Below are 144,179 nucleotides of genomic sequence, written 5' to 3'. Positions count from 1 at the left end.
CCTCAAAGAGCGCCTCCAAGTGAGAGACAGACTCGGGGGAAAAAAAAAAAAGTGGAGGAAGGAAAGGAAAGAACGAATAAAAAAGGAAGAGGAGATGCAACGTCCCAGAACGAGAAGAACACTGCTCTCGGAATCAGGGGAACGACAGAACGGCTGCCTTAATACACCTAGCTGTCAGGAAAGGAAAGAGACGGCGAAGCAAATAACTATACTGAGGAACACAAAAAGACAGGAGCAGTGTTACGAGGAAGACGACGCGAAAAAGAACATTCCACGGTGCCAAAGATGAACGCAGAAGTTAAGAGAATAGGGCAAGGTGCGTAGCAGACGAAACAGCAACGGTCCGCAGCAGACGACTCCCACGCGGCGTTCCGAAGCAGACGACGCGCAGCTCACGCGTGCAGGCGGCGGCCTGCCAGGTCGGCCGTTTCGGTCGTTCCAGTCCTGTAACCGGGCAAATTGTGGAGCCCGCTGGATCGACGGGCATGGAGGCGTGCGGAAGAGGAGGCAGTACTCGGCAGCATCAGTATACACGTTGGTGCTATGCCCGGATCAATGGCTGACAGGCTGGCTGAACTTGAGAAATGAACCTCGAGCGCTTTTCCGCCCTTGATCAAACACTGAGTTGATTTCATATATTTCCACAAAGCTGCTTCTACGGCCCCATAGAAAAGGTCACTGCGGTAACAGGAAATTCTTCCGGTCCAAACAGACGCAAAAAATTAAAGCTCAATAAAGACAGTACAATTAAAAGCACAGTGCTTTTGAATAAAAAGAGACCTTAAATTCATTTGTTTCAGGGTCATGAAGGGTTGTGGTGATGATGTCAAAGAGCACGCTGGGTCTATACACATCTCTGTCTTGTTTTGTTGCGCTATAGCACTAAGAGGCAAGACACCGAGTGAGCAAAAGGGGGATGTGGTTCTGAAGCTTCCGCTACTAGCCACCTGAGATGCATTCCAAGAGCCGCCTGCCACTTGACACGGTTGTTGAACATAGAGCCACCTTGCCACAGTCCTATACTGGTCCTATGTAGGTCCGGACATTGTTAACACAGTGACATCATCGGGCCTGTATAGTTTGCCTTGCCTGGAAAAGTGTCGGAAAGACCTGAATTTAGGACACAGCCGGATATAACAAAAACTCGCATACATCAAAATGATCATCCCCAGAGTCATGTCGATAGAAGGCTTATGATGCATAGGCAGATAAAGGTATTTCATAATCACTACTTTTCTGTTGTCGCCACAGTCCGTCATCGCACTTTCTACAGTCAGCACAAGTATAATGCTATCACATACTTCGTCGCAGGAGTATGCGACGCTTTTTGATTTGCCTCCTTGTCGTACTCGACAGGTACTATATATGCAATCCCGTAGCGCCATATAGTGGCTGGTGAGAAACGAGGGGCCAAAAACGGGCGCCTGCCTCCGCATCCTCCCTGGACGGACGCCATCTCCGGCCTGCTGGTCTCCTCCATCCGCGTGCCCCGTTGGAGGAAGCGGAAAAAAAGCGATGGGCGCGCGACGAACCGCGAACCGAACCAACATCTTCGGCGCGTGAGCTGCGTGTAGCGCAACATCCATTATTCACGGCACACGTGAAGGGTGAACAAACGCAATGGCCCTCAGCTCGCCTTCTCGGAGTCGCCGCTTCTGCCGGCAGTGTTTTCCTTCCGCTATAGCGTCTTAGGACGAGAAGATGGGACCTTTTGTATCCTACGCCGCGCGCTGAAAGAATTGGCTCTTCGTGGGACTATTTACTTTCGAGGATACAAATGTATTCACTATAGCCCGCGCACAAGGTATCGAGCTGTTCCCCGCCACTTTTGCAAGAAAAAAAAAAAAAAAAAAACTAAAGCAACAAGAAATAGATTATATTATCGACGTGCCAGACAATGTAGGGGCTACCGAAAGGAGGTCCCCATCAGCGCTCACGTAAGGCGAAGAATTTGCAAGGATTGCACATAGAAATGAGCTTATTCATGGACGGAACAGGAAGGCAGCAGTGACGCGACATGACCAGAACCTCCGAGAAACTGAAAGCTTTGTCGCGTGCATGTAGACGAATATGCTAGTCTAACGCACGTGCCATCTCCAGTCTCGAGGCCTGGGCGTTCTGAAAGCTTCCTTTTTGTCCAGTTTAATTTGCACTGATAAGGGGCAAGGAGGGAGGCCCTTTATAAGGCTTTCTTTCTGGGAACTAGATTATCTGACAGCCATGCTGCATTCATAAACATCTATGATATTTGGTGCCGTTATCAGTAGCAGCTATTTTCAATGCTATAACAACTCTGAACCGCTGGATGTCAAACACATAATAATACACATCAACACATCGTGAAGCAATTCTGATTGCTATAAGCACCAACGTTTAGAGGGAAGCACACGCAAGAGCTTCGATACTTGCGCCACTTTTTCTGTTGTAACTTGTGCGTCCTAGTGCTCTGTCTCCTTCAAAGCAGAAAAATCAAGACATCCGACAGGCATATGCGAAGGCTAATTTTGTTTTTAAATTTTGTCAGAGAATAGTTTCGTTTTCAGTGTGTGTACTCCTCTACCTCTCACAATACCCACGCCGAGCTTTCAGGTTAGGTTCCTTCGAACGCGGTAAGGAACGGAAAGATGTTTCTGTCCGTGTTTATATGATGGTCCGCCCAGATTAGCGATGTTGAACAACAAGGGAGTTACATTCAAACCAACCATGTTTCTTGCGTTTCACGCAAGACAACTCTTTTTGCGAGCTAGTACAGACTAGCGCATCTTAACCTCCGCACCGACTATCGTCATGCACCTGCTGTAGATCAGAGCCATGTGGGCGTGGTCGCATATTCACTATACATGCAAGTCATGAGCACCGGTACGATTCGCACTTTACCTTTCTGAGTCAGGTATCCAAGCGCAGCGAGCACGGCAACCGATTTGATGCCCCGTTCAAGGGACATCATCATTAGTTCCAAAAGCATGTTGAGGAATCCGCAACGCGCTTGTTCCTTGCACACTCGACAGGAACGGCGCCGCACAACCGGACACCAAAGCATCACGCGCACATTTGACTCTCTGTCGAGGCAATGCCGTCCATAGCTTGGCGCTTCATTTTTTCGCAACGTAAGGTGGAAGGTTTAGACGGCGCTGCAGTGTTCAGTTGCTCAAGGCTGGGCTTAATCCTTCTTTAAGTCGATGCCCTGGCAGTCTGAGTATACTACCACTTGTTCCAAGGATTCGTTGAACTTCTAGGCGAACTAGCATATCAACGTACGATGTAACGAGCCCATGGAAAATGTAGCAGCGAGGAGCAATCATCCGCGACAGTAACCCTCATTGGTAAAACATTCAAGGCCCTCCTTGAGGTGAGGATTCACCAGGAGTTGTCTCGCTACACTGAAGACAACGTTAAACTGTAGAGCGCCACGTGATGTTGCAAAACCGTGGGCGTGATAGGTATTCACTCGAGTTTCCCCAGCCAGTCACTCCGAAGTCGAATGAGGTAGTCCACGCCTTCACATGCCAGAAGACTAGTTCCACAGGAATGGGATCTGGAGACACGGAGAAGTGATTGAAGGCTCAAGGAAGAGTGACCACGCGTCTGAAGCGAACTGCTGACCCGAGCTTGAAACAGGAAAGGTTCTCGCTCGTCCCGAAGCGTTATGAAGCGTTGCATGAACGATCACAGGCTTCTTCGAGCGCGAGTTCCAGTCACCTCCGCGCCAAGCGAAACACACCGTCTCTGCCGTCTGGCCCCGCTACGGTCTCACGACTGCGCACACTTCTTGGCTACGGCCCTGCAGTTCCGGTAGGCGCGCCGCTCGCACCCAGACACACACACACACTCGAGACTCTCGGTGTTCTGTCCCCTTGGCCGAATTTCAAGACTACAGAAGAGTCACGGGCCGCCGGTTATTCGCCCCCGCCAGGCAGCCACCGCTGAGCGAAAAAGGGGGTGGGGCGTCGGCGCCAAAAATAACGGGACCCCTAGTTCACGCCGCTGACGCAGTTTTCCTCCATGCTTTCTTTTGCGTGTCTTTTTTTTGCGTGTCTGAATTGTCGTCGGTGTCTCTTCCTCACTTCGTTACGACGCGACGCTCAGAAAGAGAGACAGGGAGTAGTGAATTGCACGTTCCAGGGAGAAGAAGGGTCGGCGGAGCCGCGACGCGTTGAAGGGACACGGACTGTTCTTCCCACTATACGTTGGGGTGGCCGTTTCGGCGCGTCCTCTCGTACAGATCCGCGGCGTGGCTGTGTAATATCCGAGGCGAAATCGTTCATTACGAAAGAAGCAAGAACAAAACCTGACCATAAGGCGAGAGGAAAGTCTCAGCCAAATTCGTATAAGACCTCCTGGAACTAACTCTCCTTTCTGCTTGAGGAAGAGAGTGCGAAGCGCTACATCAAGCCAGGCCGCCATCGCAAAGGGTCATGCAGGAAAGAGCAAAGTTTGCGCGGGGAACACCAGCTCAGTTCCAGTTAGGCGGAAGACAAAGCACGGACAGACGGCCAAGCCGCCAAGAGACAGCAGGCCTTGTTTATGCGGTTCGTCTCGGCCAAGACGAGCGTGTGAGGAGCTCTTGCCGCTCTCGTCTCTCCCTCCGCTCTCACTCGACGTAGCGGAGCTAGACACCACCGGGGAACCATGAATTGGGGCGGCACGCCAGTGTGTCTGTGTGCGGCAGCCCTGCTATAGTGTCGGCGCCACTCAAGCCACTTTGGGGCGTTCCCCTCTGAGGCGAGCGGGGAAGGAGATAGACAAGGGGTCGCCTCGCGGAGGGGGTGGGTGTTGCGTAATTGGAACGACCGTTAATTGTAATCAAGAACGGGACATATAAAGGCGGGGGTGGCGCCGTGAGGCCTCTCGTGGGGCTGTGAGCGAGTAGCTCTTAACAGTCGCATAGATCTAGGACTTGGAGTGAGGGGCGCGAAAGAAGGGCAGGAATGATGGGCTCAGAGGGATAGCATACGCAGCCGGCGAGGTGGGAAGATGTCAAGATTAAATGCGGAAGATAGAAGGAAAGGGAGAGAACGTTTTCACGCAGGAGGACGCTCCTCGCGGAAGAAAGCTGGCACTACAAACACCGAGAAAGAAAAGCCGATTTTATGCCAGACACGTGTCCAGGCTGGTACCCGAATGCAAAAACGTACTTTCTTTTCTTTCCCTCTGGGCATGCAAGAAGCGTCAAGTGACGAAAGCCTACATTAGGACCACTATGTAAATTGAATCACATGTCTTAGAACGCATGGTCTCCCAACGCGACCAGCAACGCCCGCAGTCGACGTATAGAACATGAAATCCAAAGGCATAACACGCAATAGGCTTTGTTTCTATGAAAACCACCCTTAGGTGCTCGGCTTGCCTGTCCTCTCTAAAATCTCTCGCAAACTACCGCCAGAATACTCGAGTCGCGAGACTGCTGCTGCAGACACCGTCTCATGAACGAATTCGTAGGACGCGCCATAGCACGTCTTCCATCTGAATTTTCAAACTTTTCATGCGAAAATATCTCGTCAGCAAGTTTGCCGTGTATCAGGCAGCGGTAAAAGGCAGGAATCCTGCAAACCAAACGCGCTTGGAAAACTTTGACGAAACTTTATGCGGCAGAGCACATAACGCTGCTCGGCTTGGAACATGTCCGGTGTTACGTGAAGCGCGTATGAAAGACGGAAGGAAAACAAGCGAAGTTGGGTGAAAAATTCCGAAGGAAGAGAAAAAAAAGAACAATGCCTCTCAGTGCACCCTCATCATGCATGTAAGCATACACCGGCTGGCTCGGTGTATGGCTGCGGGAGGAACAGCCACCGCCTTCGCGAAGACGACGACGTCTCTCCGTATCCCGCAGCTCCGGGCGCGCAGATATCCCGGGCTCCGTCGTGCTTGGCCGAGCGCGTCTAACAATGGACGCATGCGAGATGGAGGCGGCGTTGGCGGCGGCACAGAACTCAGCGGTGTGGAAGCAAAAAAGTCCTAGAACAGCAACAGCAGCAGCAGAAGCACACACGCACGCGGTCGCCGCCTTCTCCGGTAACTACCTCGCCCGGCGTGCGCGACTACCGCAACGCGCGCGTGCTCCGTGTAGCTCAAACGTGCGCTAGCCTTCCACGCAGGTGTACCGCAGTGAAGACGCCTGGCAGACAGTAGGCCAGCAGCCTGCTTCCAGAGGACGATGCACGCGGCGTTGAGATAGGCATCTCGGAGTCGACCGCTTCTCGCTCCGACTGGCGCGGGCTGACGAGTCCCGAACCGCGGGGGTCGGTTGGTCGGTCGGCCTGACTTAGTGGAAAGCATCTTTGAAAAAATCTTTTTGCATTGTTCTTTCTCCGTCTATTGGGTTTGACATGTAGCTCTTTGTGCAGAGCATTTTCTCCGTTTTTTTTTTTTTTTTTTTTTTTTTTTTTTTTTTTTTTCGTGCGGAAAAGCAGAGGCGAAACGTTGTTTTGTGCAGTTTCTAGTGTGAGTGAAAAATGCGTCGCTGTTTCTGGAGACCGTGCACGTGCTCTACTCCCGGAACTCAATTTGGAGCCAAAGGCCGTGCTTTCCGAACGAGAAGGGGAAGGAGAGAGAGGAGGGGCGAGAGTAGTGCAAACGAACTGTGCTCACGTCCCTTTCGGAGGGTATAGTCACGCAGTTTTTGGTGTGCATTTTTTCTTCTGCCGCGCGATTATCAAATGGCACTAGGAATATCCTGCTTCCAATAATGTTGCCAACGTGTAGTAGTCATCCAAAGCGAACAGCGGCACAGTATTCCGATCTGGATGTACGGGGCCGTTTTCAAGAAGCAGCCGAACGATGGAACTAAATGCAAGTAAAGGAAGAATCAGCACACCGGCATTTTTTTCATTATATATCTACACGCAGCTGTACCGGCCTCATCATTCATTTCTATAGATGCCTAGAAAGGGGGTAACATCAAGCATTTCGAGTGGCCTCTGTAATTTATTATTTGCAGGCTAACCAACAAGCTCTTTAGGGAAGGAGCGCTCCAGAACGAAGTGATAGCACAAGGGCAGCACTCAAGGTTCGCCACTTTCACGCACTTTGGATTATAGCCCCAGAAATTAATGCCAAGAATGAGTGATTTGTTTCTCAAGCCTATATCCGTTATACAATGAACAACGAGAGGGGCTGCATGCCGACTTGTGATCAATGCAGAGACGGCGTGGAAATAAAAAAAGAAAACGGAATGAATAAGGAAAAGGAAACGCTGCTAGCGGCGAATTAAGTGCTCCCACGGTGAACAGCAATAACATAGTGTTGTGTTGCGACCGCGGCCTTGACGTGCGCGGAGCGTCCTTCCTGGCGCCGGAGCCATGACCGCCTTACAACCCACGAGGCGTCAACGGCTGCACGAAAAAGGACGCGCCGCATGCTCTGAGAGAGAAGTACCTTCTTTGTTCTTATGTCAGCTTCGCAATGCGCAGTGGAAGTGGTCACACGTAAGGTGCCTCCGTTGCGAGACCTGGTGTCTATAGAAGCAACTTCCTCAAGTACTCGTTACTTGTCTTCAGCAACCTTCGTTGTCTTGATAATCATGGTCGTGACGTGTGTGCCTAGACAGAAATAAGTGTGGACTGCTCGAGGTCGACAGTTTAAGATGTCCTGTAACCTCAAGTGCACCCACACCGGAATGTTTCGGAGTGACGTTTCAAAAGAAGTATTCGCACGCACGCACGCACGCACGCACGCACGCACGCACCCCCTCCCCCCACACACACACACACACGCACAGACCATTTCGGCTAGGACTATACTATTATTTACAATGCGCCTAGAGCACGTAATGCGCTGAGTAATACGCGAGCTACTGCGAAATATGGGACTGCATGGGAGCGCTATACGACGGCAGATCACAAACTAACGGACGAAAGAGCTGCACAAGGGAGAATTGAGGCCACCACCATCGCTCTGAGGCCAACTAAGGCCAAGTCAATTCATTAGTCAGCCTGTGTCGACGTCTTCAAGTTGGCTATTTATGGCTATGATGTGCGACTGCGAAATGTGCATTTATCGTTATGAAAATCGCATTTTGAAACCTTCTTTCGCCCCAGTCTATTTAAGCTCGTCAAGACTACACTGATAATGACGTATTTCTGCCGCTCGGAATTGAATGGCAGTTTATATAGTGTTGCTTCTCCGATTCACGAAAAAGAAAAAAAAGGACAAAAATGTCGACTGGATCATTTCACCTGAGAACTTCAGCCACTGATGGCGACACGGCGACACCGCCATTTTATACATTGTTGTTTTCCAGATGATCGGCGCGAGTGGTCGCTTAGCGGATGCAACGCGTTGCAAGCTAATTCTTATCTGGCATCAGCGTCTGTGCAAGCATTGGCATAGCAGCGTTGGAAATGCAGTAAAAGATTATAATATATATATATATATATATATATATATATATATATATATATATATATATATATATATATATATATATATATATATATATATATATATATATAGGAAAACTGCCGCCAAGGTCTTTTGTTGCAGCCATATGATAAGAGAGCTGCGTATCTGTGGCCACCAGACTGATACTACCACACGGCCACGTTCATTGTTCGTTACCTTCCTTGACAATGCGAGCCAGAACTTAGAAAAGAAACGTCATTTAGGCCGAGGCACGTGATAATATTATCGAACTAAGTGAAACACTGTATGGATCAAAATCACGAACTAAAATGCTGAAAGACGCAAGGAAGTGGTGTTTAACGATGTCTTGTAATGTTGGAGTGGTCATATGACTTTTTTTTTTCTGCCTAATGGAAAACTTAGTTTTAATTTGGGATTATGTGTGCGTGTATATTTTTATTTTTATGATGAATCGTTTCTGAATTTGTAATGATTTATTTCCTCTTAAACATTCAACACCGGCTGTCTGGTCTTCTCACAAGCACTGCGTGCTTAGATTGACCAGCATACCTTTCTGTGTATTTCGGTCTGGAAATAAAATTTTATTTATTTATTTATTTATTTATTTATTTATTTATTGATACTGTAGGCGCCGCCGAGCCACCTTGGAACGAAAAATATTTGCATATGTAATTGAAACTAGCTATTACACTTTTGAGTCTCTCTTATAAAAAAGTGACATTAAAGAGAGCTGCGCTGTTTTTCACAGTACAGCCCCACTAAAATTAGGCTTCGGTTGCATAACAGCAGGTGGGAAATCCATAAATGGCCAGCTGATGACCCCAGCTGTGTCCCATTTTTATGAGTCAGGGGACTCTCGCTATAATTCGAACTCCTTCAACACGAACCTCCCGTTTTTTCGAACTGCCTCTTTGGTCCCGTCAGAACCAGGTTCGGCAAAATGCCATCCCAATTCGAACCACGCATAATATTAAAACAATTCTGTAATTGGAATCATCCAGAAACATTCTGTACTGTATTACTGCTGCTATTACTTCTGTACGAGCACTAACTTCCGCTGTAGTAGGATGCAAACTTAAAAAAAAAGAAAGAAAAAGAAACAGCAGTTGTGGGCAGTGGTACACGGCCTGTATATTACTCCGGTGAACAGTAAACAGAATCGGTTATCGATATTTGAACATAAAAAGTTACCCAGAGGCATTGAAATTCTTCAGTTTATTTGGGCTGATGGTTAGATTTTTGCTTAAACCATCAGAAAAGCCTTAACATCTGACTACTTTGTCGCAGAGGAATTGTGTGTAGCGGCTTCTGCAGACATGAGTTTTTTTCCAGCTATAGTGCTATTTGTATACAGCTCCTACTATTAGTAATACGACTTTAGTACCACTACTGCCATACGCATTTAAGCCTAGCCGGTCTGTATTTGTGATACAAGCATGCAGTCACGTTCGGAACAAAAGACACGGCACTGCCTCGGTCCAAAAGAAAGTGCGCCAAGCTCCCCCACGTGCCGAGTTCGTCGTGTTTGTTTCGGGCATCGTTGCAATCCACGCTCTCGCTCCTCACGTCTCCGAGTTCTACGAAAAAAAAAAAAAGGATAATAAAAGAAGTAGTGTGGGCACTCGCAGCGCACTCGCAACGGAAATGAGTCGCCGGGGGACGGCACGGCAGCAATTGACTCGCATACACCGCGCCAACACGAGCGTGCGCGCGAATATGCCGAGAAGCCCAACGACCGAAGGTCTTCCTTTTTATCTATCTCCTTCATCTTCTCCGCGGACCCAGCAATGGCCGCTCAGTTATTTTCACAGAGGGCGTTGGCTGTGCCATCCGGTATGCGCAGTAGAGTTAAAAGATGAAGCGCTACAGGAGACGGCGTGCAGGAACCAAAACGGCGGGGCATTCGCTTTTCTAAGGTACAAGTAGTACTTGAACGCGTCGTCGTTTCCATGTTACGCACAACAGGCGACAAAGCGTGTCTTTATTTATTTAGAGTACCATAATTGTACAAAGTTTAAAGCGAAGGCGGAGGCTTCGTAATTTCAATTTATACCGCTCCCCGATTTCTCTAACCGCGGTGGCGAATCCCTGTCGGTGGTCCGGAGCAAGTGTTTTGCCCTAAGGATTGTTTCAATGGGCGATTCGGATTCAGATACCGAGTTCTTATTGAATCCCGATGGTGTTCGTCGCCACACTCCTAGCTCCTATTGCATTTTGCTCCTTCGCTGGTCCGGACAGCGCTCCGGATCGACGATTGGAACTTACCTAAATTTAGATTGCGCTTCTTCAAGGGCGTTGAGAAGAAGGAAATTGCATAATAGCATGCTATTATTGAATCATTTAGTAGTTAAATGAGACTCTCAGGTTTCTTGCCCTTGGCAGCGGAGCGAAGTTGTTTTGCTTTTGATTTCCTGCGGCCTCATCTGTGGCCGTTCGGTTCTTTTCCTAGGCAGAGGGCGTTGGCTGTGGTGCCGCTTCATGCAGAGCTTCCACGAGGACGTTCCCGGAGAGGCCGGCCGCGCGCAACAGCGACACGGGAGCCGGCGGTCACGAAGGAATGCCGCCGACACCGCCCCGGCTCTCCACCCCCCTTTTTTCCTGGCTTTATCGCGAGCCCTCATCGACGTCTCCTCGTTGTTATCCGCCGGCCCTTCTTTCTGTTTCCGGGAACGCTCTTGGATGACGGCCGTCGCGTACGTTTGCTCGCTCTTTGACGCTTTACATTGTCTTCATCCGAGTGCGTGTTTCGACTCCGGGTCTAGGTAATAGGAATGACGAGAACGCAGTGAAACGAGAGAAGGGAGGGAAGAAGAGGACGTGCCCGTGATATCATGCTTGATAGCAACCGAATGAAGATCAGGTTATCCAGGCTTTTCCGATAGGTTGCATCAAGACGCGCCTTAACTTGTCACGGCTTGAAAAGTGCGCGCCGGACGCGACGTCGGCAGGTAGGCCAGGATAGAGAAAGATTTATTGTGATCGCTAGGCACGGGCAGCGGCTTAACCATCGATGGAGGCTAAAATGGCAGGTCTCGGCGATGGTCCTTCCCTCCCGTTGCCGAAGTATACATTCCGATATCCCCAAAGTACAGTGCATTCTAATAGATAGACAATACCTTCGCGTATATAGATAAGTATTGAGAGTAAAGTTAAGCAATCCAGTGGCGGTGTTCGTGCTCCTTCACTGTCCAGCCTATACTAGCAGAACAGGAAATTAATTGAAATTTCTTCCTTTTGCCTCATCCCGCGTATAGGAACACATCCTGTGTGCATGTCTGAACGAACTTGTTTGATTTGATGTGAACATAATATAACTTCCGCTAGGTAAGGTTTCGGCCGCATTCTCAGGCACACACCTACATGTTCTTGCACTCTTTCTAGAAATGCACCGAGTAGGCACATTGCCCGGAGGGGGAGTTTTCGTGAATTCCACTATGGTATACCGCTAAAAGTCTTGCACGAAAAGAGAATTCACGGAGATCATGTACGGAGCAGCGCTCACCCTGCCGTCCGGCCCCCGCATTCCAAAGCGCAGGAGAGCGGCAAAAAGCTTATAGTCGAGCCCCAGCGCGTATGCGTACGCGCAGCTCACGATGTTTCCAACAGGGAGAACGCAATGAAGCCGTGTTGCAAGTAAGCCTGCGATCACGCGCATGCATCGAGCGAGAAGGACCCCGCCTTTTTAGCATCCGCCTCACAGGTGACTGCTCCTCCAGGACCCGTAGCGGATGGTGTAGGTGAAGTCTTCGTGTGATTCAGGTTTTATATTTCAAATTATTTCTCGTGCTTTCCGGGAGCTACTTCAACCACACTGGAGATATATGCGAGGAGAAACAGAATGATTTCGGCCTCGCTGCGTCGATTAGCGAGGAAGTTTACCCGTATCATGGTCGCCATTACCGAGCACAGTGTAGTCATGATGACATTCGTCATTGGCAACTCTTACTGACTGTGCTAGTATCCGGCGCAGTGTGAAATCATGTTCTAGGTTCGGGAGAGCATAGACAGACTGTTGGAATCAAGGTTCTCCGAGCAACATGAACCTTGAATGCGGGCTATACTTCAACGGTATTTTCATTCATAAGGACATCAAGAGGAGTGGGAGGTTACTCCCGACGCCTCCGCTAGCTTTCTACCCGAGGTGTCCGATCCACCGACACGTGCACGACACAACGGCCCCGCATCCACCGACGGGCACGGCGCACACTCATCCGCTGCCTCAGCCGCGGTGAAAGTGGACGAGACGACGCCTTATCTACCGACGCCCAACGGAGGAGCGGAGGACCTGGGCATCGCGGACAGTGGCGATGCCTCTCCCCGCGACAACCGTGGGCGATATCGGCGGCTGCACAGGGAGGGTTCAGCAGCCGCAGAAGAGGCACGATGAGCTCAAGAAACCGCCAGGACACGAGAAGCTCGTCCTCAGAAGGAGGCGTGTGACTCGCAGGTGTATGTACTATACAACCATGTTGGATGACGTCAATTCCCAGCAGTGTAAAACACCGCTGTGGTTTGGTATATAGAGCATATGTTGCTGAGCGTATGGTCGTGAGTTCGAACCTCTAGCCATGGCGGCCACTCCTTGATTGGAAAGAGTTATCGGGGGCTGTCTTATGTCGGCTCACTTTAAAGAAACTTTCGATGGTTCAAAATATATCCGCGGTGATTTGCTGAGCAATTTCTTCTGGCCTGTCTATCGTCTGTCCCGCTTTATAGCTTGCTCTGGCGAGTAGAAATACAGTTAATATAATTCCACGCAGTGAGGCGTTAGTTAAGGCCGGGAGAGAGCCTTTATGAGTCCTTACTTCCAACGCTTAGTGGAAGCTGCGTATATCAAGCACTGAAAGCAGTGTGATCCTCGAAAGCTTTGCAATCTCTTTTAACAGCACTTAAGAAATAAAAAAAAAAATCTAGTGATACTGCTTTCAATTCCACGTTCGGCCAAGTGGTTGGCTTCTCGGGAAACTTGGAATAGTCGTGAGCCCGTTAAAGCCTTCTCCTGCACTGTGTTGCATTGTGCTTCCCACTGCACGCAACTCGAGTGGATGCCGGTGGGTGTAGCCCGATGTGTGACACAGGGCGGCTTACGTGACGGGAGGGTCGCGCGAGAATAATTGCCGACGCCGTTTCGGCGTGGGCAGTTAATGTGCTCCGACGGGGCGGAAAGAAACAAAGTCGCCGAAGAAATACACAGAAAGAAAAGGGTCGTGAAAGAAAGGAAGTGAGATGGGAAAGAGATGAAAGGAAGGAGGAAATGAGGAGACGAACGATACGCCGACACGGTCTCGGATCTCACCGTTAATAATGCCACCGTCTTTTTTTTTTTTCTTTCAACTGTAATTTTGTGAGGGCGCTGTGACGTTTCAGCACCAGAGGTTCGTCAGACCGGGACGCACTGAACAACGAAGGAAAAGCTGCCATAATTAGCACCACTAGGGACTGGCAGATGATTCTTGTAGCAGTGTGCTTTTTTGTACCGCTGTGCAAAAGAACTGTAACTATAAGCGATATATCTCCCTACATCTCTCTGTTGCGAAGAAATGTATGGTCTGCAGAATTTCGCGGACACATGCGCGCATTTAGGCAGCCTCTGTATGGCACCCAAGTGAGGACTGGGACAGAGATTTCACGCAGGCGAACCCCGAAACGCTAACTGGTATCTTTTCTTAATGACGAGTTAAAAACCGAGAAGATAGAAAGAGTGCAAAACTATCAACTCGGCTTTATTTGTATCACTGACCATGACAAGTGGGCGGACTTTTCGCACTCACTGCATGAGCAGAATTCGTACGGTCAACTTAGAAGACAAGACGATAAGAAAAAATAATCTGGAAAGACGCTTACGCTGAAGAACTAAAATATTAATCTAATTAAACATAAAATATCTGCTTTTATCGTGATACGCTCGAACTGAATGCTAAAAAAGGAAATTTGACGAGGAAAAGGCCGTGTGCCCCGCTTGTGCTCCGCTACCATGAAGTAGGGCCCATGTACAGGAGCTTGTATGGAGCGCGCATATGTGTTCAGCGATCTGCGTCGCAGATAACGGACCAAATTTTTATCGTAGAGACAGGCAAGTCCTAACTTCCATCAATTCCATTTACGAGAAGGACGCCCCATATAAAAACAGGCAAACAAGAAACAAATGAGGTATTCTTATGGCTGCACCTGACAGCCCTGAGTCGGCGACGCCCGGTACTAAGCTTTTTAAGGTAGGAATTGCCTTTGAGGGAAACGGTGATTCACTGAAAGTTTATGATATAACGTTAAAGGTCTGCTATTTCTGCAGCTTCAGTTATTTCTGTCACCGACTTCAGTCTCTGCTTGTGAAAAATTATGCTATTTGCAAACTTAAGCGCACAGACAATGCCTTTGCATTGCTATGCTATAGACTTGCCCTCTTCCCCTTTTAAACTGCTCCATAAAGGCGCCTCTTCAAGCCTGTGGTTGCAGGACCTGCCAGATCTGTTACACATATCTCATTCTCCATGCGGCGTGAAAAGAATGCTGAGCACACACTCCAGACAATCGATAAAGCAATCCCCCCCCCCCCCCCTTTCTTTTTCTTTTTTTTTTTTTTGCTGGGCATTCTATGCTTTGAGTGTGTGATAATCTTGGCGTCGAATCTTCTCTAGACGGCAGGAAACATTGCGTGTGTTATACATGCTACCACGACCCCCTTTCTTTTACTTGCCTTCTGTTTTATACACGCGGGTAGCGATAGGTTGATAGATTCAAAGAGCAGCTTTATAACGTGGATAAAACTCTGAAAGAGAGCCTACAGGACTGCATTGCAATAATCGCGGTTTCGCACATCACTCCATGTGTTGCCCATTTTTGCAAGTTCGTGATCGCTCCATAAGTGCCCCGCCAATATCTTCTTCCTTGAATTAAATCTCAATTTTAAACCGTTCGTAACGGGGCGTCCCGACCCACGATTGCCGCTGTTTTTCATGTTGACGCGTATGCATCTATATGTGCCGCATTTCTCATAAACGCAGTTGTTGAAAATGCCCCTCCGCGGTGGCTCAGTGGGAAATGCACTGGGCAGCTGATTCGAGGGAGACGGAAAGGAAGGCGCCGTGTACCGCGCGATGCCGTGGTCGAAATTTCCGGAGCCTTTCCCAATGGTGTCTTCCACAGTCTTAAGTCACTTTGTGAAGTTTGACCCGGTAAACCGAACTAAACGATTGGTTGAAGGTCAGCGTTTGTGCATTGTGCCCATGCCTGTTCCATGTGCATGTTTAGTACGTGATTTATTCGATCGTACATCAGGAAATGTTAACAAATTCAGGAAACCTATTTTGACCTTGCCGATTAAGCGTTTCGTCCCGAATCGTGCACTAACACTGCGCTATGTTAAAAAATATTGCAGCATGATTTAAAACTGCTTCTACGTACTAGTTAAGATGCTTGAATAGACAAGCCGATACTTTCCAGTTTTTTTTTTTTTTTCCTAATTACAGAGGCCTCCTTAGGTGAAATGCCTGGTTGAAGGGCACAGTTGCTAAGTTCAGGCGAAACGACAAACCATGGGGCCAATATTGAAGTCTGTTGGCAATCCATATGCCCTACATAAGACCAGTGTATTGCCAACAAACTCCAATATTGGGCCAATGGTTCTTGCTGCCTGGAGTAGAATGTCCGAGTACCTCTCTTTCGAGAAGCCATCTTTCGGAACGAAATCGCTATGCGCCCAAGGGGCACCTCTGAGAAGAAAAATAAAATGACCAGAAACAGAATAACAACAACAAAAGTTGAATCGATGCTTATATATCGCCTGACACGCGGCTCAGCATCATTTTCAGTTCGATTGCGTTCGATTTGTTCGTCCACATCGTGAACCCCATCGCTTGGCTTGTTCGTATTTTCCCACTTCGTAGCAGTGGAAAAAGGGAGGCACGGGAATTTATCCCCGTTTATTCGCACTCTATATCTTGCTCCATTTTTTTTTCTTCGCTTGCAGCATGTACATATGGCGGTTTTCGTACCGATATTGATCGCCGAGTTTTAAGGTATAGTGCAAGAAAAAACAAGAAGGTAATCGGCTTTCCGAAGCCTAAGAATTGTAATGTTTCCTCCACAGTGGGCTGGGAAGTTAGTATGATGTGCCTGAAGCCTAGAAAGAACCGCCTGAAAAAGCTTATAGCTTAAGTGCTTTAGTAGGGTTTCATGCACCGTTTACTGGTTCAAGTTGCACTGACTCTCTGTTTTAAGGTACTGTCATTTAAGGCATTTTTTTTGTACCTGTAACCTTGGCTTGCTAATTGTAAGCAGTACCTTGCTATTGATTCTCAGGAAGAACAATTACACAACGGTTGTTAATTAGCACTTCCTATCTTTGGACGGTGTTTAGAGAGGAACGTAGCGTGTTGAACCTTTTGTCTCGTGCATGTAAATTTTTCCACACATTGCTCGTTGTCAGCAGCATTCCTTGCATGTTTTTTCTGGGCTACTGCCGCGGCGTAGAGGCCCGGCCTACGTGTCAAGGAGCACGAGCAGCGGCCCACGTGCATAAGCGATAAGCCTTGAGAAGAAAAAAAAAAGTGAAAGGTGAAAGAAAAAAAGAATCCTGTCGGGTGATATTCGCTTGCTTTGCTCAAAGAGGTGGAGAGAGGGAAAAAAAGACGCTCGCGTTTGCAGGGAATCGGACACGCCGACCCGTAACGACCGGAAATCGCACGCTGCGCGCGTTGATACCGCACCTGCCATGGCACCTGTGCTCCATCCACACTATAACGCGGCGGTTAAGGATTTGAATCCACTGTATACAATGTTTGGCGAGTTTATTAGCTGCTAGCACGAAGGTACATGAGGCGCGAAAAACGAAAGAGGCGGTCAGTGAAAAACGAGGACGACAAAGCCTTCTGAATTTATAGTAGATATACCATACCTGTTCACTTTGCCCACTTTGAACAGTGTCCTTTATTCATATCGCCTCACAGCATCCAAGATTGGAGCATTGTGTGAGGTGGGGTTGACAGATAGGGGCAATGCCAGGAGTATTAGTATTACGTTTATACTAAAGTTTTTGGCTGTTAGTACCGGTCATTCAAAGGTAGGAGCATTTTTATGCAATGTGTAATGAGACGTTAGTAAATTAAAAAAAAAGGCCGTTATTTCCATCCTAAAACGGGCTCGAACACGAATATTTATGATGTGTCACAGAAGACCATTAGTTAACGTTATCCTGTCGCAGGGTGGATGAATTACATGTTACGGTTCTACCACAAATGAATTGGAAGGTGAGATATATGTGACAATGCCCTAGAATTTTGTTTGTGTCATTGACCATATGCCGTGTTTACGCTCGCGAAAACGTAAAAGGAAGTTTTCTTGCACCTGCAAAAAAAAAAAAAAAAGAAAACAAATAAAATAAGATTTTCTTCCCTACACCTGAACTACGCCGACAGGGTTGACAAGAAGCTGAGCAGGAGGGGCGTTTTCTTCACCCTTTCTTTGATGCTTTTCGCTTGCGGTGTGTAATGCTACGTCTACATCTTTTGCCGCCTTTCAAATATGCTTCTGCTGTCAGGACGTTGATGTTTGCTTTGAAAGTTACTTTAGTTGGAAGAGAATTGCGGCGCCTTGTCGTGGGAGTTTGTCCTTCCCTCTGTGCACTGTTTTTCGTTACAAAACAGGCCTTTGGTACGCTTGTCTTTGATAGCAACGAATAAATAAATTAGGCTAATGATTCGTATTTACGAATGAAAGAGAAAATGTGTTGTACTTAGCATAATCAGTTATGTAGCAGAAAAGGAAGAAAATGTTATATAGGCTATTCTTGTCAACCATCCCTAGCGAAAAATCCCTATGAGTCACAATGATCTCATATATATTTCTCATACTAAACTCGTATAAGCCTCATATAATCTCATACAGGTATCATACAACGTATGAGAACTATATGAGACTGTATGAGATTTGTACGAGTTTAGTATGAGAAATCTATATGAGGTTATTGTGACTCACACAATTTTTTTTCGCTATGGATATGACTAGGACTGGGCACGCATGACAAACTCTCGTTGGCTGGAACGAGTCACGCTCTTGATCGGAACCCGTCCTCTGCAAATATCTACGTTTGACCAATGTACCCACGAGTCCAGTGTAGCGAGAGGGGATCTCCGGACGCCGACGTGGACTCTGCAGGGCGGACCTACGTCATAGTCGTATTACACGCGGCGCGGAATCACGGAAGGGCAATTTACAGTGAGCGCGCGCGGTTAGCAATCGAGGAAGCGACGTCGGAGCGCGCTTTAATCGGCGAACCATTACGCATATTAAGGAGGACGTGCAACGGTTATAAACAGCGGTGGCCTTTTGTGGACCGAGCATGGCCTGCACGAGACAGCGATCATTTCTCTACCTGGTTGCCTTCAAGGCTGATTTGTCCGCGATACTGCCTCTACGAAAAGCGTCCGCGCGTAGCTTGTCCATGGGATTTGCACAAGCTCTCTATATTACCGCAGCAGTAATAGCAATTAAGAAGTTTTATTCGGGACGCAAGCTAAGCGCCCAAGATATATCGAGCGCCCTTCGACCAGAGGCTAGTCAATTCTCCAGTAAAAAAAGAAATCCATCCAGGGGTGGGGGGACAGGAATAGTGTGATGATGGTATGAGGGCATGGACAGGGGAAAACCAGTGCTGAAGATTCGCGTAGGTAGAGTGACAGTTACAGCATGAGGGGTCAGCTCGCATGGGATGAATGAAGAGGCTTTCCAAAAGAATCGTACTGTTGCTATAAGTTTTTTACCACCAGGCGAACCGACCCGTTCGAATGTGACCGCTTTGAGCTGCAGATGGAGGGGAAGATAAGGGAGATCTTTATCGCGTCTTTCGTTAGTGTCGTGATTTACGACTACCCGCTACCCACGCTTTATTGCTTTTCTCCGTTGTCTATACGGAAGCACCTTCGGGAGTTGTGCTCACGTAAGTCCTTAACGTAATTGCTCTCCGAGCACTACGGTTTGTTCAGAGATGCCGGACTTTGATAACGAAAAACCCCACTTTGTCATCGGCGATGAGGACCTAATGATGTCTGCCTCGCACTAATGTCTAGGTCGTGGTTCATTATCTAAGTTGAAGTGAAAGGTAGTGCGTGTGCAGGCTTTCACTGAAGCCTTATTGGTCGTTGGGATCGTTCCCCCTTGCCGGTACAGGAAAAAAAGAAGGGGTGGTTCGTCGCCTATCTGTACGCGTAGTAGTGCAAAGTCTTTCTCTGCGTTGTGGTGAAAAAGATAAATATTGTTACTGATTAAAAAAATACGCTATAAGGAATGTCCGTCCACGATATGTAGAGTAATATTTTCCTAATTAACCGATTCGCGTTTAAATGTTGACAGAATTAACCCAAACAGATATGTGCACTTTGCATTACCCGTGCCTACATTAAACATCGCAGTCAACTGACTTTATCGCATTTTCCCTTCTTATCTCTAATTTCTATGAAAAGCTAATGTAACAAGCACTAAAAGCGACAACTGCCGCTTAGGCAACAAGGACTGCCATACAATGGTTGAGTGTTATAGACTATTTGTGACGCTTGTGGAAGAAATAAGTGTGAGGGAACAGCAGCCAGGGCTATTTACACCCATGACGCACCCCCCGCGTAATCGGAAACCTGCCAGCAAATTGGCCATTCAGTAATAGTCCCCTACTGAGATCTTGTTTAGTTCAGCTTCAACGCGTAAGAGCAGCTCGAAGCTGTGCGCCGAAGGAAGAAGGATGTCAAAGACTCTCTCTCTTTCTCTTTAGCCAGTGTAGGAAGAAAAACAAAACTAAGAAGTCAAAATAAAAAGGTAATAAACTGGAGCAAAGACCTTAAGCACCGAGTGCCGAGTTATCTTGAAGGCGTCCGGCACATCACCTCATTACGGAGACTTCAATCACTCAAATGCACCGATGACCTTGACCAACTATGTAGCAGCGCCAGCAGCAGAGCACACGGCGTCTTATCAAAAAGAGCGACTGAACAAGACACAGTAGGGGGAAAAAAAACAACAAAAAAAGAAGAGAGAGAGAGAGAGGGAGAGTTATTCGCATAGCACATGCTCACTCACCATTATCGAATGCCGGCGCAGCGTTGCACGGGGCGATTAGGAAGATGTCGCAGACGACCGCCAGAAGTAGCAGAAGGAGGAGCAGAGGAGTGCGCGCGGCTGGCCGAGTCGTCGACTCCGTCATCATCCGGGGCTTGATCATCATCAGTCTGCACTGGGCAGGAGTCAAGTTCCCGGCGATGCGCATGCCTGTGCCGTTGAACGCCGCTATGCACCAACTTCCACGTACGACACACACGCACAACCTTCGCCTTTTACGGCCGCACCAAGGTCTTGTTCTTCTTCAACCACTCTTCTTCCTCACGTATTCAATCGTCACACCGCGGTCCGAGTCCGTCGCAACCTATCGTCATTGCAGCCGCCCGTAGCACAGCGTTTTCTCTTAATTTTTTTTTTCGCTCACAAAACACTCGCAAAGGTTCACCACGCGCCGGAAACACGGGGCACAAAAGAGCAGACGACAGGCATCGCCGTGGTCGTCTGCTCGCGGCTGCGACCGTTATCCAGCAGACGACGACGCTGCTCCTCCGGCGGCGACAGCTGCCCCGGCTCTTGGGACCCTCGTCCATCGCGCGCGAGAACACCGGGCCGCCGTGCCGACATCTTGGAAAAAAAGAGCGGCGGCAACGGCGACAACTACCAGATTGCCTTCGTTCCCTCAGACGCCTTTTCTTTTATGCTTCACGAGAAACTGTTTCCACGCGTTTTTTCTGCTCTGATGCTTGCTGTACGACTGTTGTCTTCTGCTCGCGCCAGTGAAATACCACTCGTCTGCCCGAATCCGAAACGACGTCGTCTGCTCCGCTCTTATACCTTATTCACCCAGATTTCTTACTTATTTTTCCGACCTTCACTTCGATTTGCCCTAGTTTCACACGATGGGTTCTTTTATGAAGAAATTCTGTATTTATATTCGTAGTCGTGATGTGAGAAAATATTGATTTTGCTTTCGTGAATATCGTACGAGCTATCAACGATCACAAAGTTTCGCGATGCGCGATGGCCGAAGCGAGAACTAGATTCGGCTTCTCCTCCAGGCTTCGCGCCGCTTAAGTGCGCAGGAAGGTCACTTATACGCGCGGGCGTTCGTTAAGAACTACTTCCGCTGTATCAGCGACTTGGAATGTGTCGTCGTCTGCGCTTGTTCCTAGCTGACGGACTTATGGCTTCACTTGCGAGGTTGAACCGGTGAAAGAGAGAGAGAGAGAAACAAAGGCTGGAAGGTAGCACGAAACGGGTGATAATACTCCGAGAAGAGAAAGGCCGCGCCCTGATAAAATCAATCTTTGGCAAATACTATGGATACTAAATTGTCATGTATATCGACCAACTGCGAGCAGCAGGAATATGAAAGATTTAATAAATATTTGCGAAACTCACAGAGCGAAAGGGGATAACGGAGCGCGCTTGAATGGAAGCAAAGGAAACATATGTAATTAAGAAGCTCGTTAAGTAGTTGCCTGCCTACGATGTCTTGACGTTGGCTAAATGAAACTATCAAGATAAGGGGGTGATAGCTAGCTGGGAATAACAGTCAGTAGAATCCGGCGAAGTGGTAACTCACGACTTGGCTGATCGGGATGTGGAGAAATCGCATTCCCATATCACCCTCCTCGGTAGACGTCAGATAGTGGACAGCTGATCCTCTGAGCGTCTAAGGACACGCGAAAAGCAAAATAATCCGTGAGAAAAAATAAAATGGGGGAGCGAGACACAAAACGGAAGCAACGAAACAAAAAAGCACACGGAGCCCGTCGGGGTCGGGGTTCGGGCCTCAGGAGCCGACCCCTAGTCCGCGCACCCACATAAGAAAAATACAAACACCGCCGCGAACAGCACGAAACTCGCGCACCAAGGCAGACCCCGCGCAGTTGCGTGCGGTGTGGCGCGCAACCACCGACTGAGAAGCGCGGCAACAAAATCTCCGCAGTCGGCAGCCGCAGTACAGCCGAGCTGCAGCAGCGCAGCCGGCCGGGCAGGTGGTAGGGAGACGAAACTGAAAGCCGGCTGCAGCCACAGTGTAACCTAGCGCCATCTATGGCCACAAATGAGTACTCAGTTTATGTTTCGGTTGTAGTACGTCTACGGTCTTTCATCGTTGTTATACTTGCGGGTTGCAGGCAAGGTGTTCAACCTGGGGACACTATTTTATCCTGCCACTAGAAGCCGATATTCAGTCTCAGGTGCCAGTACGCTGCTGGGCTGTAGCCGTGACATCGTGGCTTCAGCCGAGCAGGTGGCTGGGAAGCTAAACTGACGAACCAGTTCCCGCCAGCAAAAATAGAGCTTGGCGCCATCTCTTGCAGGAAGAGTAAACGTATTCATCACTTGGGGAATGAAATTCAAAAGATTGAAAACAAGGAGCTGCACCGGGCGTAATAATTTGTCCCGACAGTGAAAGTTGGATTTCACATTAGGTTCTTATCAGTATAAGTTTGGGGTTGAGCAACCAGCAGCTATACTGAGACTACGGTTGTGAAGACTGGACAGGTAATACGGTAACAAGCTAACAGGTGCCCGGCTGTTGCAGACGACAAAACAAAACCTTGTGCCACCTTTTGCAAGCGAAGATAACCTACTAGTAAGTTGGGTTTTAAAATGTAAATTGAAAATCAGACTTGCTAATCTGAATGCGAGAGGATATGTTGCGCTTTGCGATCTTAACTTTGTATTAGATGTCTGGTTCCAATTTCAGTCGTCGGTATGCAATTATGCATGCTGAAGCAGCGAAGTCTGCTGGACCAAGGAACGAAAGCGAAACCCGGCAGCATCTCGGTGACAACATATGCGAGCACAGCAATTTGATAAACTGCTCAATAAAAATTGAGGCCTTTATTTAATGGTTGAATATTTGTACTGATATTCGTGCACGGAGTTTAGATCATCCGGCGCAGCTGAGCTATAGCAACAGGCATACGGTTGTGAAAATAATCAAGCATTGACATCATTGCATTCCTTCACTTGCCCGTCCCAGGTGCACTTTTCTACGGGTAATGAAAAAAAGAAAAAAAGACGGTAGTGCTCTTTATTACCTTAATATGGCTGCTGAGGTTGTCAGAAAACATTTGTTTATTCCCCTTCTATAGAGAGCATATTCAAGATAATTGCTTTTCAATGGGAAAATGCTAATTTGCGTATTCATGTACACAGGTAGATTACATGATTCTCGAATCAGGCTACTTTTGCAAGTGGGCGAAATACAGGACAGGAGCCCCACAACGCCTCAGTGCTTATTACGTGTCAAGCGAACGAACTTTTTCTTTGGGCTTATTAAGTAGAGTCAGGTGCGCGTCCATTGAGCGAAGTTTTTGCATTTAATCACGGTTATATATAGTGGTGGTGGAAGTGATGAAGGCATTGAATTGAAATGATTGAGGTGCTCATATAATTTTCTCAGGTAGCAAGCTATTTCAATATTTTGTGCTTTTAGAGTGCAATATGCATAAGTTCAGCTATTTAAATAAATTATTGGGTTCCATTCGAACTTCTTAATGGTAAGTCCACGCTGGATCGGTGAACTGACGTTCCATTTGGACACCCCAGTTGAACAGTCCAAATGGAAGGCTACAGTGGACGAAAGCCGTGCAGTCTAACTTTCTTTAGAAGTAGTGGCTAAAACCGAAACTAATTCTTGGTCAAATATTCTTTACCAGTAAAGTTTTAACCATGTTGCAAAAATCCCCCCCCCCCCCCCTCCCCCAACAGTGCTTCTATAAACAACAGCGGTTGCTACGATAGTTTCCTTATTCAATGTAGCCTTTTGTGCACATCCAATATCCCCTGTTTCCAATCGAGCGTCAAGTTCAAAAAACTGCTAATATATTGTCACAACCAAGGGTGCATATATACCCCCCCCCCCTTCCCCCTTTTCCCTCCACACACCCGCACGCGTGCATACATATAAACACGCGCACATCTACTTAAATCAGTGTAGTCCTCTACGTTTAGCTCAAGCTGGCATCGCGAAGCGTTTACCGAGTGTGTCGTGGCAGCTCCCTGCGTGATGGTAATGTTGCGAACACACCTACCTTTCCAGCACTACACCTAAAGAAAAAAAAAAAAAAGTCGGCATACTAGTTGCTAGGAACGTTGGGCGCGAGCTTCCTTTTGTGGTGCCATCTATGAGAAACACAAAAAAGCATTTTGATCCGCGGCCTGCCATCTCGTGGGTGCAGCTGATAACGCGTTAGGCGTAGTACGAAGCATAGACGGAGAGGGCGCGGTAGACGTGGTCTCGGTTGGCGGGCAGATTTGAAAGATTTGAAGGGTAACGGGGGCATTCTCCCTGGCATACTGATGGAGTCAGAGAGAAAGAAACCTGGGATGCCCTCCTCCGGAACCGGGCTCCGGAGCAAGCCCGAGTAATCAGTCTGGGATTGGACGTTTTGCGAAAGACGTCCCCCTGCGGGGCTTCCTTTCCCTTGAAGGCCCCCTAGGGTCTTCCTCCCTTGGAGGCCCCCTAGGGTCTTCCTGAGGGAGCGGAGGGCCCTCTACATCAACGGCAATAAAGTTATCTTGAACTTAACTTGAAGCACCACCACGTTCGCCGGATGGAAACGAATTTATCGTTAGCGCGTACAATATTGCGCTCACGCAACGCAAGTGCTAGGTGCTCTTTTGTGACCAATCTGTCGAAAAGGACTCAGGCTGATGGTTACGGAACTAAGTTCCTCCACACTTGGGTACAGTTTATGTAGCTATGCAGCCGCCACATAAAAAAAAAAAATGTTTCAGTTTCAGTTTTGCCTTGGCATTGAATTCATAATTCTAGAGCTGCTAACTACGCAGAGATGTATTCCTTTAGGCCGCTGAAGTTCATAACAGTGTGAATTCGTGATTAAACAATAGTCCACACGACGTATGCACGTTTCATAGTGCAAATGTATTGCGAAAGCTTACAGGAACCGCTGAGGAGACACGACAGACGCTATTAAAGTATCGCGGCATTGCCGATAGGCTGAGCAGCCGTCGACGCGCGCACGGCGGATTATTCTCGTTTTGTACTGGCCAGTACTGTCATGTATACGTCCTTAAACAATTACTTTTTAATTACAATTCCACGATACTGTAGCATTCCGGAGCAAGATCCGTGAAACTTTTGGGGCGACATTATTCTTCTACAAGTAAGGTGGTGCGCCTTGGCTCTGTAGCTTTCGCCGCATGTACAGTCTTTGTCAAAAGTATACGGCCCAAGGATTTTTGTTCTAAGCCCAGCAACCAGGCTCGTAAAGCAACTCTAGCTTTCGAAATCTCATAGATGACAAATATCGCCTACATTTTCATCTAGCTTCCATTCATATTCCAGTATTGCTGCCAGCAGCCGCGTTAGAGTGCTTAGAAGTGAAGCTCTTGGGCTTTATACTTTTGACAAAGACTGTACATATATAGGAAATTCGCTTCGTGATGGGGAGGTTTACGTTGCACTGTCCAGCCATGTTGCCCTTCTACGGGATTGAAGTTTTGGACTGATATAAGGAAGTAAAAACAGGAACTACATCAACCAACCGATAGCCGAAAAACAGTTGCGTAACAATTTTGATATGGCAGAGGGGATATATATCTGGCACCACATTGAGGTTTGAGGCTCGTTAGGGATGTCTCACGAGGAAGTGGCTCGTCAGAGGCCACAGCTCGGGAATGACCCTGCGATAGGAGTATTTGGTGTTCATGCCGGTGTCGCACTCGGCGATTCGGTGATTTCACAACAGCTGGCGTTACGCCACGATGGATGCGGAGCGAGCAGCGAGGCGTGATGCGATATCCGGTTTTTAGTTACGACATATTACGACACCTCGTTCCGTTTTGCGCCTTTAACTGTCGTGCTATAAGCTGTTATTTACTTATCCAGCGAATATTTATTAATTAGTTGGTTATTATCAATTATTATTCTTCGATTGATCATCCATTAATTAGCTAATGAGTATCCATTCATTTCAGTTAATTCTCTGGTGGTTATCTATCTGTTGCCACTTCGTGTGGAGGACACTCATGAATCAAATAAGGCTTTGACCTTAAAAACATTAGCTTTCCCGAATTTGGAGGGATTTCTTAGCCCAGCGTAGCATCGCGTTTTCGCTGATACTTCTCCTTAGCGTACGTTTGATACTTGGGTACAGAGTTTCTTTAAGAACAGGGCGTACTTTTGAATGTGTACCCAGCCGTGGCTATTGGTATGAGCCTGTGCCGTCGATAACTGGCGTGTCGAGTAGATTAATAACAGTCCGTTTTGCAGTGTTCTTCGCCAGCATAGGTAACGAGTCCATGAACACGTTTTCTACTACAAGAATTCCGAGAGTCAATCAGCAACGCTATAGGACGCTCTATAGACAAGTGTCGCATATTTGTACAGAGGTGGCGGTGAGGCGACAGCTACGCGGAGGTGTAGACAAAAACGCACCATGCGTATATACAAGCTGGGCCAAGCGACGCTGATTTCGAAACCAACTTGCGCATGAAGATATTTCGAACCATACGCGTCCCTGCTAAGAAATATTTTTGCTTATGCCTGGAGAATCGTTTCGCACTTTTACTGCCTATTCCCCAGACGGAATTTCTCCACTCCTGTAGCTGCAAGCAGCAACGCGACTATGACAGGAGGATTGATTAAGTTGAAGGAAAGCGCGAATGCGCGAGGTATAAGGAAATGCTAGTCGCCAACACTGATCAACTTCCGGACGCCATGGACGACGCAAAACAGGTTTTCCATATGATGAACGTAGCTCTCTGCTTTTTTCGAGCATCTTCGTACTAGAGAACGTGGAATATACAGGGTCTTGAATATTTGGGGGCTGGGATTTTAAAAATTTCTATGCAAAATCTACTACCCCATTCGAGCTGAAATAACGGTCACAAAGTAGCAAAATATCGTCTACGTTATCTGATAAGTGATTCAACATCGGTACATGCCTAGGTTTTCTGAAATCGAGAAAAAACTGCTCTCGGCGGCGTGCACAATTTTCGCAGAAGAGAGTCGAAAAGCTATTTTGACATGCTGCGTCATCTGTCGGGCAGCGAGGCAAGCGCGCCAACGGCCGGGATGGAGCTTGTCTCAATGCTCGACAGATGACGTATCATGTCAAAATAGCTTTTCGACAGGCTTCTGCGAGAATTGTGCACGCCAACGAGAGCAGTTTTTTCTCGATTTCGGGAAATCTAGGAAAGTACCGATGCTGAATCACTTATAAGATAACGTAGACTATATTTTGCTACTTTGTGAATGTTATTTCAGCTCGAATGGGGCAGTAGATTTTGCATAGGAATTTTTTAAATCCCAGCCCCCATATATTCAAGACCCTGTACTATTGGAAACTAAGTCATACATTTGTTTTAAATAATAAGAAAAGTGATCTTTCTGTCCTCGCTGACTGCGCTGCCGACTGCTCGATGAAGCAGTTGTTTCAGTCTGCTGTCGAGGTCTCGTTTCACAGGTAGCGCGGGCATAGATGTCCTCTAGAAAGCTCAAATTTTTCTTTATTTGTTTTAGAAGAGCTGAACAAGGGCACACAAATATATTAGTCGATCTTATATGGGCAATTATGGTCACTCTGCTGAGCACGGTATTTAAAACCCTGCTTGAAAAATTTTATGCAAGTTCTCGTCTTAGTCTGCAAATTTCGCATCCATCATAGCCACAATCACTTTGGGACTATACAATACGTAGTCTGGTTAGGTAGCAGCGGCCCTTGGTGTGGTATATTTTGTCTATTGATCAGGTTCTGAACACCCTTCAATGATCAAATTTCTGAAACCCCATGGAGATCGCAAAAGTCAAAACTGAAAATCTACACGTTTTGCTAATTCCCAAGTCGGTGCAGGCTTTTCCGGCGATAACGCTCTTAGCGGCTTGGTGGGACGCTGACTGCCAGCTGTTTTTATGTCCATATTTTCTGCACAAACAAATGCTTCGACTGTAGTGCGCGTAAACGGGATCCGACGGCGCTTCCCTCAATTCGACTTAAGATTACATACACATGGAAGATTGCGTCTATACTTAATTGTCACGTTGAGAGTAGGAAGAAACGGGAACGAACTGCTAGAGTTCATTCTTGTCTTACTCGTTACGAGACCGAAGAGCAATCGTGATGATTGAGATCTATAAACTATAACTGATCAAATTTCAATGCAGATGCATCTCTAGCCGCGATGTCGATCCGTCGTCGAAAAGGTTACCGCGCTCCACGGCTGATATTGAACCGCAAGAAACATATGGCGAAAACTGATGGTTTCCTTTCTTTTGCCCCGCGGCGCAACCAACCGCACCACAACTTGTCTAAATATCACGAGTTAGGCTCAAAACAAACCATCGCGTCCCATCAAATGAGGACAGTGCTGGCTTTTGCCTACGCAACAAAAGTCACTGCTGTTTACAGCGCCGACGCATCTCGTGTCGTCACTGGCTGACGCTTGTCTTTCAGAGGCATGAACTGGTATAAGATCTGGAAACTCATTAAGGCTACCGTTCGTTGCTTAAATGCTCACTGCACGGAAAATCGTGTCAGCCGTCAGGAGAGTTTGTTAGAATCACTAACGAAACACAGTTTTTTTGTCGAGCTGGCTGACATCTTTCAGAAATGATTTACTTTAATTTTCTTTCACAATTGTTGCCTCCTTTCCTTTGGAAGAGTATTACGCGTTTTTAATGAACTAGACATGATATATGTGAATATTTTTTATAAGCGACACCTATTGTACTCTGCCGAATGGCACATTTCACTCAACCGTATATCTATGCGAAATAACTCGAACTAAGAATACCGCATATATTCGAGTAATGAGCCATTTTTTTTTATCACAATAGGGTCTATTTCCATCCATAGTGAAATTAAAGTGAAACTTTTCAGTTCAACTTTCTAGCTATGCCTTGGCGAAAGCACTTTTTTGGTAGGTCACCTGAAAGAGTGTGGGCCTCATTCGCATATATACGGCGTTTTTCAGACGTTGTTTCTTAAAGACCCTTTTATTCGAAACCCATTCTATATAAAATGATTTTCCAACTCGCAAGAATACTTTTCCTTGAGCATGGACATGTCTTCACCACACGACTACCAATTACCCAAACTCACTCCTGTTTTTCCTTTCCAGGCGACGAGCTCTCATATTACCTAGACCATCTTTTCTTCCGACCTTGTTAATACCGAGCACGCCATGGGAACTCGAAAACATCCTCGGCGAAAGGAAGTTGCTCAGGGTCGCCGAAAATGAGGCGGTTCTATAATATGCCGTACCTTTGCCAGGTTCCCAGCGTCTGCAATGGCGACATTTCTAGCGTCCTCTCAAAGCGGACGATCGCAGGCAATTTAACAGCATGTCTGCTGATGCGTTATTTCCTTCATGAAAAAGGCTCTTTGACGTCATGTTTTGGTTGCTGGTCAGACTATAGACGTACAACAGCTGCAACAGCTAGGGACTCCACCTTTCTTCCCGCAAGTGAACCCACGTTGTTCAGGCTTATAGAAAGAGCTGCGAAATTGCGGTCCCATGCACCAACCAACAGCCTAACCTAACCTAACACAACTTGTAATAGCAAAGCGTAACATAACTTGAATTTTGGAGGGTAGACTTGCCACTGTTAGAATGCTGTTGCATTTCATGGTGGAGCTAATTCAGGTTTCAGTAAGGCTGTTTATTGGACTATAGTTAGTGGAGTTTGCTCCTGTGTCTCTCTCACGTCCTTGTCTTTTGTGCGCTTTAGACTTCGGCAAACTGAGCAAACTCTTTATTTTTTTGTGTGCCCGAAAAGGGGAAGTGTCTGCGCTTCACTTCATCACTTCTGATTTGAACTAGTGTTGTGCCACTTGTACGATTATGCAGCTCTTCAGGAATAAAGGCCGCTTGCACAATATGTTTTGTTCTTGTCCATGTGTATTTTTTATGGGAAGAACGTTGAATAAAGGGTACGTGAAAGTATACCGCCAGTCGTGGCAGGCAATACGGGACATCAAGATTGAAAACAAAGTCTGTAGGTGAAATAGTATGCGCCACCCGGTCGATGTGACGTTCCAAAAGACATCGATCACTTCGCCTGATTCACTCAATGCAGTTTATAAGCGTTTTGCAGTGCTCTCCCGGTGACGACAAAGAACGGCGATAGTGAAGAAGCAACGAATTCCTTTGTTCCTTTAGGCTCCGGCACAGGGCGCTCTCATCAGAAGAGCCTCGTGCAACGCCACTCGCAGGCTTCGTCGCCCGTGGCACAGCAGCGGCTTCCCTCGGGACACATTGCGTCCACGTAGCACGTCTTGAGGAAGGGTGTCTGCAGCAGGCACTTGGAGTCGTCGTAGTCTTGTGGACAGCCTGCGTAGGCATGTAGCGAAAATCTCGAGACGCCGCGGGGAGGCATCGTCAGCGACATGGCACTGAACGTACGAGTTACTTTAAGAAGATTGCTTTCAAACTCGCTGCTAAAAGTGTTCCTCATTTCTACGGCTTTTATGGTACTGTGAATCTGAATACAGTCAGGACTTGTTGCCTGGTACCTGGAGCTTGGCAGAATGAGGCGGATATTGGTGTTGCCAGGCAAGTTTCTCTCGAACATCAAGGTGCTTTCAGCAGCTGCACTTACTACTTTATCAATGCTGCAAGTGTGCACGGCAATCTGCTATAAGTTCCTTGTTCTTCATCGGCCAGTTTTGTACGCTGTGGTACGCATGTGCTTTGTGTGCACATTCATGACTAGTGTTATGAAAATGAGTCTGCTAGATACAACTTTCAATATCCACTTCATTCCCTCAGCATTTGGATGATACCGCTAATGTTAATGAATACCTAAGGATAAGTGCACTGACAAGTAAAATTGTGAGCTCTAAAAAAAAAACAGTATCAAAAAGTTCTCATATATCTGCTTCCGTAGCTAGCCTCTTTAAGCTATATCGTTTCAGTAATAGGCACATAGATCACCAGCGTTATTTATCTTTCGTAAGGTGTTGCAGTGTGAAAGAAACCGGCCAATTTCTCGAGACGAACAGAAAGTGCCGGTAATAGTCGCGCAACTCGAAGGAACCAACTTCAAAGCTACTTCACGGCGCGAGCATTTCATTTATGTGTACAGTTTTAGACACAAGGACGCAGTGACGCCTTCTGGCCAGCATACTTACTCGGCTGGTTGCAGTCGTGCTTCTTTTCGCAGTCCCTGGTGCATCTGGACATCTGCTTTGAAGTTTCAGCTTCTGCCACGCATTCCTGCTCGCACACCCGGAACCTCTGGACGCACTCCAAATCGACCCCGCTGTCGGACTGCGCCAGCGCCGAGGTGGCGACCACGATAGCGAAGACGAGCGCAAAACCCATGTTCTGCATGCGTATCTACTCGAGCTTCAGCTGACAGTCTTGGTGGATAGCGCTCTGCAAACGATTCCATGCAGAACCTCGTAGCTCTTTATATCCTGACTACGACCCGCATTCTGCCGTGCTATGGAGCTTAAATAAATGTCCGTCTTATTCGCTTTTGTCCTCTGTGCACGTAAACAAAGCAAAAATAATAGAACAAACATTCAAGAACATTGCGTAAATAAGTGAATAAAATGATTACATGAATACTTGACTAAGTATAGCGGTAAATCTGTCACGATAGACGAGCTGTGTGTATAAATGCAGGCAGAAGATGCTCAGAATGGGCAGAACGGGCTTATGTTTCATCCTTGTGGAAAGGGTTACAGCTTTGCAGTACTGTATGCGGGCCCAACCATTATACGTAGAAAACCGATTTCAAGCTCAATGACCCGAGTCGTAGACATGGCATTGTTTGCATGTGACCAATGGCGCCCTTGCTGCTGGATGTTGTGGGCCTCAGGAGCTTGTCAAGCTGCGGCTTGTTTTTCCCGGAGCCCACTTCTCTAAAGCAATAAATAAATCAATAAATAACTGAACAAGCATTCGACCCCGTATGAACTGCTTTGTTTCGCGTCATGAATGCGGGTGGCATAATGCTTGAGGGCAGACAAAAAAATTTCGCTGCCACGCATTACTTTCACGCATGTTTAATTTTGTAAACTACATTAACGGCTGTAATGGTCAAATAATTATTGAGTATGCAAGCAAAGACGCTTGTGTGTTATTGATTTGATCCCTGCAGAAGGATGCATAAAGTTATTCTTGTCAGTGTCACGTTATGCGACTCCACCATGCAGTGTGGTCAGGAATAAGTAATTCGTAAAGCTGTGCAGTCTTTTCTTTCTCGGGCAGCGGTATAGCTAAACGTGCGCTCAATGTTGCCATTTCTTTAAGGAAGATCTGCATTTCGCTCTATGGTACTTATTCGCTGAATTGCCTGTGTTGGTAAATAGTAACCTGTCCATAAAACTAAGTTCCGAGAGCCTGCGGACTGCTGCTTAAAAGCGGTGTGGCGGCAGCAGCGCGTGTGTCCTGAAATGTTATGCTTTCAGTATTAGTACAATTAACCAGTGAGAATAGTTGAGGACAGATATATACGTATTTATAATAAAAGTGCAATTACCCATTGTCACCTCCTTTAGCAAAACCATACGTCTAAAAGGTACAACTTACACAGAATCCGCCTTTTTCACAAGGCCGCTTTGCGCATGCGCACCTCTCCTCTGGTTGAAAACAAACCACCAACCATAGCTGCGCATGCGCAGTTATTGGCCTTCGAGATCGGCGCAGCCGTAGCCAATCTCGGAGGCCATGTGTAATTTCTATTCGTGACAGGCGTATGCGATAGATGGCGGTAGCTGTCAAGAACACACACACCATGATTTCGCTGGCGGCTGCATGCATCTCCCAAGGGCGTTTTCAACCACTCCCAGAGGGCGCCACATTTTATGAAAAAGGCGGATTGCGTACGGCACACGTACTTCTTTCTTTCTTACACCTGTTGCGGTTAAAGGGACTGAACACTGCCCAAAATATGTCATGAGATTATGGTGGAGATGAAAAGTCTTGCCTCATATAGTATAGATCGAGCACTACGATATCAAAGAAAAGATGCTTTACAATTTCAATTTGCCATTGAAAATGGCATGAAAACAACCGAGATGCTATTTAGCCGAGAAACCCTAGTACTTTCAGTGTAGCCCCCCCCCCCCCCCCCCCCCCCCCCGTGACTACATGTGAGCAAAATATTGCCGATTTTCGTAACTGCACATTGTTCTTTTTTATTGTAAGAGTGCTTGCCATAATTTTTTATATTTTGCGCTCTCTCCAGTGGGTTAAATAAATAAAGGGGGTTAAATAAATACCATCGCGAGAGGGATGCTTTCAGGTTTTGCCACTAGGGTGCCCCACAGTGTTTGCAATTTCGTGAATGATGCAATGACAGTGTCCACTAAAACTTTCGTCGATAAGGGCGTGCGTTAATGTGCCGTAACAGCATTGAGTGTGAAACTGAAAAAGACGTTACTCTACGCAAAAAAATGTCTGATTACTGTCTGGCGAGTGAAAGATATATTTGTTTTCGGTACGTCTTTTTTTGTCGACCACCAGTAGTCATTGCGGTCGCTGTTCATGGTTTGCAGCATCGGACTACATAAAAACGGGCGCGCGCATTGGTCGAAAAATTCTCAGTAAACGTTTTCTACAGCGGTTTTAACAAAACCGTTATGGAATCGAACATTTTAGACATCAATCTTTCCACTGCGGCGAAAAAAAAATCGACACCTAAATTCCAGTGTTCTGTCCCTTTAAACAAATTGGGAGTAAGCATTTGATGGTGAAATGCTGCAGATCAGATTTCACATCCTATCCATTGAGGCAGCCTCGAAAAATCGAGACTGTGGAGGGCTGCACGGCTTAAGGCCTTGCAAGCACAGGAACACCACATACTGTTTTCCCATATGAGGCAGGCTGCTTCTGCCCAGCGGTCAGAGCAGTGTACGCTGCTACCGCTGCCACATATAGCCTCTACATAGACGAAGTTTAAGGCTCCTACTGAGGAGCCGGCCCACACGTTGCGATAAAGATGTCGAAATCAGTTCCATCGCTAGCGGCGAACAATAAAAAGCCACCTGCCCATACGCCGTGAATCGGCGAGACTAATGAAAACAGGAGCTATCCGGCAATTACCTGACCATAAAATAGACGCAGAGGAAGCTTACCCGGCGAGTTTCAAGGTCGCAAATCGCTTCGCCAGCGTGGGAGCATTGAACGAGACCTCGTTAGAGCTTACTTATGAGACAATTTCTGAGTTTCAGTCAGTGTTTTTGTCACGGGAAAGTTGCCGTCCTTCAAAATGCCGTTCTTTTAAACCTCATGTCTTAAACTAACTATACAAGCCACAATTATCACCCGCTCTAACATCGCAGTAAAATGCCCCGTATATGGTTGTGCCTACAGTTGGAGCGATTCATTAAGATCCATTATCAGTGTTCGTTGTTTTGAAGGTTTAGTTGGCTGAACCATGTTACGCCTGCTCTATTATGCGCACTTGATGAAGCTTGATAGATCATTTTCTTTTCCTTAAGCTCTTTTAATGGAAGCACCTATTGAGGTCCAAGTTTTGTTAATCTCCATTGAAACGGGACGTACCCATTGCGGGGATTGGTCAGAATTTTGTGCAGACACAAGCAGTGTACTTAGTACCTGTGGTAATCTTGGCCGAACGGTACTGAATAGTGGAATAATGAAACTGGGAAGAATTGGGATAGTATTGCCACGAACGGACAATATTGTTAGAAATTGTGGAATATTTTCGAGTTCAGCCGAAAAAACAAAGAAAACGTAACTTTGATATAAAATTTCAGTACACTCGTGCCTCATTCATATGACGCTAATTAAAATGGACGACTCGAATTATGGCCAATTTTTCTGAGGATCAACAATTTTGAACAAATTCATGCCTCGTTAATATAAAAACTCCCTGTACAGAGAGTAGAAAAGAGGGAAATACACGGGGCCTATAGGAACCCATGCAATTTTGTCGCGTTAATATGGACAGTGCTGAGACGAAATCGCTACTCTCTACTCGATACGGACGTTACATATTCTGCACTGTGACTGCAGGCTACTTGAGGAACGCTATTAAGAAGGGTAAGTCATTAAGCAATGTCCCTTTTGTTTGCAGTATCATGCTTTACACTCAAAGTTGCTTGCATCTTATCATTTTCAGCATTGTGCACATCGGTGACAGTGAAGAAAATTTTCTATTCCTTTTATGCAAAGTATAAAAACAAATTGAGTGACTCTCATTCTACTAAGCTCCGATGCCATGTATGTGAAAAGTTGTTGCAGAAGTTAGTTCGTTTATCCATGGTACGCCGTTAAACATTGAACGAGACGGCACCACATTATTTCAGTCACAAAGATGTCCGGAGCGATAGCTTCTAGTTTCAGACACCACAGAATTTAAAGTTTACTGGCCACCCCCCAAGACAAACATAGCCACACTTAAATTCATGCTCCGGAAGTGTAAGGCACAACAAACCAGAGTAAATCCCGAAAATCTCTTGTCGAGGTGGTGTGCCTCTCTGTGCAGCCCCAGCCTCAACGACAAACTGGTCCGTCCAGCAGGCCCTCGAGGTGGCGAAGAGACAGGACCTCGACGTTCCCACGTGGAAGACCTATAGGCCGCGTCGCGTTATACCCTGCCGGACACTAAATAAAGTTGTCACTCCCTTCCTCGCACCCTTCCTGCCTCCATGGCTGGGATCTTGACGGCTCTGGCTGTGGTCCGGCCCATGATAGATGCTGATTTGTCGAGGAATGCGTCCATAGCTAAAATTGGGGATGGCTGTTTGGGAATTAGATATAATTTTGGTGGCGACCGAGGAAGGAATGGCTAGCCGTCTCTTTCACCGACCACCGTGGTTGTAAATGAGGTACGAGTGGTTCCTGCCGTGATAGGTTCGTCGTAAATTCTATGCAGTGCCAGTACCCGGGCCTACCTGCGCTTTCGATCGATTTCTGAATGCATGCGTTTAGGGAGGAGGTGTCTATCTGGAATGAAGCTTATCTGACAATGGGGACTGAGTCAGTGCCGGGTATAGCACCGAAGGGTGGTATGTGAAGCGACTGCAGCAGAGCTCGTCTCGCAGGGGTGCATGTGAATCTGGCTAGTTGAGACGCTTTGATTGCTTCACAGAGTTCCTTGAAAGTCTCATGTATCCATAGCCAAAGGAGGCGCTCCGTGGAAGAACATGGAGGAAGGCGTAAAGCGGTGCGCCTGCTGTGTTCATAACGAGGTCGTCTAAGTGCTCTTATCTTTCGCTAGGATGAGGAGGTGCGGCAGTGCGTATGGGATTCTGCTGGTGATGTAAGCCTATGTTAGTCGAAGCGTGTTTGGTTCCCGTAGACCCATTTGATGAGCCTGATTTTCAGTTGCGTGTGCTTTTGGAGTTTGTGGATTGTGTCAGTGTGGGAGCGGTGGCTCGTGAGAAACAATCCTGTATGTGAATCTTTAGGACTGTTAGAATTCATTGCGTACCCAAATTGAGTAGAATATTGGGTGGTGTGCCAAACTTTCGGTGGGGCTTCTGTATGAAAAAGGCCGATATCGTGGGGGAGCATGGAGAGCCTTCTTTCTATGGCACAGGTGCAAGCTTAGCACTGTTTGTAGGCGGTGTTCTATCTCAGCGTCGCTACCTTGGCACCTCCAAAGCTTAACATCATCAGCACAGGAGCTAAAGTATATTTTGCGTACCGAATTAAGTAATTTGGGGAAGAGGACCGATTTTTTTGGTATGCCTCATCATGTACCCAACGAAATGTCGCCGAGGAAGTGGTGGCCGAAATAAAGATGGGCGGTACAGTAAGTTAGGAAATCGCGAATATAGTGGTGTATGAGCTTTCGAACATTGAGGGATTGAAGGTTCGCTAAGATAGCCACATGTGTAACTTGATCATCATCATCATCATTTATTATACCCTTAAAGGCCCCGGGTGGGGTATTACATAAGGGGGGGGGAGGTAACACATAAAGATAACAACCGTTCATGGTCTAATCATAGGTACAAAAAGTCAAAATGCTCAAATACAACAATTCAAATGAGAGGCCTTATTGACGTCTACCCCAATACAGCTTTGATGACCTTCGTTTTGGATTCTAGTATGTGATGTTAGAGTTGGATGAATAGGTCCTGCGCTGCAAATACTGGTTTTAAACTGAACATGCCGGTGAACAGCTGCTCGTTTTCCTCCAAGGAGTTTCTCAGCCGCGCCTGAATAATATGCTCGAAGAGTTTGGCTACGCATGGAGTAAGGGAGATATAGGTCGGAGACTGGTCTGGTGGAGCGGCTTACGCGGGTCGCAGACTCCACATGGCTTTGAGAACTTACATGATCACGCGGAATACATTCAATCCGAATTGTCTGCGGTATGCGTGCCGCTAGACTGTGTATGGCTTGGCAGATTTGCAAGCTGCTACTGGCGCGTCTAAGCAGCTTTGTCACCTGGAGGGCATCAGTGCGTATAACAATACGGGCCGTGGGAACCATGGGGATGTCGGTCACGGAGCGAAGCGTCTCTTGTACAGCAATCAGCTCTGCACAAAAAGAAGACGGAGGTTCCGTTACTTCAAAACGGTGTCCTAGCGCGCTGAGAACCGACATGTAGAACTAACTGGCTCCTATCATAGCTCTGCTTGTTATTTGAAAAGTTGGTCTGTTCAGGGCTGACTTAATGGCAGTAAACTGCAGTTATTTCGTAGGCCTAGATGCCTGCGTCGACGTAAATTACAATAAAACCTTGTGACAAGCGGGCGCCTTGTTCCATAATTCGGCCGCGAAATGACGACGCCGATTTCTGTGTTCTTGGTTGTAAGTCCGTTGGTGTGTTATCACTAAGCTGTACAAAACGCCGAGGAAGAAGAATTGGCGGTGGCGGTGGTAGAATTGAATGAGACGAAGCATAAGCCCTTAGAACGCACGTTGCGTGAGAGTGGCCTTAAGCCTGCGGGCATCACGTCGTTGCTGAAAAAGTTCATCTATTGTGCTCAGCTGTACGTTTTCTTGAAGCGCCACGATTGATGTGATGCGAGGAAGGCAGGTGATAACATCCATTGTCTCTCGATTTATAGCTTCAAGCCGATCTCATTGTGCCCTTGTTAAAGTTGAAATTGGGCTTGATAAACAAGACGCGGTTGCACAACTGCCCGTACCAACTGTCGTGCAACATCTGAGCGGGTGCCGCCCGTTTTTGGAGCAATGCGTCTGATCAGACTCAGACTGTGTAACGCCTGTTTCTTAGCGCGAGACAGCCGTGCAGTTCCAGTTCCTGATTCATGAATTGTTAAACCCAATATTGTTACAGTTGTACTTTCCTGAAGTGGGCTTCCGGAGATGTAGATGAATAGGTTTTGCAGCTAGTTTACGGCGCCCTCAGCGATTGGCAACTGACGGGAACGTAGTTATACTGGCGGAAAGTTCAAGCCCAATGGAAGAAACATGTATCTAAAGCTGATTGCAGGGTAGCGGATTGAGTCAGTACCTTGATGTGCGCGCTCCACACCGTGATGCCATCAGCTTATATTAAGAATTTAACGTCACGAATTTCATGTAACCTCCATGCAAGGGAGATAAACGCAATATTAAATAATGTTGGTGACTACGCTGATCTCTAGGGTACGCCGCGAAGAGGGGCGAACGATTCTAATATGGCATCGCCACTGAGGCGTAGTGTAAATTATCTGCCTTGATTCAAGGAACGTTTTTACAATATTGCGTACTCTAACTGCCTTTTATTTTCATATAACCGACATTTCTTTCTTTTTCTTTTGCGAGATATGTGGCCCTGTCTCTCACCGCTGCGCAGTGCCGTGTCCATTGAAACATACTATGCGTATACTTTTCTCCGTGAGACCATGCAAACGATTGCGATAATGACTATGGCAATTCAGACGCAGCAAAGGAAACAGAAGAGCTGCGTTTGTTGTAATTTCGCCTTCTGGAGCTATTGGCGATGAGGAAGACGAACAGAGGCGCTCGGGCCTAAGCGAGCGCGAGGGTATAGTGTACAAATCTATGCCGAAGAAGGAGCTCTGCTATAGTGCTCTAGAGCTCTGCTAACCGACCAACGGCGCGGTATCCGAAGGAGCAGCAGCACTGTTCGAAGCTACCATGTCGGGGCAGCGACTATTGAAAATGACCACTCCCACTGCGAAGGCGACTACCGGTGTCCACTTCCCCTTTAATGCGGCCGCCACCACCACCTCCGCGGCGTCGGCCCAAACTGTGTGCATTGACGACACCGCTACGTTCACGAACAGAGACGGTCACATCATTGTCTGCAAGTCATGGAGATCCAGTGCTGAACCGAGGTGTGTAGCAAGGCTTGGATCTTGGGCTAGGTTTGGGTGTTTGTGACGTGGCAGGCTATAAAGGGCGAGCCTATAGAGCTGAAATGAGAATTCATTGCAGCGCCCGTGTTATTTCGTCGTTGTCAACTCGTATCTATAGGTTGGTAGCCTTTCAAGATGGGCCTTCTAAATAATGTGCGCCGGATATCACCTTCAGTCCAGAAAACCTTTTGACAAATTTAGATGCGCCGTACCCACTATAAGCTCGTTTGTTAATCATCTTCATCAATGGCTGTCAGCTGCCAATTCTGGTTCATTCATCTTCCAAGCCGACATGACTTAATGCCTCACATTTTGCATTAATTTTTTTTTTTCAATGCATCGTGGGATGGCAAAGATTCGACATCGAATAGCCAGAAGCAGTGACAAGAGGGCAGTTGAATTGGCTTGACTTATACAATCTCTAAGAGAGTTAACTGCTGAGCTTACTCCAACAGTTGGAGTAGGTGCTCGTGGTGTCCTCTTTCTTGTGTGCGTCTGTGTTGCGCTGAATACCTTGTAATTATGCAACCTCTTAACTTTGAATCTTGCATGCGTTTAGAGATAAACACATAATAACGTGAGCAATACGACCAGTCGGAACTTATACTAATACATTAATTTTGCAGGGCGCTAGTTTTCATCGCTCACGGCTTCGGAATGCACTGCCATACTCATAGCTACGACATGCTCGCACGGAAGCTGGTGGCCGTTGGCTGTCACGTCTTTGCCCACGACCACGGTAAGTTGGTGACCCAGTATTAGTTTTGCTGAATATTTCACACGCGGGCCTGGGCGCGCAAGAAATGTCCCCGTAGAAGCTCCCATCATGCCCCAGTTTTATTAATAGTTTTGCAGCATGCCAGCATGTAGCTCCAAAAGTCTGTCTCGGCAATGGACGCGTTCAGCGTAGCGCGTGCCGCCAGCATCATCATTTAGGACGTACCGTGTCAGCAGTACCCTGCCCCTGCACATGCGCAAACGGTCCTGACATGGCAGATGTGCCCGCAGCTGTCGTCCCCCTGGCGCCACCTGATGCCCCCAGAGCGACCTGCGCAAAGTGAAGGCGCGCGATACGCGGCAAGTGTCAATGGCCACGAACTTCCCGGCCTTCCGAAGAAAGGCTACCCTAGAATGTGTGAATGCGGAATGTGAAGACACGCAGAATTGGAGGCTTCAAAAATTATTTTTACATGTTAAGAGATTTCATGCGCAATAAATTATATAGGGATATTTTTGCAGTCAAGAGTATACAGACCACCCAGATTCTAATTTTCAAGGAAACGACGCGGGGGTAGAGCAGGCACATTCGACATAGTAAGATGCAAGTAAAAAAAAAAACCGCAATTGCCAACTATGGGCAGTTGTACGCGGCGTGAGTGTTACTCCACTGAATAGCAAAGAGAAGCAGTTTTTGATGTCATACTATACCAGACAACCCGGAGGCACTAATATATTTGGGGTTATAAATTGTTCTAATAGTTAGCTTTTTAACTAACCAGAAATGCCTTAACTTCGGACTACTTACTGTCATACAGGAATTGTGTGGCGGTTGCTGCAGCCTGGAGTTCTACCAACTTATAGCTTGCCGCGCTCTAGGCTTGAGGGCACTTTCCATCGATATTTGGGCGAAATATACTCCAGGATGGCGCGAATGCTGAACTTGAGCTGAATGTTTACCTAAAAAACCGTATAGTACATTTGACGGAAACATTCATGGTCCAGGAATTTGTTTTAAGCATGAGTATATTATCTCATTCTATACGAAAACAAATATTCTTGCGCTGTGCATGCGGCTATAGATCAACTCTTATAATGTCAATAAATATTCTGTTAAATATCCACACTTACAGTAAATCGTGATTCTTTGCATGTTCATTTGTTTACTGCAAGAAAAAGGACCTAGATGAGTACCTTGAAGGTAGCCTGTATTGATGGGCTGTTATTTCTAAGCACAAATCACCTAACTTTAATGAAAACAAAGCTTTTTCAATCTACAAAAGATATGAACTGGCGTTACCATACTCACTACTTATTACTGCTGAACTTCGACGCATCAGATAGCCTTTTGAGTGCGGGTACCTGAGGTGAACATTTCACCATTCATTTCGAAGCGAAAAAATTAGGTGGATGTATATTCGCGTCTCCTTAACAGAGGGCAGGCCAATTATATATGGAGCTTGAAGCTTTGTCTTCCACTGCTGTCGAGCCGCGAGTCAACAGAAACACTACCGTTATCGCGCAGTCGGCCACGGCAAAAGCGAGGGAAAGCGCGCGACCGTCAAGTCTGCGGACGTCTACGTGGACGACATCCTGACGCACGTAGACGCTGTCCGGGCCGAGTTCGCGGGGAAGCCTGTGTACCTTGTAGGCCACTCCATGGTGAGTTGAGCCTGCAGAACTGAGAAGTGCAAAGTGCCTTGAAGCAAGCTCTTTCCTGATGTCCAGTGCGTTTACGACCAGGGTGGCCTACTCGTTGTCTTGGCGGTTCAACGCCGACCGAAGGATTTCAAAGGCATGGTTCTAGTGGCCCCATTCTTGGGACTCGACAAAAAGGACGATACCTGGTTCAAGGTGGGTCAGACTATCTTGAGAAAGTGGAGAGCAAGGTAACCAATATCTGTATGGAAGAAAAAAAAAAAACTCTAGGGGGCACTTTGGATCACTAAACTGCGACGAAGCGAAAGCCTTTATCGCGCGGTGGTCCGAAGCCCTCCACCATGGCACCTCTTTCTTTCTATTTTTATTCCCACCTTCTCCCTTTTCTTTGCGGCACAGTTTAGGTTTCCGCGGAGAATTGTGATAGATACTGCGCTTTCTCTTTCCTATAAACCAATGTGAAACGTCGCTGATGCCTGTTGCACTGAGTCTGGCGCTAAACGAAAGGCGCCGCACGAACGCCTGGATCGGTATGATGCGATAGCTTATAAAGCTTATTCACGTGACGTCAGTGCAACTTTACTGGCAACCATGACACGCACAACACAACATGAATGATGACGTGCTCGGAAACACAGACAACACATCAACATGAACAACCAACTTGCCCAATCTGCCATCCTCGCCAGTGAAGCTAAGTATAACTTTGTCATGTCCGAGTATCCCTACTGAAAAACCAAAAGTTCTACGGGGCAATAACCTCATAAAATCTCATGTAATTGCGTAGACTCTTATTAGGTGCACATCAATATTATGAAATATATTGTACATAATTTATGATAATGTACAAGAAACTATGAGATCTTATGCAATTATATGCGGCTTGTATGTGATCTCTTATGTGAATTTAGCGAGATTGTGTGAGAAAATGTGAGGGTATTGCCTCATACAATTTTTTCAGTAGGAATATTAATGAATTTCTCTGCTCTCTGCTACCGGGATGCTTGGTGTTCTAGATGACCCTGGTTCGCGTCCTCGGGCGCCTGCTGCCGTGCCTTCCCCTGGGCATTTGCGGCTCTGATGCAGCTTGCAAGGACCCCACTGTCACCAAGCAAATGGACGACGACCCACTGATGTACAAAGGCTGGCTGCGCGCCGACATGGCAGCGGCCATGTTAAAGGCAGTTAAGGTGACAGCCTCCGGTGGGACCATGTCGGCACAAACCGGTTCTCGTGCAGCGTAATTCAAATGTTACCAAAACGAGGCGGTAAGCCGTTGATAAGGAAGACTGGAAGACAGTATAGTCAAAATGGGGAAATGGTTACTGTAGGGCAATACTGAGCACTGAAATGGAACTCAGCTCGTCGGCGGCACACGAAGGGCTCTCGTCGATAAACAATCACCGCCACTCTTTCTTCGTTTAAAAGAGAACAATCAGTCACGAGATAAGACAATATGCAACATCTAGATCAATTGACGACATTGTAGAATAAGTTGTGATTATGCAGAGTACAGTTTCGGAGACATGTGTTTACCTCTCGCGTGGCATATGAAACAATGATGTCGCTTTGTGGCGGTCATAAGCGTTAAACATGGCAAAAAATGCACCAGGAAGCTTTACAGTCGAGGTTTTGCTTTTTCTGTATAGCCGTCGGTAAACCTTCCCTGAAAACAAATGGCGCGCCTGCTAATAATGTGTAAAAGCAGAAATGAAAAATTTAACAAAAAACCAGCAGCCGGGAAAAGCAGATAGTGTTCTGCGTACCAAGTAATTATAGAAGCGCTGTCAGTAGTGTCTATGGCAGAACTCTTTCTCGCGCATTCTTACTATTCTAATTTCCTCTAAGCACGTTACTGAAGCTTTCTCTCCTATTGGTGCTGGCTAGTGCCCGAATTCGAGGTTTAGACTTGTACAAAAATATGTCTCATATTAGCCCCTTCGCAGATTGCGAGCATCGTCTGCCTTCTTTCTTGCAGTTTCTCTTAGTACCATTTTACCCTTAACTTTATTTTACGGGCCTTAAATTTATTTTACAGAGCGTGAATATATTTACACAGGGTCACTCATATTTTATCTTGCGTGGAGGAGGAGGAGGAGGAAGCAACTTTATTTGACGCATTACTAATCGTCAAGCGTTATGATTAGAGAGTTCATTGAGAAATAAGGTGTTATTCCTATATCTATAGTATCATATGCGTTAACCAGATGGCGCAACGTACTAATGCGCCGCATGTTGTTTCACTTGCGTTATGCATTAAACATCGTCGTCTTCATGAAGGTTCATCTGTGGCGCTGCTTCGTTTAAACGGTAAATACAAGCAAGGTGTGCTGCTGGGAAAGTTGGTGACTGATTATGGTAGAAGAAAATAGCGCTCGTATTGTGTCTACTTCCTTCTCCCGTCTCTTGCGCTATTTTCTTCTACCAAATACAAGCAAAAGTAGAAGCAGCGCAAGAAACAAAGACAGAAGTGGAGGACAAACAAAAGGAAGCACTGTGGGCTTTAAGTAAATATGCCATACACATGCGCCATCTCGTTGAAGACAGAGACAGCAACCGTGCCAGAAAGGCTGTCGAGACCATCGAACAACGAGAAGCCAGACTAGCCCGTTGCCGAGAAGCTTATCAGGCGCGAAAGCGAGTCAAGATTGAAAACGCAACGCCCTTACAACTAACACCCTTGCATTAGAAGGGTGTTCTTCCAACACCCATAATCCAGCATCTTCGAACACCCTTTTCCACACCATTTTCTTAACAAAAAAGGGTGTGGAAAAGGTGCTATTGTGGATGGTAATATTTCGAGTACCCTTTTGAGACCTATAAGGGTGTAAAATTTTTTTAAGTGTGGGTGTTAATATGTGGCGCACCCCTTTTACACCTTTTAAGGCGTAAAAATGTTTAGAGTGATAGCGATGGTGGCAGCGCCAGATGGCTGACACTCGTGAAACTTGTTTCAATAATAGTTGAACCTTTACAATCTTCTTAGCCTCATTTAATCTGGAGTAAACCTGCAGTATTCGACCAAAATTTGTAATGGTAAAAAAGATGCATACGTGTATTTACTGCCAGTGCGCATTTGCGTTCAATGCGTGCGATGAGAACAGAAAAATAGTGCGTTAGTTTGGGGATCATGAAAAGAATTTCTTACGTGAACGATGGCTTAATGTTTTAAAAACAAACAAACAAACAAACAAAAGGAGAAAAGGTGTAGAAGCAAAAGCGAGGAAATAGTACGTAACCTTATGTGGATGTCCCTCAAGCAAGCAAGTTTTTGCATTAAAAGTGTTAAGTTGTTGACTGAACATGCTAGAAGAAAACAGTGAAAAAAACTCGTTTATCGTTTCACGCAGAGCTGATTGTGGGAAATGTTCTTCGATGCGTTTGTGAAAAATGTGCATTCTCGGAGGAACTCCACGAAGTTCCAGGTGCGGTGTTGTGACGTTGCGAGGAGTTTCTATTTATTTTTTTTTGGGTGTGTGTGGTTGGGAAATGAACAGTCAGTGCGTTTGCTTTACGCTGCCTTCAGTAAGGCCCCAAACGCTTTGTAATTCATGCAGCATTTTGCAGTTCACAGAACGTGCAGTTCGCGTTGCAACGAAATGGGTGGAGCTATTTTACACTGTTTAATGCCAGCCAAGGAGGTTACAATTCTTGCCATTTTTCTTCCGTCCTTAACAGAGCGCTATTGCCGAGGTGAATGTCGTGACAATACCGATACTGATTTTACACGGCACCGATGACAAGTGCTGCGACCCTGATGCGTCTCGAGAATTCTTCGAGAAGGTACCCAGCGGGGACAAGTCGATAAAGGTGCGTCCTGCAAGCCTGACTCCGCACTAGCTAATTGATTTGTCATTAATGCATTGATCCCCTGCTTGTGCTGTGACGCTCGCTAGCTGGAAGCAAGGTCGCGGGATCGAAAGTCGTAATTAGGCCGGTGTAAAATGCCAAAACAACCGTGACCTATGTGAAGTCTGGGCTCGTTAGAAAAGCTCAGAAGCTTGAAATTAACATGCCCAAATACTTGTGTGTGTGTGTGGCTCAGCAGGTCTCCCTGAAGCAGAAAACAACAGATGACAACAAAAGTCCATTAGCTGCAGTGTGCTTTTTGTTCTATGCTAACAGTCCATTGCAGTGTGCGTATGAGCATTTTGGTTTTTCATGGATCAGTTGAACAGCTGAGAGGCATCAATATTCTTGGGCTTACGATTTCATTACGTGATTCACTTTTACAACAAGGGAAGCTTTACCTACAGACTCTTTCTGGCAAAGAAATTAGGCATGGTGGTCTTGATTGCTGGCGTTGCTTGCATATCTAGCGCTTTTTCCGGCGGTTCTCATGATCCACGTTTGTGGAAAACAAAGGATAATTCTGGTGTGCATGCCTGGGTAGGGAAGACACTGACCTTCCTCCAGATCACAAACATACAAAAACCCCTTTATGAAAAAAATATAATATCCTTCCAATTCATGGCAATTGCTTCGGGCCTTGTGAGCAGAATAAATTCATATATTCGTTCATTTTCGGAGAAAGATGGCAGACTTCAGCACAGACCTTAGAGCAGACTAATTATTATAAACTTTGTTACCTTTCAATGCGAAATGCTCAAACTACTCTTCTAAATGAAATTCGTCACCGTTGCGGAAATTGAGACGAACTGCAGGGCGTATTCGGGTGATGCGTTGGTGTTGGGAGTTGGAGGCAACATAACTGGGCTGATTTCACCGGGCTGCTGCATTATTTTTGTTGATCATACTCTCTCAAACAGTTGTACATGGGGGCGTTCCACTGCCTCTTGGACGAGCCCGACGGGGTCGGGCAACGAGTACTCGCCGACATTTTAGGCTGGTGCTCTGAGAGGCTACCCGCTCCAGATCCTCTACCGTCGTCGTCTTCGCAGGAAATACCCTGCAGTCGCTCTGTCGAGCACCTGAGCATCGCACAGCCGGCGGAAGCGATTCCTTCCATCGCATAAAGCGCATTTCTCGTGAAATATAACCCATCCTAGAGCCTATACCCTATGGGTGTGTCAGCGTGCGGTGGTGAGGTGTCGCTATGTTAACTCATGACACCGCGTACGCTGATTTCTTCATTTCACTTTATTCCACAGAAGGCCCAACTTTGAGGGGTGCTTCACCAACACAACCCAACTTTGTTCCAAGGGGTGGAAGAGCAAAGATTGCGTAAGACTGCCGCATGGAGGCATGAAAATTAATATTGCGATGAAATATGCTGGCTAGTGAGGCGGTGTGGAATCACTGGTTAGTCGGACTGTAAACAAACAACAACAAAGAACAACAACAAGAGAAAACCTTCTAAACTTGGAAAGAGAAGGTGTGCGACGATGATGGGCAATAGTTGTACAATTAAGGGAGGATACTCTCTCTTATGAATAAATAAAATAAGTGTACCTTGCGGAGTATTGCGGAGCCATTTCCCGAAAGCTCCAGCAACGGAAGTTCCGGGTGAGTCACTAAAAAAGGAAGTCATTAAAGCTATACGTTTTGTTGAGTATACAATGCAGTACATAAACTAAAATGCATACGCAATAAAATAGTTTGCTGGATTAAAATTGCATAATTCTCTGATCATTCCAGTTGCGTCCGTCACGCCATGTTTAATACGTTGAATCAAAACGAATAAGAGCGCATTTAAAGCCCGCACTTCCCGTCGTTTCTGTGGCGTGATGGATTAACACCACGTACCGAATTATAAAACGTGTTCGATTCCTGTATGTGTAATTGTTATTTTTTTATAATTCAAACATTCCAATAAATTACGAAAATATTTCCTGGGGTGCGTTCCCCTTTAGGCTGCATAATGTGATGTTTTTTTTTTTAATTCTTAATGCAGAAAAACCAGCCGCGAACACAGCCAAGATGTGACGGTATGAGAACGGTTACACAATGCAATTAGCTTCACCATAATCAATTCCCGCTTTCAGTGAAAGTATGTTACCTTTAGGTTGCATCCAGAGACACCTCTCGGCAACAATCGCTGTTTAACTCGCTTTAAAATCTAACTGAATTCGCTGCGCCGATGTTCAAGTTAACTTATTCAACGTAGCAAAGATGGTGCGACGGACGCCACCTATGTATTAAGCTCTTTACTGTAAGTATTTTTAATTATCAATAATAATTAATATTTATTATTAATATAATAATAATAATAATATTAATGATTAATAACTTCAATAATATTAATATTAATTAATAATTTATTTATTAATAGTGCATTTCGGTTTTCGTACTGCGCTTTATTCTCGAACAAAACGTAAGGTCATGTTTTAATTTTAGTGACGCACGCGGCACTTTGTTGCTGGAGTTTTCGGGGAATGGCAATACGCTACCTTGCGGCGGGCTTTTGAAGTGGCTGAATGTGGCGATTCGATATGGTGCGTGCAAGCTTCGGGTTGCCGGTGGATGTTTTTACGCTTAGTGCTACGGGAGGGGGAGGGGGGGGGATGATATAGTTGCAGTTGTAGCCATTAAAATTACAATTTGGGACAATTTTTGGGACATTAGATCACTATAGGACGCAGTTTTAGTGGGTCTAATTTTAGCTGCAAACGCCTCTAGGCAACTACTGAAAAGATTAAAGAAATATAAGTTTGTGAATACAGGGCAATATATATGTCATAACGCACATCGTGAAGGAAGATTACCAGTTTTGTTTCGCAGAATAAACCACTGCGGATCATACGCTTCGAGATAAGAAATGTTATCGTAGAAATGGTTCATGCTTGGTTTGAGTACTAACGTGCTTCATGGCTTTGCAACATACACAGGTTAATGAGATCGGACAGTAATTTATTCGGGCACCTTTACTATGTAATTTTATAAAGGAAGCAACGTACCTTTTTCAGTTCACAGTTATCCGGTATACACCTTTTACAATGTGACCGTGAGAACAGAAAAGATAAGTACACAGCGGGTACAGCATTAGCATCAATGCGATAACTTGACACGCCCTGTTTTCCTAAAAAAAATAATACGAAAAATAAAACAAAAACGTGGCATTGACGGTGGAGTTGTGAGTGAAAAATTTAACGAGCATGTTACGAGCAAGTCTCTGGTAGGTGGTAGTTGAAAGCTGTCATGGCCGGCCACTGTAGGGTTGGTCAGCGGGCTGTGACGTCACAAGAGCACGTGGCATGGTAGGAGCTGCCAAGGAGCAGCTCTTTTGAGATGCAAATCGATCTCACCGGTACCTTGCATACATAATAATAAGGCACGCTGCCCCTAGGCCATGCTTGCCAGTTCGTACGACTTTGGTAAAGCGGGTATTTATATCACTGCCGGATGATCTTTTACATAATCCGGTAGCTTTCTATAGATGCCTAAGATCGTAGGCGTAAAAAAAAAAAAAAAAAAAAAAAAAAAAAAAAAAAAAAAGAGGAGTTATTGATATACAATGTATGCACGCGAACGAATGTCTCAGAGTAGAATCGCCGACGTGCGCCATTAACGATGTCGCGCCTCAGAGTTAAGACGGAGCTTACAATGTTTCCCCCTTTTTTTTAAAAATTATTTCGTTGTCAATTGCATTTGCGCCGTTCTATGATGGAAAGTTATCTATGAGGGAAAAATTCCGCCTTTAAAAGTTATGGCAGCGAGGGTATTATATTAGCGCTTCGTGTAACAGTCGATGTGTAAATGTTTCTGTAAATGCTGATGTTAAGGCACTTTTAAAAACTCAGCGCATTTATGTCATTGGCTTTTTCTCCACACCCTTTTAGTGGGAGCTATGTCATATGACGGGTGCACATACATTTGGGTCTTTCCATGCCGAACGCACTAGTGTTTACGCTCGATTTTTCTCGTTTTATCCTTCAACTAAGTGGACCTTTATTGAGCCAACAAAAATAGCTTGTATTAATATCTTGGAGAAAAATATTCTTTCAGTTATTTGAGAGCCCTCTGACTGTTTAGGGTGCGTGCAAAAGTAGTTCCCACAAAAATATTTCCCAGAAATATTTTGTTCCCAGAAAAATATTTTATTTTCATTGCTAACATTTTATAAATAATGCATACACATTGTGCGTTTGTAGCGCATAGTAAGATAATTGCTGTACAAACTCACATTCCTTAAATCCTTATTTGAGCATTGAAAACATTATTTGCGCCATTTTATAGAACCGTTTTTCACTTTCTTTTTTTGTTGTACCTCACATAGTTGCTGGTTGAACTTAAGAAATATAGGCGGCAAAACTATGGGGCTTGAAAGGTTCCGAAGAGAATTCCTTTATCCGCATTTGTTTGCAAGAGATGCCGGTAGGCCTTGTTTAGAATCGGGGTCTTTTCTCTTGATATAAATAATGTCGCAAAAAAAAAAAGAGGAAAACTTGCCAAAATGCGAAACCGTATCAAAGGACTGCAGTCCTTCGACAGAGGTAGAGGTGTGTGGACATCATGCACATCAAGATCACATCTCTTGTAATAGTTAGAGTCTCTTTCTCTCTCTCTCTCTATCTCTGTTTCGCACATCGTGAGTAATATGGTTTGGTTTGTGGGGTTTAACGTCCCAAAGCGACTCAGGCTAGGAGAGACGCCGTAGTGGAGGACTCCGGAAATTTCAACCACCTGGGGTTTTTTAACGTGCACTGACATCGCACAGCACACTGGCACCTCGGTTTTCTCCTCCACTGAAAAGCGGCCGCCGAGGCCGGGATTCGATCCCGCGTCCTTGGGCGCAGTAGTTGAGCGCCGCAACCACTGCGCCACCCCGTTAACAAGACTAATTAGTATTCGTAAAGGTCGTCCTGGCAACAGATCCTTGAGATCCTTGAGGCAGGTTCCTACCGGAAAGCGACCACCGAGGTGGATCGTCGTGCATTAAATGCCGTGTTGCCAGGCTGGTCATCTTGAAGGTCACTTTACATGCGCAGTATGCAATACCTCCGCAATGCGGAAAGCGTCATTGTCTCCGGTCTGACTATAATTTCAAGACGTGGCTGCAATAAAGACGAGATTCCTTGACGGAAGCGGAAAACTTTCTGCACGATAGCAGCTCATTTTGGAAGCAGGACTAGTGGGGAAACGCAGACGCACGCGTGATATTTCATCCGAGAGCTAGGTACAGTGTGCAATCCGCCGGGTCCAGTGCTGCAGCCCAGGTGTGCAATCCGGCGCGAGACTAGACTATTGAACTCACCTCCCGAAGAATGACGGGAAGTTGTGCTTTGTAGTGATTTATCTGATTGTTTTGTTTGGTGCACTCACAACGACCATGATGCTGTTACTGAAATAATCCCCAGAAGATGACGTTACTCTGGTTTGGGCAGAAATAATCCAGTGGTGCCACTTACTGGCATAAATATGGCCGTATGTGTCCTTGGCGCCTGGAGGACCAGCGTCGACATCAACAAACGTCTGAGTTCAAAGGCTCATTTGACAGCTTGAAGAGCTTAATCCGCCTAATCTTTTATCACGAAAGAAACTGGTTGGAGTAGACAGGTATTTGGTCTCGGTGACGTCATCATAAAAGACACTTTACAAAAGCGAGAGGAAGTCCTACGTAAGAACGAGAGAGGTGTTACAGTGATTGCAAAATTATAGATCTTTAAGGCCAATGGACTTTACAAGCAAGATAACGGTATTCATTAGGCGTCCTAGTTGGAACATTGTTTTGTGCATTTAGAATTGCCGCTGTGATGTGAATGACAATTTTCGGTATGTGTTCATAAAGATAGGTGGGTGTTACATGGTCTTGAAGTAATAAAGCACAAAAACAAAGACTTCTATATAAAAGGAAAAAAAAAAAGAAATATACCAGGGGCGCTTGAAATAACAGCTGAGAGAATGACTAAAAGAAGTGCTACAGCTCAACTGGGTGAAACGAACGAGATATTTTCCATCATGTAGCGTTCCTCGAAGTAATTTTGCCGTTCCCCGTAAAAAGGTAATCGCCAAGATTAATTGAGACAACTGCAATTCAGCGTAGTGCTATTAGTCTCCCCCGCTGTGTTCTCTAATTATTTGAGTGTTTTTATCCGGCGCCTTCCATGTGCTGGGCGCGTTATTAAACGCCAAAACCATTTGCGGTAACCATAGCTGGTTTTAGCTTTTAACCCTGGAAAGCGTTCAGTCACGGACCTTTCAAACGCACCAACCTTTTGTCGTGCAGAATATATATATATATATATATATATATATATATATATATATATATATATATATATATATATATATATATATATATATATATATATATATATATGCTATATATATATATATATATATATATATATATATATATATATATATATATATATATATATATATATATATATATATATATATATATATATATATATATATATATATGATGCCTCGGTTCGGCGCTTTAATGCCTCGAAATGCGTTTTGGATGCTGCATAATTGAATAATTAAATCCGGAAACATCTAAATAATGCGTTTTCCCCAAGTTTCATGGACAGGAACGCACGAAAAAAAAAAAAAGAAGAAAAATATTGGTCTGATATCGCAGCATCGAAATGGACAGACAACCTAAAGGCCGTCGCTGCATGAGCCAGAGAATTAACTCGACACTATAGTCCATTCTCTACTGTTGTATCGCGAACCTACTATTTATCGTCGATCTTGTGAATCCAGGCGGGCAAGGTTATTTTGCCAAACAAGTCTTGTTTACAGCTGTCTTCTCCAGAACAACTATGAGGAATTGATTGGACACACTGTATATTGGTACCAGTTGGCGGCGGGAAATCAGATCGCTGTTTTGATGCAGCATACAAGCTGCCACTGTTACAAAAACCTAAAATGCGGCGGACGATGTCCAGCTCCCACCGGCTCGTTCACCTCGTCGTCCTTCAGAGAAAAACGATGTTCTGGAGTGAGAAGAAAACAAACATCGATTGAGAGCGGGACTGCCGACTTGAGAATTCATTAACTGCGAGACAAGCGTAAGTGAAGATTCTCGAAATGATCTTGATTGAGATATTGACTGGATTAACTGAATTCAGTCGGATTCTCGACGCAAACAGTATACAGCCCTCAATCATGGCGTCTCTACGAGCCCAACTGCCGCATTATGGCATTAAACCCCACATCAGTTCAGTTCAGTTCAATCTTTCAGTCGTGTCCGACTCTTCGTGACCCTATGGACCATATGACGCCAACCTTTCCGGTCTCCCACTGGCTTTCTAATATCACATAACTTCATCTGCAGTGCCTCGAGGATGCCATCTAACCATCGAGTTCGCTGCCTACCCCTTCTCCTGTGACCCTCAATCTTTCCCAGCATCAAAGTTTCCTCCATCAACTCCTCTCTTATCATCAGTTGACCAAAATGGCTGAGCTTTAACTTTAGAATTTGACCCTCCAATGTTTAGTCAGGGTTTATGGTAGACAATATCGACTGATTTGATCTTCTGGCAGTCCAAGGAACTCTTAAGAGTCTCCGCCAGCACCACAATTCAAACGCGTTAAATCTTCGGCGGTCAGCCTTCTTCACAGTCCAACTCTTGCATCCATGCAGCCCAACTGGAAAGGCCATAGCACGAGTTATACGGATCTCGGTTGGTAGTCTGATGTCTCTGCTCTTTACTAGGCTGTCTAGGCTAGCCATGATTCTCTTTCCCATAAGCAGGCGTCTCCTAATTTCATGACTGCAGTCACCTTCCGGGGTAATCTTGGAGCCCAAGAAGAGAAAATCTGTCACGGCTTCCACTTCTTGTCCTTATGTGTTCCAGGACTTGATAGGGCACGACTCCATACTACATATACCACTCATAAATTAGCATAACACATAATATAGCATAACATAACAGGACATGACATAACATAACATAACATAACACAACAGACATAACCACAACATAACGTAATATGAAATAACACTATATAACATAAAGCGATAGAAAACATTTATGCAGTTTGACTTAAAAAAAAAAAACGGGTGTTGACAAGTCAGGACCAGAACATGCTGAGAAACTACCGTCTGGTCTGCCGGCGTCCTTGCTCTGCTGGGAGGCCTTCGGCCGCGTGGCTTGTGTCCTTGGCCGCATGGTACTAAGGCAGTTTGAACTCCGGTATGACCTGCAGGAACTCTGCGGCCTTCGACCGGTGGAAGCACGACCTGCTCAATATCCCACATGGTATCGGCACTAGAGACGAGAACCCGTGAACCACGGCCATGAACCGGTTTCCAGGGAAGCGTATTGTCCAGACATGAAGCGATGTAGAAAAACGCGCCTTATTGAGCAACGCGGCCACATTTATTTCGAAACTGAGGCCTGATGACCACTCTGGCATGCAATTATACCTCTTTTAGTCACACTTAGATTGTGCGGCTCTTTCTGACCTGCTGGCGTTTGTCAGACCGGTGCTTCAATTACCCTCTGGCCATGAAGTTTTCCCGCGAAAATGTGCGCTGATGGCGATGCCTGATTTTACTTGTAACCTTCGTGCGCTTGCAGAAGCTTTGTTTTGAACTTCTTGTTCAGCATGAACTTGTGCTGTATGATGCTGACTTGAGCAGCCGTTCAAAGGACCTATGCTAGCCTGTTGCAAGAGCGACCAATGTCCATGAGCGGAGTGCTTGCGTTCAACTCGGTACGAACAGCATCCCTGCGCGACACAGCAAGAACGCGTATCTATTTCATTTCGAAGTATGTCCAGTGGTGAGCAAAAGTAGCATACAACACGCAGCCGGGGCCGATGGTCAGAAGAACTGCATCGAAACGCCATCTAGAGATAGTGACAGGGAAAGCGACTGCGACATATGCATGTCAATAAATTGGCACTGTCACGACTGTCTCAGTCTTAGATATATCTGTTGCTAGATGGCGTTGAAATGCAATTTCCAGAGCTCTGGTGTTTAGAGATAACAGTGGCCGGGTGAATAAACCGGCGGTGGAAACTAGCAAAAAACGGCTGGAAGATTGGTGGCTTAAAAGCAGAGAAGTGACATAATGTTAGTAATGTAGGAACAAAATTTAATAAATAGAATGATGGTTTAGTTAACTATTCTAAATCAATAATTAAGATATATGGAGAAAAATGAGCATGATATAGCTACTGCTACCACCCCGTTTCAAAGGGGACGCTCCTATACTCCATCCATCAGTCCATCCATCCCAGAGCTCCGCCACCGGCTACGTGTTGTATACCGCTTTTGCTCGCGGCTGTACATGAACCAACGTGCTCAGCCCTCAGCCCATAGTAATGAGTCGAACTTCAGTTCAAGCGCCGCTGCATGCTGCTCAATTGGTAGAGTTCCTTACGTGACATAAGGAGGTCGTAGGTTCGGATCCCATTATCTCGTGTTTTTTCTTCTACCTTCTAATCCCCATTTAAGTAAACGGAAATGGTTACGTTGCTATGTTATCACAAAATGACGCAAAAATAAAAATAAATCATTGCTATATATTTTCCTCGACTTCAGTGATTGTTGGCCTTTTTCATTCGTAGAATGTGTGTTGGAGGGGTAGGCTAGCTTACTTTTGAATATCGTGGCGGCCTACCCCTTACTCAAGCGTTCCATATATGAGCCCATACTGCATATGTTTGTTATATGGGGCACATAAAGTCCGTTGGAACACACGGCATCAAAATGAAGTTCTTATTATACATTCACGTGGGCATATTGAAACATACGGAGTATGGAACCACGCTCACTATGCAGAAATTATATAGAAAATTTATGCAGACATAATGGAAAATATGCGGAAAGCAAGTGGTGTCCAATATAATCTTTTCCACATGAAACTGTAACGGGACGGCAAACCAGGGAAAGGAGAGTATGGCCGATAGCGATGAGATGACTTTGATAATGTTGGTGCGCCTACCGCGAGAGTTGCTGCCCGCGCCGCTGCCCGCTTCTTCCTAGTACGTAGTTATGTATATTCGCCTTGCATAAGACGTAACGCAATCCTAGCGAAGTGGACGATCGGACCAATACTGGTAAATCCCACTGAACACCTGAAGCACTCAAATCACGTACAACCATGTAAATAGGAAAGGTGAGCGCAAATTTTAAATAGAGTTTGTTAGGAATAGGTATATGTACCAATGTAACGAAAGACTTGACCCTTTGTCTTATGCAAATTGTCCTTACACTCTTCTCTTACCTCTGACCGGCTGGCAAGAAAATCCTCCATTCTTTTACTCTTTGATCGTGTGAGTAACGAAATTCGTACCTTTCCGGAAGCTCTGTAATGCTGAAATATTTAATACCCATGACACATTAGAGGATATCGCTTGTACAGCAATAATCCTGTAAGGGTAGGGATTAAATGTCAGGTGGTTGAAAATTTGGCAGCTTAACTGTGTTATTTGAACCAGCCACTAAGACGCGACACCTCATGTGCCAGCAGGGTAAGAGTGACCGAGGCGCTGCACGGGGAAATACAAAAACGATAACTTGCACAACCAACAAGATGCATGTGTGTCTGCCGTTATTTCTTGTATTAGGTTCCTCACGCGCATAAATTAGCTGCTTTAGTGAGCTCAATCAGCACATACGTTTATAGTTTCCGCCATAATCTCGCGAAGTGTTCTTTTCTCTTGCGGACGGCTGTGCCTGGAGGGTGTGCGACATTGAAGTCCTTGACAATTTTTTTTTTGTGAAGTGATTTCAGATATAATTGTTTTCGTTTATTGCAGTTTGCAAACACCTGTATAAAAATTAATGTCCTGGAGTCTAGGAATCTAGTTTAAGCAAACTGTGGGAGATTTTAACACACGGTCATGCACACACTGATAGCGCGGTAGAATCTTTTCATGTGTTCAAAAATAAGTTCTGCCGCGTGTGCTATTCTGGACTGTAACGGTCGATAGCCCCACGTCGGTCGTCATTGCTTTGTGAAGTGTGCACCTCCGGGCGTCTTAAACACTTACATGGACGCAGAGCTATTGCGGAGGCCCGCCCGATGTGCCGAGTGCTCAGTGAGCTAAGACATTTGCTTGTGGGCCTCGAGTAAATTACTGTATATTGTTCTATAGTGTATATATTCCTTTTTATTTTTACCTACCCTTTCCTTTCTCCCTATCGCTCACCTCTCCGATTTCCTCTACCCCTTCCTCGCTATCCCTTTGTTTCCGCCGCCCTTGTTCAGGTGCTTCAGATAGCAAATACCGAGGCTGGCAAACATCTTTTCATTTCTTTTGTACATAAATAAAATAAACACTACCACCACCACCACCGCAGCAGCGAAGGCAAGTGTAAAATATACTGTATTATATAAGTTATATAAGTTATGTTGATATAGAAGGCGTAAGATTCCAATGGAAAGCGAAATTTTGCTTCTGAAATTTATCTCGTGCTCATAATGAGGAGTGACACTTTCAATGGAAAACGAATGGGGTTCGTTTTTAAAAAAACTGAGACAATGTGGATATTCTAAGGTGCTTTATAGACACATTTGTTTTAGTTGTCTCAGTCGTGTGCTGTGCGATGTCAGTGCACGTTAAAGAACCCCAGGTGGTCGAAGTTTCCGGAGTCCTTCACTACGGCGTCTCTCATAGCCTGAGTCGCTTTGGGAGGTTAAACCCCGCCAACCAAGTAATCCAAACCAAATTGTCTTAGCTCCGATGCACACGGAAATTTTGCTTATGAAGTTTCTTCTGCGTGCTCAATTAAAAATGTGGACTGCCGTAAAAAAAAAAAAAAGAGGAAAAATATAAGAGTCGCGTTTTTGAAACCTAACAAAAATAATCAAATGGCCACGTTTTGCAAACTTAACACGAAAAGAAAATAAATGAATCTAGAACTTTGAGGCTATATTGATTGTTATCGCGATGGTAAACGATATGTGAACAAATTTGTCTAAGAAATGTTTTTGTCGAAAAGTAGCCACACTCTCTGTGTGTGAAAAAAAAAAGAAAAAAAAAATCAAACGGAGACGTTATAATTCACGCGGTATAGTTCTTGTACGCATCACCCGCAACACAAGACGCAAGGACTCATGACGTGCCCTCATCGTGAATGCACAGACTTGCAGATAATTTGTTACTCGTAATTAGAGGAAATTACCACAACCGGAAAACGGCCATGGATATGAACTTTTCACATTTAGATAATGCTCCACGGGGCGGAACATGCTGCAGTGATTATCTCTGAATCCATCTTATGCATTATCTCCCCATGCAAAGTTTGCTGCCTCTCCGATGTAGCAATGCTGGCCAGACATTTAAACCAGGAGTAGGCTGCTTGTGAAATTCAGAGATCGATTGCGATATGCTCGTCTACGAGATTTTGTGTCGCGACCAAGTCGTATTCGCGATGCGGAAAAGCATCATGGAAGGCGGCCAAAGGAAGAAAAAAAAAAATCAGAGTCGATGTGTACCAGCGCGCAGAGAGTATTGAAAGCTAGAAGAACAAAGCAGACAACCTTAAGACTATTTACGTGGTAGAATGTGAACGTACTCTAATCAGTATGAGTCATTACTATGCGCAATATTTATACATACTCTACACCTTAAAGTATATGTTACCAGTAAATTGCGGAGTAGTGATACCTTAAGTCATGGCTTAAAGACATTTGCGTTTTAGCATTGTTGACTATACATGCCTTTTGTGGCACTGTGCGCCGGCTTGGTGGACGGTATCTTAATTTTGTGCCATGGTATGGACTCTTCCGAACCTCGTGGTATGGACTCTAGTCACTGTGCCGCCGCCGCCGACTTCAGTGCTTAGACATGTCGAATGTCAACTTTCATCTACTAGATGCATGCTCGCATGCTCGTAAGGAGGAACACGATGTATGTTGTCTAGATTTGACCTAGGCAGAAGGCTTGATTTCAATTTCAAATGCGCCGCTAAACTTGGAAACTGCTGCCAGTTCCGCGATGATATGTGGCCACGGGACGTCATACAAACAGCCCATCAATCAATACCCAGCCGTGTCACTTTCCAACTGTCAGATGTCAGATAGCCATGCTAATTCACTGGACTGCTGGGGGATATACGCACAGGCAGGTCACCTTCAATCCTGCAATCCATGTGCAGGCATGCCTGCACATTTTTACAATATCCTCCATACACATTACTGGCCCTTCCCGTAATGGGGCTTGTAACGTTTCCGCATTATTAATAAAAAGGGGTTTGCAACGCAGGACATACATTGAATCCAAAGCTACGGTTCTGAAGCCGCTTATTCTGCAACGGTATTGATATTTAACTGACTGTGAGAAGAGAATATGGGCGTTAAACGTAGAACTCTTGGCGCAGACCTGAACCGCAACCAGCGCGAGCAACTAGACTCATGTGTCATTCGCCAGCAGCAAACCCAGCCTAACTCAAATGGGTTGTTTAAACTCCGGATATGAAGGAAACTATCGAGTCCCGAGACTCTGTGCTCGAGCGTGGTGATTATGATGACCCACTCGGGTTGTCATTTGCAATATAACGCAGAAAATGCTTTCAACGCGCTCACATAAACTATTTCCGATGAGCCTGCAAAATCAGGTTATTTGAAATATGCGCGGGCATTTTGTGTGCAGCGCCGCAAAGTGGAAGTTTGTCAAGATCTCTTGGGTTTGGGTTAACGCGATAGCGTTAAACAAGAAATATAGCATGGGCGTTGTTGGCGTTGACGTTGTGGACTAATATATTAGACCTCGTCTTCATAACAGCCCCTGACACAGAGTACAACATAAATTACTTAGATGGACTGAGCGACCATAAATTACTTCAACTGACAAATTATATTGCACTTCCGTTCACTGGTATTACGAGGAAACAGATTCGCGACTATAACACAGGTTGTTACAATCAAATAAATGACAAATTTCAAGAATTATCAGATAATGTACTGACGCCGTTTTTTCACCACAGGTCAGTGGGAGATAACTGGGTTCCTTTTAGAGGCAAACTCACAGAATTGGTAGCCAAGCATGTCCCACTTATCCCGCTATGAAATGATAAATCTAACTCCTTTACTAGAAAGCATCGACGCATGAGAGATGAAAAAAAAAAAAAACGCACCTGTACAAAAATGCAAAGAACGAATGTACGCCGTGTGCGTGGAGCAAATACAAAAACTGCTTAAAACTCTATTCTTCTACCCTTAGTGACACAAAAGACAATTTTTTTTTTCAGAAGACCTTCCTGCGCTACTTAAAAATAATCCAAGAAAGATGTAGAAAACACTAGGTCAGGATAGCGCCAGCTATGATACTTCAATACATGACGTAAGCAATACCCCCTACTCCGATGCTGATCGTCCTAAAGTATTTAACTCATTTTTCCTATGTGTGTTCACCAAAGAAGATAATTCTAACATCCCGTATGTAGCAGACTGATTATTCCTACGTGGAACTAGTCGATATTGTACTTGATGGCATAGTATACACCTGGTAATACCCTCAAAGTGTCTTCTTCCTCTCGTGTTGATGAAATTATTTCGAAAATGTTGAAAAATACCATGTCTGTCTGTAGCGTCATCCTATTTCATATCTTTAAGCAGTCGATATCAACAAGTGAGCTTCACACTGATTGGAAAATCGGAAAGGTCGCACCGGTTTTCAAAAGCGGCAACAAACAACTGCACGAAAATTATCGCCCCATCTCACTTACAAGCATCTGCTGCAAGATGCTTGAACACATTTTCGCATCGCACATCTACAATCACCTAGAATCTGATCATTTCTTTTTCTCTAACCAGCATGGTTTCAGATAAGGCTTTTCCTGCGAGTTGCAGTTATTTGAATTTACTACTGACCTACATTTCAACATTAACAGTAACAGAGGTAGCTTAAAATTCACAGAAGCACCCGGAAAATGAGTCTTACAGCACTGCGCAAGACGGCCTGAAGAGCTTTTCAATCCTCTGGATGAGCAATCAGGATATGGACGCCGTCTAGAAAAGTCTACAATGAGCAGATGCCAGTTTCGCGGCCATGCGCGGTCAGCCTACAGTCACCTGAGGCAATATATATCGGCAATACCCTGAAAAGCCCAGCGAGGAGAAGGAAGCCGCACGTCTGATCGGGGAGGAGCTACCATCGCATGTCAGCCGAGCCCGATGATGTATATATGCATAAGGATGGCGTGGTTGCCCCGAACGCCGCGCGGAATATTAAATGTCGCATTGGTATCTAGCATTTAGTACAAGGCTATAGTTTCAAATACGTCAGTACCTAATGGCTCATTACTTTAGTGCATATGAACAAAAAGAAAAGCAGGCAGCGATCGATCTCGAGGAAGGCAGGACTGCTCGTGTGCCACTGCTCGGGTGCTTTCTGCGTCTCACCATCGTCTAACTTTGCATATGCTTTGCCGAGAAAAGCTTTTCACGTCTTTCGTAATGATCCAGAAATGCTAGAACGCATTAAAAAAAAAAAAAGATAAGCGGCCGTGACATTGCGTCAATGAGAAAGGGAAAGTGCACGTATTTAGAAACAAAGGCAGAATAAGGAATCATGGTGGCTGTTCTTTCCTGGCCTTGGTTTTCTGTGCGCTCTCGAACGTTCCCACGTATGCAGTGCCAACTAACCCACTAATCTCTTCTTGTTGCATTCTATAAAGTTTATTTCTCGTAAATGAGACCACCCCAAAACATGTTGCCGCGACCAGAATATGCCTTACCCTAAAAAGGTTTTGAGAAAAGAGGCAGCGAACTACGTAGACCACCGAGCCATTGACGCAGGGTTTTTGAATCAAAGCACAGCATCTAAAAGAGAGATAAATATCGTTTGGCCTTGAAATGTCTGACTCTGACGATAAACCCCATGTGTCCTGTGTTCTCGTCAGAGAGATGCATTACATAGATTAAATACGTAGATTAGACAGACAGATTAGATAGATTGCATAGAGAGAAAGAAAGAGAGGAGGAGAGAGGGAGAGAGAAAAGCACTTTATTTCGCGACAAAAAAATGCCTAGCGTTTTCGGCCTGTTACTTCAGGTGTGGCGGCCTCAGCTGTAGGCATTCCATCTGCTGTTATTTTTTGAGGTGGACCTCCGGAATAGCTTTGCGCTGTCACAGATGCTTCTCTGTGACCCTTTCGTTGCTACGAAACTTGACGGCCAAACCAGACTCGTTTCTGAAAAGTGGCAGTGAGGCCGAACAGTTGGTTATGAGTGGGCGCTAGGTGCTATTGTTTCCCGAGACAAAAGAGACGCGAAAAGGCTGTCTATGATGTGTCGGGTGATGGCGAACGAGGAAGAGATATTATTAAGGCGGAAACCTGAGATAATTAGAAATGGACATTTGCATTCACAATGCCTGGCGCTTAAGTAAAGAGTAAGGACACAACAACGTTTCAAACAAGAACAAAGACTGCACAGACAGAGTCTAGGACATCATCATCATCATCATCATCATCATCATCATCATCATCATCATCATCCTCAACCTGACTATACCCACTGCAGGGCAACTATATCCACTGCATATTTCTTCAATTAACCCGGTTCTGTGCTAGCTGCATCCACTTGACCCTGCGAACTTCTTAACCTGGTCCGCCCACCTAACTTTCTGCCGTACCCTGCTACGCTTTCCTTCCTTTGGAATCCAATTTGTTACCCTAAGCGACCATCGGTTAGCGAAAAGACTGGCGCTACTCTTGTAGTCTTTTCCTCGCAACCTTTACTCTACGTTTTTGTTTGAAACATTATGTGCCTTCTGTACCTTATTGACAAATCAGAGCACGACCACGTGGTCTCATGCGTTTATCTATTTTTTGTAACTTTCTGTACTGTTTTATGCCTTTTAACACGCTAGCGTTAAAGGCCCCGCTCACTAGAATATCCGGCGTCAGCATTGTTGGTGTCGGCTTGTCGGTGTAAGCGTCGTGAGCGAAAACTCACTAGCATAGCGCTGGCAGGCGGTAGCTGGTAGCTGACATGGCCAAGCACTAACCGTACGCAGGGTTGCCTGACATATTGGTAGTAGCCGCCAACTTGGGCTCTCTTCCCATACTGGAGGGTGACATCGGAATCAGCTTGCCAGGATCCTTGCATTCTCAGTAAGACAGGTTACAAATAGGCCACGCAGGCACGTTCATACGGCTTGGTTAAAGTGGGGCTTTATATGTGTGCTGGTAACCTACGCTATCGCGTCATACCCTTAAAGGCGGAGCTTAAATGTACCGATGATTTGTCAATAGTTAACAGAACGTCATGCAGCGGCGGTTTGTGTTCTTACTGCAAGTTCGCATTTGACGCGGCCGCTGGAATATACGGCGGCGACAGCAGCAATAATGATAGTTGGGGCAGTTGACGCTGACTAAGAAGCTAGAACATGACAACTATAGCACGGAAAAACAACATAGCGTAGAGAGAAGAAGAACCTACCTTTATCAACGTTAGACATTGACACAACGCTAACTGATGTCTATTGTTGGCTTTCTTCGGTTCCTTTTTCGATGCCCGTTGTTTTTTTTCTGCGCTGTAAAAGGTGATTTTGAAGACTCTCAAAGCAAGTATAAAGAGCAAGTACAAAAAAGTTGCTTTTCTGCATGGGATCTATCACGCAGCTGCTGCATATAGCGCTTCGTTTTACAAAAATGCGGAGAGACCCGAAACGATGATAACCCTTCGTTCTTGGCCGACATGTTCATTTTGACTCGCGAAACCGACGTGATTCGAAACCAACGAGGACTGTTTCTTCAAACGATTAGTTATCTGGTCTAGAGTGAAATGTTATCACCGTTGTTTGTAAATCGGAGTTTTTATCGGTTAAAGTACCATACTCACATTCAAACCAGGGAGGGGCTTCATGCCGAGTGCCGTAGACCCACAAACGTACTTAGAAGGATCACGCTGAACATTTGGGCATAGATATGTCTGGGCAAGGCGCGTTACTAAATCTCGACAAAATAGAATAGCCACCAATTGCCACTATCTAATTATTCAATATAAAAACTCATGCTAACTGCACTGACTAAACATTTAACAATTCCATTTACTTGATTACTGATATTTCGATCATAATTATTCTCACAGACTGTGTCCGCCTGACCGCATATCCCATGCATAAAACAAATTTTGTGTGGTGCTCTTTTTAATTTAAACAAAATTTAGAAATCCAACTTTGAAAACGCAGTAATTTTCATGCCCCTGAGGCGACAAAAACAAAACAGCGGCAGAATCAAAATATTTTCAGCAATCTTCTCCCAGCCTAGAAGATTGCATGTAACCGCCTAATTGAGGAGCTGGTATACAGAGTGACCAAAAATAGGTTTCACCCGCGTCTCAAAATTAGGTGCTCCGAGCTGCCTGAAATCCACTTGAGCACATATAGTTAAGTAATGCGGTCAGAAGAAGAGAAGGTGATTACTGTTTTCCCGCAATTAGTTTTGTTGGTCATTATATATAACCGGAAGCCACGCTGAATGGCTTTTGTTAAAGAAAAACGCAACACTCCCTGGTCGTACCATCTCAGCTGATGTAAGGCTAATTCCTTCCTCTGCCGTGCTGAAACAAAAGGGGAGACATCAGGAAATGAGCGCTAATGCGACGTGCCTACTTGCTGCAGTGCCTCACGTTGGTGTGGTGGAAGCGGCGCCAGATTTTTGCATACGCCACGCCAAGGCAAAACATATTGCATACTGGAAGGTTTTTACTAGTGCATGGCAAATTATTGGACGTGCATATCAAAATGGAAAAGTAACAGCCGCACTATTTTTACAAAGGTACCATGCATCTACCCCAACCATTCGCTCCATTGAGTACGCTGTGCGTGCCCCTGCCATCACGAGATATGCAGGACAGTCTTGTCGTGAGGCTGATATTCAATTCCGTGATTCTGCGAGCAGATAGTATCAAAAACTTCAAAGGAATGTAAAAGCGCTGGCGCTAAGTATACATTTGGCCCCCTCGTTTAGCAGTCCAGTCGTTTCGCTGCGGCGTCTATAGATGGGGCTACTTGTCTCGAATGCAGACTAAGTTATTCGTAGATTTAAGTCATCAGAGCGTGGTTCGGGACAGAAAAATTGCCCCTAAAAAATGCAAGAATTAAGGTCGTTGTCATGCCATATCTACATGCCCTATCTGAGAGATTAAACAGAGCGACCAGGCACGGCGTGGACGTTCTTTTCTCAGATCCTAATAAACTAGTGAAATTGAGGGCAGCCTTTCAAAGGAAGCGTGAACGATGTAAAATGAATAGGTGCAACATAAATCACGTACGGGTACGTTCTGTGTATGATGGGTGTAGTGTATCAAATTCCTCTTTCATGTGGCCTCATGTGCCGTCTTTGCCAAAAGTAACCAGGATGCGAGTTTTGCTTCTCACTTGTATTATAAAGCCAATAAGGATTCCCACTTTACCACAACTAGTTAAGAAGTGAAGACAGGTGCTCAAATGTGCATTGCAGAGGTTTAGAGCTTCAGGTGTGGTATGAATCTGCTACCATATGGCTGAGAAGCAGATCCTGCAGCCTGGTTACTTTTGGCAAAGACGGTACATAGGCCAGACCGGCCGATGTGTCAATGTCAAGCTTATGAAGCATTCTAATTCATTAGGAAAGAAAGGTACAAATCTTACAGAAGTGTTGTTTACAGATAATCTTACAGATACAGAAGTGTTGTTTGAGATAATGACCGGCGCACAATGACCGGCATAAAAGGGAGCTGGCTGAGGCATTCCGCATTATCAGGAAGGCGAATAAGTGTGTAAGTACACTGTCTGTGACATTATCAGCCCGGGAAATAAGCCTACTATACACAATGGGTAATGGCTCTGCGGTCACATGTGTATCCACGAAACGGTTTTATCTGTGATAAGCACGTCTGGGTTTGACGCATGCCTGACGATGCGCATGTGCGCAAGTGAGATGAGCTTAGAAATTGAAGTGTATCCCGTAATAAAAAAACTCTTGTAAATTCGATGCCTTCTGTATGTCCCTTCTTGTTTTCGTCTTCGTCCTGTATAACCAAAGGCGGATGCAGGAAAGATGCAACTGTTATATACTTTCCTTTTGAGCGACACCGCTTGGGTGCTGGTCATAATCTGCGGGTGCTTGCCAAATGAATCCCAATCTTTTTCTCCTAGTTATTTACCTTTCATTGTCCGGACCTACGGTTACTACCTGTCCTAAGTAAGCATATTCGCCTACTAGTTGAACGGTTTCGCTACCTATGGTAAACTACTGTTACTTCCTCAGGGTGTTGAGCTTTACGTTATAGTATCCTACCTATTAATTTTTAGGCCTACTTTTCTGCTTTTCGTGTCTAGCTAGCAAGAGAATATGTCACCAGCGATTCGTAGATTACTGACCGCTGTGGTTGAAACATCTGCCTTTTACAAAAGTAAAATTCGATTGTCTGGTTTTCCTTAGCAGTGCTAATGTTAGGTCTGCAGGAAAAGAGGTATTTATTGCTAACCTATTTCGTGTTAGTATAAAATTCCACGCCTCCACATTCAACCTCTTAACGTTTGTGGGGACGTGTATTAGATATCAGTGTAGACCTGCAGTCTCAGATATTCATGCGCAAGGAAGAAGTATTTGCATATTTACTCGGAAAAGGCTGCCAGTCTCGTTTTGAGGCGGCAGCCCGATTTTGGTTCAATATCCTGGTTTGGACTCTGAAAACAGCAGGTCACAGAAGCGTGAACAACAAAGCTGCGAACTTTTAGAAGCTGAGATATGACAAACAAGTGCAGTATATTACAATACTTAAGTTCTTAGAGCTACGATACACAGAAAAACTCAGTAAATAAACAAGACTTGAGTAACTTTGCCGCAAATATGACAACATGGTTTGTCTTAGGAGAAGGTCGTTTTGTCGTACTGTATATATATTTTTTTCAGCGAGGTAATATTCTGAGATGACAGCGTTAAAGTCCCCTTTATGCAGAAGATTCAGCTTCGGCGTAGACGTTGTGAGCGAAAAATCAGAAGCTTGCCTCTGACATGTGTACGTATAGTTGCTGGGTGTCATGGCCACGCATTCATTTGTTGGTGGGTTCTGTGACATCACTAGATCACGCATTAACGACTTGGCCGGAGTAGCTCCCATCAGGTGGAACTCCTGTAAGATGAGAGGTGAGATGCGAATTGCGCCCACCAGGAGCCCTAAATCTTGAGTGAGATACACCGCCAATAGGCCATGCTGGCATGTTCGTAGGACTTTGGTTTGGTTTGTGGGGTTTAATGTACCAAAGTGACCCATTCTATGAGAGACCCGTAGTGGAGGCCTCCGGAAATTTCGACGACCTGGGGTACTTTAACGTGCACTGACATCGCACAACACACGGGCGCCTTGTTTTTTTTTTTTTTTTTTTGTCTCCACGGAAAAGCGGTTGCCGCGAGCGGGATTTGATCCCGCGTCCTTGGTTAGAGCAGTCGAGTACCCTAATCTCATCACTACCGCAACGAGACTGGTTAAAGTGGGCTTTGTAGGTATATCTAGCAGTCTTCTAGACAATGTGTCTTACGTATACATGCTTAGATTATATGAAAAGAGGCGCACATGAAGGGAATCGTAGTTACGCGAGTTTAAAGTGCAGGTACGCGAAAAGGATTCCGTTAGGGAAGCCTCAGACGAGAGCGATGAAAGCGCTCACGAAAGACACTTAGAGGGGCAAAGTTGTCCCAGATTATTCCGTTATGATACAACATCAAGGCGCTGAACAATGTTAAAAGAAACATTTATTGCTGGTACAAAACTGTAATAAGTTAACATCAGATTGTGGCGAAATATGTACCAAACACATCTTGTGAAGGCTTATATTTTTTATGCATGTGTTTCAGTGCGTTAGCACTAGTGCTATCAGTCTAGCAATAAGCCGATGTTTGCGTGTTTGTTTGAAGCCCAGCTTGAGCTGCAGAAATAAATACAATAGACATGGCTAAACTGCACCCGAATTTTGAACCCATGGCGGGGTCAACCAGAACAGCTTCACTGGTTCCTGCACGACAGCAATAAGCTATCGCTGCAGTCGATCACCCTCATAGTTAACTGACACTCCTTCGCGCTGCGCATTGAAAGTCGACGTCTTCATCATCCGCCATTCGTGTGCACTGGTTCCAGCACCCATCGATATTGCATTGCCCTTGTAAGGTGCGTTAGGCAGCGCCGAAATTTTAGTGCGCTAACACTAAATTGCCTAATCACACATTACGCCGATATTTTCCCGAAGCCTAAACTTGAAACCCTAGCCTCGAACCGAAGGGTAAATGAAACGCGACGTGCTGGCATACATAAGTTGCAGTTTGCCGATTGATCTAAATCTGGAGCGTTTTTTCTTAACGGCTTTCAGAAGAAGAAGGAAGTGCTATTCCATACCAGAATGGCTAAGTGTGCAGGTAGCTTTTTTGTTATGGCAGGTAGTGTTCTTTCCACTTAAGCAAGGTAATAATCCAAAACTATGTCGTTTTCCATTATTCCTCAGAGTTGTCTGCAATGCGTGAAGACATTAAGACATCTCGTACAGCCGTGAGTGGCCGATACTCGGCTTAAAAGCCAGGAGTGGCGAGCCCACCTCTCCCGGTCTGACCGGCCCGCATAAACCGTCTTCGTGAGAGCAGGCGAGCTTTTACGGCCAGACGGTATAAGGGTCAGCCACACGAGGAATGTTCTTTTTCCTGCTTCCTAGAGAACACTGGAAACGAGATAGGCAGAAGAATGCAGGCTGTAAAACAGTATTTTCAGAAGCGGTGATTTTTTTCTAGTCATTTAATGCGCTCACTTGCTTTCAGCCTGCTCGTTTACTCCCGCCTGTACCCGTTAAAAGCTGACTCATGAATAGAAATAATGAAAACAGACACCTTTGGGTCAGTGCACCAGGTCCAAAAATATATGCAGCCCCTTTTTAAACTCACTGCGTGTCTATTTCTTTTCTTACGTGCAGCCATCACGTCTTTGTTTATCCGCTACTGAGAGCCTCAAATAAACGTGAGAGCTTAAGAAAGCCCATAATTTCTGGTTAGTGCCTCCACGCAGTCTGTTCCGCATATTGCTCTCTTCGCTCTCCGCTTCCTCCAACGTAAAAAGAGAAATATCAAAAAGAGGAGGAGGAGAGGACCCAGAACCCAGAGCGTCGATTGGCAAAGAGGAAGAAAAGAGGCGAGAGAAAAAAAGGAGGAAAAGAAGAGTACCGCTTCCGATACGTCACACCAAAACGTCACTACCGGTTGGCGCGCAGCCGCCGCCGCTGTCAGGAAACAAAGGCAAAATAAGAATCGAGTGCGGCGCGCCAACAACCTGCCTTCAAAACCGGAACGCGCCTCAGCAGCCGCGCACTTGGCATCGCTCCTCCGAGAGCGACGCCGCGTAACGACTCCGCGCCTGGAATTCAACCTTTTTTTTTTGTTAAAGTTCATCTGTCACGTTTGATTGAACCTTAATGATTTAATCAGTTCAAAAAATATTTCGTAACCTGTTTTGCTTTTTTTGTGTTAGCTGTGCTGCGTATACGTGGACTGCGTGCACATTTGCAGACGACGAAGCCCGACTGTTGCAGACGACGAAGTGCGAGTGTTGCAGACGACGGACGACACAAGCGGTGGATGTGTTCCGCTTCCGTGTTTTGGATATCCCACCGGTATCTAATCGACGCTGTGCACACAACGTGGATAGAAGCATCCGGCGTTTGTTGTCAGGGCTGAGAGGAGGCGAAAGAGCTGGAAAGAGACGAATTTCAGACTCATGTTCTCGCGCATAGGAGGACGCCGTAAGAGTTGGTCGACCATGTCATCTAACATCGGCGTGCTAGCAGACGACAGTGGCTCGTTCCGGAATAGGGATGGCTACAAGATCGCCTGCACCACTTGGAGCCCCGAAGTCCAACCCAGGTTTGTGAACCGTGAATTTCACTTGCGCAACTAGATGCATTGTTACGTATGTGATTACTGTGCGGTTCTGCTGCGACTGAAACATTAATCGCCGCATGAAGTCCCAATAATACCCATTGAGGCGTCTAGTACACCCATAATAAAAATATCAGTGATGGTTTAGCTCTGGTTAACCCTAGATGAATTGCAAAAGCAACGACAGAAGCTCCTTCTGCCTGCTACATTATTCCCGTACGCGGCTGCGTGTCGTAGGGGTAACGAGATTGCAAACGGTTTGGCAGGCTGATTTTGATCTCACCCTCCCGTATGACAGGAGCTACCCGAGTTGGCAGTTCCTGCCCGTGGCATAGGGGTAACGTGAATTCAAACGTCATGGTAGGCTGATTTTTTTTTTAAATGAGGGACACGGTACACAGCGACGAGCGGTTAGACCTGGCGTATAGTATTGTTTTCTCAATAAAACATGGCGAGTCGTTAGACGGGATATTTAATCACGGACCCTGCGCTGGCCGTCATTCAGTGCATACATAATTCAGGAGTTATTATGATAGCATAACGTAATAATGATACAACACCTAAATGTTTTGCATTTCACACGTGACACTAAAAATTTCAATATCAGACATGCTGATTTGGATGTATACCTTGCACATGAGTTCCTAACCAATGACAATATAGAGTGAACAATTTTGTTGACAGTAGAACACATGTTTGGGCTAGAGTGTACATTTTGATTAAAACATAATACGGAGCTACGGACGAGGACAAAGAAGACACACAAAAAAAGGGGCCGCTAGTGTCGTTTGTGTGCCTTCTTTGTCCTCGTGTGTTGCACCGTATTATTTTTAATGAAAGGGGTTCACAGAGAACCACGATGAGAGTTAATGGGTATACAACGTAAGTTGATAGGCCGACAATGCGCACGTATTCCATAATGTCCACGCATACATGTTCTGGCTATATTTATGGCGGAATAATTACATCACGGATCAGGTTCTAAACAAAGTGCGTTCTTGGAAGTCAGAGTGATGTCAAGCCGCCTGGTACGGACACTCGAGGCCCGTGGAAGAACACCAAGAATTCTATTTAGAACCTACAGTGCCGCTTCGTTGTCACATGAATTCAAACGGTTGTGCGTATGAATGGGTCCTTTTGTCAATGCCGTTGACCTTTGCGAAACGCAATTTGCCTTGACGCGAATGCAAAAAGTGGTGCTGCTTGACTGTTTGCTTAAGGCTTTAACGCGAGTTTTTAGCACTGACCTCTTGTGCCAAATTCGTTGAGAAGCGAGAGTTGCGAAGCAGGTCTAAGACGACATCTGCGTAAAAGAACAAGGAGAATCTTTCTACAGTAAAGGAGGGCGGTCGGGGTTAAATAATTCTAAGTCAAATAGAGTTGGGTTCAAAATGCATGCAAGACATTTTGCGTATCTAAACGACTGCACCGGCGCGTCTCGCCGTGCGTAGGCACGAGGTCAGATGCTACTTAAACCGGAAGACCCGTCCTTGTGTCGCCAATAACTGGAAGGACGCTCTTTAGATCCTTCTGCAGTGATGATTAAACGACGCCGAAGGCAATTAGGGCCATGTCTTGGATGACCGTGAAACTCTCCCTGTTGCCTTCTAAGCTTTCTCTCGACGTTGGGTTGAGCGGATGTTGGTAAAGTCATACGCCCTCTGTTGCTGCCATCTCGGAATAAATTGTCGGGAGGCTGTCGTATATGTGGAGTTATTTAGACCAATCTAAAGTTGAAGGACAGCTGGATAGGCTTTTCTGCGGCTGAAATGGACTCGCCATTTTAGAAGTACGCGAATAAGACCGGCTACTGAAAATGCGTGCTAAACTCTAACGTTATTTTTGTCCCGTATTATTAATAACACGTAACAAAAAAGCTAGAGCTCCATTGCTATCGATTGTATTATGTCGAAGTTATCTTTGTGGACGCTAAGTTTGGAATTATTTGTGCAGCGTGTTAGCTGAACAGCGAGCACACCAGGTTCATCAAGGCATATCTTTGTAGCCACTCGAAATTCTGCCTTATCAGTTATCCGCGCCACTCTATGGAATGCTATCTCGATTGTCTCCGCGAGCGATAATGGTACAAGTGTAATCCAGAGGTGGACATGATTCAGCAGGGTCAGCGTTAATTGTGGACGAGACGCTGATTCATGCGGTGGATATCATTCGAATCGTTATCTGTGAAACAATGTACTGAAGAAACAAAACGTGGTTTAAGGATAAAAAAAAAAGCAGAAATTGAAGATATATACCTTTGTGAACGAAAGCGGTATGCAAGAGAGATGAGAATTTCCTGTGTTTCTTGAACACATCTTTAATTTCTGAAGGACAATATGTGGTCTGCATAGTGTGCCTACATGCATGTGCAGCCATGATAAAAAGAGCTTTTGGTACGCGGGCTCCTGAGATATGATTTCTTTTTCTGCATTATTATAAAAAGATGCCAATGAAAGCTCTGCAGGCATGAAGGGAAATGCTTGACCCATCCTCCGGATCAAATTTTTTTCGAAAATTCATTTCATGAAACCATTACGGATGGGGGAATGGCTGGAAAAACTACAAAAGAACACGAAACGAAGGAAAATATTTCTCGACACCCATAAATTATCGAATATTTCGTCATAGACGTTGAAAAACCCAGAATGCTATAGGTTGAAGAAAAACAAGAACAACTAACCCATAACGTTAAAACACAGGCTTTCGTGATTGCGCATCTTGTTTGACTCGCGCGCCAAGCGATCACTTCGCACACACGCAGGTTCTCTTGTCGCTAAGTGACCAGCCATTGTGGACGCGCAGACATGCATACTTTTCAGCGAATCCGCGTCCCGTAAACTGCTATTCTTGACTGTACACATTATGTTCCGCCTATTGTTTTGGAATCGCTGGTTATTTCTGTTGCTGTAAGTGCTTGCTAATTTTTTTTTCCCTTGCTAACGTACGCCAGTATCTGCGTGTTATGTTGGCATGAAATATGCGGTCGACTGCATCGAGGTACTAGTCTATTGTGGCACTCAGAAAAAAAAAATAAAGAAGCGAGATATAAGAGAGATTTAGCACACCGCGATCCGCTACCGTGATCCACCACCGCGCGTTCCATTGCGCATGCCCAGATCACTTTGATGACGATAGATGGCGCCACATGCTTGATGTTGGCACATTGACCTGCTGCATCGGAACCAATCAGCTTGTGCACCCCGTCCACGAGCGGTAGAGGGTCGCGGTGGCGGATCGCGGATCATGGTATGCTAAATCTTTCTATATTTGAGGAATACCGAGGGCAAAGAGAAGTTCTCCTGTATTAATAGGTACCTGCATTCTAACGATGAAGGATGCTGCGTAAAAAAAGCCTTGTCTTCAAGGTTTCAGAAGTACGAGAAAATGCAGGTGTCGCCAATGTCAGCCGTGTCCACAAACAATACGCGCCGACGTCAAGGTAGTTTCTCAGCGCAGATCTTCGATGCTATATATGCTACGCCGCAATGAACTAAGGACATTCATTATTACAGCGCAAGGACGGCACGGAACAAGAGGAGGACACAGCAGTGCTGACTGTTAACTGAATTTTATTCGAGACCAGTAGGGTTTTTATACCGCCTGGCGATCAGAAACGAAAAAACAAAACAAAACAGGGAAACATGCTAGAATAGCAACAGGAATGTGCAAGGGTACAAGAATGAAGATTAGCCGACACGTATCAGATTTCACATTCTAGATAATTGACCTCTTTCTGGGACAATGCCATGATGGTGCGCTTATGCAATCGTCCTGCAATCTTTTAATCATACAAGCTTCTATAATCTCTCTAGTTAATGCGTCTCGGTGGTGTTTCCCTATGACACTGCATTGCCTGTACATAGGTTCACATTGATTGTCACTATCATCATCTGCGCAGCAGTCCCTGCAATGTTTGGCTACGTGGCCTGAGGTAGCAACACGTGCGACATCATCACTGTGCTCTTTTAGCCTTTTGTTGAGCCTTTTAGCCAGGCGGTATAAAAACCCTACTGGTCTCGAATAAAATTTAGTTGACAGTCAGCGCTGTTGTGTCCTCCTCTTGTTCCGTGCCGTCCTTGCGCTGTAATAATGAATGTATGTAACCAACTCGCCCAAAATGTTGTATTATGGAACTAAGGACAATCATCACCTAGGTTTTGGCATTACCAGTTGAATCTAATTTCTTAAAATCGAGTTTTTCTAGAAGCAAACACATTTTGCTACCGCAGAATGTATTTTTAGCGAGAAAAGAATTTGGCCGGTTTTGCTTATAGTGGCCGCGTGTTGCCATACCTCACCCGCGCCTTTCACATAAGGTGGCTTTGCTGGGTAAAGTGTTGTTTCCAGGCGAGCACGCGGGGTTCGCTGACTGAACACTGACGAAAACATGTCGCTGACGATCATCCTGCTCGACCGGATGGAACGGATTGCAGCAGAGAGTGGCTTGGGTAAATGGGAAAAAAGAAAGAGAGAACACGAAATGTTGCAATGTGTCTTCCACGCCTTTGCCATCAGACACGAACCATTACGAACCTCTGTCTTTCCGCTGATGCCCGCCCACTGGAACACAACTGGTTTCGAAAAGCAGCGTGCGAGCTGTCCTTGTTGCGTGGGACCCAAAGACAAGCAAGCGCATCGTACAGAAGCATTGCACGACCATAGGCGATTACAGAGCGGGGACATTTTCCGACAAAAACAACTGCAAATCCGGCAGATAAACAGCGAATCGTGTAATATTTTTTTTTCTTATAATTTCGATTTGTCGACATATTGAGTAGTTGTTTTGCTTGCTTTGTACACATTTTTTTTGTTGTAAATTTTGTTACTCCCTTCTGAAGTGCGCACGCGCAAGGTCGTCCAAAAGTTTGCAGGCCACAAGGTGGGACCTTACTGCATAGTGTAGCTAACTCTGACAGTGCTGTGAAGCCGCCAAGGTTAGCGAACGCCGGGGATATCCTACATACCCCAAAACAAGCCTCAAAAGCAGATAGTGTTGGCTGCCGACTTGTGATCAGCTGCTCACATATGTACTCCGGGGACGAATTATAAATGACCTTGACTTGTCAGTTGACCCTCTGGCAAGCTTACTGATTATCTTGAAGAAGCATTTTTCGTTTTATGCGTTTCTCATAAACGCAACGGCACCGCACAAATAATCATTCGTAAATGATTGGATTGTGTGCTCTCTCTGCTCTCATATAGTTGCGTGCGATATTTTCTTGAACAGTGAGGACACAGTTGTAGCGCCGCATTCGCCTCTAGCCCTCCGCTTGCGTGCGTTCAGTTCGTACTCGAACCATATTACGACTACGCTGTGTCCACGGTGTTCCCGTTCGGCCGCACGTCGTTTACTGACGTTGATCAATGCCGCGACCCTCAGCGCTTTGGACAGCTTCTGAAATGCGAGCCTTCAGGGCCATTTTTTTTAACCTACACCAGCTACACCAGAGCAACGAGTCTCCAATACCTTCAGTGATTTTTTTTTATTTTTTTTTGCACTAGTGCAGCTGTTGTAGGTTAAGAAGATGACCCTTTAGACTACCGCTACGCGCGTAATTCGAGCGAAGCAGCCGGTTGCGGCGAACTGCTCTGTGTCCGCTCTCGGGACGAGGAAAAAGAAAAACGCCTGCTGGTTCCGCGTGAGAGACTCAGCGCGGGAATGAGCGCGCCAAGGAAATAACTCCTAGATAGAGAGCGAGAAAAAATTAAGAAAGAGGAAGAGAATGGTCAAATGACGCGCACGTGCGGAAAGTGCAACGTTCGTAAGAGCGTCGCCAGTCGCCTATGAACTTGCCTTATCGGGTTCCCATCAGCAGCAAGCAGACAGGGTCAGCGTAGTCTGCTGTAAAGATCATCTTGCACGAAGTGATTGGTTTACGCACCGAGGAGTGCCTCGGGGCCATTGTATCTCGGCAGTCATCTATACTTATTTTCCTCGTTCTTTATCACCTAGGATCGTCATTGTCAGCGCCGGACTGGAAGCGAGAGCCAAGGGACGTAGGTTACTCTTCAGCTATCTGTCGTGACGTCACTGCCAGCAGCGCTGAATAGTAACTGACAACGCAATTAATCGGAACCGTAATCGGCACATCGCGTGGAACGCGAAGAATACCTAATCCTACGCGTGTTCTACTCGCATGAAGTAAGACACGAAGAATACTTCACCCTGAATGAGCTGATACATGTGGACTCGACCACTTGGATAATCGGTTAAAGAACCCCAGGTGGTCGAAATTTCCGGAGTCCTCCACTACGGCGTCTCTCATAGCCTGAGTTGCTTTGGACGTTAAACCCCACAAACCAAACAACTCAAATAAACGAAGTGAGCAATGCTCCGAAGCCAGTGTTTTCCAAAAAGCAGCGACCACATACTGCCAGGAAGTCATGGTCAAGCTTGCACCTGCTATAGTCGGATATAACTCAAGAACGGAGTGGAAAATACCCATCAAAGGAGGCCGCCGTCGACTGATTCCGGTGACAGAGGTTAACCATGTATAGCGTCAAACAATAGTGAAACTGTATTCGAGGGCAACATTCTGTGGCTCTGCTGAGAAGGGCCGGCAGGAAAGAGAAGGTGACGGGCGTTTGGCCACGTCCCGTGGAGAATGGGTCCTACCGACCGTTTCTCCAACTCCATCCTACACACCACCGCACCCCTACTCCGAAAAATACGCGCCACGGCACGGAAAAGGGAAGGACACAAAGGCGCGTCTCCTTCCCTTTTGTGCCTAGCTTCCGCTGTAGCGCCACGGAATAAGCTGCCCTCGATAATAACTGCAACAACCGCGGTCGACGCTATTGGATGGAGGGCTTCCTTTGATGGGCATGGCTGCTGGCGGCCGTTGCAGGCGGAAGACGGTTGACCACGACGTCATGAGTGTCATGACAGTAGGCCGACGCCGCAAGTATGGCGAGGATCCATAACAAACGACAGGACAGAGATGAAGGAGGGACACCATTTTTTTTTTGTTTTGCCAGGCATTTGCCTTCAAGCGACGCAGAGGAGAAATACAAGTTGGCCTGTGTCGATGAGATACCGCACTGTAATTAGAAACTGGCGGCTTTTCTCAAAAACGAAGCCATTATAAGCCAAAAACAAAATAAAACAGAATACAGGCGCCGCTGTGTTCAGCCACTGTCTCAGTGCATACGTCGACGGTAAATTTTACAAGCGCAACTCGCAGGCTACATTGCAACGCTGTTTGTTCGAAAACAAAGACAGCCGTATTTTTCGCTAAGAAAGTAGCTAATCTGAACCGACCCGTGGCGCCATTTGAAATGAAAATTTTTCCATCGATAAACGCGTATTTTGTTGCCGGAGAAGGGCAAATATACACAAAAAATTCTAATAAATGTTTACTAAGATTAGTGAAGCTTTTTCTCAGTGTCATATTCAGTTGCATCTGAGTGCCACCGTCGGGCCATTGTTAGGCTGACATAAGGCCAATATTATGGCCTCCGGCATATCCCTACACTTGCAGCCATCCTTAAAGTAGTTGATATGCAGATTATTTTCGAAGAAGATGTTACACAGGGAATGATAGGCTTACAAGTAGGCCGCCGCAAGGAGTGTGAGAGAGGTGGAGAGATCTGGAGCTCCTGCCAAGTCTTTGCTAATCCTTCTCCAAGGCGTCCTGATTAGAAGCGGCTATAAGGCCTATCTTACTCGCCTTGCATGCTGGTGCAAGGCAGCTCTCACGGAATGCATGACGCAAGTTTTGAAGACGGCGATGAAATGTGTTAGACAGGCCGGCACCGTATAGCGGTACCAAAAACGATTTTAGAGCGAAGTGACATCGGAGAAGGTGACATGACGAAAGAAATGACTATTAGACCATACCCCAAAAGAATGAGAGAATAAGAAGAAAAAACGAGTACACAATGAAAGAAATTGATAAGAAGAGAGGAAGAAGAAGCGAAAGGAATGCCAGGGGAGCAAGACCACAAGAAACCAAGTAGCAAGAAACAAAAATGACAGGAAGGAAGACATGATAGAAAAGTTGCTGCGTGTCAAGAGAGGGAGCGGGATCTGAAGGTCACTGGTGGTGGAGCTCCGTACACGTCGTACCGGTGACACGGCATTTGGCACGTGGCAGTGTTCGCACGTTGCAAAACTCTGGCGAAGAGAATGGGCTCCGCATGGGTCTGCGTGGGACCGCCTCTGCTCTAGTTGGTGTACTAGTGTTCCGTTGAGAATGCCGAGCGATCAGGTTTCTCTTCTTCAAGGTGATATTGAGAAACATTTAGCCCGTGAATACATAATTAACGTATCGGACTGTTGAGGCGCTGAAGCGTGATTCGACTGTACTTACTACACCTGGCGGCAGAGTCTATAGCTGCTGTCGATGCTCGGGAGTTCCTTGTTCGCATGAGAGGAATGAGAGGAACAATAAAAAATGATGTAGGCGCAGTGTCTGAGATAGCGTGTAAGGAGAAAACAAATGTCCAGGTAGCGGAATATATAGCGGCGGTTAATATCACGCTCTGACGCGGCAGCATGCACTTATTGCGAACTATGCACGAGGCTTACATAATGTAAGCGTTGGACGTAGTCCTGAAGACATCCGACTTTAGCTACTGCAATTCTCTAGGCGTAGCGGCCTACGAAACACAGTCGTTGGGGCGTATAGAAATTGCCGACGTGATGAAATGTGATGAGCTTGCAAGCAGTGGAGCTGCTTCTACGCAACGCTGTATAATCCGCAGTAGCAACCACAAACTATTTTTGAGCGTGTCAGCTCCTCTTCCATACCTTCGAATCCTCATCTACTTGGGACACTTGTCGAAACGCTCTTTCCTACGACAATGATGGACCGAGTTTGATGGGCTATAGCGTAGTTGGTCGTCGGCGTTGTATCCTGTAACAAAAAATACTCGTGTTCACCAGCAGGAAAATAAAACGTGATGCCCGCGACGCTTACCGTACCATACCTTACCGTACCGTGCCACACCGTACCGTACTGTACCATACCTTACCATAGTGTGCTAAGCCGAATAAACAAAGTTAGGTGTTGTGTTAACATGTGACAAAAGCGTGTTGAGCTCCCAGCTTCAAAAGTCAGCAAAACTGTGAATTGTTGTTGTGGCTGCAGGAAGAAGGAAAAGAAAATGCACGGGCCTGCTACTGGCTCTCTAGCTGAGCCACCTCCGCTGCCTCGTGCAGACAGAAGAGAAAACAGAGAAGAAAGAAAAAGAAGAGAAAAACGCGCGCCGCAACAACAACCGTCGCCCGCGACCGAAACGGTGGCGGGTGCAATGACGGCCTACAACAGATAAAAATTCTGTGGCAGGCTATCCCCCGCCGCAAGCGGCGGTGACCTACCTGTCCCAGCTCCATCAGGGAAGGATCCTGCTCTCCTTCACCTGTCACCCAAAACTGTGAGAACATATGGGCCTATAGTGCAGTCTGAATAATGCGGGAATGTCATCTGCAGGTTGCAATGCTATTATAATAACGGGGACCACGAAACCGATCAGAAGCGCGTGACCTGAAACTTAGTACGCCGTGAAGTTAACGCGCTTCAGACTGCACTATAGGATGGCCCTATACGCCGTGAAGTTAACGCGCTTCAGACTGCACTATAGGATGGACCTATACGCCGTGAAGTTAACGCGCTTCAGACTGCACTATAGGATGGACCTATACGCCGTGAAGTTAATGCGCTTCAGACTGCACTATAGGTCCATCCTATAGTGCAGTCTAAAGCGCGTTAACTTCACGGTGTACTAAGTTTCAGGTAACGCGCTTCTGACCGGTTTCGTGGTCGCCGTTATTATAATGGCATTGCAATCTACAGATGACATTCCCGCATTATTCAGAACCCACCCCGACCTCGACCGAACACAAGCCACCCTGCTCCGCAGATTATAGACACACTCAATTCTTAGTCACTCCAGGCTATCACTAATTACTAACGGGGAATACTACCCCGCATGTCCAAATTGCAACCACGGAGAACCCGCCACTCAAGCGTTCAACTCGACCGCGAAATACTGAACCCCATCACATGCACAAGAAACGACAAAATCGTCCTCGCCCTGGATCTCAAAGGGGCATTCGACAATGCAACACACGAGGTCATTCTCCCGCACTTGAGTCAAACGCACTGCGGCACGAACACTTTCAACTACATCAAACAATTTCTCACAGACAGACTGTCTTATATCCGAATACAGGATCAAGAACACGGACCTTTTTTTCTCGGCACGAGGGGCACTCCGCAAGGCGCAGTGCTGTCCCCTCTGCTATTCAACGTTGCAATGATGCGCTTTCCTGCTCTGTTGGGTGCGGTCGAAGGTGTGCAGCACGCGCTGTACGCCGACGACATCACCCTCTAGACCACGAAAAGGCGTCTGGGGGACATGGAGACAAGCCTGCAAACGGCTGCTAGCATAGTGGACCGCTATGCCCGCGGCTGTGGTCTCCAATGCTCACCGCAGAAATCTGAATTCGTGCATCTGCGCCCCTCGCGCTCATGCTCGACTCAAATCAATCTCACCTTGCAAAGCGGTCCCATTCAAGAATCTAAGGAAATCAGAGTTCTTGGGCTCTTTATACACAACCAGAGACGATGCGACACAATACTCGCCAAGCTCCGGCAGGTGGCGGACCAGGTGGGCCGCATGGTCCGCCGGGTTTCCAACAAGCGCGGTGGGTTACGATGCAAGGGCGCCTTGCGGCTGGCGAACGCATTCGTGACCAGTCGAATCTTGTATTCGACTCCCTACCTCCATCTGCGGAAACAGGAGGAGGATACTCTCGAAGTTATCCTCCGTAAAATCATGAAACGAGCACTGGACCTCCCGGTCTCCACCTCCACCAGCTGTCTCATGGCGCTGGGTGTGGTGAATACTTTCAAGGAGCTTCGGGAGGCCCACCTCACCAATCAGTACACGCGTCTAACAAAGACAGAGTCGGGTCGCCGTCTTCTTGCCCGACTTCATCCAACACACCCAACTCACAGAGGAGAGATGTCGCATTCCCGAAAAATGGAGACGCGCCCTCCATGTGCGGCCTCTCCCCGCCAACATGTCCAAAGAGGACCATAATGGTCGGCGTCTGGCGCGGGCGGAAGCCTTGGACCGCCATTATGGAAGCAAACCAGGAGTTTTCTATGTGGATGTCTCCGGCCCCAACCCTAGGGGTTGGTACACAGCCGCGGTCATCCACAAGGGCAAAGCAGTAGATGGCCTTACGTTCAAGGCCCAGTCACCAACACACGCAGAAGAGGTTGCCATCGTCCTCGCAGCCTCTGACTCCTCCTCCAAATACATCATAACCGACTCGCGAGGGGCTTGTCGGAACGTCCAGCAAGGGTGGACTGCTCCTCTAGCTTACCGCATATACAAAAATTGCAGTCGAGATTCGGATCCCGCGTACCGATCTCTCGTTTGGGCTCCAGGTCACCAAGGTCTCCAAGGGAATGAGGCAGCCGACGCCGCCGCCCGCGCGCTTTCTCTCCGGGCATTTCCTACGGGACCCGACGCGGACCGGGATTTTGATTTCAGCCCTGTGTACAAATTTAAAGAAATATGTGAATATTACAGATCTACGCACCAAACTCTTCCCACCCCGTGCAAAGGGCTGGGGAAGGCTAACGAGCGGGTGCTCCTGCGCCTGCTCACCAATACAATGTTGTGCCCGGCTATTCTAAAACATTTTGATCCGCAATTCGACGGGCTGTGCTCGCACTGTGGGGAGGTGTCTGACATCTACCACATGGTGTGGGCCTGCCAGAAAACCCCATCTTTGCCCCCTATCCCCAACCCCACCCGAGAGAACTGGTAGGCGACCCTGTCCGGCTGCTGCACCCTAGAGGCCCAAAAGGTCTTAACGCAGCGCGCCCGGGCTGCGGCAAACGCCAATGGAGTGCCTGTCTAGGCATCCCACCTAGTGTACATACCTATATGTATTATAATAATAAATGTTTTCACCACCACCACCACCACTCAAGCGCACATCCTCTGGGGATGCGAAAATAACCCGCCAAGGGCCCTCCTGCCTCCTTACCAAGCCAGACAAGAGCACACAACTTGCACTTATTTCGTGGGCCGAGGCTGTCGCCCCCACCTGGGGGCCACACAGGACCCACCTGCCTTAATTCACGACATCTGGGGCAAATAAAGTTATTTCTCTCTCTTTCTCTCTCTATAACCACAGCGTCACATTTTATCGTTTTTTTTTTTGTTCTATGGACGTCATTAAAAAAGCTGCAAATATATGGACACTGAGCTGTAAAAGTGCCTATTTTATACTGCGGAAATATTCGCAACAAGAACTTTTTAATTGCGAAAACTTACATGACATTGAATTCTTAGACGTTGTTGAAGAGGTTAGAATGACACTACTCAGAAGTAAACGGATATTCCTTAAAAAGTTATCAGCGCTTGTTGAAGCAGTTATTTTTAATTTTGCATTCTTGTGTGCAAACGTCGGGGAAAATAAAAAAAACTGCAAGCCAAATTTCTGCCGGCAATTATGACGATATAGTAACGGTGCCACAATAGATTAACGCAATATTCTCACCGCGTTTAAAACTTCGTGAATTCACCGGCGAAGTGTAGGCGGAGAAAGAAGAAACCATCATACTTCGTTTCAAAAGAAAGGATGCTTGTAAAACAACGAAGTGTAATACGACGTCGTAACGTCATAATATTAATTAATAATCAAAATTGGTTTACAGGAAAGGAAAGGCGCCGTATCTGTCACATTTGCTCTGCGGACACCTGAACCGCGTCGTAGGGAATGGAGGAAGATGGGAGGGAAATAGGAGAGAGAGAGAGAAAGGGGTGCAGTAGTGGAGGGCTCCGGATTAATTTCGACCACCTGGGGGTCTTTAACGTGCATTGGCATCGCATAGTACTCGGACGTCGTAGCATCAGGTGCATACTACACGTTCTGCGAGATTCGTGCGAGACCCACACTCACGCTACCTCGATAACAAGTTGCCACTTTGGCTGCATGCCGTAATAACTCTGAATATGTCATCCCGACTATTTGAGGGTCACGGAAGATGGACAACATATATTATGCACCGGATGTTACGGTATCGCACCGACGTCGTAACATCAGGTGCATGATATATTTTCTACCTCTTCCGTGACCTCCAAATAATCGGGATTACATGTTCAGATTTATTAGGCATGCAGCCAAAGTGGCAACTTATTATCGAGGTGGGGACAGTGTCGGTTTGACGAATTTCGCAGAACGTGTTGCATGCAAATTGGTGCGCTCGCGTTTTCTCAAATCGGGCCCCTTGCTTTCTATTGGTGCACGTGTTTCTTCCTCGTTGTTGTTGTGGCTGTAGGAAGAAGGAAAAGAAAATGCACGGGCCTGCTACTGACTCTGTAGCTGAGCCACCTCTGCCGCCTCGTGCGGACAGAAGAGAAAGAGTAGAGAAGAAAGAAAAAGAAGGCGGCGAGAAAGACGCGCATCGCAACAGCCTTCGTCCACCATCCTGTAGCAAAGTCAGAGTTGCTGTCGTCCGCGCCCTCTTTCGCTGCCACAGCGTCCGAACTTACGCAAGACGTCTAGGGTGCGTCTATCGGGTGTTGATGGCTCATGCCATGTGACGCGTGGTTAGTTGCGGAGGGTGAGTTAGTTAAGCTAGCGTTTGCATGCGGCCAGCATCGGCGCCGGAACATACGTTATGAGAGGTTGCTCTCAATGTGCGATTGCGATAATCCGTACGAAGTGAATTTGTGAGTCTAATAAGTGCCCTCGTCAATACGCCTATTCAAAAGTACTGCGGTGAACTCGCGGCGATTCCGAAAACATTGTCATCTTCGGAGAAATCTGAAAAACGCAGCTGTTGCGGTTGCATATTGTGAGGGCTTTGCGACTGACTAGCTTTAGCGGATTTTTTGCTAGCTGCCTTAATTGCACTGCTGTGGCCAACGCAAAAAGGCGGATCACATATTTATCGAGTAGGAAAATGTGAAATTGTATATGGCTCACTGGTTGCTGTTTGCGTAATGTATTGGAGGGGCGAGTACATGGGTGAAAGCTCAAGGTCATCACACGCGTAGACCGAATGCATTCGTAACCGGTATCTTCCGCATTTGGTTAGCGACTGAAGTATTGGTAGCGAATTTGAATGGAGCTCGTTTCCTCATGCACGGTCTAAAGGGGGGTTGAATGCTTGTTAATATTGCGTGCACGCTCGAAGAAGCGGTTACCAATGCTAGATAATGTTGCGATAGCGGGTATACACCCGCCATCGCAGAACGGTGTATGGACGTCTCTAAGGACCGCTGTGACGTACGGAGGAGAATAAACGGAGAAGCGAAAAGCAAGTGTAGTGAGATCAGGGGTTAACAGGGCTTCTCGGAAGATCGCACCGTGCCAATAAAGGCCTTTGATCTATTGTATGACACAGTGTCTGCCTTTTAGTGGACAATTTGCGCAGCTTGAAAAAAGGTTCTTGGAAAGATTGGTATTGAAAGAAATAAAAAGCATGGGTTTTAAATAGCGCTGGTTCTGGTTGCCTACTTTCACCGAGGATGGAGGTCGACCGACCAACTCCTTTCGATATATATATAAAGCATAAGTAAATAGACGTACTTGGTTGCTAGAGGTTACATACAAGTGAAAAATGGCTTCATACTGTTTCCAAAGGCAGGGCTCCTGCCGAAACGTCGACTCGAAATAAACTTGGAAACAGTATGAAGGAATTTTTCACTTGTATATATATATATATATATATATATATATATATATATATATATATATATATACATCTCACAGTTCTACAGCCATAGAATGGGTAGGAGACCACCACTACAAGGGACTGACACTTTCTATCTCACCTTAACGCTTTTCCTATTGACGGGGTCCAAGGTTCCACATTAGTGCGATAACTACTGCGGTCTTGCTTTTCTCACAGAACAATTATCATTTTACACCAGAATAAATCCAAAGCGCTAATCGCAGCTCGAACTTCACCTTTAACGGAGGGAAGGCAGCGATGAGAGAGTATACAGAAAAGGAAAGGTGCCTTGCATCCATCTAGAAGTCGCCGTTGGTATGGCATTGCCTTGCCAATTATCAACCCTTTTTTGTAATACCGCTGCTATAATGGAGTTCTGAGAGGAAAGGTTTGTGCACCTATCTTTGAGCCGCTATTTCCTGAACTGAGCTAGGCGCATACCTGAACTAAAGCAAATGTAACAGAAGTCATAGCTTTCATTTGAAATGCATGCAGATAAAAAAACTTCTTTGATAAATTCTTACATCTCGACATCTGCTCAGCAAAGAGCTTTTCGAGTGCGTAAAAGGTTTGCTTTTAACTTACTGATACCAGCGGTATTTTTTTCTTTTTAGGCAGGTATTTTTTTCTTTTTTATCTGCGGCACATGTCGCTGATTCCAAGTTGTTCGAAGAGCCAACCATGGATAGCCGCTAATTCCAAGCATCGCTCTGAACCCTCCAATTTAGACATTTAAGTTACCGGTGCTGAGATTCAAGAGGCAGCATAGACAACGCCATGTTCCCCGCGTCCATTACCTTGTGGTTCTCTGTTACGGTCGTGCGCATTGTTTTAGATAGGCGACCGACCGTTATCGATACGGACCAAAAAGCAGAACCGCGTTGTGGTTGCGAAAGCAGTCTAGCATGCACAGAAAGCTGTATTGCTCACACAATCACCCGTCGCTCTGAATCTGGCCTTCGCTTTGAAGTTGCTATCTCCCTGTTATTATCCTATAGAATAATATTAGTAGGGATATAGAACAATAAAGGAATAATTGTGCACTAAGAATGATGGCAGAAAGATAGAAACGTAACACCCGAGCATCAAATATTCGGCAATACCACTTCCACGCCCTGCAGATAGTAGCCTCCTGCGGAGTGAGGCGATAGTTTCTTGCTGCGCGGGACGCCAGGAAATGTCATCACATCGCCCGCATGTGGGCACTATATATGTGTTTGTTTGTTTACTCTTTTTTTTTTTTTTTGTACGCAAGCTTGCCATAAGGCATATTATATAAACTCATGTAAATGGTTTTCCGTGAGGAACCGGAGCAGGCTCCCGCTCTTAGCGTTGTCGGTGAGCCATTTAGAGCAGTCCTCTTCCCTTGTTGTGGTTAGTCCCACTTCGCGCAGAACCTGTGTCCTTGATGCCCTTGTCCCTGCACAAGTCCATAGCAGGTGGCGAACATCCACCTCTGCAGCTGGTGTGGAACACTTCGGGCATGTCGTTGGTCCGATGTCTGCTTGCGATTCCCATAGGCATTTTACCGATGGGGTAAGGGCCGCCCCAGCTCTTATCCTTCTAAGGGAAACCTCCTCCAATCTCGTTAAGTTACGAGGGAGTGGGAATGTACACGGGGGAATGAGGGCACGTGTACTTTTCCTTAAAGAGGATGCTAAGATGGGAACAGCGGAGCGGGCATCGAAAGGGAGCCTGGTGGGGGGCGCATTAGTGTTTGGAACTTCGTGTGCGAGGTGGTCAACTTTTCTCTGCTCAGCGTTCTCAACATTTTCTTGTGTCCAATGTATCTGGATGCTTATATTTGTTTTGTTTTTTATTGAGTGCGTGGATTTCCTGGGTAACACATAGCATCTTCGTCACTTTCTTCAGTTGTTTTATGACGGCTAAGGAGTCTGTATAGATGTGGGCTTCTGTTATCGAATCTATTTTATTTATGGCCTCCATAACATCGCGGATTGCATAGAGTTCCATCACAAGCGGGTCCGGGTATTCTGAAACATATTCTTTATGTACCTTTAGTTCGCTGTGTGTTGGACTAGTAGCTGCTTACTTGTTTACTTGTATATTTGCGCGTTGTTTCGCTGCGCGCACGAGGACGTGGCAGTAAAATGTGCATCCTCTTCGCGCATCATAAGATGCATGCAATGAGCTAGTTATACTGAAATTAAAAACCTTACTTTCGAGGAAGTATGTAGGTGCATTATTTTGCCGTGTGCCGCGCCATAACACTCAGCGCCAGTGTTCGCGCCTAGATGTGGAAACCTCCACAAATGTGCAGTGCGTAACGAGCGGTGTGCCGCGCTTGCGTGCCGTGACATCATGAAGACCGCGAATCCTCCGGGCTATACACACTAGAAAACCTAAACGCTACACTATGCTGCCATCTTTTGTTTCCTATCATGGCGTTCTGTGTTACGTTTTTTTTTTTTATTCTTAAGCTTTTGCCCCCCTTTTATTTATATTGCCACGTGCCTAGCGCCGCGCGACAGCCGTGCTTGGTGCCGACGACGACGAAGCGGTTGTTGGCACGAGCGGCGCGCTGGCGCTGGACTCTGTGATCGGAACCACAAGCCGACCTTATTCTCGGGTCGTCGGCTACGTGTACCTTCACGGCTCCCTGTGACTTCAGTCGTGACAATATTTAATTGGCTTTAAAGCTCGGCAATGCTTTAGCTGGTTCGGGCTCCCTCCAGTTTGGTTTCTGTTTTAGTTGTTTGAAAGGACAAATATAAGGGTAAATAGGCTCGACTGACACTAGAAGCGACGTCCGATCTGGCAAATATGTTTAAAGAGACACGTAAACCACAAAGAAAAAAGCCCCGGATTTCAATTCTACCATGCGGCCTTGCATAAAAGTATATGTTAGTCGCTCTTGGCTTGTGATCCACACACACACAAAAAGAAGAAAAAAAAAAACACGGGCAGTGTGCGTGATGAAACATGAGCCCCATGCCAGCATGTGTCTCGCCGGCATCCTGTCCTTGTTTTCATCGTGGCCCCAACAACTAGCTGCTTGTTTGTCGTCCCCAATGTTTTGTCTCCTCCCTTACACTTGCACACGCGAGACCCCCCACCCCGTTGCGTGCTGTTTTCCTCTTCGTTGTCTGACGCCAGCAGCGAGCTATTTCGTGACTGGGCTCGTATATAATACCGCTGTTCTCGTATAATAGAGGCTGCACCGTGTATGGCGGTCATTTTCTGTCCAGGAAGAACCGGTCCCCGTGGCGTGATCACGACTGAGTAAAAAAGGGAAGGAAGCGGCGTGAAAATAGGAGAGACACCGGTGCACCTCTCAGTGCGCGCTGGCCCCGTCTCCTTTGTGGTGCCCTCGGAACGGAAGTTATGCTACGCGCGGAGGCTGCACTGCGCCGACCTCGTTCCAGAGGCCGGCCCTCGCCTAGCTTGCGTACGCGTAGTACACCTGCAGTTGCGATGCCGTCAATTGCGCAGCTGCTTTCCAGGCTGTATTTATTTCCGCCTCTATGAACGCCTGCGGTAGGGTGCTCTCGGTCCCGGCTCATGATGAGTGCCCTTCTAAAACGAGATTTGGGACCCAGAAGTTAGAAACATGAATTGGGGGGGAGTATGCTACCTCCGCTTCCGTCTGTCGCTTTTTCCTTGTTTCCACTTGACATGCTCACTCAGCTCTTGATCGCCCAACTCGCTGTCTACTCAGCATTTATATACTGAAAAAACGATGTATAGTGCGAATCGCCTCATACAGGATTTATCGTATAATGTCATACAAATATCATGCAAATGTCACACTTTCATAAAGATATCATACAAAATGATGACAATGTGTGACACTGTAAAGCATTTGTATGATAATTGACATCGTATGATAAAGCCTTTATGAGGCCTTGCATCATGCAACTTTTTCATTAGGGTTTAAAATGACTGGAATGATGTACCTGTAATTTTATAGTGAAAGCACCAATTCACTAAGGTGAGGCTGGATATTTATTTTTCCATTACAATCATTGTTTACGTAAATGGCATCAAAAGGTATCGTGAGATGCTGCATTTTAGACATTTTTGTTTTCGGGCATTTATTGTGCCGCGCTTCTTGAAACACGAAGCGGAACGAACTCTCGATGCAACTTGTCAGTCGGTAGTGCACTGGTTGCATCGAGAGTTCGCTATTTCACTTTTGTCGCTGTGGGCTAAACGTCGGGATGTTAACTGTACGAATTGACGCCATTGCTCGCACCCGTGCAAGACGACAACCGTAAACACAGTATATCGGGCATTAAAGCGTCTCGATAACGCTTCATTACAACCCAGAGGGCTATGGAACGAAAAATGGTAGGGGTAACATTAAGAGATAGAAAGCGTGCCGAGTGGGTCAGAGAAATAACTCAAGTTATCCGACATTCTAGTAGAAATTAGGAAGAAGAAATGGACATGGGCAGGACATGTAGTGCGAAGAGAGGATAACCGATGGTCGCTTAGGGTAACAAACTGGATTCCAAGGGAAGGAAAGCGTAGCAGGGGGCGGCAGAAAGTTAGGTGGGCGGATGAGATTAAGAAGTTCGCAGGGGTCAAGTGGATGCAGCTAGCACAGAACCGGGTTAAGTGGAGAAATATGGGAGAGGCCTTCGCCCTGCAGTGGGTATAATCAGGCTGATGATGATGATGATGAACGCTTAATTCACTCTCATACCACTTTAGCTAACGCACTGATATTTCACAGTAGCCACGAAACTAAACGTAATGCTTCTAAACAGCCTAGTCAGCCACGTCATGCTTTTAACCCGTGGCAAGCCGTTCCGACAGGCTGGTTTCCCGTGGTAGAGGGGGCGTCACATCCGTGAGAAGAAGCACCTGTATGTAGTCTTGTTTCCTCTCGTTCAAGCAAGCGCGCACTTGACAGCCCCACAATTTGCTATGGTCTCGAAATTCTCCTAACGCAGGGGCAACTCCCATCAAGAGGGCCCAAGAAAACTCTTTCTGAAAGCATCGCTCTCAGACGATGCGTCAGGAAGGCGGCACGCGCCCGTCCCGGTCTCCGGGAAAGCAGTTTCCGGTAACGCGGATGAAGACATCGCGTCCTGTTCAGATTCCAAACTTCCGCAGCATGCGGCGGCTCGTGCATCTCTACACGGCTTCAGTTTTTTCCCTTCTGTTGAAATCTGCGCGAAACAACTTTTTTTTTTTTCCCTCCCTCATCAGCCACTATTGATAGACAGCCCCATGGGAGTCTGCAAGAGCTTTCTTTGTCTGAAGCAAGACTTTAAGAGCACGAAACAACATTAGTTGAACGACACTCACCCCTGCTCGCATTAGAAAACACAGAGGTAAATTTCAGATGTGCATTCGAACCACAGGTCCGTACTACTGCTGAAGAAATTAATAATCTTAACTAATTGAACATGCGAGCCCATGTATTTTTCTCGAGGCTATCTAATTTTATACACCGCTGCTTACTCGTCGAGGTTTACTTTGGATATCACGCAGTCAATGCAGCCAGGTAGTAGCCTTTATCTCCGTGTCTGACGCTTAGGACTATGCCTATTAAGCTTACACACGGGCCACAGCTTTGAATTGTGAGTGAACTAAATGTAGGAAATAATGCGCCTTATTTCCATGAAAGCCACGAATACGGAGTGCGAAGCGCGCTTTCTCGATTTAGATAGTGTAAGTTCGACCATAAACTGCATGCAAATTGCTGCTTTTAACTTAGTTTACGCCTGCTCACGTGAACGGTATAAATGCATTGTACGCTGTTTCGTTTGGGCCTAATAACATGTTCTACCAAATATTTAAGACGTCATGTCGTCCGTCGTTTGAAGCGATTCTGCCTACACGTCAGGCTTGACTGTCGATGCATATGGAACGCGACTGCTTGCTGTGAAAAGCTCAAGAAGAAAAGTGGCGAATGTAGGAGATTTCAAATAGCGGTGAAAGGTCGCATGCATGGATGCGCGGGTATTGAACTTTAATTAGTGGCGTTTATTCTATGACTTTTAAACCTGTTCGCAGGCACTGATCCCTAAGTTCGTGTCCTTTGGATGGGGGGGGGGGGGGGGGGGGGGCTGTGGGTCGTGGCATTGGCAAATGATACAACTTCAGTTATGTTTTGAGCATGTATAGTCGCACATGCGCTCAAGTCGACTTCCTTGCATACAGCTGTGTAAATTTACAAAATCACCTACCTAAGCGCCAGTCCTGACTAATGGTCGACATTGGCAAAGAGGAGATAAGAGCAGCTTACCTGTTTTAGTTATCGCAACCACAAAATTTTGGCTGGATATCCTGAAAAATTCATGGAGAGCTGCTTAATGACTGCTGGCGTTAAGCGTGGACCAACTATGCGCACATATAATCCATTAAGGCTCGCTCGCTCGCTCGCTCACTCACTCACTCACTCACTCACTCACTCACTCACTCACTCACTCACTCACTCACTCACTCACTCACTCACTCGCTCGCTCGCTCGCTCGCTCACTCACTCACTCACTCACTCACTCACTCACTCACTCACTCACTCACTCACTCACTCACTCACTCACTCACTCACTCACTCACTCACTCACTCACTCACTCACTCACTCACTCACTCACTCACTCACTCACTCACTCACTCACTCACTCACTCACTCACTCACTCACTCACTCACTCACTCACTCACTCACTCACTCACTCACTCACTCACTCAAAAATAATTAACAGCTAAGAAATGTCTATTTCTACCGAAATAACCGACGACACCAGGAGCAAAAGCTCCGACGTGTCTGGTAGGCTCCTAGTCCCCATGGGCAAAAATAAAACACAAAAAACAAATAGAAAGCGAAAAGAAATCTTAGTAGTTAAACAATAACCAAACGAAGCCTTATACTTTTGCGTTTTATTTCAAACCGGGCACCCGCACACCTGTGCTGTCGAAGAATACGACTGGCGTCATTTCCCTATCGGAACCGGTAATGTTCTCCTAATGCCTGCCTTACACAACATTGCCTGCTCGTTCGCTAAATTAGAAACATATTCAACAGCAAACCAAACAGTATATTTCCTAAATTAGCGCACACCGGCCTTCCCTGTCGCGGCAGGCGCAAGGTTACTATCAGTGCACCGTCGCAGGTACAAGTGAAGCGTCTAGCTGGACATCATATAACAAGAACAAATCAAAACTGCGCTCGCAACAGGCCGCTCAACAGTATCTATTTCTTCCAGTCTGATCGCTTGCTGTAGCCACGAATACTTCTGCATAAACAGCGGCGACTGCTCGTTCAATGTCAGCACTGCAGTCGTCTTGATTAACTACAAATGGAGCTTTTCTATATCCTATAAATATCTTGCCCAGGACCAGCCTGCATGTGCGCCTGTACACGGACAAATAAAATAAATATTAAAAAGCAAAATCTTATTGCCAAACTAGCATAGATGTTTCGCAAAGTACGACTTTGTTGTGGACAGAATTAAAAGCTAGTCAGTATTCTTCGAACGTTCGGCTAAATCCGTCCCTGCAGCGAACAGAATGGCCTGCAGCCTTACAGGAGGGCTGGTCTGCTTTTGTGTCCTGCTCACGGTACAGAGATATGTGAAGGACACTCAGAGGCAGAGACTGTAAGAAGGGCATTGTTATGCGCGGCCTAGCCTTTTCGCTATGTGTCCTTAAATTAGCCTCGAAAAATTTCGAGTGGCAACGTCTAATGGTAACCGAGACAAAAGCGAAGCGAGTTGGAGGGAATTCGAATATCGACTGACCGCTTAAGGAAACTTGAAAGGGCCGCCTTTGTTTCTTCTATTGTTAGCTGCTGCCAAAGTTAGCAGGACTAATGCGATTGCCCCGGAGGTGTTTTGAAGACGAGCAATTTGTGAATGTCAAATTCTCTCTTCAGATTAAGAGAGAAAAAGAATCGCCGCTAAAAACACTCTATAGCTACTTCTAGTGTTGCGAAGACATGAAAGAAGCCGCCTTTTCAACTGAAAACAATAACCTGCTTGAACATACGTACAAGAAAGACGTTTTGAAAGACGAGAACAACGAAATTATGCAGAAAGTAGGACACAAAAGAAAGCTCTTTTAATAACATTGTTGGGCGAATTGGTGCCGTAAATGTTTGTACTGCACACTGCCTCTTGAAATTGGCTTTTTGAAATTCAACGTTACCCGTCGGTTAAGCCAACGTTATGCGTGCAAGCCCATCCAAACTAGGGTTAGACCAGTGCTCTTTATTTTGTCTTTAACGTAGTCACTTGGCTAAGAGCGCAGCTCTCAATCAATGCAAACTCTCGGACACTTATATCAAGAAGTTGAGAATCTGGGCGAGTTAGACGCCCACGCATCGCAAAAAAAAGAAAAAAAAAAAGGAAGCGTAGGGAGGATGGAAAGAGATGCACACATTAGGAGCGCTTTACACTGGGCGAAGCTGTCACGTCTTCATTAACTATTAATCGAGGAGCAGAGGTAAAATTCACAAGACGTACTACCGCGAGAGAAATTCAAAAGCTGAGACCCATTCGCACACGTCTTCTCCGCGTAGACACTGTCTTTTCGCAGGAATGTTCTAGCTGCTTTTTTTTCCTGGTAAGACCAGATCGCAGTGCTTTGTGCTGTGTTCTATTATGGGTAGTTCAGAAGAAAGATAATTTTTCGCGGGGTGCTGAAACCTGCTTTGCTGCATACGCCTCAGCGCCGGCCCACATGCTTCCTGCATGGACACTTTCCGGCTTTCCGCAACGAACCGGTTGGTGCGCGAAGAGTTGCCTGGACGGGACTGCTGGTTATGTGCGATGCGGAAACTTTGCAAATGATATTCGTTGTGACATCGCAGAAATGAGTGTATAGCAATGCGAGGAGCAGACGACGTTACGAAAGGTCCTTTGAGATTTTATCCCAACGTTTCTCACTGCTATGACAGTCCGATGACTCGATGGCATTAGGAGGTCCAGGAATAAATAGCTCCCACTTCTCACTGCAACACTCCATACACGGTGACTTGATGACAGTGCAAGCTGCTGAGAAGGCAAGCGAAGCATCTTATTGCTGCGCTGCCCTAATGACTCGAAAGTACCCTACTGAAAATCCAAAGTTCTACTGGGCAATGAGCTCATAAAATCTAATCTAATCACATAGACTCCAATACGGTGCACATCATTATCATAAAATATCATACAAAATTTATGATAATGTGCAAGAGACTATGACACCTTATGCAATTATATGTGACTTGTATGCGATTTCTTATGTGAATTGAGTGAGATTGTGTGAGAAAATGTGAGATTATTCCCTCATACAATTTTTTCAGTAGGGTAGTGTATTGTGCAGGGACTATACGCGACGCTTCTTTTTCTTTAGTGCACCGATGACACCTTGGCTCGAACACGGTAATAGAAAATTCAGTGTGCAACACGCGTTTGAGAAAAATGGAAGGTCAAGATACCTTATAGACAACACCTGTATGGTTGTTTTGTTCTGCGCTTTTTATTCTCTAGGATTGGGTATAAACTAGCCAACTTGACTTAATTTAAGCAACGACATATGATGACTTAATTTAGGCAACGACATATGATGACTTAATTTAGGCAACGACATATGATGTAGGCCTAAATTTTGTATCTTTTTTTTTTTCATATTCTTATAACATTCTCAGTAGCGACAGCAAACTTCGACGAAGTGCAAAAAATGAAAGATATCAGAAAGAAAGAATCGGGGGAGATGTCCCTGTTCGCCGGGAGCTGGCTGCTCATCTCATGTCGCGTGTGTAATTTCTGGGTAAGAAGCGGCGTTTTTTGATTACTGTTTATATTGATTACGTCATAAAGTTACACTACCTGCTTATAACTCTCCTGCATTGCAGCAAAAATGGGGAAATCGCTCCAGCATTCTGGGGAACAATTGGCGCTCCTGTTCGACTCGATTGCCAGTTTAAGCCGAGCCGCAAAGAGGGCAGTCAGTCGGGCACTAAATATTGTGGATAGAGTGCCATTTCAAAGACGAAGGAACGCCAGCGTGAAAAGTGTCGAAAAGCACACGGCCTCTAGAGGTCTGCGCGGCAGGGTAGCACGTTCAGAGATAGTCTTATCTCTTGCACATTAACTGGTGCCGCAAGACGGAACGCAGCAGAAAAATGGTCCGCGGGGGAGTTCCTGCAGAGCGGAGATAACGCGGCGGTGCTGGCTGGGATTTTGTCTTTTCGTTTGTCTGTGTCTCGCTCACTGGCCGGACAACGTGACGCAATTAAGCAGAGAACAAAGGGAGCGGGTAGCGTCAACGGTGACACTGCGCGGCGCCAAGTGAAACAATCAAGCTGCGCGCACCCGTCTGCCGTGTACCGCGTTTACCGCGGTACAACTACGAGAGACTTCGCAGTGGGCAGCCGGGCTCGTCTTCGTCCCGCTCCCAACTTTGATCGGTGATGTACTTCGCTTTATGGCGGTATGCAAATGATAGACGCTACAATGCTGAATAAATTATCGAACAATCCAGGTGCGTAACCAAAGGAATGTATGCTTGTAAAATAACGCAGAATGCGATAAGGATCTTATACATCAGAAATAACCGATTCCAGAACAAAACTGGCATAATATTTTCATATATTGCAAAATGAATACGTACACAAAACTTGCATAATATCTTTATATATTTCAAAAGGAGTACGGATCAGTAATTCGCGACAAATATCCGTAAAATTTACACGAGCTGCTTGAAAGTGAAGCTTGCAATTTTACTTTCATTGACACACAACTTATCCTAGGATACCCGAGTAGTTTGAACATTCAGGAGAAAAACAATATTTAATTCCTTGTAATAACGTGAATTTGATTTCTAGAGTTGTATCTGTATCCGTTTCAAACCTCGATGGCTATACCACTTGGTTGTGAGCGTGATTTGCAAATGGCCCCTTCGCAAGTTTATAGCTACGAAAAGAATGCAGCCGTAAATGACGCGTGACTTCCGCTCCTGTAATGTAGACACAAAGCGGAGATTTTATTTCAGTATTTTTCTTTTTCTACGCAAGCCTTACGACGCTGGCAGTTAGAGAGGAATAAGCTGGATGTGCCTGAAATCAGCTTGGCGCTCTGAGGCCCGCTTATTTCGGCTACCTCCTACGTTGCATTGGGTGAGCTGAACGTGATTAGTAACGGGAGGTCGCCAACACATGCGCAGGTCTTCTGGACATCCAGAAACTAACACCATCTATCGGTCGCCGGCAGCGAACAGCGCGTCATTCAATGACGACATTTTAAACTTGTAATTTTGATAAAACTGTAAGGCTCTCGGGAGGTTCTCGGCGATTATAGTCATGATCGCAATCACAGTAGGGATGAAAATTATCGTCTCTTCATCCTAAATGTGACATCCGACCTCTGAAATGTTTCCGCCTCTCACAAGTTACAAGAGTTATTTACGACGGCTGTAGGAAATCAATATGATGTACTAAAAATTAAATATTGCCGCGATGATTTGAGTGTGAGGGGTCACGCGGTGTGGTTAGAGAGAGAGAGAGAGAGAGAGGCAGCCGCAAACTAAATGCGCTTGTACAATTCCCTTAGTTTGCTACATCTCCGTTCGACTTGTAAAACAAGAACAGCAACAACAAAAGTACAGTTTATTCAAGAGTTCAATTCTGCTTGAGAAAAGTTCGTCCCATTGCAGTTTCTACGCGCGGTGCTCGGACCTTAACGCCTGCCTCGCTGAGGGATACGTCCAGACAATTGTTCTCTAATAGACGGAGATATGCGGTACTCCTGAAGACGGTGGCGAAGATTTCGAAACAATGAGAGCACTTGACGTTCAGTTTAACTTCATCCTCGTCCTGACGCTGCGAGAAACGAAGCCTTCACATGGTCACACACGTGAAGAGAGAAGATGGGATACGGAGAACGTTTAAGCAAGATTTTCCTCTCCAAAAGCTCGGCCAAACAACGGGAAAGGCAGCTAACCTTAACTGCGCGAGTGTGGAATGCATTAGAAGTCGGCACGTGCGCTCGTAAAGGAAATGCCGCCGGAGCTTCCTTAACAAAGCGCTTCTCGCGATACATCGGCAATTTGCACGTAAAACAGTTTCCTTCGGTTTCGTGAAGAGAAACCAGATGTGCGCGCTTGAAGCGTTCCTTATAGCGTGTTTCTTGCACGCGGGAAGTGCATTAAGCAAACTGTTACTTACCTTCAACGATAGAAGATAATGTCTGGTCTTGTTTACCTAATTTACATTTATGTGCGTATAGTGGGCAGTGTGCTGGACTACCCGTGTCATTATATAGCTTCAAAGGCGATAAAGAAAACAAGAACACAGCACTGAGAACACTTTTTATCATTGCAAGCACAGAGGCGCCCGCTGAATCTCTCCAAGCAGTTCATCTACCGTAAAGATGGTTTGGTTTGGTTTGTGGGGTTTACCGTCCCAAAGCGACTCAGGCTATGAGAGACGTCGTAGTGGAGGACTCCGGAAATTTCGACCACTAGGGGTTCTTTAACCTGCACTGACATCGCACAGCACACGGGCGCCTTGCAATTCGCCTCCATCGAAAAGCGACCGCCGAGGCCGGGATTCGAGCCCACATCCTTGGGAACAGGGTCCGTAAAGATGGCGGCGGCAGAAAAAAAGCCGCGGGGAATCGAAGCCTCTATCAGGCATATTTTCGAAAATGATGAGCTGTCTTCCGGATGAGCACATTCATCCGACTGCCTCTTTCTCATAGTGATATTTCCGGTTATCTTCCGGCGAGTAAGACAGGAACGAGCATGTATTTTCCCGCTTTTGCGTTCGCGAACTGTAAGCCCCGGGCTCCACACAGGCCTAATAGCTTCGAAAGGATCGTTGTCGTTTTCATAACTTGTATAGCTTACTATTTTTCTTGTCCGTGGGTGCTGCCTTAACTAATCTTTATAGTTGTCTTTTGCCATTGGTTTTGTTCTCTTGACTCTCGCCAATGTACTAGTTAGAAACTGCAACAGTCGCAAGAAAACGTACCCCTGGTCTGCTTTGCACGCGTGCATGCGACATTTCATGCTTAATTTGTCGGCGTGCATGTCTAACTCTGTCCAAATAAGGTATCTGCAAACAGTAGTTAGAACATATTGGATCTCTGATAGATCATGTTTCTTACAAGATAATTATAAAAGGCTTCCTTTTTTTTTGTGCCAAAATATTCGTAAAATATTTCCTAATATCCGCAAAGCATGAGGACCGCAATAGTGACTGCGCGATAGAATTGCGAAAACATTTCCACGTGACTTGATGTATATTTCTTTTCGTCGTAAATCAAACGCAATATGAGCGCAGAGCTACACACGCTGTGCAATTAATGGTCAAGGCAGATAGAACACAGTCTAACACAGCTTTGAATGTTATTAGTTAAAAAGACCTCGTAGGAGAAAAATATTTGAACACTTAGACTCCCAAAACCTCTGTAAATGCTGTGCCGTGCTGAGCAGTAGTTTTCCAATGTGGAGTGTTCTTGATTCTACACTACGAATTCTTTCGTCGCATCCTCAAGGCAACAGTATGTTTCATCACGCTGTATCATTTTTTTTCTAAGGTACATTGTGTAAAATTTATTCACATATTTCAAAATTTTCTTGAATGAAGGGGGCAAAACGTGCGTTCATGTTCATTTTCTCTTACAATTCTCTCTTTTCTTGTCTCTAATAGTAAGATTTCTCACTATCTACCTTTGTTAGGCGCAAAAGGAGCACCCATTTACCCATAGTCTGTGGTAAAGCCAGTGGAGCAGTCGGCCCATCGCAACGAAGATGAGAAAACATTTCCATCCTCGTCACCAGTGCGTGTCAGCGTTGCACACTGCTTCAGGCCTGTTTCTCCTTTTCCCAGTAGTATGACAACCGCGAGACGAAGGAAAAGCATGCGCGTTCCGAATCAATTTCTCCTACACAGGAAAGACACCAGGGCGTTGCGAAGACGGCTGTACTTTCACCGATTGTTTTTTTTTTCCTTCTTTTTCCTCCCTTGGTATCACTGCCTGGTCGGCTGTAGAAACCAGCTTGAACGAAGCTAGCTGGAGCGGTGAATCGCGTGCCCTTAAGACTCGCATAATGCACGCAGAGCATAAAAAGAGTAGAATAAAAACGGCTGCCACGCGCGGTTTGTGCACGACAGTTCTTGCTCAGGCCTACATTCGTTGTCGCCCCTTGATGAATGCGTCCCAGGCGACTCTGTCAGAGAAGAGGAAGGGGGCGAAACAGAGAGAGAGAGAGAGAAAGGCGTTTCTGGCACGTGGACGACTCGTGGCTGTTTAGTTAGCTGTGTTTTGCTGCGCGAGAAAGAGTGTGTGACTTGGCCCGACTGCATGCTTCGTTTCTCGGAAGCGCCTGGAACGTGTCGCCGCTCTGAAGTAGGTGAAACTGAGATGAGAAAGAAAAAGAAATACAAAATAAAGATATTACTGCTGAATATACTATGAATGCATATTGATTACTGAGCTGCTTTCTGGAGCTGCTGTATAGTGAAACTTTATCTACGCGCTCTCCATTTACACTATTATGTCGCAGGCCCGTTCGCCATGTTAGTATAGGTTTGGTTTGGTTTGGTTTGGCTTGTGGGGTTTTACGTTTCAAAGCGACTCAAGCTATGAGAGATGCCGTAGTGGAGGGCTCCGGGAATTTCAACCACCTGTGGTCCTTTAACGTGCAAGGGTGGAAGAACGGGCTAGTTGGTAAATCATCTTGGAAAGCAAAATAGCGCACTTCAAAACACAGACACAGGAAGGGAACGACAACACAGCGCGGCAAAGCTAGGTCAAAATTGTGTTAGCACACCCTCAATAGCCCTGACTAAACGCGAGTTAGAATATTTGAAGCAGACGCACAGTAGTTTTAATGTTTAGATTCCGGGTACACTCCTCAGCCTCTAGCGGCCTGGCCTTGGTTGTTTTAGGTATTGTTTTTAATGCCCTTTTGGTCTTGTAATGCTCTTAATTGTCCTTTTGGTTCTTTTATCGCTCTTAATGCCCCTTTTGTGTTTTTTTATCGCTCTTAATGCCCCCTTTGGCTTTTATCGCTCTTAATGCTCCTTTTGGCTTTTTTTCGATTTTAGTTTACGTATCTTCGGATCGTGCCATTTTTAACTGTTTTTACCTATTGGCCTCCCCCTTTTTCGCTTCTTCTTTATTTTTCATAGTCCTGCCGTTCTGCCTTGCTTTGACCTATATTGTTATCGTGCGCCTTTTAACTTGGCGTTCGGTGTTTTACGCCACGTGCAAACGCAGCAGTTGTTATCAATTCTTTAGCGCCCACTTTTCGTACATATATATTGTGACACTCTCTAATAAAAAACCAGTTGAAACCAGCGCTGTGTTGTCGTTCCCTTCCTGTGTCTGTGTTTTGAAGTGCGCTGCTTTGCTTTCCAAGTCCTTTAACGTGCACTGACATCGCACAGCACACGGGCACCTTGCTTTTCGCCTCTATTGAAAAGCAGCCGTCGCGTCCGGGGTTCTTTCCCGCATTGCATCCTTGGGCACAATTTAGCCGAGCGCCCTAAACTCAGCACCACCTCGACGGGGCTGTTGGTGTAGTGTGACCTCATCAATTTCAACTTTTGGTTCATTGATACTTTATTTCCACCAGCATAATACGTATTCAATCCGCTTTGCTTTTCGAACTACTATGTAATTCTAACAAATTTTTGCTGCTCTTCCGTTTAAAATAACCGAAAGCGCATTTACAAGAGTTCGTATAAAGCGATAAATGCCGCTATAGATATGTAATTGCAGAATTAGGCTTTTTTTCTTTTCCTAAGACGGCTTTCGGAATGCAACCATTTACTTGAAACAAATATTGAACCTACGTTCTTCATGACTGCCGAAATACACACACGCATAAAAATGTTTATTTTTTTTTATTTTTGGGTGCATCAGTTATACATGCTTTCTTGTTCGCTCGGCTCAGATCAGATTTACACATGCACAGGCCTTTTAAAATGTGTAGAGCCCAGGGTTTGGGTTATAAGCCGTGCAGTGAGGACATTGTTGCATTGAAGGGGAGCAGACCATTGAAAGGGGGCAGAACGAGAAACATTCTTATCATGAGAAAATTTCGAACACTGCAGATTCATTATCAGCTGCGATGTGCGGCTTAGAAAAAAACCTCATGTGTTCTAAACATTTGATAAAGGCTGTGCTTGCAGGCAAATGAACTCCAGTACTGTCGAGCACTAACTACGCATACGTGCGGCACCGGAAGTGACGTGCTCCGAAATGCCAGTCAAGTTAATGAAACCGATGGCAATTAAAGCACTGTGATGGTAGGCGAAGCACCCTACCTACAAACTATATAGAACAGTTCCGGCATGGACGGGTGCATTTGCTCCTTGAGTTCGCAAAGTGCTTCTTATGTCGGTTGCCGTTCAATCGTTCAAACATAGAAAGCGATAACCATGCGGGTGTGTCATAGTATTTATGCATTAGCTTACGGTTCCGTCCGCGTATTTGACGATTCAGCTTGCCTTATGTTAGCAACAAATTTATTCTTTTTTGTTTCATTGTTGAAGATGATTAGGAATTAGGAATCGGGGTTTTTGTACGTGACATGTCAGGGCATGACACGGATTCCTGATTGAAATTCAATTGGTACGTGAACATTTGCGTTTTTGAGGTGAACAGTTTACTGCAAGAAGTTTTGTCCGTGAATACTGACGACATGAGAAAGCGACAGGCGAACCTCAGTTCCGAGTGGGCATGTGTACGTTTACATCTCATCAGCGGGACCTGAAGAAATTAGAAGACCGGGATAGCTGGCGAGGTGTTGTAATACCAGATGCCTGTGTTGCGTTACAGTGGACATGAAGAACATAAATAATTATTAGACAAAGAAACATTTTTTATAGAAGCGCTTTGTGCGGGTTCAGAGGGTGAATGTATGATGCGCCTCTTAATAAAGCTGGATGTACTTTTTATAGCCATCACAATGAACGAAATAGTTTCTTCGAAAGGGCAGTGTTACGAGAATTGAGTCTCCCATAGGCTGCGCAAGTGGGATGATGACTGGTCCTCTATTGCAATCGTTCTGGTGCGGTAGCTATTCTGCGGCGCAGGGGAAGACTCGCCCCATTGCATCATAGGAGTGCCAATGTATATATCTTACGGATAAACTACTCTGGATGAATGTAATTAGTGGCTCTGCCTCAAGAGAATGGAAGTTATGCCGGCATTTATGTTAATGGGGTAGAGTAGAAGCGTCATCTATAAAGTGCTTATGTGGCAAAGAACTCGGGCTGAGGTGATATTAGTGGTTCCCAGTGTTTATCCGTCGTCTATCCGTTAAGCGTATGCCGAGGTCTGCAATTATATCATTACACGCATTTTCGACCGTGGGCTGCACCCATTTCTAGTCTCTAGGCTTTACGCATCTCCTCAGGGAAGTTGATTTCTCTGATTGCCCATGTTTTTCGCGGTGCGTAACGCCTTTCTACTGAGAAAATAACAGCTCCTAAAAGACAAAAGATGAAGCGAAGAACAGACACTATGGTGATAAACGTCATTGTTAAAAAATAACAAGACCTAAGAGGCAAAAGAAGGAGGGGAGAACAAGCATCACAAGACTTGGTTGAGAGTTGGCAACGTATGTGATAAGAAAATACGCAGTATGTCGGCAACGCAGGGAAACGTTAACAGAAAATAGCATCAAAACAACACAAGTCGCTTACATACTTTCAGATACATCGCTCCTTTTCATGTAGGGCAGTGTAAGCCATTAGTGCACATGTGGTTGTTTTCGCATTACGTGGTTAAAAAAAAAAAAAAAAGGCCTTCACAGCTGTATATAGAAAATTTACGCTGCTGATCATGTGGAAGCTGCCTTCAATGAGTTTGTGTTTGATTCAGCGAACCAGAGATACCTAGATAGCTGCCACTCTCATGCGACTGATTGGACGAAATTTGCTAATTATAGTTCTAATTGTTCACTCTAGTTTACATATTACAATTACAATCTTGAAGACTGTATTGAATCTAGACTGACATTATTTACAGAACTTACCGAAGAGCTGTAGGTCACGATATAGCAACCAATCAATTCCCTCCTTTTCTGCAAACCTCATTTCGGAGATGGGCGCCCCAAACTATGCGCACGCAGGGAAACCCCTTCTATGTTATCATTATAACTGTGAAAGGTTTCTTAAGAGAGCCCTTAGAGCGGTGACCTAGTGGTTTGAGTATGCTTGCAACACACAGGTGGTGCTAGTTTTCGCAGGCGAATTCCCCAGTTTCGCAACGGTTGCAGTGACACTATTCGAGGCAGGCTACCATTAGCAACATTGAAAGAAAGCTATTCAGGAATGACTGATAATCAACGTCACCATGATACAGTTTTATAAGCATAGGAGAGAGAAACAAAAGAATCAGATAACACAATCATTGCGGACATCTATAGTTCTGTTCCTCCCCCGGTGCCCTTGCTTAGTTTGCAACAATAGCCTTATAAGCTACGTATCATATATCGATCAAAACATGTGTAGCTTTGGAGTAATTGGGCCATAAATTTGAAGCTAGAATCGTTTGACAAAAAAAAAAAAACGAAGATAATCGAAATGTGTCTTTATGACTTTGAAAACGGAGGTCAAACGTAACGAATGTTTGTACCCCTTCACGCTGTCTCACCGTGTTCGCTTCCTCTCGCTTCAGGGCGCTGGTGTTTTTGGCGCACGGCTACGCCGAGCACTGTCACGTCCCCTGCTACGACTCCTTGGCGAGGACTCTCGTGGAGCTGGGATGCTACGTTTTCGCCCATGACCACGGTACGTGCAGACAAACTGTTTTAAAGGTGCACCGTGTAGAGTGTCAATTGAAGGGCAGACTGTCAAGTTAGTTAGTATTGCATGTTATTAAACCACGGAAAAGCGCACGCAGATGTAAACGGAGACAGAAAAAGACGCCAGGCGCACTAGTTTACTACACCTCTTTACCGACCCTCAGATATGTGTACGCACAGGGTCATCCACTAGACGGAACACGACGCGGCGCGGCTCGCGCTCATCGGAGCACCCGTTCGTCCGGCGAGGAGGCACACTGAAGCAAAGTAGCGCAGAGGCAGAGGGGCTATCTAGGCGGGGTATTTCCGCTACAGTGATAGAGCTCAACATATCAGTCATCACTGATATCAACATATCAGTTAGTCAGACGACTTATATGTTGCAGACGACTGTGTGCACCCTTCTTCTTGAAGTTGTCTACTGAAACAGTGGTTTTCTGTTGGGCGTTGGGTGGCTAGACTTGTCATGGGTGTCAGTGATAATAAGCGTCGCGTATTTATTCATGTCAGAAGGTCTGGTTACCCCACTCCACTATTTCAAAGGGATAACTTTCAAGCACGTGCTAATCGTATTTCAATATATTCGCCCAAGCTTCCTGTTTAGAAAAAGTTTTATTAGACATTAGACGTTCACATTAGACATTCACATGAGCGGCGACAATGATACGTCGATGATACCGCCAAAAATACGCATATCTGCCATACCTTAAAGAAACGTTCCAGTTCTTATCCCTTATTGCGACGGTGCATATTATTTTGAGTGGTATATTGCTGACGTTTTAAATTCCTGAGAACTACTTACTTTGTGTTAAGTGTTGTAAAAAAACGCGTACGGTTGGAACACGCCCATGAGGTTTCTACCGCCACGAAGCTGCGCGTGCGCTATGAGAGGCGCTGTAGTGGGCGGCTCCGGATTATCTTCGACCGACCGCTAGGGTTTCTTTAACGTGCAGTGACATCGCACAGTACACGGGCGTCCTTTGCCTTCAGCTCACAATGTAGCAAAATTTCCCTGACCGGAATTCGATCTTGTGACCTTGTACTCAAGCATCTGGACGTTACATATGCGGTTAGGCAACCAATGTACCAGTTAAAAGGAGCGAATGTGGGGCTCTTAGTTACCATGCAAAATTAAATTGAAGGACGAAACTGCTGGCATTTGCAGCTCTGCATGTTTTTCAGCTCATGACGAGTGTCGCGCCACGCGTCGCGAGACAGTTGAAGCTATATTCTCGGCTCACGCCTGGCCGCGTGCCAGATCTCGGCAACGTCTCGCCGTTTCCAAGAGAGCGTTATTGTACGTAATAATTTGCTAGATCTTATTTCGTCGAAGAGAAAAGGAAAGTCTTTCGACCTCACCATTTCTCTTTTAATCAAGTTACACCCTACTGAAAAAATTGTATGAGGCAATAACCTCACATTTTCTCACAAAGTCTCACACAATTCACGTAAGAGATCACATACAAGTCACAAATAATTGCGTAAGATCTCATAGTTTCTTGTACATTAACATAAATTATGCAAGATATTTTATGATAATCATGTGCACCGTATGAGAGTCTATGTGATTTGTTGAGATTGAAGTTATTGCCCTGTAGAACTTTTCGTTTTTCAGTAGGGCAATTTAGATAGAACGATAAAAGGCAGAGTGAGAGGCCCCCGGTGCCAGCCAGTTCACATGTAAAAGTGCATTTGTAGCTTTGTGAGTTCGCCGGAATATGTAAGAAACATTTGGGCAACGATCGCCTCTCCATCGTCTCCAAAGCACTGAAGTAGGATGTGAGCGATGAAATGTGGTATCTGAAGAAATTAAAGGATTTTAGATTTTTCCGCAGGTGCGGGAATTTGCAGTTATCCCGCTGCTCGACGTGACCACTGCATAAGATGGTCGGTACATCAATGTTAAATGACGTCACGTAAAATTACCGCCATAGCGTAACATAACCTAGCATAACACCACCAGGTACAGTGATCAAGACATGCGATATCTCGATTACTTTCGTTTATACAAATGATGTTAGCGATATCAGTGCGACATACATGTTTATTGTAAAACGCGCATTTCAGTATACACCACAAATTAATTGTCACATACAGTAGTTTATATTTATATTTCGAGAATCGACAGTCATTATTTAACACAATATATATGAGGGAAAATAAAGGGAGGTTTAATGTAAACGTATCGTAAAAAATTTTTGTCGAAGGCTTTTCAGTAAATATATCTTCTGTACAAAATATCAGTAATACTGCAAATAAAAGGGAAATTAAAGCTCATTGCGTGCTTTGAGCGCGGTACAGGGCTAAATAATCGACATGATAAAAAATGGTCGATGACCCTCAAGGTACAAGTCAAACTGTCATTACAAATGAAAGAAAACTAATAAAACCAGAGAAATAGGCCCTACACTGATCCTCGCGACTTTTATGCCTAGATGCGGAAGCCGCAGCGAACGTAATGTACGTAATAACGACTTATTGCGCTTGAGAGACTGGTATAGTAAAGATGGTTTGCAAATTTGCTGGTTTCATAGCCAAGGAAAAAACGAAAAATTATATGCTAGCAACGTACAGTTGTTACGTGCGAATCGCTGTAAGAACTTTGCCTATGAATTGGCAATGCCAGCTGCCGTGTTCGCGTCAGTGCTGGTAGACGTAACAAGGTATATATACTACTGGGGTGCCATTAATGAAAACGGTCGCAAGTGTTAAAGTCTTTTGCCCTTGGTTGTTATTACACGACACAAGAATTGCTTAAAACTGGGAATGTACTGTACACTTGCTCGTGACCCGTCGTCGTTATTAGCTCGATAACATCAAGCCAAGGATTAACAAACTTCCTTATCTAGTATATCCTCTTGGCTTTCAGTTGTTCTTTGCTTTTAACTGCCCTAGTTCTATCACCTCAAGGGATCATAGGCTGTACGTGTACTAGTCATAAAACATTCGAGGCGAGAACCCTAGCGAAAAAAACCGTATAAATGTGAGCAACAATCACCTCATACAGATTTCTCATACTAAACTCGTACAAATCTCATATTATCTCATACGAATATCATTTAGCGTATGAGAAACATACGAGATCGTATAAAATTTGTATGAGTTTAGTATGAGATATCTGCATGAGGTTATTGTGACCCTGACGGTTTTTTCACTAGGGAAATCGAAATTGTGCTTAGCCGACTCATTAACTTCAGAATCAACTTCGAGAAAGCATCCTATTAAACAACACGACTAATAACTTCCACCCGTTCGAACGTCTAGACACACAATCAAGAGGAATGCGATAAGCGGAGCAGCCTCTACGTCACTTTCAACTTGAGGCGTTTGATCGAAGGACCGAATGCTTCAGTTAGGCCTCATATGGGCTGGAAGCGGTAATGTTGGCCCTTTACAGAACGCTTCTCGTGTGGAACAAGGTGCTCCTCGTTAATTGCATAATAGCACTACCGCCTGATTTGCTATTTTGCGTCCGCTCTCAGCCACGTCTTGACGGAGGTAAAACGTAAATGCCACTCGTGCGGTGTGCGACTCCAGTGCGCGGTTAATACCCTACTGAAAAAATTGTATGAGGCAATGCCCTCAATGTTCTCACACAGTCACACTCAATTCACGTGAGAAATCACATACAAGTCGCATATAATTGCGTAAGATCTCATAGTTTCTTGCACATTAACGTAAATTATGGAAGATATTTTATGATAATGATGTGCACCGTATGAGAGTCTACGTGATTTGATGAGATTGTGTGAGGTTATTGCCCTGTAGAACTTTTCGTTTTTCAGTAGGGATATGTATCCCCGTGAGGGCCGAAATTATTTCCGAGTGCTCCACCCCGACACTTCCTTTCCCTTCCTTCTTTCGCTTCTCTCTTCATGCCTCCGCTCACGGCTGACTCAGGTGCCTACTGCGCAGCGAGAGATCACTGCCTTTTCTTTTCACTAAAACAATAATTATTATTACCACCAGATGTTGTGAATGTAGGGGTATAACAGGCGCTGAGTTATGACCAGAAAACGCAGTGCTTTCGCTTCAGTGGTAGCCGAGATACCGGCACGACGTACGTTAACTGCGGCCACAGATGAGGGAAGAAAAATGGGGAAGAAAAACGACAGCATCACAGTGAAAAAACGTTCTATGAGGCAAATAACGTCACATTTTCTCGCACAATCTCGCACAAGTCGCATAAAAGTCTCATACAGATGGCATGGAATCTCGCACATTATCATAAATTGTGGGATATATTTTTTTTTGATAATGATGGCAGCGTATGAGATTCTATGCGACTTTTATGAGGTTGTATGAGATGATTGCATCATTGAGCCTTTTGTTTTTAGTCTGGGGCGTACATAAGATGGTAGCTGCCGCATTTCCTTTCTCCCCACGTGAATGAAATTTTGCATGGTAAAGTCATATTGGGAGCCTCCATTTTTTTTTTCTGACAAACACCGTTCAACAAATGCGTTGAACGGAAACAGGATCCGCTGTGTTCTTTCATAACCGCCGCCTTCAATGGCTGGCCATAAAACTTTCGCTTGAGAAAGGTGCAAACAGCCTACATGAAACTCACGCTCTGCTGCATGGGTACATTTTCCTTCTCTGTAAGGGGCAATAACCTCACATTTTCTCACACAATCTCACTCAATTCACATAAGAAATCACGTACAAGTCGCATATAATTGCATAAGTTCTCATAGTTTCTTGTACATTATCATAAATTATGTACGATATTTTATGATAATGATGTGCACCTTATGAGACTCTATGCGATTAAATGAGATTTTATGAGGTTATTGCCCCGTAGAAAGTTTGCTTTTTCAGTAGGGTTAGGTACTGGAACGGGCCACGGGTCTCTGTTAAACGTTTGTGAGCTGTACTGACATCCCGCGATCATTTGTTCCTCTGATTTGCAGAGTAACAGTAGTACAGGTGATGCCATATTCCCGCTGTTGTTCAGGATAGTGAAATGAAGCTACTGACCTTGGGTAGCGCTAACTTTTTGGCACAATGCCAACAGCGCTAAGCGGTGCATGCGGGTGCGCTAAGCCTTGGGCAGAGCAGCTTTTCCTGAAAGCTGCTCACTCCTCCTATGAGCTGCAATTCCTTCTAACAAAGTGATTGAACATGCTTTACGATCCGACGAGCTTGAAGAGGTTGATTGCGTGAAACGTTTTTTCAACAACGTATTTGGTGGCCGGGTGCCCGGTTCCGCATTTTTAAATTAAAAGCTGCAAGGCGCGTCATACAGGCACAAAAAAAAAAAGAAAAGAAAAAAAAAGGCCAGGAAACTACTACAGGCACCTTGTAGTTTTCAATTTAAAAGTGTGTAACGTGCTTGGGGAACTCGAGATGTCTCTGTGGTTGAGCTTGATACGGTACGTATTCGCCGAGTAAAGCTGCGAATGCGTTCAGGCTTCTCTGCATTGTACAGCGTTCCTTAGGAGGAGCATGATGACGTCATCTTGAGAGGGGCGGTTCTTATCAAATGACAGGAAGGCTCTTTTTTGGAAAGAGTAATGCAGATACTGTCAAAGGTAAAGCTCATAAAACGCTGCTAGGCCGCAGTCGACTAGGCACGGGAGTAATGGGCGAAGAAACGTGTAGTTCGGAATATTCCAAAACATGACGTCATAAACAGTCTTCTCCGCAAAGAAAAAAAAAAAGCAGTGAAGAAAGAAGATGTCAGAAAACACGCGGGTCCTCGAATCTTTCTTCGGCTATTATATCACCGTTGCACACAATAGAGCCAACAACATCAACAAAAATTATTCAGCTTGTGTTGTTGCACACGGGCATGCTTGAATATAATGTGACTGAAAAAAAAAAAAAAGCAAGAACAAAACATTCACCTTCCTTTGGAATGCTGAGATAAAAAATTCAAGTCTGAGCCAGACCATAGGTGCCCTCAGGAGCACGATAAACGCTTTTTTTAAGGGCACTGGGTTGCAAGTTTTGTAGAGGGCCTGGCATATAACAATGTTCGATAAAATATTAAGACACGAGTAACCGAGTTGACAGACGCGCTCTGCAATCTCAAAAAGGAGCCAAAATGCATAAATAGCCCTTCAGGGGGAAATGCATTTCTTTTTGCTTCCGTCATTATTTCCACAAGAACTTGTGGCTTTCTTTGAATTTCAAGATATCGTATGACGTGCGTCTGTGTGAGGGAGTGCCAGGTACACCTGCTAAAATAAGCACTCTCGCATTTCATCTGCTTTATTTTTTGACCTCTGTCGCCCTGCATGAAATCATACCCAAGCAGAGAAGTGTTTGGAGGTGCAACCGGAGAAACTCGAAGCAAGAATCTAATCAACAATAGCGCTGTTTGTGTGAACCAACTGCTTCAGCCTAATCAGAACACTTAGGGGTTCCGAACGGTTCGAAATTGGTAAGCAAATAAATAAATAAAAAACTACACCGCGTTACCGAGAGGCCCACGTAAAAATAGAACGCCAAATGTGATTAGCAAGCATTATGGACTAACGCAGCCGTGGCTGGCGAAAAACGAGCTTTCCAGGTAAAACAATTCAACAATAAACGTCAAAGAGGGAAAGGAAGAAAAAAACGAACGTAATTGCTGTGAATTCTTCCTTCGGCCATCTTTAATGCGCGTTTAACCAAGAACAGTGCCAACGTTTTTCTTTTATTGCCTGAAGTGTGTATTGTGCAGGAAAAAAGACACAAAGTACGCATGCTGGATTCCCGAATCAAGCTACGGCTGACTGGGCTAAGCACCATATTTTTCTGCAAACGAAAAAGACAAAAATCACATGCACAAGTGGAAGACATTTGGAGAGGCAGAGGTCATGCAGTGGACAAACGCGACTGCTACATGTTGCTGCCGCTTTTGCTTATTATTATTATTATTACTTTTATTACTTTCATAGAGGTGATTAGTACGAAGCAATCCTTAGCATACACGGAAGCTGAATGTATACACAGGTATGAATTCGCCTGTTCAAATTATAAGGAAAAATGCTTTGACGCCTGGCCATCAATCTCTCGACCTCCAGCGTTGAGCTGACAGGCAGCCAGTGTCGAGGCCACGGATGGGAACGTGCCCTCCCCTGCAGCAATATACGTAGGGGTGTGCCGCGGTAGGAGAAGCACACGTGGCAGTATCGGCGTCAGTGGCACAAACAGACGCGCACGCAACTTCCTCCTGAAGGGCCTTGGACCGCCGTCAGAGTAGCTGTTCGGCCCACTTTCCATTGTACTCCGGCGCAAATCCACTTGAACTTGCCCAGTCAAAAGCTAATTGTGATAAAATGCTGCTCCGATCTTACCGCAGTGGAGCGCACATATTTTCTATTTTATTTTTCATTTATTCATTCTTTCTCTCCTCGTTTTCTTTGTTCCCTTTGCTGTCATTATCTGTCCTCGTATTCTGAGCATGCTTCTTTCTTTCTTTCTTTCTTTCTTTCTTTCTTTCTTTCTTTCTTTCTTTCTTTCTTTCTTTCTTTCTTTCTTTCTTTCTTTCTTTCTTTCTTTTGTTTGTCCGCTTTCTTTCATATTGTACCCCTTTCTTTTTTTGGCTTTCAGGCTGTTTCGTTGTTTGCTTTCTGCCTCCTCCTTCGCTTTGTACCGCTTTCCTACTTTCGAAAAGTTCTGCATGTTTTTGCTTTCTTGAAGTTCTAACCTTCAGCATTGCTTTGTTGCTTGCCTTGTAAAGAAGGCTACGGGCTCCAGCTAAGTCGCACTCTTCTGAAACGACTTCTACCCACAGTCTCCTCCATAATGGACGGAAATAAAAGGAATAATAATAATAATAATAATAATAATAATAATAATAATAATAATAATAATAATAATAATAATAATAATAATAATAATAATAATAATAATAATAATAATAATAATAATAATAATAATAATAATAATAATTGTTGTTGTTGTTGTTGTTGTTGTTGTTGTTGTTGTTGTTGTTGTTGTTGTTGTTATTATTATTATTATTATTATTATTATTATTATTATTATTATTATTATTATTATTATTATTATTATTATTATTATTATTATTATTATTATTATTATTATTCCTTGTGTCTGAGGATATTTATGCAATTTTGCAATAATTGGCCATCTGTTGTTTAAGAGAAGGCCTCGAAAATGGCTGGAGATGCGTGCCTTTCCAAGAGCACAAACATTGCAGCGTACATTACCGCATAGTAGAACAGCGCATGCAGAGAGAGTACTGCTAATAGGCAATAACGGAAGTGAAATAGTACAGTATAGAGCGCCACTACTTAGCGGGCGGCCGTTGTTCGATCCGGTCGCGCCAGCCGTCTTTCAATGGAGGCGGAAGGTAACGTGCCCTTTGGAGAACACCATGTAGTTTAAATTATGCGCAGCCATCCCCTACGACTTTCATAATAGGCCGAGTCGTTTCGTGACGTTGAAACCTATGAAACCATACCATACTCATTTGATTTAGTTCTAATCTTCATACAAAGGGGCCATTTTTTTTTGTTTACTACCATTTAAGTTTATTGGAAACTGGACCCACCTCAAGAGAGGTGCTATAGAAATCTTACAGAAATGTTATATTTTCGTTTTATTTTGCCCCCTTACTGTCACATTGGCAGCTGTGAACCGCCCTCAATCTCTGATGCCCACTGAAGAGTTCATTCGAGTGCCCGCCCTCGTTACGCCCGTTTGCATCACGTAATCACGCGGCACGCTGCGCCTCCCCCACTAGTGTAGTCACTGTACACTGATACCGGGCTAGTTCTCTATGCACGTACTTTCCTACCTCACCACTAACATACACGACATAGGGAGGGGCGCTGCAGAATGGAGTTGCATCTATATCACGCCATTGATTGCTTTCGGGCTTTGTTTCTGGTGTCTATCAGTTTTTGTGTCCAAGGGACAGAGTTGAAGTGAAGGGGGGAAGAGATATGATATAAACATCACTAACCGTAATATGTGACTATCAAGAGTAGGCAAGAGAGAGCCTTCACTGTAGAGCTCACATTTCTCTCGTGGGGCCACCTGAAAAACACATTTGTAAAGGATACAACGCCAATGCAGACAACTCCGTTTAGTCCTGACCTGAGGTACCTTATGCACCTCTTTGTACTAGAATCCCCTCGTAGAGGGCAGCACGGCATCACAAGTAAATAAATAGATGCGAAGAAAAAAAAAAGATGTCTCTAGTCGCGTTGGGCATTTGTTTTGCGCTTATCTGCTTACATTCATATACAATGGTCGGCTTACAAGTTTATAGAAAGGACTCGAAACTCCATTTTTATGCAGGATCGACTGCTGCCACTTAGTGATAAACATGCGCGCACTGCACAGCTTTTGCAACTCTTTACTCTAGGTGTAAGCTAAGCTGCCAATGTGTTAGCATCTCACCGGTGTTGTCCCTCAAGAAGAAGGCATATAACAGTTGTGTCTTACTACTACTCACGTATATGGGATAGAAACGTGGACGCTTAGGGAAAGGGTTCTACTTAAGTTGAGGACAACGCAGGGAGCTATTGAGCGGAAAATGGTTGGTGTAACGTTAAGAGGCATGTAGCGTGCAGAGTGGGTCAGAGGAGAAACTCGAGTCAATGACATTCTAGTCGAAACCAAGAAGACAAAATGGACATTGGCAGGCCTTGATGGGAAGGGCGAACAAGGGATCGTCGCTAAAGTGAGAAATTAGATTGCAAACGAAGGAAAGCTTAGCAGGGGGCGCCGGAAATTTAGGTGGGCGGATGAGGTTAATAAGTTTGCTGAGGTCACTTGGATGACGTTTTCACAGGACTGGGTTGCTTGGAGAAATATGAGACATGTCCAGCTGCTGTTGCTGCTGCTGCTGCTGCTGATGATGATGATGATGGGGATGATGACCCAGTTTGGAAGCTGAGACGAGGGCCATTTAAACACATTCGGATAAAGTACGAAGAAAGAGCCGCCTGGCGTTCGTACGTCCAGATGACACGCGGCATGCACATAAGAAGGCTCGGCGGAAAGTTTATACCTTTCCTTGAGCCGACAAACTCTTGTCACAGAACATAAATGAGCCGATTACAATGCGTTTGACGCCTAACGTTGGTGAATACGCGTGTAATAGGGATTGAAAACACAGCGCGTGCCTTTAGATGAAAACGCAGATGCGTTTTACCTTATATCCTTCGGACTCTTACTGAAATGTGCTTATCGCCACAGAGCGTATGTTATCTCTCTATTTACATTACATTCCCCGTTCCTTTTTTTTTTTTTTTTTTTTTTCCTGGAACTCATTTCTCTTAATTTCTTCGCAGTGGGTCACGGCAAGAGCGAGGGTCCGCGGGGCACCGTCAAGTCGGCTGACATCTACGTGGACGACATCTTAACGCACGTCGACTTGGTCAGGCAGAAATTCCCGGGAAGACCCGTTTTCCTCTTCGGACACTCCATGGTCAGTATACTTTTCTTCTGCAGTCCAGTTTAGCGAAGTTAAAACGCACTTACGACCCGGTGTACGTACAACTAAGAGCCATGTACTGTCCACGGATTTCTGTCACGACTCCTCTCCTCTTCTGCGTTCAATTATGCGTTTTTTTTTCTGTCTTTTTGTTTTTCTGTACTCACCTTCACAACTTAGATAACGGTGAACTGGACAGTTGGCACATTTAGGTTGCACCGTATTCTGCGTGTGCCGCTGAAGGGTAAATTTAGGTTGGGACAGCGGTAGACACAGATTGTCACGTTCTAACTGCGAATCAGTTCTTTCAAGGAGAGTGAGGCTTGAATTAGATAGAACAACTCGAAGAATAAAATACAGTTACGTGTCACCGATTAATCGACCGATTCATTAAATAAACTGCGCTCGTCCGCAGGGTGTTTCATTCACACAGGTTCGCCCATACCGTTTCTTCCTCACAGGCAAATCCACGCAAGAGCTTCCACGGTGAAGACTCTTCTCACTCACTGTGTCGTTCTCGGTGCAAATCTCGAGCGTTGGTATCGAGAGGCAGAATGTATATTGTATGCAGTTGTTGTTAAAAAAAAAAAAGAAATTTGCATCTCTTGTTGTCGGACAAAAATGTAAAAGGTCAGACAAGGTCAAATATTCACTTTATTTATCGAGAGTGAAAAATGAGTGACCTCAATGTTTCCTTTAGAAGGCATTCATCCTTACCATTTTTTACTTAGGTGACCCTTAAGATGAGCCTTATTTAAGGTCTCCTCTACCACGTGGACGCTATACGTATTGCCTTGAAATATGGCGTACAAGAAACTTCTGAGTTTAATACCACGACTTCCATATCAGTACCACCACTGCCATTTTCAAGACCTTGTCTAACTGGCTTCTTCCTCTTCTTACTTAGCACTAAAGTTCTTTTCGCTTAAGGCTAAAACAATTCTGAACAGTTGGTTAACTGATTATTGAAAACAGTAAAAACGATATGTTGTCAATATTCTATATTTATAGCGGTCATAATATAGCCGTCGTTTTGCTCAATAACTTAAAAAAAGATACGTTAAGGAACAGCTCAGTTGCACTGCACGACTTCACCTCAACATGACATCTCGTCTTGGCTGGTATCATTCTGCAAAGCGTCTCACCAAGAAAACGCAGGGTATTAAAGACGGGTAGAGATTTACAATGGGTGTTTTACAACCGTGTACACCAGGCGAACGTGGACGTAAAGGCAAACCTGGTCTAGAGGTGCCGCCTTAGAGCTTTGTGATCAAGCACGTCGACTTGCTCAAGGGAAGATTACAAAGTGGAGAGCAAAGTGACGATTTTAGCTGCCGTAATTTGTCACAAACACCCTTCACGGTGGTTCCGATTCTTCATCGGGCACAGGGGTTGAGTTCGAGAATTCGATCCCAGCATCGGAGGGGCCCAATTTGATTTTTTTTTCTTTAATTTTAGATCTCCGTGTACCGCGCAGTGTTAGTGGGCGTCAATGAACCTCTTTTGGTCGAACTGAACTGGTCTCTTTCAGAGTTTTACCTTATAGTCCACAGTATAGTTGCTACACGATAAATAAATAAATAAATAAATAAATAAATAAATAAATAAATAAATAAATAAATAAATAAATAAATAAATAAATAAATAAATAAATAAATAAATAAATAAATAAATAAATAAATAAATAAATAAATAAATAAATAAATAAATAAATAAATAAATAAATAAATAAATAAATAAATGAATGAGTAAGTCAATAAATAATTAAAATCAATGAATGTGTCAACGAATTCATAAATAACTAAATCAACCAATCTAGGAATGAATCAATGAATGAATGAAATAAATAGTCAATCTATGAAATAATCACTCAGCTATCGCTGCCAGGATCCGATTTCTCAAACGACCCAGCACCCACCGGTAAGTCGCCATGAACCTTGATGACGATCTGAATATATCCAGTTCGGCGATAGCAAACGCCAAAAATGGCTAAAACAAAAAGAAAGGTTTTGAAGTCGTGGAACATTCAGCTATCTGTGTCCGAACTCAGAATCGGTGGAAGAATCCACCACGAAAGCACGGTAACGCGTTTTCGCGATAGACTATTTGTAACGCCGAATTGCGAAGAGATGACAGCTCCCCTAGCCGCGATTACACCGGCTGCAAACAAAGAGCGAAGAAAAGTAGCGCAGATTACACCAGAGAGAAATCGCTCTGAGAAGTGCTGAATAAGGAAGCCGGTGGTGGAAAAAAAAATATAATATTTTGAGCAGAGGGAGAGAAAAAGCAAGGATTGAATTTCTGGGTCGCCCAATAGACGCTGTGGTAGTGGCATCGCGATCATTACGCAGACTCCCCCAGCCCAGCAAGGGTTTCGAGCTTGTAAAACGACGGAAGAAAACGAATTGGACAGGTATGATGAACGGAGGCAGCAATCGAGAGGCGCATCAGAGGGACATGACGACATTGAAATATGAAGAAAGAAAAAAGCATGAGCAGAAAAAGCAGTGCAAGGACAACTGTATTTGGATGAAATTATGTCGACCATAGCGGTTTTTGTAGAAATCGGGCGGATGAGGAGACGAACGGAAAAGAGGGGACGAGGATCCGATAGCACAGGAAGCGTCGTCAGCAGAACGTAACTTTTTCTTTTTGTTTTCGTTCGAGCCGTTCGTCCTGCTCAATTGTTGTACCGGTGGCAAAAGCCGTAATAATAATAAAAAAAGAAGATTCCCGCTGATCTGAGATCAATAGCGGGAAATGTTTTCTTTTTTTTTTTTTTTTTTTTTTTTTTTGTGGTTTCATAACGCAGCGTGTGCGGTTTCGCAGGCTAAGAACCGCATGAGAATTTTCTTCTGCGCGTTTTGCGGATATATACAGCCTTTGTCAAAAGTTTAGAGCCCAGAGGGTTTGTTTTTAGGATGTATATTATGACTTTTTTTTTAATAATCATGGAAGCCATTGGAGAGGATAGTACGAGAAATGTTCTTATCTTCAGCAAGTTTGGAAACCTGGGAATGCATTACGAGCCACACAGTACGGCTCAGAAGCAGACCCTCTTTGCTCTAAACTTTTGACAAAGGGTGTACAACACTGGAGATGCATTACGGCCTACAGACTGCAGCTCAGAAACAAATCACTCATGCTCTAATCTTCTGACAAATGGTGTGCATTGACATTTTTAAATGACAGAGATGCCTGTCTAGTTTTTATGAATAGCTAACATAATTACGGCAAGTTTGAGCTGGTATAGTTACTTTCGACTATGATATACCCGCCTATTTGTCGCTACCACTCAGATAAGAAGCGGTGGCGGTGTTTGGTTTATATACAATTCGGCAATCTTACTAACGCGAGAGAAGGGTACTACTGTTCAGTGAAAAGTAGGCGTAGTTGTAGGCATCGCTGCGTCACGAAATGCAGGGTTGGCTGAATGGATTCGTACGTGATACTGAGACGAAGCTTATTAAAGTATAAAATAAAGTTAGATTATAAGTTTGCAACATGACTCGTGCGTCATTATGAAAGGTAATAATTTAGATAATTGCTCTGAAAAGAAAAGTTTGGTAATTATATAGAAATCAAGCCTCTGACCTTTATGTCGCGAGGTATAGACGACACCCGAGAAGGCCGGCGTAGTTGTTGTAGGCATTATTGCCTACAAAAATTTGTGATTAGTGGAAAAGGTCGAAACGTGACACAAAATTGAAATCGATTAAACCATCAGTTAATATACTTTTGGGGGATCAAAAGGTCGCAACATGACTCGATGAAACCTCATTATGACGCGTAAGAATCTAAACTAAATGTGCTGAAAAAGGAAATTGGGGTAACGATATGGGAATAGGGATGTATAGGGATGTACAGGAATATCGTGTATGACTCGCGACCCGTATTAGGTCGCGAGTCATACACGATATCCCAAAGCGTACGAAACATGTTTCTTCGACTCGGATAAAGTATCCTGTTTATCTTGTGGTAAATAAAAAAAAGAAGTAACAAATGGTGTCCGTGTCAACATAGCGTGTACACAGATGACGTCAGGAAACTGGGGGGAATCTTCCCCCCCCCCCCCCCCCCCCCACGTAATGGGAAGCATTAACGCTATGTCATCGTAGTCGTATGCAAGAGTTTTAGTGCCCCAGAATTTTTAACAAATAATTTACCTCACCAAACTTGCTCATGTTTATACTGTGGAAAAGAATAAGCTCCAAATGCCTTCCCTGTTTCCACTTACGGATGTCAAACTCCAAAATATTTGACGAAAAATCGCATATATATACACCACCCACGATTGCACGGTCGTGTTCATGCTCGCTACAGCCGTAGCACCTATAGCGAGTAGTTTTCCGATAATATTCCTCAAATATCTTATAACTTTCAAGTCGCAGATAGTGAAAATGTGAGATGAAGATGTGAGCATCCATAATTTGTTCGTTAATGACCCCTACATTTTACAAATGCGAAAATCTGGTAGGTTTGTACAGAAAGAAATTGCGTCACTGTAACTTTTATTACGTAATTAGTCTCGCGCATGAACCCCCCTAATAAATAAACTTGCCCGAAGTTGGGCCCACAAGGAGGTACTAGAATGTAAGACTAACTGTTGTGACAATTCAGTTGTTGAAAGTCTTGGTTTTGTTTAAGGTGGAATTAAAACATCACCGTTCGCAAGAAGTGATGTCTCAGAACACTGTGGCTAATTGACAACTCGTGCGTGAGGAAAAATTCGAGGAACATTTCGGATTAAGCAGTGCAAGCAAGATACACCAAGGCCGATCAAGGGCACGGTCGTGATGCTGCTGGGCTGTCGCTTAGTTTGCAGTCGACTGCCGACAGGGGTTAGCAGCTGACATCCACCGAGGCTTACGTCCTGCTAACTCCTTTTTTATTTGCTCACGGACCTCTATAAAGACGTTTCATTGTTTTATTCTTTCCTTATGGCACGCATCATAAACTTCATGGCTTTTACGAGGGCCAGCATCTGCGCTGACACACCTCACTTTTGCTGTTTTCTCCCTTTGAAGGCTGTCTGTCGCTTCTCGAGATGCTTCAACTCTCGCGTGCTTCGCGAAGCGACGAGAGTGCGCGCCACGCTGGCTAGACGCGCTGGCAACAGCCGCGGCACACCGTGCTCTGTGTACAAACAGCGAGGAACGACAAAAGAGGAAAAGTTGTTTACTGGCAGAAACATTTCGACGGCTTCCCTTCTCCTCCCCCCCCCCCTCCCCCCCCCCCCCCTCGAGCTCCCCCCTTCCTAACCTCTGCACCTCGCCGAAGGTGTTATTAAACTGCGTGACAGATCGAAGCTGCCGTCGCCGTTCCAGGCTGTTTCTCCAAATTTCGTCAGATGGAGATCTTTTTTTTTCCTTTTTCTTTACCAACATCCACCACATCTTGCATTGAAGTGTGCGCGGCTTGATTTTTTCGCCTGCGTTGCGCGCGGACAGACTGTTCTTCCTGTTTTTGTCTCCCGCCATCATCGGCGGGAAAAGTCAAGAGGTTCGATGGCTTAGCCTTTACAGCCGGTGTTTTGTGTTTCTAGTTCGCGCCGAGGTCGAAGCTGCTCCCCGGGGCGGCAGCCCTCCATATTGGTTTTGGCGGGTTAGGCCCGCCGTAATATGAAACGCAGTTGTGTTACCGTGCACTTTTCTTTCTTGAATGCGGCTTAGATGACGGGCGTACTCTTGTCGAGTCAGTACTAAGTTTTGAATCCTTTTGGATTCGCTAAGGTCGCGAGGCATTTATAATGCCCTTCATACGCTCCTTGAGCAGTGCGACGTGCTGGTAAAGTTGACTGCATTGAACGCATTCTGTTTGAAACCAATGCTGCTACTGAGCTTGTTAGATAAAAAACAATACAGACAATGCTGCTCTGTCTACACGATGCCATTGACCTTCCTGTGTGCAGCGTTTGTTAAAGTTAAGGAGCTCCAAGAGGTTTATTTATGGGCCTTGTTGTATGATGTGATGTGCATACTCAGCGCATCGGATTTATTTAAAGTACCTGTCCTCCTCACGTCGCACGGACACTACAAGAACTGCACTACACGACTTAGACTGGTTCTGAAAGCTTTTGACACAGAGCATTGACTGTTGAATAACCTTTAACTGGCTCAAGATGTATTTTCTTTCGCTTTCGGAGACGTTACGAAAACTGTGACAACACTTTTGATCTGGTTTTATATGTTCCAGTTAGAAGTCGAACTTACTGAAAGTTCTACCAATAATTTGATTTCTATAGAAATTGTACATGAAACCAGATTTCGAGTGGAGGACCGAATAGACACACCTGTTCATTTTCTCTTCTTTTGCTTCATTTTTTTCTTGACGGCCTTTATATTTCAGAGTAAATGTGACAGCTTATCATACAACTAAAATATTTCTTTTAAATTTCGACTTTTTCTGGTTACCTAATGTTGAAGGTTGAAACTGCTGGTCATAAGGGTATTTGCATAAAAAAGTGCGATGTATGATCCAGCGCATTATTCTATATTTGAAAAGCTTGGCAACTAGGTGTTGCGTTTGTTGAGATGCCAGTGAAACCAGTGCGTAAAATTTAAATATCTCTTAGCCCGGTAGCCAGGAAAAGTGATATCGATGCACTCTAGATTACGGAGCTTCTGCACAGCCGCTAAAACTGTGGCTGCCTGTACTGCGTACGAATTATAGGGTACACTACATAAAAAGCACCAACGAGGCTTTGCCAACTTCAGCACTGTCGGCGATGGTGCTTGTCTTTGAGAGCATGCCTTTTTGAGTAAGAAATAATGTGAGTCTGGCTACTGAGAGGTCCGCATAATAATCTTTATGTGGTACCTATTAGCGTAAAATCAGAGACACGAATGGGAAGCACATCAAGAATGCATTGCATTTTACAAAAGACAAGCACATATACTTACAAAGTGCATAGTTCGCTTTTACAAATGCGACATGTGTTGTTGTTGTGGCTGTAGGAAGAAGGGAAAGAAACTGCACGGGCCTGCTACTGGCTCTGTAGCTGCGCCACCTCCGCTGATTGATTGATTTATAAAAAGGGAAAGGCACGGTAACTGTCTCACTTGTTTTATGTGGACACCACAACAGCGCCGTAAGGGAAGGGAGGAAGGTGGGAGTGAAAGTGGACAGAGAGAAAGTGGGGCCGTAGTGGAGGGCTACGGAGTAATTTCGACCACCTGGGGATCTTTAACGTGCGCTGACATCGCACAGCACACGGACGCCTCTTTGTTTCGCCTCCATCGAAACGCAGCCGCCGAGGTAGGGTTCGAGCCCGGGTACTCCGGAACAGTAGTCGGGCGTCTTACCACTGCGCCACCCCGGCGGGGCCCACGTGGACAGAAAAAGAAAGTAGAGAAGGAAAAAGAAGAGGGAGAGAAAGACACGCGCCGCAACAGCCGTCGTCCACCACCTAAGCGATGGCGGGTGCAATGACGGCCAACAACAGATAAAAATTCGGTGGCAGGCTAGGCCCCGCCGCAAGCGGCGGTGACCTACCTGTCCTAACCCCGTAGGGTCAGGAACATGGCTGATCTAAAGAAAAGTATGGAAAGGTCCCGATGAGAACTACATGCAAGAAAGAAAAAAGAATGACACTACCAAGAAGGTACATCTAGAAACTTGTGCGCAGTTTGCTTTGGATTATATATAAGGTGTAACATCCCACAGCAATATTGCTATGACGGCCGCCCTAGTGGAAGGCTCCGGAATCATTTCAACCGTGTGGGGTTCTTTGACCTCGCTGAATTCGCAAAGTGCGCGGGCGCTTTGCGTTTCGTCCCTGAGTGCACTCTGTTTATGTATTGTTGTCGCCCTAAACAGCCCTGTGCGCTTATTTTAAGCATAAAAGTGAACAACAGTAGCACGGTGATTGCAATGCGAGTTAATGCATTCAAGCTAAAACCAATGCCTTCTTTTTGCATAAGTGTGCGGGTGCATGCTTAAAAAACAATATTTGATGTAAGTGTTGAGTCCTTGTAATTCATTTGTTAGTGCGTTGAATTTTGGCCCCCTTAGGTACTAATGATCACTAACTTGCCCAAACTAATACCGTCTTAGTTAGATTTTTTGTCATGACGCGATTAGCTTTGTGCGTATGTTGTTCAGCGTGCTCTGCCGTTTTTGTATATGTTGCCAGATATTTAGAATATTTGGCGTCGCTTGGTACAAGTGTCCCTTCTCCATACATTACATTTAACAGCACACAAATTTTACCTAACATCATTAACATGTCAGTGGGGTCTCAGTCTTTGGTAACAGCAGTAACCTGATCAGCTAAGCATGCAATGTCTCTTTCACATCGTTGATATATTTTGGCATTCACCATTTTCTTGAAAGGCTTATTCTTTTGACTTTTTCTCTCTAATCCAAGTATTTTTTACCGCGTTTGTAGTTGTCCGAAAAATGCACCCGAGAATATAACATGACGTATTGCTGAAATTAATATGCATAAATCACTCCTTACTAAACCTCAACTAACCCTAACCCCTTCCTTCCTGCATTACTAACATTGCCTGGTGGCGGTGCCCTTCCAACTACTCCCCGACAAAACGACCCAAGGGAGGTACAATGTGCGTGAAGAGTGTCCTGGAGCGACCCGGCGAATTTGCCGGCATGGTGCTGAATGGCCCTGCCGTACGGATCGACCCCGTACAGGGAACCTGGACTAAGGTAACGAAACCTTATCATTGAATTTGTCGCTTTCCTTTCTCTCCACAGGGGGGCTTGCTAGTCGCCATGGCGGCCGAACGGAGGCCCAAAGACATCGCAGGGCTCATTATGATGGCCCCGCTTTTAGCCGTCGACAAGGAACAGGGCACTTGGCTTAAGGTGCGTCAGAATGCCCTTACTGGTCGGAGTTCTTAACCACACCAGTTATGAGACTCCTAACCAAACTCGAGGCGTGGAGCCACAGTTTTAGAGGTAGTCAGATAGTGGCACCGCCTACGAGGGCCGCTGTTAACGGTTCATGATTCAGTGCATGTTTTATTTTCCATAGTGTAGCCAGCCTTCAGCAGTTTTCAAATGTCACAGCTGCCATGGCAGTCTGCTCGAATTCGAGTTTGACCACTTACAATACCGTATTTTAAAGCAAGGGCGCTGTGAACAGTTTCGTAACTGATGCGGTCAAAGAACTCTGCTTGGTGGTGTTGGTTGGTTGTGGTGGCGGTGCAGAACACGTGGCGCCCACAGTTTGAAGCGGCGAACACCTGTGGGAATGCTGCATATGGATCTAGGCAAGCATGATGCTCTTTTTTTTGTAAAATAAGAGTCTTCATATTCAATCAGCGCATATTCCAAATCGCAGCCACACAGTCGGTTTTTAACCTTAACTTCAGAGCAGCGACTGCTCTGGCAAGAACTAAGCGGATATGGTAGAGAGGACAACCACGAGATATCAGCATGGCACGTGTAGTGAAGGTGTCCTGGGGGCGATTTTGGAATGGGGAGGCGGTATATATCTATGAGTGGCGAGAACACGGATACCATTGGATTTGTTCTAAACAAGCCATGTACGCTTGCTGCTCATGTTTGAAGTGAAGGTAGATCACCTGCATGGGCAACCTGTATTCCACATTTGTAGCACCCTTCATCTCCCTTAATAACTTACCATTCAGGTTCTTGCAATGGAAACTTACCGCCATGGAAGAATAATATGGAGATATATTCATCCTTGGCAGATTGCTGCATCGGATACTACAATCTATAAAAGCCTGTACATAACTAAAAAAAAGACAGTGAGCAAGAAGGGATTCGTCAGACACTAATGGCCACAGGCTGCATTCATCTCCTTAAGAAACGTGAACATCCTGGTTAAGAGATATGCACCTAAAATGTATAGTCAAGCACAACACGCGCATGAATGTATTACTTCAAGGCATTTATGCACAGAATACTACTAACCTTCAGTAAAATCGTTTAGGCGTGACCTAAAAACCGCTAACTGCATGACTACCTGCTTGGAACTACGCGTAATCGCTCATAAGAAGATCTTTCGTTAAAAAGACTTTCAGATGGCAGCATGCCCAGTCGGAAACAACTACAGAACATTTTCTGATGTTACGACAGAATTTCTGTGCGGTTTTTGACGGGAAACCTGTTGCGACAACAGAACATTCTGTAGTAACATCAGAAATTTCTGTAGTTACAACAGAAAAGTTCTACAGAACTACAGACAACAGAAATATACTACGGAAAAACTACAGAACTACAGAAAAATCTTATGGTTACGACAGAACTATAGGATATTCTGTCGTATTTTTGACACAGTTCTGTAGTTTTTTTCGACTGGGTGTTGCTGTGCAGTGTCATTAAATATTAATAGAGCGAGCGTTTTTCCAGGCGTGGCATCTGATAAGGAGTGTCGTTTGTGATGCAGGTGACGCCAAAGGAATAATTAACAAATTTATAGTGAGTGCGGTAACCAGTACGCATATGTTGCTACTTGTACGCAAGCGGAATCGAATGCAGGAGGAAAAATATCGCTATTTGTTTCTGTCTCCGCACTTACTTTGATAGCACGGTGAACTTCGGAAGCCGCAGTGAATACAGCTGCTATCGATGTTCAAAAGTTTGTTAGCTACTTCTAAATCAACAGGCTGTCATGATATTCGTATTTACTTCACTTCGGGCCACTGAAGGCAGAAGTTGTAAAAAAAACTTGATAAAACGCCGGCAGCCTTCGTTCGTACCTGAATGGTTTCACGCATGAGCATGTTATTTGCAATAGTTTTTTTTAGGAACCGGCCATTGTTGAGTACGATGACCTCTTTATTAACCGGTCATTCGTGAACACTGCCATGACCTACATACCGCATGTTATTGCTCTTAAGCCAGAGGCAACGCGCCAATAGAACTTGTGACTGCGATTTTCTCTTGTGTCTGTCCTGTGGGCTTATGCCGGCTTGGATGCATTTTGTCCTGCTACACCGAATTCAGATGACCCTGGCTCGCATCTTGGGTCGGGTGGTGCCCAACCTTCCCATCGGTGACCTGGACCTGTCGTTAGTTTCGCGGGACCCAGAGACGGTGGCCTGGATGACTAACGACCCGCTCCGGTACCACGGCAGCGTACGCATGGGATGGGCTGCCGCCATACTCAACGCTCTCGAGGTAAATATGCGCGCACTCTGCTCTTGTGTTTAGTGCATATCCTCGGTGAAGAGAGCCGTGGACCTCAAAAGAAAGCGCAGTGCAATTTACGCACTTCTTGCTTTTGCCTGCCGTTTTAATGCGACAGCTTTGAAAGTCCCCCCTACTGAAAAAATTGTATGAGGCAGTAACCTCACATTTTCTCACACAATCTGACTCAATTCACATAAGAAATCACATACAGGTCGCATATAATTGCATAAGGTCTCATGGATGCAAGTGGATGCAGCTAGCACACTACCGGGTTAAGTGGAGAAATATGGGAGAAGCCTTCGCCCTGCAGTGGGTATAGTCAGGCTGCTGCTGCTGATGATGATGTGAACCGTATGAGGGCCTATGCGATTAGATGAGATTTTATGAGGTTATTGCCACGTAGAACTTTTCGGTGGCGTTGGCGCAGTGAGAGAAAATGTTTTCCAGTAATCAAGAACCCAGTGAATAAGCACGTATAAATGAAACACCTACGAAGTCTGTATAGTATTTTTTGTTTTGCGGCCGAGCATAATCATAGAGTGTAGTTTGTAATAGGGTTAGTGAGAAGAGAATAATGAAAACCTTTTTTGCAGGATTTGCGGAAGAAAACATAGTCAAAGCCACGGCCGAAATAGAGCGGGCAAGGCGGCAACCACTTATGCAGTTTATGTCTGTGCATACCAGCTGTATTTTACTGACAAGGAATCCTACCCCTAATACTCGTCTATCCGGTAAATCTCGATAACACACTGGATGCTCGTCCTTCAGTACAGTATATGCCTCATTTGGTCTCCTAAGCTCACGAAGTCCCTCTGATATCCGATTTCATACCTCTCTAGTTCCTCTAACAGCACTGCTATACTAGCCTCAAAGGCTAGGGTTGTAGCGTTATACGTTGCCAGGGTCAATTTGCAATTGCGATCTGTCCGGAGGCAGATGATTTCGTTCTTTTTTCGCACATGAATATTATTGGGTATTGACTGGTGAACGAGAGATATTGTATGTGTTGACGAAGAAGCAGTCCGCAAACAGTTTCAGTTAGGCACGTTACAACATTTTGATCCGATGCTGTTGCAGAAAAAATCCAGATGTTTACTAATGTGCTGGAAATTCTACGAACTGTAGCAATAGTTTTGAAAACTATGTGACCGATTAGGCTGAGTTGGGTAAGCAAGAAGCGCAAAACCAGTGGGCGAAGTCGGCATGTAAGATGTTTACGCCATACTTAATATGTGTTTCGTTTTAGTCGAACACAGCGTCAGCTTTGGAGACAACTTCTTTCTTGTTATTCCGCGCGTATATCTTCGGAACGCAGTTTTGCGATAAACAGTCATGAGCTCACGCAGCGCAAGTGAGCAAACACCGTCGACGTGTTTCTTGCCGCGAGTTGCGTGTGCACTCTATTGACGTTTCAGTCACGTGGTCAAGGAAAACAGCAACCCTGCACTTTGTAACCGAGAATCCCCTATATTTGGATGAAGGTTGCAACACTTACTCGCGGGGACAACGACTTAGCGTCATTTTGATGTTAAATTGCTGTTGCTTTACTGCTAAGTTGACGCTAATTAAGAGCTACCAAAGGTGGCATATCGCAGTAATGCTCTGAAGCACTGTACGAATGGCAGAATTATTCCACATTATGCCTGGGGGCTCATCTCCATTATACACACGTTTGTTTTGCGACGAATGGTGAGATTTAGCGAAAGCATGAGCTCGGGTGATTGTGATTTTCCAAGCGTTGCTATCTTAGGACTGTTCAGGAAAACAAACATTAAGCTGACGAATTTTGAGAAGCAATCATGCTTTTCCCCGCTTGCTAATGGCGGTACGCCACGGTATAATGCGTTGTTTTCGAAAGACTGCAACATCGCTTTCATCTTCGGCGAAAAGAGCGAGTGAGTGAACTGGGAGAGGTAATCTGATGCTCAGACATGCCTTGCTAACGTTGCGAGTGTAGTTTAAATCGTTTTTCGTCGATTCTTTTTGTTTATTTGGTTTCGTTTACAAACACACTGATTCCACGATGAATCATTGTGTACAGCGCACGACCATTTCAATTCTACGATTAATCAATGTGTATGTGTACAGCGCACGATGATTTCAGTGACAGCGCTGCATCAAATATCGCCCTTAGGCTCTTTCGTCTGTAGGATATACTCTCTCCAGATGTTGGCAGCCACACTCACAGTTGAACGAGCCAAGGCACACTCACGCACGCACATCATTAGTGATATTCGCGTGAGAATGAACCATTGGCTCCGAGCCACTACGTCCTTTGTGTTACTTTGCGAGAACGAACAGGAGACACTGATGCCATACGTGGGAGACCTTGAGCTGCAACGTCCTCTGGGGCTTCGCGGGTGTCTCCAAGGAATGTTCTTTTTTTTTTTTTCTGTTTGTGTCCCAAAGAACAATTACTGCATCCCCACCCCTTTTACTTCGATGTGGTTTAAGAAAACAACGCTGTCGCAACAAGGACACGACGCAGGTGTCAATTGATGAGAGGAACGAGTTCTGAGAAAGAGGGCGACAAAAAGGGTTGAAAGGCAGCGAGGTTACCCAGCCAACCCCCTGTTTTCTATCCTAAACGTCGGGCTGGGGGTCATAGAGAATGAAAAAGAAGGAAAGGGGGGAATGAAAATTTTGTTCGCAGTATGGAAATTAGTCGTTTTTTTTTTCGGCAACTACGAATTATGGCCAAAGAGTCTTGTATTTCGCTGATGCTATAAGCACCTTATTTTCACTCATTAATTTTCCAAAGTTCATTGCCAATGTAAACAATGCGTAAGCTGAAAATTGAAGGTAATCATTAATGCAATTAGGTATGGGTGGATAATGACGATGAATGCTGCAGATAGTTTGTGACTCTCATTTCCACTTATGGATAACAAACAACATTTATGCACGCAGTTTATGTGACTTCTTGCACATGGCTGCACTCCTCGCATTTCTGTAACTCTACCACCACCTTTTATGCCGTGAGGCAAAATCAGCGCCATAAATAAATAATAAATAAATAAATAATAGTTTGTGGTGAATTCACGCTGCTCCTTTGTGTGCCCTCTGAAACGTATGTGCTGTTATAAACTATACGGAGTCCGTCTTCATAATGACTGGGTGGGGCGTGAGAAACTCACTATATGTGGCACAAAAAATATTGCTGTAATTAATAACAATAATTACTTTGGTAGCGTAAGTGTTCACGACGAAGGGGAAAAAAAACCTACTAAACACACCAGAGCAAACGAAGGTCCGCTTCCCAAGCAGTCTTTGTGCTCTCTGTCTCTGACGTAAGAGGTGTAGGTTCTAAGTGAAGATATTTTCAGAATCGTCAAATCAGGAGGGTGGGTTATTTATACTCTCAAGTTTCCCACGAAGGATGCTATTCTCGGAAAGGCCAAGGCCAAGTGTCATGAGAGGGGTGCGAACTCTACCGTAATTTTTATCTTCTATACATCAGCAGTAAGTAATTGTCGATATTGTAATATCTATTGCATTGATTTTAGTTTTGCTCTGACGCATGTACTTTGCGCTCCCCTTACAAACTAATTGCTAAAATTGCCTCAAGGCAGATGGTGCTGCATAGGTAGCTGCTGCGATCAGCTGCATTCCTTTTTTTTTTTTTTAGTATTGTTCAAAGAAGGACTTTTACATACACTACCCCGACTATGACGAAGTTGCCCTTAAAGTCAGACGTTTTGTTAGAAGTTGAAGACGATACGAAACATATTTCCGTCCATCTTTCGCAGGATCTCCAGGCCAAGATCGACTTAGTGGATATTCCTTTCCTTATCCAGCATGGATCAGGGGACAAGCTCTGCGACCTTGGTGGTTCCGAAGACTTCTACAAGAAGGCGCCCAGCAAAGACAAGAGCATGAAGGTACACTCCTAAAGAAATCAATTTATTCGTACGCATTTCACTATTTTGCTGCCTCTTGTTGCCGTTCTTTGCTAATATTCCTTTTTAAAGTCATAAGTACATTGAACTCTCAAAAAGTACAATGCTAATATGACGTGTCGAAGCCATGAAGGCCGAGGTATATGTCTCAAGCAATAGTTTTGTTGGTTGCAGTTGCAATCAGATACTCGAAGATCAGTGCTTTTATGGTGCGTACTGTGGCGCTGGCAGCGACGTCGGCTTCGTGTGAACGAATTTACTGATTGAAATTCTTCATCATGCGAGATGCCGGTATTATGATAACATTATGTTTTATGCGAATAAACTGGTAGTTTTTAAACTTCATGAACCCATCAAAACAGCTACACAGTCTAGCTGGCTACGAGGAAATATTACTTCATAAGTTATAGGTTCGGGGCCCAGTATATGGTATTCTCCTTGATGCTTGCTTTTCGAATGTGCTCTACTGGTTTCTGAAAAAGAGAAGGAGAGAAGAGAATAGAAATGCAGGGAGGTCAACCAGGCGATACCCAGGAGGCTACCCTACAAGTGGGGAGGGGAACAAAGGGAGAAAAAGAAAAGAAAGATCGCCAAGGAAAGGCGTTTATAACAGGTCCAGAGATCTATATAGTGAAATAGGGTAATGAGCGTACACTAACAATCTTGAACTCAACCCCGAGTTCTTTAAAAACTCAAGGAGCGCCTTCACTAATTTCCTTTGTGATGGAGCCATCCAAGGGCCCAGAATCTTAGCTTCAGTAAGAGCGTGACAGTCCAAGCGACGGATAGTAGCAGCCAGGAAGGGACGCTCACGCTCAAACTGAGGGCAGTCACAAAGAATGTGCGAAATAGTTTCAACACACCCGCACTGCTCACAAGTTGGAGAGTCTGCCATGTCGATGAGATGGGAATAGGGGTTTGTAAACGCCACTCGTAGTCACAGGCGACACAACGTTGTAGCATCACAGCGGGGGAGACCGATTGGTACCTGCAGTCGAAGTAACTGGTCAAAGTGGGGCGAGCGGGACGTCCAGCCTACAGGCGTAGACCACGATTTTGGGCGGCCAGTCGAAGGTGCCTTGCTGCGTCGGCTCTTGTCGATGATATCTCCACAATGTTGTTGTATCGTGAGCCGATCGAGCAGTATCGTCAGCTAAGCTATTACCAACAATTCCACTATGGCCTGGTGTCCACTGGTTGATTATTTGTGACCCTCTTGTAATGTCCGGTGGTGCAGATGTCAAACCTCCGCTACAAGTTGCTCATGGTCGCCATGGCTCAAGACTGATTGAAGACATTTCAGGGCAGGTTTGGAATCACAGAACACAGTTCATTTTGTGGAGCTTGTTCAGAGATATACTTTACAGCAGCACGAATTGCGTCCAGTTCTGGTCCAGTAGAGGTATCTTATGAGGAATAAGATAGTAAATGTTTGCTTGTCTTGTTGGAACGACGATGGCACAGGCTGAACTAGTAGATGTTATCGAGCCATATGTATCGACGTCAATACCGTCCTAACAGTAATTGAAACTATAACATTCTATACTACCTCAAAGTCCTTATAAATTAGGCTATTATAGCCTCCCTTAGAAACAGGAAGATAGGAAGTTACCACATTTTTGTACCGAAAATTTCCCGAAGGTTTTCATCAGTGTAAAGTCAGTCAATATAAGGGTTCAGTACAAGCTGCAGCTTATATGATGTGACAGCTGCACAGTTCTTGATGCGGGGTAGCCCCTGCATTGTTGTAGAGTTTTGCAGCTCGATGTCGATGCGCAGAACACACATCACCGTTTGCTTATAAATTCTAGTGCTTTGTGTGAAGGCGCACTGATTTTTCCGAAAGCGAGAACCTCAGGTGTGCGAATTTTACAGGTCACACTGAGCGGGATAGTGCCATTCATAAATTCTATATAACATCTGAATGATCCCTTTCCTTACTAAAAAAAGAAACTGACGCAAGGCTGACATAATTTATACATTTTTTCTTCCTCATGCGCTTCCGCTACTAGCTTGGCCTCGGCAATTTCTTTGGTGATATCTACCCTATGTGCGTCGAAACAAGCATGATTGTCATATCATGTACAGAGCGTTTCTTTTCTGATGCCACTGGAATTTTGGTGCTGTTTTGCCACTGGTAATATAAGAGAACTTGCTGCGAGGCTAACTGGCGCAGAGTGCTAAGCTATATGGTAGCACTTATTGAAGACAAAGGAGTCGTGAAAGGACAGATGGGTGGGATTTCATTATATGCTGTGGTGTTTATTTGCCACTTTTCTTTATCGTACTAGCCTATATTCTATTAACGATTGTATCTTTTGCAGGTCTACAAGGAGTGTTACCACAGTCTGCTGACGGAGCCTGGGGAGATGGGACAGCAGGTGCTGAAGGATATCGCCGACTGGTACACGGCTAGGTTTCCGTCGTGAACCCTTCATAGGCGAGACTGGGGCGATAACTACCACTGACAGATAGGGAAAAGTAATTGTGCACAAGCGGTCATGCCCTGTTACAGTAGTGCTGTTCAAAGTAGGACTCACATTTTTAATAGCTTTTTTTCCGAGTTCGTATGGCACACCTGTCACGTCAGATTGACGAAAACGAAATATTTTGACCACAACACAAACAACTGTAAGTGCACATGAGAAAGCCTAGTAAATAGGAGCCTAATATTCACTGATAAGACGGCAGCTAGAATGGCTGGTTGCCATAACCTGAACGAAATATGCAATAACCGTCCCTACATTATAGCAATATAGTATTTTGATGCTTCTAAACATGTAAAGGTTGACCAATTATTAGGTCTGATATATAGTGACTACCCACGCTTCAGCGAAAGTAATTTGTGCGCATGTTACCTCACGGTTGTTTGTAGCATATGCCAAATATGAAATATAGAATTCGCCCGATTCATCTTCGAACTTCTTTATCGACGATTAATTTATGCTTTCTTATGTGTGGGATTTTCAGTACTGAAATAAAACCGAACAAAGCGATTATGATCTTTGCAACTATGTCGCTTTATTGAATCATGCTAGCGTCAGCTTTATACTCTAATTTCAAAACGCTCCGTGGTAGCCACAACATGTTAGAAAAAGCTCATACGAATGTTTCGGTTCGGAAACCCAGTGAGTAATATTTCCCGAGTATCGAGGACGTTTGTGTAATGTTTTGTTTTTGTGAATATCGCGAACGGGGATAAGGGTTTGCGTGTTTCCACAGCTGCTCGAATAAGAAAAATGCACACATGTTGTGCACACTGTGCAGATAACAACTGATGCGAATAAAATGTACATAATTCTTGAACTTGTGAGGATTGTTTTCTCAAATCCTGTGGATACCGGAGGCTAATGGCATTGCAAACGGAGTGCAGATTTTATCAACAAACTTACGGCAGTAGTTGCATCACGGCAAAAAGGTAAGGCACAAGTGCTCACGAATACAATGGCTGGAATTGATGTTTGACATTTGATTAACCAGTGCAAACAAGACAAAGAAATAGACAAGAAAGGGGTGACAAAGATGGAAGCGCTGACGAAACAATACAAAACTTATCAAAGGTCGATGGCCTGAGAAGCTTTTAGCTGCTAAACACGTGCGGGCAGAACAGAACAGTCTTTTCTATCATCAGTACCCACCAAGGTCCGGTTCTTTTCTTTAAGACGAGCTGGAGTTCTTTGCGCAGAATGCTTTCTTCGTTGCACCTTCGCGCAGTTTATGCCAGACAATTATACTCTGTAACAACTTTATCTGGATATGCAACGAAAGCTACAGGGCCGAACACACTAGTGATGTTACCCACAGGCCGCGCAGGCGCGTTCGCACTTCTTTGTCAAAGCGAGACTTTGTATTTAAGTCGCATGATATTGCACCCAATGTAGTAGCTTATTTATGTGTGATAAATAGCACGTGCGATATAACAGAGGCAAGAATTAATTGTTAATGAGTAAACGACGAACGAACATTTACGCGAATGTGGATCCTCAAAGGAAGCCACGAAAGGGAGCCATTAACACAATAGCATCATGCCCTTGAAGTTGCAGTGTTCCTCAAATTGTCGTTGTTATATACCTGTTGGGAAATAATGATTTTATAACTACATTATTATTATACAATAGTGCTAGAGAGTATGGGGGCTACATAACGCCAATGCTCCTAATATGCTGTCCAGGGGCCGTGCCGCCTGTCGGCAATCCTACTAATAGTAGGGGGGCCGCGTCTACTGCCGCATCAAGTCGATAGATGCTCTGTGCTTTTGATTTGATGACGTAAATCACATGGGCAATTGTTCAGTCCCAAGTTTAGGTTTTCAGTGAGGAAAAGGAATAGTTAGCGTTCGGAAGCCACAAACTTAACATTAAAACAGAACTTAAATTGAAACAGGAGGCTGAGGCCACGTAGGCCTGAGGTGTAGTAAATGTGATAAAATGCCACCCTGTAGCCTTGCTACTTAGCCTCGACTGTAGTGTACCGAGTACGCGCCTGCCGCAGTGAGACGGTATAGTCCCTATACACGTGATCTTATTCGTGTGGATATGCAGCGTCAGGTGCTAAGCAGAAAGAGACCAATTTTCTACGCAGCAGAATATATCTTCAAGACATTTTAGATACCCTGTTCTGGATATTATACAAAATCGGCATTGCTGACATCATTACTACAACAAGCTTATGCTAAAATGCTAGACAGAACAGCGTCAGTGCGAGTAACACTCCATCCCCATGCCGATGGCTGCGCCAATTGCTGGCAATCCCGTGAAAACCAAAACAAGAGGGCTGCGTTTTGCCCCGTTTCCCCGCAGGTTACTGTACGCTTACTCAATTTGTGTTTGACAACATACATCACGTGGACTATTAGTCAGTCATGAATTCACGTTCACGTAATGAAAGTAGCACCCCCGTCTCAATAGTATAAAAGCTACAGCTACAGGGGAAGCCAAGAAACATTACTGAATGATGATGCCGATATTTCCGCAGCTTATATTCTTGGCACGATGGCGACCTTCAGTCCTCGGCTAAGCAAGTGCTCCATATGCGCGGATAGAAACTCTCTCTGAATGGTGCACATCATCTTCATCATCATCATCATCAGCCTGACTATACCCACTGCAGGGCGAAGGCCTCTCCCATATTTCTCCACTTAACCCGGTTCTGTGCTAGCTGCATCCACTTGACCCCTGCGAACTTCTTAATCTCATCCGCCCACCTAACTTTCTGCCGCCCCCTGCTACGCTTTCCTTCCCTTGGAATCCAGTTTGTTACCCTCAGCGACCATCGGTTATCCTCTCTTCGCACTACATGTCCCGCCCATGTCCATTTCTTCTTCTTCTTAATGGTGCACACGCCTCCTTAAATCCCGGTTTCTGTTTAGATGCTTGTGCTTGGTGCAAACGTTTTGCCGCAGGGATTCTATGGTCCTAGTGGTGATGCTAGACAACTACCGCCCCTTATTTCTTCAGCTGGCTGGCTAGTAGCATAAAAACATACATGGGCAGGTCACCCCGCTGCCGTCTCCGGGATTGCTCTAGAGGTGATACCATGGGGACGGTATACATGTCCGTCTATCCGGCATCTCTCGTCTTTCTCTTCTATTTGTTACGTGACGCAGCCCTCCTAGCATGTTCTTTTGTTTTGAATTCCACTGTGCGCACAATCAAAACAAAATAACATGCCGGGAGGGCTGCGTCACGTAACAAATAGAAGAGAAAGACGAGATATGTCGGATTAAGATGGATTTCCACTGTGTACACAATCACCCCCCGAGGTGGCGCAGTGGTTACGGCGCTCGACCACTGTTCCCAAAGATGCGAGATCGAATCCCGTCCTCGGCGGCCACTTTTCGATGGAGGCGAAAATCAAGGCGCCCGTGTGCTGTGCGATGTCAGTGCACGTTAAAGAACCCGAGGTGGTCGAAATTTCCGGAGTTCTCCACTACAGTGTCTCTCATAGCCTGAGCTGCTTTGGGACGTTAAACCCCACAAACCAAACCAACCAAACTGTGTACACAATCACAACTGGCTAATATAATATCCACGTGCGCGTGCAAAGGCGCGCAGTATTTTTGTCTCTAGCGTAGTGCTTGATATGCGCATCATGAGGAGAGATTAACCTGCAAGCTCAAGAAGGTTTGGTTTGCTTTGTGGTACTTAACTCCCCAAAGCGACTCAGGCTATGAGAGACGCCGTAGTGGAGGACTCTGGAAATTTCGACAACCTGGGGTTCCTAAACGCGTAATGACATCACACAGCACACGGGTGTCCTGCTTTTTGCCTCCATCGAAAAGCGACCGCCGCGGCCGGGATTCAATCCCGCATCCTTGGGAACAGTAGTCGAGCGCTCTAACCACTGTACCACCAAGGCGCATCAAGCTCAAGAAAAAGTTAATAGTAATGTTAAGTAAAATTTTGATGTAGAAAGTCGTTTATAATCACTAAAATTTAGAGCCACGCCATAAAAAGGGAATCACGAAGGAGCAGAAAAATGTAGCACTATAGTGTTGTAGCTTTCACATTGCTTCTTTGTTTCTTCATCGTATTCGATCCTTACCCTGCTTTAAATTTGCAGCACAATCGAAACTCGATGTGTTAAACCTGTGATTAAGATCATGACAGTTCGAAGTGCGCATTTTGGCCCTAATGATTCCTTTGAGAGCCCAACTAGTAAGCAGTGATTCTAAGTGAGACAAAATGCCTTCAAGGCAACACTTTCTATCAGCGACCACCAGACCATGCAGGTAATTTGTAAGAAACGAATAACATCTGTTTCCTGCGAGATTCAATGTATGCATGCTTGATATCCATGCTCGCCGGATCCAGACTGAAGTTAAGTTCGTACTTAGTTTTTTGAAGACATGAAACTTCACACTCGGCCGGTAACATCTACGGCACCGAGGAAGTGATAGAGCAGCAATGGCTTACCTTTAAAGCCGGGGCCACAATGTTTGTTAAGCGATCGTTTTCTGTAAGGTATAGGCGAGAGGGGTTGTCTACGGTTTTATTTCAGTCAAAATTTTGAGAGCGTTAGCTCTTACTACTTACAGTTACCGGTTTCTCATTCGTTTCTCTGTCGCTCTCAGATTCAAGATTACGGCCGTCACATGGTCATGCGATCATAGCTACAGCATATCAAATAATTTCTTAGCTTCCACGTGGCCACTCATACAATGGAGTCCATATGGATCACTACCTTGACACCTGCTGCTATCAGGTTCGACGCGTAACGGCATAAATATGAGTGCTTCCGTCAGTATGATCTCATTTTTTCCTTTTAGCTATGGTTAACTGGATAGTGAGCTCGACTGTTGATGTTGAGGATGCGGGTTCGATCTCAGCCACGGTGGAAGCTCTCCGAGAAAGGCGTACAGCAAGGGAGCAGTGTATTGTGCGATGTCAATTCCGGTAAAGGACTCCCTGTGGTTAGAATTTCAGCTGCCATTCATTAGGGCATTAGTTATAGCTTGAGTCGATTTGGAGCTTGAACCCGTGAAGAGGGGCAGTTGCTCTTTAACGGAGCGAGTGTATAAGAGCAGCTCGTTACAACACGCGCGAGTTACTCCAAGTCTCCGGGACATCTACTGCAACTTCTTGCTTGATAGCTATTGCATCCCGGAATCTTAAATCACCGCATGCCTGACATACTGACGACACCACGGCCTTACGATAATACCGCCACTTAGTAATGCGACGCTTGTGTAGAGCACTTAAGTGCACCTGAAAGCTGCGCCAAATTTGACCACAGTTTATCACAATGTAGAGAGTTTTAGATTAGGGCTGCAGTCGGGAGAGCGTTAGTAGGCCCTCACCTTAGCTGTACAAGATGATTCATCATGGCAGCCGGCGCTTCGCAGTTTTTTCCGACCAATTTATTCATGATTGCCAAAAAAATCACATCTGAAATATTCCGTTCTACATGTTTCAAAAAGTTTGGCAACAATTAAATTGTTTCCACAGCGGTAGGATAAACGATTTCTTTGTGGCATTAGTTACAGCTTTGATAACCATTGTTAGTTTTCTATTATATATATATATATATATATATATATATATATATATATATATATATATATATATATATATATATATATATATATATAATGGTGTTTCGCAGTGAGTTTGGCGTTTGTGGCATTCGTCATAGCGTATCCCACATCTAATTCTCATCTTTACCTCGCAAAACTATGGTGGCTAGCAAAACTTTGCTTTCTCTATCCCAATGTTGCCGTATTCGTCTCAACGATGCTCTCGACAAGTTCTGGAGTGCGCAGAGGTATGATAATAACTTGAAGATGTTAATCGCTGTTAAACTTCGTTTTTCGAGCGTAAGCCCTGTTAAGCACGGCTATATATCAACCCTGAGGCGGGCTCCGAAGCGTTGAGGTACTCGGACAGGCAAGCGCCTCAACCATGTTGAGACTGAGCGACGAAGCGCCTTCGAAGAAGTTATGCTCCCCACCTAGCCACGTAGTCAGTGCACGTTTAAGATCCAGGGGGTCGAAATTTGCGGACCCCTCTATTGCTGCTTCTCTCAGCTCAAGGTTAAGCGCGCAAGTGAATGACCTTTGGAGTTGCTGTGCGAAGAGGCCGAAATTTCCGTAGCGGCGTCTCTCGCATCAAGGTCAAATTTGCCTCGCCACATGACCTTGGCAGCTGTGATGTGGAGAATGAGCTCAAGCTCTTAAAAGTAATGGTCTGCTATAAATTTATGCACAACGCATGCAGAACTCGCCGTAACGGCTGCAGAACTGCACTCGTGACTTCCGGCCATATAATATTTTGTAATGCATAAGGGACCGTTATTCAGGTTATTTTGCGGAGAGTAAAGAGTGTGTTGCCGGAAACTGCGGGCGCAAAATTTGGTCGCCAAAGTACTGTCATGCTTACCTTCAGCTGCATTTCTAAAAAACTGGTTGTGGTTTAGAGTCGGTTAAACCTAGTATGAAGCGATAGCTCCGGCCGAGGCGCTCGACACTTCTCTATATTTACTCAATATTGATGTGACGCAGCTGTTCACGCGTTAAGCTACTTCCCACGTCAGTTGACCTTTGACCTTTACCTTGACTGTGACCTTGACCTTGGGTAGGAACATAGCTACCCAAAGTGGTTGCGGCTGAAGTTTAAACTTGACCTCGAAGCTGTTTGAAGGTCATAGGAAGCACACGGTGGCCTTGGCTTTACATCGCGTAATAAAGCTATCGCTCAAAAAAGAATGATAGGCAAGCTAGGATAGGCTTCAACGTAACATGATGCATTGTTGCGAAGCGGGTGCATTTCGGTGACATGCTTAACTAAGCAGTCTGTGCAGACAACAGAATATGGCCTCCATATAGGAGCATCCAATGGGCAAACGTTTATTGCTTTTCGAGGTTGGCTGAAAACACTTTAAACTGATGCTGATGTTTACAGTACATAAATATTTGAAGATTGGACCTTGTTGTCGCACTCTGATTGGCTATGCTTTAGTCAAGATAATCCTGTCCTCGGAGGAGATATTTCATTCCCATTTTTGTACTTCATAAAACGTCATGCGTATACGTTCACGGAGAAAGAAGTGAAATGACACAGGCCGAAAGAGAAATAAAGTGAAGTTCGGCCTTTCCATGGGAGGTCGACGAAACTTTGACGTGTCAACAGCCCGTTGTAGGAGGGTATAGCAAATAACTTTTTCCCAACCATTTCTTTCACCAAGCCGAAAACAAAGGCCGGGGAAAGCTCGTGCTCATTGGAAACTGGTGGGCACTCGCCCGAACGGGGGTCGAACCCGCAACGCCCGCATGGGAGACGAGTGCTCAGCCGTTGCGGCTTGTCTAGAGGGCCGAAAATTAGTTTATTTTTGTTTTGGTTAGGCGTATTGTACGCATGAAATATTTCATGCTTAATTTGCGGATCATAGGAGCTGATAGCATCGGCTTTTAGCTCCTATCCTCCGCAAATTCACGCAATATCACCCTCAAGCTACGATGTCTTAGAGGCGGAACATGAAACCGAAACAGAGGATTCACATGCAAGCGGGCAAGAGGACGACCATGTCGTCGAATTTATCCGAAATCTTCGGAACAACATCGTCATTAGACGGAATTAGGGCGGAAGAGGGAGTCGCACAGCGCTTCCGTAAATAGAGCAACCGCGTTCAACGCTGACTGAGACATCTCGGTTGCTATGATAGGCTCTCGAGGTTTGCTTTAAATATCACCGTCTTTCATCCGTTGGCTTTACAGTGCGAAAATCGGTTTTAAAAATAGGAAAATGCAATGCGTAATTCTCTCACATTTCGGTGAACTCCAGAATTTTTTTTTTTTTGTGTGATACGAACGATAATAATTCAATTGAGCAAAATGATCTAGAAAGGACGAGGTATCGTGATTGACGGCTGCGGATAAATATTGAGTGATCAGGGTTATTTATTGTGCAGTGGTATCGTACAATGCAACCCCGTGAATGTTTGTCAGCATCTTTGAAGGGTGGAGAATGCCACGGCGTTTAAAACAGCGAAGTGAGCCTTATGGGATTGTCAGCACTAAAAAAACAAAACAAAAGCAAACTGCCTTACCCGTAATTGAGAGCAGGTATATGTAAGCATAGAGGGGTTACGGGTATAGCACATTGGTTGCATATGGTACTAGCTACAATTTTGAAATGGGTCTAGTGTACAGCACAGCACATCACGAGCTTTTCTTCCAACATCAGAGCATGCTCAATTGTTCTCGCATAAAAACAATAACTATTATATGCATAATGATGCAGATACCTACGAGGCCACGAAAATACGCTGGCCTAAGAAGAACGTGGGAAAAGCAGCGCGTTCGAGTGCTTTCCGAGTCACTGTACAACGGTTTGCTAAAGAAAAAAACGCCATGAGGTGAGGATGCAACACATTGACAGACTCGATTCCAATGCCCTAACGCTCTTCGCGCTGCCGCCGCTTCGACTGCCGGCGTCGGGCGGCGTTTTATGCGCGAGTATGTGGTATCATGACGCCATCCTTGGGGAGCGCGCGGAAGCCTGAGAGAGTGAACTCGTCTTGTGAAATCTTGTTCGGTGCCCGGATGTCCAGGTCTGGGCGCCCGGTTGAGGAGAAATCACTGCCAGGATGAAGGGTATTTGGTGCCCGGATGTTGGCTCTGGGCTTTATTTCGACGTCTCTTCAAGATCGCGTCGAAGGGAGCTTTTATAAAAGCAGTTCATGCTTAAAAAGGAGCGGTTAAACGCAATGTGATTTAAGCAAACACTGCTAGCGACTCGCGCAATCAGCGTTGGCCTTTCGTCAATGTGTACAGCATTGACATCGACATACCGCGGTCATCTGGGAGGCAGTGTCCGGCCAACGCCTAAGTTCCAACTTTGAACGTAGCTACCTCCTCATGCAGGGCATGCGGACGACTAAAATCGCACGGGTTTTTGCAGTCCCTAAGAAAACGGCTAGTCACGAAGGCCCCTCAAGACTCGATTGCGGTTAACGCTAGTTATGAGACACCTTGGAATGAGCTAAGCGTTTGATGCAATACATTTTGTGCTCACATCTCGTCTAGACGACCAAATTGCACATTTGTTTTGTCATGTAAAGTCGGAATCAATATTGAGGAGGCTATTGTGAGGTAAATGCACAGCGGTAAAGTAATTTACCTTTCTTCTTATTCGAAGAATACCAAAAAATTTAGGTGGCCCCTTCATTCCTGTATCTTTTACCGCCAGTTTACCGGAGAACAAAAGCTAGTTACTACATAAGAAAAAATAATCTCCTGTGGCTGGCATCAAAGTGATCACGTTTATTGACGCTGACTGTACCATCCCGGCTATACGGCCTTCAATTCTTTGATTTCAAAGCCCTTTGCTGCTGATGAAAGCAGACAAGAAACCCGTAAAGTAAATAGCCATTTACCTGCATCTTTTATGGAGTACTATTTATAGCATAGGAAATGTGGCCGTTTTATCAGATTTTTTTTTTGCTTCTTTGAAATATCTTTCATTGATTGCTGAATACCTTTGGTCATCATATCGTATAGTGCATATTTCAGTGATTGAAATCAAGTTCACGAGGGTGTTGTAGCGAGTCAGTCGGTTTACCATTACTTAAAGGAAGCAGGACAAAACGAGGAACACAAAGCCTGTGTTGCTCATTCCTCGCTTTGGCCTGTGTTTGCGTGTTCCGCTTTAAGCAATTGAAATGAAAAGCCGACGCCAAATTTTTCTACCATAGATAAGCTTTTGTGTCGCCGATACGCTTGTAAACTTGTAACAAATAATGCTACACTGGAATAGGAATGCAATATTGGAGCTATAAAAGCAATGTACATTAGTCTTTTAGATATTGCCACGTCTTATCTACGCTAGCAACACGTGTTATTGCGATTAGATGACCTAAAGGATTCGCTGTTGATTTTCATCGAAAGCGACGAAATTGAAAGGAGGCACATTTTCAGCGCCCGGGATTGGTAACTGTTGTTGAAGGAAAGCGTCGGCCGATGGAGGCGCAGATCGCGAAATTCTACGCAAGGGTTCCTGAGTCTTTTCGCCATCCCGCAGCGGAGGAGGCGGTAGTGGTGGCCCTTCTATACCCGGTAGCACTGTTTCACTGCTGCCAGGAGGAGGTGGAGGTAGCGGTGGTATAGCCCCTGACCCTGGAAGTCCTTCCTGCTCTTGAGCGGGTATTAGCACAAGGCCCGGTGGCAGAGCAGGTATCGGTGTTCCACCTGGAATTTGCGTTCCTGCGCCAAGATTTGGCACTGTAGGCAATGGCGGTGCTGGACCCACTCCTACAGATGGCGTAGATGGAGGCTTTCCCGGGACAGGAACTGGCAGAGGAGTGGACCGCATTCTGTGCTTGAAAAAATCAGGAATATCGGGGGAATGACCACTGGTAAGATTAAAACGTCTCTTGGGCGGCGTCCTAGAGGTCGTTTGGACTTCATCGCTCTCCTGGCTTTCCTTAGCTTCGCTCTGCGTTTCGTTGCTTTGCGGAGCACCTGTTGGCAGAGGCACCGGCTTCGGTGATGGCTTGTTTTTAATTTTGACACATATCTGTGTACCGTTGACGTACGCGCAGACGGCTGCAAGAAAGAGAAGAGGGCATATTCATGACATAATGACGCAAAAAATTAAATTGCATGCGCAAGAAAATGGATGGCCACTAGAAAAAAATTGCCCACGATTACGTTACTTTCTAATGCAAAATTTGCGCACAGCTTCTCGAGCAAGTAACGTATGTACAATTACAGGCAACTTTTTTAATTTTTCACACGTATTTCGTCAAGAAACACTCCACCAGTAGTTCTTGGCTGTCATGAAAGAAGCTTCGTGGTAGAAGAAATGAAGAAAGCAATTGAGTTATCGGAAGGTTGCGGGAAGCAGCGCGTGGGCCCACAGGAACGTTACGCGACGAACAGATAGCAGCGACTGACTGATGCCGCTGACGCCGCTAGCGAGTGAATCTAGTGAGAACGGGATGCACCGTGATCCGCTGATAGCGAGCCGGCGTTTCGGCAACCGGAGTGCGCCCTCGCCGCCCCGCAGGAAGAGGGGAGGACCCCCTCCCCTTCTTTCTGCATGGCGGCGACGCTGTTCTACGCAGTCACGTTGTCTTGACTCGCTAGCCGCAGCAGCGGCATCAGTCAGTCGCTGCTAGCGCTGCCTCCGGCGGCCCGCCTCCACCCCCCCTCCCCTTCCTGCGAGGCTCGGGTTGCCAAAGCGCCGGCTCAAACTGGGGGGATAAAAAGGGGGCGGAGCTGGTTACGAGGCCGACGCGGTCGACGCCAACGCCGACGCCGACGATGACGCGAAACCCAGGAACGGGCGCCAAAGTGCTGCGCTCTAAAAAGAAGAAAAGAAGTGCAAGGCTCCGACCAAACACTAAGATTTTTCCTTCAACTGGAACATAAGGAGTCGTTTTCTTTAAAACCTGCCGTACGAGTGTGCAAGACCCGAAATGATTATCTGCCGTTAAGTAAGTCCGAAGCTTGCGTATTAGCTGCGCAGTCGTGCGATATGAAGTGATTTATTGCTTTGGCATATTGCTTTTGCAATAGGTAAAAAAGGACATGAGGACATATGTATGACAGTAAAAAGTAAACATCAGCTTTCTGACTTTGTAACTTTTCTTTTCCGGGGTTGACCAGAAAATTATTGTTCGCCCGCTTCCGACGTAATGCAACCGTACGCAATTACGCCACTTCACAAGTTCGGTCTGTTAGCAGTAGCTGCATGGTCAATTCCGTCACAAATCTATCGGGACAGTGAGGGGTCAAATATACTTTCCTTTCTTTAGAAATAGTAATAATGGAGAGGAATAAAGACCATAAGAACGAGGTTCACAGTGATTGGTAGCCGTTATGACTGAAAAAGAATAGTGATTGTCGGCTAGTGGCGTCCAGTCCCGCCTGCAGTCGTAAACACATAGCCGCATGAACTGAGTGTTGACATCAAAATTCGCGCCAAAATGTAAGGAATAATAAAAAGCTAACACGCAGTATAGCTAGCCTTTCCTCTGTTTGCATTGAGTAACGTTACAGTTTTTTTCCTAATTTCTGAAGTTCGACGGAAACACAGATACTTCTTCCTCCTCCTCCTGCACGAGAAACGAAAATCCAACTAAAAGCTGGCGGAGAGCTCTTAAATGCGTGCAGATCTCAAATCCGTGTCGCAGCATGTTTTTGATCGTCTGCATTTTAATGTGAATGGATACGCACAACCTGCTGCATGCTGCGTTTAGCACATCGCAGTTCCTATAGTTACAAGGCAACGGGGCACTAGGAAGAAAACTGCTCTAGATTATAACATAGGGATTGGGCCCCTGTGGCTTGCCTGGCTAGTCCCGAACCAAATGACGGACCTGACGGCATGCGTATACCTATATCCGTTGCAGGAACTCCTCGACATTTAGCGCTATGTAGCTGTAAAGCTCCATAGTTTTCTTTTTCATCGTTATGCCTACACGACCTTCCGCAATTGTTTCATCATAAATTTTGACAATATCCAACAATCTTCAAGCGCAGCGTTCATGACCACGTTACACTACAGTTATCTGTTGAACGCCGGCAAAAAACAACGCGTCACTGACTATCTGATAGTCTTAAAAATAATTGTTATGGATATATACTTAATCGTTGGAAAGAATAATTTAGGTTTGGTTTGTGCCAATCTCTCTGCCTTTCCTATCAATAAACACATATATCTACATGGGTCTAACGTGCCAAAATGACTCAGGCTATGAGAAAACCATAGTGAAGATCTCCAGAAGTTTCGACTATCTGGAATTCTTTAAGGCGCACTGACACCGTACAGCACACGGGAGCCTCGCTTTTCCCCTGCACGGAGGAGCTGCCGCCGAGGCCGGCGTTCGATGAAATTTCCTTGGGCACCGCCGTTGAGCGCTCTGATCACTGCTCCGCCGCGGCGAGGCAAAAGGGTAATTTAGTTGTTAATGCTACTGTTTAAACATTTCATGTAGGTTTATAATTTATGTTAATGATGTAGTGTGGGGCGGATGAGTAATCTTGTAGTAAATTGCTCTGACGTAAATTAGTCTCTGCGCTTGCCCAGGCTTGTTCATACAGCTGTAAGAAATCAGCGGAATGCAAGGGGCGTCAAAAATTTATCTTTTAATT

General features: G+C 45.3%; 5 protein-coding genes across 8 annotated transcripts in view; 2 read left to right on the top strand and 3 right to left on the bottom strand.

Annotated features, from left to right (window-relative positions):
• The window catches only part of Ptp99A (Protein tyrosine phosphatase 99A), a 224,075-nt gene extending 203,104 nt beyond the window's left edge, over nucleotides 1–20,971 (bottom strand). The window contains exon 1 of one of the 3 annotated variants that reach the window (XM_084579006.1): nucleotides 20,425–20,971. In XM_084579006.1, coding sequence (XP_084435132.1) covers nucleotides 20,425–20,611 — 187 coding nt within the window. In that variant the 5' untranslated portion in view covers nucleotides 20,612–20,971. The remainder of the gene's footprint in view (nucleotides 1–20,424) is intronic. The other 2 variants (XM_084579003.1, XM_084579005.1) reach the window with 2 other exon arrangements.
• Nucleotides 20,972–30,460: 9,489 nt separating this feature from the next.
• LOC146179377 (uncharacterized) lies at nucleotides 30,461–31,710 on the bottom strand. Its single transcript, XM_084580182.1, has 2 exons — nucleotides 31,518–31,710; nucleotides 30,461–30,717 (listed from the first exon to the last, which is right to left on the bottom strand). Exons 1-2 carry the CDS (start codon nucleotides 31,708–31,710, stop codon nucleotides 30,569–30,571), a joined length of 342 nt encoding a protein of 113 aa, XP_084436308.1. The 3' UTR covers nucleotides 30,461–30,568.
• A 7,716-nt stretch (nucleotides 31,711–39,426) lies between these two features.
• On the top strand, nucleotides 39,427–46,999 carry LOC146179376 (monoglyceride lipase-like). The gene is made up of 7 exons (XM_084580181.1): nucleotides 39,427–39,626; nucleotides 40,274–40,386; nucleotides 41,890–42,026; nucleotides 42,108–42,218; nucleotides 43,040–43,213; nucleotides 45,702–45,833; nucleotides 46,793–46,999. Exons 1-7 carry the CDS (start codon nucleotides 39,427–39,429, stop codon nucleotides 46,997–46,999), a joined length of 1,074 nt encoding a protein of 357 aa, XP_084436307.1.
• Nucleotides 47,000–69,113: 22,114 nt separating this feature from the next.
• Nucleotides 69,114–131,893, top strand: LOC146179375 (monoglyceride lipase-like). 2 transcript variants are annotated; one of them, XM_084579002.1, is made up of 7 exons: nucleotides 69,114–69,726; nucleotides 103,042–103,154; nucleotides 113,425–113,561; nucleotides 122,283–122,393; nucleotides 124,503–124,676; nucleotides 128,438–128,569; nucleotides 130,912–131,893. In XM_084579002.1, the coding sequence occupies exons 1-7, from the start codon at nucleotides 69,581–69,583 to the stop codon at nucleotides 131,014–131,016; spliced, it is 918 nt and encodes a 305-aa protein (XP_084435128.1). In that variant the 5' UTR covers nucleotides 69,114–69,580; the 3' UTR covers nucleotides 131,017–131,893. The 2 variants fall into 2 exon arrangements, with proteins under 2 accessions (XP_084435128.1, XP_084435127.1); XM_084579001.1 differs by lacking the exon at nucleotides 122,283–122,393 and adding an exon at nucleotides 122,124–122,234 and having other exon boundaries at nucleotides 69,115–69,726.
• Nucleotides 131,894–139,095: 7,202 nt separating this feature from the next.
• The window catches only part of LOC146179374 (uncharacterized), a 17,165-nt gene continuing 12,081 nt past the window's right edge, over nucleotides 139,096–144,179 (bottom strand). Inside the window, exon 3 of the mRNA XM_084579000.1 lies at nucleotides 139,096–141,626. Within this exon, the coding sequence (XP_084435126.1) occupies nucleotides 140,938–141,626 (689 nt within the window). The 3' untranslated portion in view covers nucleotides 139,096–140,937. The remainder of the gene's footprint in view (nucleotides 141,627–144,179) is intronic.

The sequence above is a fragment of the Amblyomma maculatum genome, chromosome 9 (assembly GCF_055883805.1).
Source record: "Amblyomma maculatum isolate TAMU_Amacu chromosome 9, ASM5588380v1, whole genome shotgun sequence".
In the NCBI taxonomy this organism is placed as follows: domain Eukaryota; kingdom Metazoa; phylum Arthropoda; class Arachnida; order Ixodida; family Ixodidae; genus Amblyomma; species Amblyomma maculatum.
This window is presented reverse-complemented; position numbering and strand designations above follow the sequence as displayed.

Excerpts from the sequence above, each read along its gene's own strand:
- LOC146179377 (XM_084580182.1), bottom strand. The coding sequence starts at position 31,710 with ATGGGTTTTGCGCTCGTCTTCGCTATCGTGGTCGCCACCTCGGCGCTG. Across the intron at positions 30,718-31,517 it reads GCACGACTGCAACCAGCCGA|GCTGTCCACAAGACTACGAC; the intron begins GTAAGTATGCTG and ends ATGCCTACGCAG.
- LOC146179376 (XM_084580181.1), top strand. The coding sequence starts at position 39,427 with ATGTCGGGGCAGCGACTATTGAAAATGACCACTCCCACTGCGAAGGCG. Across the intron at positions 39,627-40,273 it reads AGATCCAGTGCTGAACCGAG|GGCGCTAGTTTTCATCGCTC; the intron begins GTGTGTAGCAAG and ends TTAATTTTGCAG. Across the intron at positions 45,834-46,792 it reads GCGGGGACAAGTCGATAAAG|TTGTACATGGGGGCGTTCCA; the intron begins GTGCGTCCTGCA and ends TCTCTCAAACAG.
- LOC146179375 (XM_084579002.1), top strand. The coding sequence starts at position 69,581 with ATGTTCTCGCGCATAGGAGGACGCCGTAAGAGTTGGTCGACCATGTCA. Across the intron at positions 113,562-122,282 it reads TCCTCTTCGGACACTCCATG|GGGGGCTTGCTAGTCGCCAT; the intron begins GTCAGTATACTT and ends TTCTCTCCACAG. Across the intron at positions 128,570-130,911 it reads GCAAAGACAAGAGCATGAAG|GTCTACAAGGAGTGTTACCA; the intron begins GTACACTCCTAA and ends TATCTTTTGCAG.